At 37.5% G+C, this 144179-nt stretch overlaps 1 protein-coding gene, 1 non-coding gene and 1 pseudogene across 2 annotated transcripts; 1 reads left to right on the forward strand and 2 right to left on the reverse strand.

Annotated features, from left to right (window-relative positions):
* Window positions 1-22104: 22104 nt before the first annotated feature.
* Window positions 22105-112810, forward strand: FAM83B (family with sequence similarity 83 member B). The gene is made up of 5 exons (XM_058734293.1): window positions 22105-22169; window positions 41077-41598; window positions 98316-98480; window positions 99256-99380; window positions 106281-112810. Exons 2-5 carry the CDS (start codon window positions 41155-41157, stop codon window positions 108580-108582), a joined length of 3036 nt encoding a protein of 1011 aa, XP_058590276.1. The 5' UTR covers window positions 22105-22169; window positions 41077-41154; the 3' UTR covers window positions 108583-112810.
* Window positions 95550-95663, reverse strand: LOC131515622 (small nucleolar RNA SNORA51). The gene has a single exon (XR_009263676.1). It is a non-coding gene; the product is annotated as a small nucleolar RNA SNORA51 (small nucleolar RNA).
* Window positions 112811-114122: 1312 nt separating the features above from the next.
* Window positions 114123-114350, reverse strand: LOC131513451 (transmembrane protein 258-like; annotated as a pseudogene).
* Window positions 114351-144179: the final 29829 nt, after the last annotated feature.

Below are 144179 nucleotides of genomic sequence, written 5' to 3' on the forward strand. Positions count from 1 at the left end.
GGCTTATCCATGTTGTATCATGTATCAAAATTTCCTCCCAGGGCACCTGGATGGCTCAGTCAGTTAAGTATATGACTTTGGCTCAGGTCATGATCTCACGGTTCATGAGTTTTTGCCCTGCATCTGTCTCTCTGCTGTCAGCACAGAGCCTGCTTTAGATCCCCAGTCCCCCTGTCTCTCTGCTATCTCCCACTCTCTCTTTTTCTCAAAAATAAGTAAACATTAAAATACTTTCATCCCTTGTTAATGCTGAATGATATTCCATTGTATGGACATACCACATTTTGTTTATGCATTCATCTGTGGATAGGCATTTGAGTTTTTCCACTTTTTGGCTGATATGAATAATGTCCCTTAAATATCATTCAAATTTTTGCGTTTAATTCCTCTGTGTATATACCTAGAAGTGGACTTACTGGATTACATGGTAATTCTCTGCTTAATTTTTTGAAGAACTGCCATATTGTTTTCTATAGAAGCTGCACCATTTCACATTTCTATGAGCAAATGCACAGTGGCTCCAGTTTCTCCGTATCTTCTTCAACACTTATTGTTTTCTGTTTTTTTTCTAATAGCCACCCTAAGTGGTATAGGGATAATTCTCTCTTTTTTTTTAATCCAGCTTTGTTGGGAAACAATTGGCATACATCACTATATATGTTTAAGGTGTACAACATTATGGTTTGATTTACATATGTTGTGAAATGATTACCACAATAGGTTCAGCTAACATCCATTTTTCATAATGATACAATAAAAAAAGAAACAAAAAGGAAAACAAAATTCTTGCTTTGAAAACTCAAAATTAACTCTCTTACCTTTGTTATATATCATACAGCAGTGCTAGCTATAGTTATCATGCTGAATGTTAACCCCTAGTACTTATTTATCTTATAACTGGAAGTTTATACCTTTTATATACCTTCTTCCAACTCTCCCTGCCCTCTAGTAACCATAAGTCTGATCTCTTTTTCTATTAATTTGTTTGGTTATTTTTTTTTCTTTTTTTAGATTCCACATATAAGTGAGATCATACAGTGTCTTTCTCTGTCTCACTTATTTCACTCAACACTTACCTCACTCAATGGCCTTAAGATCCATGCAGGTTGTCACAAATGGTAGGATTTCCTTGTTTTTCAGTGCTTAATAATATTTTATTGTATATATATACCACAATTTCTTCATCCATTTATTCGTTGATGGACACTTAGGTTGTTCCCATGTCTTGGCTATTATATACAATGCTACTGTGGACATAGGAGGGCAGATATCTTTTTGAGTTAGTGTTTTCATTTCCTTTGGATAGATTCCCAGAAGTGGAATTGCTGGATCTCATGGTAGTTCTATTTGTGATTTTTTGAGGATCCTCCACACTCTATTCCATAGTGGCTGCAGCAGTTTACAATCCCACCAACAGTGCACAAGGGTTCCCTTTTTGCCACATCCTTGCCAGCATTTGTTATCTCTTGTCTTTTTGTTCATGGCCATTCTAACAAGTATCTGATCGTGGTTTTGGGATAATTCTTTTTTAATCTCAGAATGAGAAAGACTTTTCCAAATATAATACAAAAAAAAAAAAAAGAACAGAAGCTGTGAAATAATATATCAATGAATTTCATTACTTAAATATAGACAAATTAGAAAATTATTGTAATTTTGAGACAAAGGGTTAATTTCACTAATTTAAAAAAAAATTCCTTCAAACAAATAAGGAAATAATCATCAACCAATTGAAAAGTGAAAGAATAAAAATGCTAACAGAATAAGAAAGGCAAATAGATCTTAAATATATGAAAAGATAGTATGTGTCTCAGGTATATAGTTCAAAATGGTCTAATGATATTAATTGTATTAGGCTAATGTACAGAATCAATAGTAATTAGTCAATAAATTTTGTATGTTTTATTTTTAAAAAATTTTTAATGTTTATTGATTTTTGAGAGAGAGAGAAAGACAGAGCATGAGGGGGGAAGGAGCAAAGAGAGAGGGAGACACAGGATCTGAAGCAGGCTCTAGGCTCTGAGGTGTCAGCACAGAGCCAGTTGCGGGGCTCAAACCCACCAAGGAGAGATCAGGACCTAAGCCGAAGTTGGAGATTCAACTGACTGAGTCACCCAGGTGCCCCTTGTGTATTTTAATTAACAATCTAGAGTCTCCGGGAAATAGAGAAACACAATCTACTTAAGACTAGGACAAAAGAAAATTAAAAGTTCTTAACTTGGAACTCAGCTTAAAAAAAATTAATTTCTTTAGAAGCAAGGTAAGAGATAAATAACAACTCTAAGGTATTAAAATATGAGCCAGATTATTGAATTCAATTAAGTCAAGTTAGTTTCAGTATAGTTGTAATTACAGAACAGAAAGAAGACAGGGGAAATTTTCAACCAAACGTCTGTTTCTAGAAGAAAACTTGAACTTCTTAGATATTAGTAATAGAAAATTATTGGAGGGAGAAATACAAAAATCTCATTCAATACTCCCATCATCAGAGTTTGAAATACCTAATCACATCATTCACATACATGAAGATCTCTAAAAGCCTTTGCTCACCATAAAGTGTGGCTTTAGTGAGTCTTTAACTATTTAAGTATAATCCTAAGAAGCCTCATTAACTTTGAGAATGATTTCTTCTTGAACAAAACTTCTTGATAAGGAAAATCTATTTAAATTTCATAAACGTTTGATATGGAGGTATGTGCTTAACTGTCTTGTTCTGCATGAGGAGATCAGAATGATCAAAAACATTCATATGGCAGCACTTCTAATCTCACCCATGAAGCCATTATTAAATGAGTAATTAATATTCTTATAGATGTCTACATAAAAGCAAAGCTAATGAACTCAAAAAAATTATTTCCTGCAACAGACTTTAACTTTTTCCCACCTCCCATCAATAAACTTAATTTACTCCCTCATTATATCCTAAATGCCTTCTATGTGCCAAATGCAATTCATCACAAGCATGATGAAGTCTCTGCCCTTGAAAAGACTACATACTAATAGGAAGAGATCGCAAAAATCAAAAAACAACAGCAACAAAAAGTTACATAAGAGTAGGTTGATAAAGAAAAATAAAGAAGGGTGAAAGCAACTAGTAAATGAGTGGGGATGGTTCTCCTGTGTAGAGTGGTTGGAAAAGACCTCAGTAATGAGGTCAGACCTAGGAAGCCATGTGAATATTGAGGGAAGTCTAGTCTAGCCAGAAGGAATGCTGGGTGCAAAGGCCCTGCAGTGAGGCTACATTGTGGGATGTGTAAGCAACAGCAAGGAAGACAATGCATGCATAGAATAGTAAGCACGGGCAGGGTGGGTGGGAAGTCAACGACAAATTAAATCATAGAGGTAACCAGAGGAAAATTTGTATATGACCTTTCAGGTTACCGTGAGAACATCACCTATGACTCTGAGTAGTATGAGATGCCATTAGAAAGTTTTAGAATGATATGATCAGATATATATTTAAATTCTCACTCTAGCTCCTCTATGCAAATAGCCATTAGGGGGGTAAGAGTAGGGAGATCGGCTAAGAGGCTCTTCCAGTAATTAAGGTGATAGTCTCTTTCCAGTCATGCAGTGGTTAGGTATCTGGACGGTTGTTTCCAAAAACAGCTACAAGTGCTGAAGAATACACTATAGGAAAGTGTAGCAGAAACTGTTAGATGCCCCCCAATATTTACTTTCCTCTTATTCTTCGGTAATAGATCATTAGCTCAACACATCGATGGAAGAATTCACGTACTTCCCCAGTTCTCTTATTGTTAAGCATGGCCAAGTGACAAAATTCTGGCTAATAATAAGTGAAATTTTATGTGAAACTCCTTAAAGAGTGGGAATAAGCTCTTTTTTGTGCTCTCCCCATCCAGCCCCTTGTGCCTCAGAATACAGACCAGTGCCCAGGCTGGAGCAGACATCTTAAATTGTGGGGCAATTCTCTTAATATGATGGAACAGTGAGATAGAAGTCCCTGCTGACTGTGGAACCTCCTGGAAAGTTCTTTCTTGTTCATACCACTCCTTGTGTATTCCAATTAAATATAGTGAGATGAATGCAGGTGGACAAGTGTGGAGGTTTGTGCAATAGTCCAAGTAAGAAATGACCAGAATTAAGAGACAGTGGAATAATAATAAGTGGGGAGATTCATAATATATTTTAAAGAACAATCCAACAATATTTGTTGGTGGATTGAATACAGATTATATTGTAAAAGGAGGAATCAAACATGCATCCACATTTTTATCTGAAATAAAAAGAAATGGAGTTACTATTTACTGACTTGAAGAAGATTACAAGTAGGGCAGAATTTTGTTTTATTTTGCTTTGTTTTTGAAGTCTTAAAATAACCAAGACTTTATTTTGAATATATTGGTTTTAGATGCTATTATACTCCCAAATTGAAATATGGTGGGGGCATCTGATAAATAATTCCACAGTTCAAGGGAGAGGACTGGGCTGGAGACAAAATTATGGACTCATCAGAGATCACTAGGGAATAAGTATAGATAAAGAAGTGATCAAAGGATGAGCTGAGAAGCATCAGTGTATATGAATCCAAAATATGAGGATGAATCTGCAGAGAAAAATCAGAAGGGATAGCCAAGGAGGTGCCTTAGAGGCCACAAGGCATGGGGTAGGGGATTATGTTCCAAGGAGACTAGAGTGACCAACTATGACAAATGCTGCTGATTGAGCCAGTTAAATGTAAATCAAGAACTGACCATTGGCACTGGCAGCATGTATGAAATGAACATGGATGATTTTGTCAAGAGCTGTTTTTGTTAAGTGGGGTGGGTGGATGGGGGTCGGGGTGGAGGTCCTCATTGGAATGGATTTCAGAAAGAATAAGATAGGCATCAGAGACTCCTGGTACAGACAACTCTTTTTAGCACCTTTGTTATAAAGGGGAACAGAGAAATGAGGAAGTCACTTTTTATTTTTTTTCATTTTATTTAATATGTTAAATACTATAATGTGTTTATATGTTAAAAAAATATTTAATAGAGAACATCAGTAGGAATAATGAAGCAGGAGAGAGGAAGCATGTCCTGCCTTTGAGTGGGTGCCAGGGGTTGGAATCCAGTGCACATGTGGAGGAATTGGCCTTTAGCAGGAGTAAAAATAACTCATGCAAAGGTTAGAGCAGGATTTTATTTTTAAGTTTTTAATATTTGGTTGCTGGAATGTTGGGACACTTGCTTCATGTTTCTTCAGTTCTCTCAGTAAAATAAGAGAAAATGTCATTAGTCAAGATTGGAAAGATATTTGAGGTTCAGGGACAGAGGAGAAAATGGGAAATAGAAAGTACAGTGTGGAGTGAATTGTACAAGGGAAGTAGGGGGATTGCTCTAGGTGTTTCTGGAAGTTAATAATCATAAATATAAACAGGGACCAGTCAGCATGGTGGTGAGCTTTTCTCCAGCTGTAGTCTCTCCTTAGGTGTAGGTGTAGAATAGGCGGAGGGTTATATTCACTCAGGACTGGGCTCTTGACCAGGATAATACCATGGAGGGAAGGAGGGCAAGGGAATTGGGAGTATGCATAAGGAACCACTGTAATGATGGACTGTGGAATCTAAGGCAGGGAGGGGAAAAGTGAGGGATGAAGAGGCAAAGAAGAAGGGAAGGTGTTGGAGCTGATGAACTGAAGGTCAACTAGAGTTAGAGTCTTAGGTATCAGAGGTGTAGTGGGAACAAACAGAAGAATGAAGGTGTGCTTAGAGAGTGTGATGTCTGGCATTGATATTATGGAAGGGGCATCTTTGAGGGTAATGGCAAAGTGCAAGGTGTGACCAGGAGAGTGGTTACTTGAGATAAATTGAAGGCTGAAATTGTTGGAGAAGAGATTAAAAACCTGGTCACCGGCATACACTAGAAAGTTGATCTATGTGGATATTCATTCACCAAAGAATTCAAGAGCAAACCAGGTACCAGAATCTTTGAAGAATTAGAAAGGATAACTAAGTAATCTAGATGGCAGCAATAAAGAGAGGTGATAGGTAGCCAAACAACTCATGTACTTCTCAAACAACTCATGTACTTCTCAAACTGAACAGCCTGAGGTATGTGAATACACTGGAACTCTGAGATAATCTTGTATTTGATATAATATTGATTCATTTTAACTGTTTTTATCAAGTGCTCACAATGTACTGGGCACCATAGAAGGAAAGGCAAATAAGGGTGGCACAGTTTCTGATACTAAGGAAATCATTCTAACAAGGGAGATAAACATGAAAATAAGTGGTGATGCAGTGAAAACACATTCCAGCAATCTGTGGAACATTAACAAGAAATTGTGATCGTAGTGAATTGTTAAAATGAAAGCTTTCTGGACCATATAAAAGTCATCCCTGGGTGCAGTTAAAATTTGCATTTACCTTTCATGGATTTTCTCAAAAATATCTAGTGAGTACTACGTAAAAGTGTACAAAGTGTGGTGGAAGATACAATGATATATTAGATTCAAACCCTGTTGTTATTTTGGGTTATTTTATGATGAGTCATGTCATTGGTAAGATTTCCTATGGTTAACCTTTTTTTCCAGATAATTTTATTTAGGCAGTCACGTGAGCTCCGTTCAGCAAGGGCAAAACTGTTCTTTCATGTTACATCAAATTGTCTGAGTCATGTAAGCATTTATTTAAAATTTAAAGCCAGAACTTCAGCTAAGAAAAATATCAGGGGAAAACAAAATTGGATACTGAAGACAGAATGCACTAAGTGCTATCTCTCTGAGCATATTCACAAGATTTTTACTGAAAACTTAAAACAGTGGGGTATCATTTTTTGTTTTGTTTTGGGGGAGTTTTTGGGGATCCGATAATAGAGTCTGTCAAATGACTCATAATGCCACCTGATGGCTGATATTTACCTCTTAATAACTATCATACTATGCTAGTGAATAACCAATTCCAACAAAAGAACTTGTTCTCTTCCTGGGATTTATTCCTTACCTTTTCTGTTGGAAGTTTATATCACAGTTTATTTAAAGGAATTCGATAGTTATTGATTCTGTAATTTGTAATAATAACTTACTTGAAGACTTTCTCAATGAAACATGTAACACTATACGTTAACATTCATTTCATCACATTTAAATTGGGGATAATAACGTCTATCTCACGAGGTTATAGTGAGGATTAAATGATCAATGTGAAGCTATGAAAAATGCTCAGCAAATTTTAGCTAACGTGGCTATTATCATTACCATCAAATTATTATTATAACACAGTCATTTTATTTTGAAACATCTGGCTACAAGTGAACAGAACCCAACTACTAGTAGGGCAAGAACACAATGAAGCTTAATTGAATGTGCAGAAATCAAAGAACGACATAAGGGTTGGAATGGCATTGAGCCTCAGAAGACAATAGGATTAGGCCCAGGAGAGCCATCAAATTTCTCTTTCCATCTCTTTTGTTTAGCCCTGCACATCTGCATCAATATTTCATCTCTGCATAGTGGCTCTCTCTGCTTTTCTCTGAAAAGGCAGTTTATATGTTGCGACAACAGGTTAACTCACAGGCACTGCCACAGCCCCTGTGTTTACCTCAAGGTAAACTCAATGTTGTAGTTCAGGTCACATGCCAGAACTAACTACCTAACTCTCAAAAACGTTTCTAAATAGAAGAGAAAATGTGATGAGTCCAACTGGATTCAGGAATCTCCTCCTGACCTTGTTAGGATCAAAGAGTTGATATAATTTAAAAATGACTGTCTTCTTACCCTCATGATGTTTAGGGCAGCTTCTGGACAATGGAGAATTATTGGTAGCACTGCAAAAAAGACCTACTATGTCCTGCTCTTGATTTCTTAGCACATATATGTCTTTCTTTCCATATATCCAAATATATTCTATCCATGCTTCACCTGTTTGATGCATAACAACGCACACTCAACTAACTGCTCCATCACTGGAGGAAACCTAAAAACAAAATCTGTCATTTCACCCAGAGGCATGCCACAGGGCATGTATCAGTACTTTTTAGGAGAGAAGCAACTCAATTTAAAGTGGAAACTTATTAAATCATTTAACTGGGAAGTCCAAAGATATTTCTAGATTTAGGCTCATTTAGATTGCAAAGTTCAAACAATTTTCCAGTATGTGTATCTCTACATCCACTGCTTCCCTCTGTATATTGCCTTAATATTCTTTACTTCAGAAGGACTTTATCCATGTGTCCAGGGGTGACAGATCACTATTAGATTCATGGTTTATTATCCCAGTTTTCTCTCCACTATCAAATATACATTACAGAGAAGGACTCTTCTGATTGATCTTGATTTGGTCATAGGCCCACTCAGAATCAGTTGTTTTATTTAAGAAAAATGGTGTTATGTCTATGTGCAGGCCTGCATCATCTGTTTACTTCTGAGGCTGGGCGTATTTGGGAGCAGTAGGGACGTGCTCTATGATTGACAGCCCCACTGGAACCTCACGATTGAGAAGAACAGATCCACAAAGGTAGAAGTGCTGGCAAAATACTTCCCAACTCATTTCTAAATTCCAACCATGGTTTCCCAGCATCAGCATTAAGACCAATTATTAAATGTTTTCACCTAACTTGCCATATTACTTACAAATGTCACCAAATATATACTCAGTCCCTCTCCAAAGGACAACAAATCAATATCACCTTTAGATGGCACAGCCACAGATGGGTACTCCTCCTGGAACAGGTCCAGATGTGGGTCTCTATGATGTACTTAACCACAATGAGGGGGGATGGGATAAGCCTCTTATTTGTGATAAAGGGGAGAAGAAAAAATAGATAGCTGTTACTGAACCTCAGCATAAATCATATTCTGTAGGAAGTGATAGTAAGGAACTCCTCTTTGGCTGTGGAGTAAATTCTAGGTCTGGAGTAAATTCTGATCTGCCTCCCTTTGCTCTCACTGCTAGGAAGATTACAAGGGTCCATTTTTCACAGTGGACATGTCTAAAAGGAATAGATAAAGGGCTCCCTCCATAGCACTGTAATTGCTTAATCTACCCACTTTCTTTAGATATGGTCACAATGACTTGAGTGTTGAATTAATGGCTGAGCAATAATAGATCCCTGTTTTCCTGGCTTGAGGGTTCTCTGAAAATTAAATTTTCTAAAATTCCCACTCTTCTACTTGTTAATTTATTTCTGAAATTTCCACAGAATAATTAGCAGTAGAAATCCTGGATCAAGAACACTGAATCCACTGATTTTCTCCCCATAGTTGTTCTAATGCTCTGCTTATCTCTCAAAGTCACTGCTACAGGGCTTCCACTTAGCCCTCAGCTGATGGTAGTAAGGATAAGCCCACCTCTGCCCTGTCCTACTACATCCCAGAAGATAATGCATTCATTATTTGCCTCCTAGAGAGAGTATTAACTCCTGTCAGTCTGGGTACAAATATTAGGAGATGTTTGGAAGATGAAGTCTATAACTTAAACTATTCCTTGATACCAATATTATTTTCTTATCTCTCTGCTTTCACTTGTTCTCACTTTATGGGGGGACAAATAATTTCTTCTGTTTTATGATTAACAAGGCACTGGTTCTCTTTCAGCCATCTCAGATTCCTATGTTGTGCTTTATCAACAACTCTAAATGCTGTTCTCCTTTTGCTTGCAGATTTCTGGCTTGGGAATCCAACCTTGTCCCATTCTTGCAAGATCTCACTGGAGGCTGCTAAATTTGCTACTATTCTCGTATATTTGCTAGGGCTCCAAAGGTTCCACCTAAGGAAGGCAGGGGGTCTGAATTCTAGGATACATCAGAGACTTATCAAATATTTCTGCCTTTCAGTCCAGAGACAGAGATCATTGCTGCTCACAATGACATCTGGACTCAATTTCCTAGTTTAGGGTCCTGTTACCTGCAGAATTCTTTTTCAAGATACTGTGGGGAATCAGCTTAGGAATCCCCTGGGCTTACACCAATGGGTTAACAAGGCGTAAAGAAATACAAAGCCATTGAATGCTCACACCTGAATTTGGGTAAACCAGATTGGGACCCCAAGAATAGGGAGGTGCAAAGGCATCCCAGAATATAGAGGGAGGGTCAAAGACCCAAAATAGGAATGGGCACAAAGTATCCCAATACAAAGGTATATGAGGTAAACAAAATTAGGCATGCATGGAAAAAATGGCCCCCAATTTAGTACTATATCAGAAAATGTGCTTTCACAGGAGGAAAGGGCCAAGTTAGGTAAACAGGTGAATTGGACTATGGACCACTGCACTGCAGGCAAAGCAGCCTAGAGCAGAGATGGTTAAAGAGAGAAAAAGTGCCTTATTAACCCTGAGGTTATTCCCCCTATCTGTCTCATCCCCTAGGCTAGCTAAGATAAATGGATCCAGCACCTCCTGTCTGCCGTTAACAACCATCTGCCCATCTGCCCAGCACCAGGATTTTGTTTTATATTGACCCAAACCCCAAACACTGTATTCCTTCAAAACCCCCCTTTTCCCTCACATCCCTAAGTTAATGTTCCCAGTTTCTTTGTCTCTTTGTACACACCTATCATGTTTGTAAACCTTCTGATCTTAATAAATATGGGGCAAGGACCCTTATTCGGGGCTCTTGTCTTTTCCTAGACATTAGCAATCTTTCACTTTAATCCTGCATCCCCCCTCTTGCTAGACAAGAGAGAACATTAGACTTAGAATCTACGACAGACACCACTTTATATATGAGGATTCTTTGAGGTGCAAGTATCGAAACACAACTTGGATAAAATATAGCACAGAATGGGTTTGATGCTTTTATACTTGGTTATATCTAGAACTCAGTCATCATATAAAATTCCTCCCTCCCTCCCCCTCCTGTTTATGGTTTATTTTTCTTCATAAATTGGTTTAATTTCCTCCTCCATCATTCCTTCATGCAGTTAAGAAAGGAGTCCAGTACTCCCGGCTCCTTCACCTTAGAAGGAGCTTAGTTTGACAATCTCACAGAAAGACAGCTTCTAATTCTCTAGTTGCATTGCGATATTTTGTTACAGTTTTAAGCTTTACAACATAATCCTCTATGTCACTTAGGGATGCATACATATGTGAAGAAAGAAAGTGTCAGGATAGACGTGAGAATGAGAAACAACACATCAGAGAGCATGATTATCTCTGTGAGACCACGGGAGAATGAGCTATGGTGGGGTACCTAGGAACTTTAGCTGTATTGGTTTACATGGATCTTTGTTGTTTTATTCCTTATACATTTTAGTATGCCCAAGATATTTTATAATTTAAAAAAGAAAAAAAAATGATGTTAATGTTGGAAGTTCGATTCCAGAGACAATCTGATTGGCCCTATTTAGGTGATTTGAGCAGCCTGTCCCCCAATTTTTTCTTTTCCAATAAAATGTGGAAGGCTAGGTCATATGCTGACATCATGGATGTGGGTGGAATGAAGAGGTGCTGTGATTCTCAACCCATTAGCTACAAAAGGAACAGGGGAAATATGGTTTTCCAAAAAAAGGGGGTTATTGGTTGGATAAAAAACAATTGAGGGGCTTTTTAATGGGTTAATTTTCCCCAAATGAAATTCATTCCTTCTCTAGTTCATTTGAAGCCTATCCCGGTATGGATTCTCATCACATTATATCTCATGACCTAAAAGTATAACATTGACCATGGTCAACATACCTGATAAACAATGATGGGGGAAAAAAAAACCAAGATGAGTCTTTAATGAAGTAAATCTTAATCTTTTCCTTGTGCAGTACACTTCCGGGCCACCCCTGAGAGGAGCATGAGGAAGGCTCCTCCGTGTGTGGGCGTGTGTGTATGCACACACACATCGGCATGCAAACACCTCTTACTTCCTGGTGGTGCTTGGATTTGGGTCTGAGAGTGACCCAAGTGGATAACACTCCCCATGCTATTTGTTATCATGGCTCACTGTTCCTCAGAATTTCACACTGCCCTGAAACCTCCTGGACTGTCATCTGGCTTCATTTTGGGGAATTCAGTTTGTTTAAAAAACGTTTCCACAAGACACTACCTGTAAGGACGCTCTCCAAAGCCTATTTTACCATCAAAGTTCTCTGCCTGTAATCATGGGCTGTCACCATTTCTCAACCATCCCCACTTCTCTCTGATGTTGGGCCTAAGCCACAGATCATGATGGGTAACAGTGGGATCCTTCCTTACCAGGACCCCATCCTGGTCCTTTCTCATGACAATGTAGTGATGGAATGAGCTTTACACTGAAATGCAGAGATCATTACTATCAGATACAAATGTTTGAAGGCTGCTTTAAAGACGTAAGAGTGGGAGAGGGTAATCAGGTTTGATATATATGCTCTCAATATTTGGATTCTCTAATTTTTTAAAAACATTTTTTAATGTTTATTTATTTTTAAGAGAGAGACAGAGAGCAAGCTGCAGAGGGGCAGAGAGAGAGGGAGACACAGAATCCGAAGCAGGCTTCAGGTTCCAAGCTGTCAGCACAGAGAGCAACACGGGGTTCGAACCCATGAACCGTGAGATCATGACCTGAACTGAAGTCGGATGCTTAACTGACAGAGCCACCCAGTCGCCCTTCTTTTTTTTAATGTTTATTTTTATTTTTGAGAGACAGAGGGAGACAGAGCATGAGCAGGGGAGGGGCAGAGAGAGAGGGAGACAAAGAATCAGAATCAGGCTACAGGCTCTGAGCTGTCAGCACAGAGCCCGGCGTGGGGCTCGAACTCACCAAGTGTGAGATCATGACCTGAGCTGAAGTCAGATGCTTAACTGACACAGCCACCCAGGCCCCTGGATTCTGTAGTTTTTTAATCCGTGCCTCAACTGGTACATCTACCAACTGTAGTTCATGTGATTCATGATTTTTTGATGTTGTTTAAACCTCAAATATTTTAAATAAGTGACCCAGGTTTTCTTTATATGCTTGCAGCTGAATGAAGGACTGAAGCATATCCTGGGCTAAACCTAAAAATTTCAAGGTGCAAACAACACACTCCCACCCATGCCCTTATTTGCTACTATTTCCACGAATGTTCGTCATTGGTAGGTGCTCAAAGTCTCAAGAGCCAGCAGATAATAGCTCAATCAAATACTTTATTGTGGTATGGTATGGACTATCAATTTCTTCCCCTGGCATGAGAAAACCGTCCCTGAACCTGACCCTTTACTGACTTAGCCAGTTCCACATTCTCTGAAGGTCTATTATTCTCGCCTTTCACCTGATACTAAAATGAGTCATTAGTTAGAATTTCCTAGATCACAGGCAACAGAAACCAGCTTGTATTTACAAACATAGGAATGGAAAATACATTATGAAACTGGACACATGTCCCATGGTCCCAGGGCAGGATTGCATTCAAGCCCACAACAGAATCTCAATTTAGGAAATGGAAAACAATTAGGACAATTAGTGTTGTCTTTTGTTCCTACTTTGCACTGTCTCTTTGTGTCCCCATCCTCTTTGCAAATCAGGTTTGTTTTTCTGTCTATATGACTAAATACAGTTACTCCACAGACTGATTTGATAGCTCCAGACACACACTGAAGTTGTCTCTAAATTCCAAGAGAAAATCTGATTGGCTTAATTTAAGACAAATGCCTTCCTTCTCTTATTTCATAGGTTGTGCAAAGTGAAAAATTAATTTCTGGGGGGTTATTTTGAAATATCAGATGACCACTTTAGAATATGATCATCCTAAATGAAGCATCAGAATGCAATTCTGAGACACAGATACTAAGACTGTGTTTCTGTTTTAATTCATCATAGAGCTTGCCTTGGCTTTGATGTTTGCAATAGATGCAAAATGTCTGTAGTAATGATATCCATAGAAATATCGGATTTTTGTATGGTAATTGCAGGTTTTCTAAGCTACCCAACATCAATTTAAGATCAGTCAGCATTATTATAATTATACCAGATCTAGGGATATGGAAACACAAGAATTTAAGTTGCCATGTTAAGGACTCATGAGTCACCCAGGATTTGAATGAAAATCACGTGGCTCTAAAACATGGGCTCAGTAAATTTAGGTAATGGTATTATAAATCAATCTCTGTTCCATCTGAATTTTTATTATCTTCTTACCATTTTTTTATGCCAGATGCTCAGTATCCCAATAATTGCTTTTTATAAGAGATTTTTAAAAAGTAAAAAACTGTATTCCTTGTATAGTAGCAAATACCATGCAATCTGTTTATGGAAATAGTATTCTATATATTTTTGTAACTTTTTTCCCTTTGGTTAAACATTCTCTCAATTCTTTTTTTTCCAACTAACAACCATAATGATGGTGGATTTTATTTTGCCTATGTTTGTAAGCAGAATTGGAGCTTTAGGGAACATCTGCTTAAAGTGAAGTTTAGTGTATTTAAATTAAATTCCAGTTTAATCTCCACTAGGGAAATATACTTTTGTCATAAGGGGAGAGTGGTGAAGGCAGAAAAGGGCACTGTTCGAAAGTGTTTCTGCTTGTGTTTATGTATGAATAACTTCTCTCTAGTGGTTATAAAAATGATTAAGAGATAAATTTTGATATTGAAAGTTTGATATTGAAGAATGTAGAAGTCACATTTTTGAAGCTCACAGTCTCTTCCATTTATCCTTTTCACCCTTATATCAATTCTCAATTCTCAGAAGGAAAGAGGAAATGTCAGCTACAGGAGTTGTTAAGAGATAAAAAGGGAGGGCATGCCAGCATTACTTGTAACAGTGAAAGACAGGGCATACTCAGGTATAACACTTAATGAATTCATTTACTTCATCCATTCTCTCCTTCATTCTTCATGTATCTATTGAGTCCCTACTATGCACTAGGGGTACAATGATGATGGGAACAGATGGATGCTTCTCTGGGAATTAGTGGGAGTTCTCTGGGAACAAGAGAAGTCAGGCTTTGCATAAATAAACCTACAATTATAATTTTGATAGTTTTTAAAAAAAAATTTTTTTTTTGAATTTTTTTTTTTAACGTTTATTTATTTTTGAGACAGAGAGAGACAGAGCATGAACACGGGAGGAGCAGAGAGAGGGAGACACAGAATCTGAAACAGGCTCCAGGCTCTGTCAGCACAGAGCCCGATGCGGGGCTCGAACTCACAGACCGTGAGATCATGACCTGACCCGAAGTCGGACGCTCAACCAACCAAGCCACCCAGGCACCCCTTTAAAAAAAATTTTTGATGTTTATTTTTAAAGGAAAGAGAGACAGAGCGTGAGTGGGGGAGGGGCAGAGAGAGGGGGAGACACAGAATCCTAATGGGCTCCAGGCTCTGAGCTGATAGCTCAGAGCCTGATGTGGGGCTCGAACTCACAAACTGTGAGATCATGACCTGAGCTGAAGTCGGTCGCTTAACCGACTGAGCTACCCAGGTGTCCCAATTTTGATAGTTTTTTAAAAAATGTTTTAGTGTTTGTTTATTTTTGAGAGAGGGAGACAGAGTGTGAATGGGCAGGGGCAGAAAGAAAGGGAGACACAGAATCCAAAGCAGGCTCCAGGCTCTGAACTATCAGCACAGAGACTAACACAGGACTGGAACCCACAAGCCACAAAATCATGACCGAAGTTGAAGTCAGACGCTTAACTGACTGATTCCCCCAAGCGCCCCTAAGTTTGATAGTTTTTAGGAAGAAAAGGCACATGAAATTTTATAAACCTAGAACTCATCTGGCATGAAAAGCCAGGAAGGCATTCCTTGGATGAAAGTATCATTTAACTCTGAAGGAGGAGCTCATAGATTTTTTCTTTTTAATATATAAGAATATTTAGTTCAACATTGTAAAAAATAGAAAAATATCATCAACATAAAATTCTAATAAATAGGGGAATGCTGCATACAGAATAGATATCCTCACAAAAGGATAATTTAAACCCACTAAAAAAACTAATTGGTGTATTACCTTTTGACACAGGGATTTCCATGAAGTGATATTGAGTAAGAAAAAGAATATTTTTTAAAACAAACAAATACAGGAATAGTTTTACAGAATAAGTTCCTCAAAGAAAAAGAAGGGGAGCAGGGTTAAGATAGTTTTTCAGGCAAAAGAAAGATCATTTGCAAATGCCCTGAGGAAGAGAATCTGTTGAAACAAATTAACTGAAAGGGTTGATAGGGCTAGATCTCAGAAAATAGCAAGTGTATGGGGCACCGGGGGTTCAGCTGGTTAAGTGTCCAAGTCTTCCTTTTGACTCTGGTCATGATCTCACGGTTCACGAGTTCAAGCCCCACTACTCTGCTTTGACAGTGCAGACCCTGCTTGGGGTTCTCCTGGCTCTCTCCCTCTCTCTGCCCCTCTGCCACTCGCGCTGTCTCTCTTTTTCTCTCTCTCTCTCTTTCAAAATAAATAAACTTAAAAAAGGAAAGGAAAGGAAAGGAAAGGAAAGGAAAGGAAAGGAAAGGAAAGGAAAGGAAAGGAAAAAAAAGAAAAGAAAAGAAAAGAAAAGAAAAGAAAAGAAAAGAAAAGAAAAGAAAATGGTGGGTAGAGGGGGGTGGGGGAGGAGGGGAGGAGATGCCCTGTGGAAGCAGAGTAGCAGGCCAGACCATGCATGAATATCCATGTGAAGGACTTAGTTGTTATCATTCAGTGAATGTTTTATATTTTTGAACTATTCATTCTTTTATCACTTAGCAGTTCTATGCCATCACTATGCTGGCCCTGTCAAGTACCAGGTATATATTAGAATCTAGGATACCATGCACGGTACAGAGAAATTCCTGGTAAATCCTAGTTTTCTACTTGGCTTACCCCTCCTTTCTGTCCTGCTTCTCCCATAAAAGGGCATATAATCTGTTTCTGTGGTTCTCACCACTCAGACCCAATGCCCCTCTATGATTGTGAACAAATTAGGTTAACAAGGTCAATGTCCCCTTATTATAGTGAAACAGAATGAAATTTCTTGATAAAATAACCTATGTACATATTTTTAAAAAGTGATGTCATGCCTAATTATTATAAGTATAAGCAATTTACAAAACATGCTCTTTGTTTTTGTATATAAATATCCACACACAACTAAGAAAACATGAAGTTGTCAGAGGCTTGACGTACAGTCTCATACATCAGGAGACGGATGAGTTTTATTGGTAACTCTGATGCAGTTCCATTAGCACTGTGATTTAAAAAAAGGAAAGAGAAAATGTCTAAATTAAAAAATATAATGTAATTGGATTCCTAGGATTCAATATATGTTCAAACTGTGCAAAAAAAAAAAAAAAAAGTCTTGTATTTGTATGCAAAAAAGAGAAGTCCTAGTCTTAGCTAGTCTTAGGTAATTATTAATGGCATTTTCACCTTCATTATGTCCAGCAGGACAGCTGTTATTTGTACAAGACATGGGGTAATTTTCCATTGTGAAGGACATATTATAGGACATATATTATTCCAGACCTCATCCACCAAGTTCCTGTAGAGCCCTGAATCATTATAGCGTTTTCCAAATGTCCCCTATGGGTTGGTATCTCTTCTACCAAAAACTACTGATCTGATTGGAAGACAACACAAGACAGAGGGAAGATTAAATTATACCAGAAGATAACAGCCCAGAAAACAAAACAAAACAAAACAAAAAGCAAACAAACAAAACAAAAAACAAAGACAATAGTAGGGATGTTAAAAGGTCACATATCTTTGGTAGCAAAGTAGAAAAGGGATTAAAGCTTAAGCATTTTAAGGAGCCCACACCAGCAAAGCTAAGGTTAGAAACGATGGAATAGAGGTGAGTCTTGAGTGATGGTATCCTACAAAGAGGCAGAAAGGAGCAAGAGGGCATCACGGGCTGGAGACCCACTGAGCAGAGGTAGACAAAGGCATGAAGTGCAAATGAACCTGCTATATCTGGGAGACATCAGTGATACAGAGTTGCAGACATCTGCAAATTAGACCTTCCGGAAAAGGCAGATGGAATTGGCAGTTCACTGATTCTCCCTCTCCTCTCTCTCTCTCTCATTCTCTTTTTCTTTTAATTATAAAAGTACAATTTATATTGCAGACCTCAGTTGACCTCTGTGAAATCTAGTGCGGGTAAATATTGCCTCTAAGGACACCTAGAATGATCACTGCTGATGTGTTTCTACACAATTTATACAACATAGGATAACAATGGATGCCTGTGATTGTGTTAGTAATTTTGGTGATAATGACTGTTACACATTGCCATGATCAAATAAGTACCTCTGAATATGGCATTCCTATTCATCCATAACAATGACAAATAGCTCATGACTTTTTAGGAGAAGTAATTTAAAACATATTTAAATTGGACAATGTTCCTATGTTTTAGCAAATACTGACCAAAGAAAAAAAAAAAAGACTAATAATGAATATTTAAAACGTTGAATAATTACAATAATCAGTACTTTATATCAAATGTCTTCTATTAACATTACTTCATATTCTGTCCCTCCACTTAATTGCATGACTATGCATTTTACCAGTAATACTGGCAATATTTTAAAAACCCCTGTGTGTGTGTTATGGAAAATGTAAACAACCTTATACGTCTTTTCATATATTTGATCTGCTGAAAAGAGAAAGAAAAGAAGGAATGTCTTCATGCAAGGATAGGATCTAATGAGTTTACCTATTAGAGAGGACCATGGTTTTCTCCTGTTTTGTCATTTTATTTCTCTACCCCATTCCCTGAAATAATTTGTTACAATGATCTAACATTTTAGATACTTACAGATTAAAAAAAAAAAACACACAACAACAACTACATAGTACTACATAATAAGTTTGAACAGTGGAGAAAGTACAAAGTATAAAAATGTATTTTTCTGGGCACCTGGGTGGCTCAGTTGGTTCAGCATCTGACTTCAGCTCAGGTTGTGATCTCCCAGTTTATCAGTTCAAGCCCCACATCAGGCATTAATCTTTTTATCCTCTGCCTAGTGCCTGGCACAATGACTTTCCTACAGAAAACGCTCTATGTGTTGAACTAGTAAAACTCACATAATACCTTATGTAACAAGTTACATGTGGCAGATATATGAAATGATTATAAAGTCAATAGTTTTCACAGCAGTCTTAACATGAAATGTCTTAAGACTATGAAACTAATGTGATGATTCAGCCAGTAGTAGGTTTTGCCAACACTATTAGTAATTTTACTTCCTAACTTCCCTTAAAGTACATGGGGGAAATGTGTTTCTTCTTAAATGTCTATTTATTTTTGAGAGAGAGAGAGAGCATGAGCAGGGGAGGGGCATAGAGACAGGGAGAAAGATGGGCTTTCTCTGGGCTGCCCTCGCGGAGCCTGACGGAGGAGGAGCTTGAACTCACTAACCATGAGATCATGACCTGAGCCTGAGTCTGACACTCAGCCGACTGAGCCATCCAGGTGCCCAGGAAAAATGTTTTTGATAAACACATCTAGTTTATTACTCTGTGTGTGTTTTTTTGGAAGAGAGAGAGAGAGGGGCAGAGAGACAGAGAGAGACAGATAGAGGGAGAGAATCCCAAGCAGGCCTGCACTGTCAGTGCGGGGCTCAAACTCACACACGGTCATGGGGCTCACACGGGGCTTTCAAGGGCTTCAAACTCACAAACTGTGAGATCACGATCTGGGCCAAAATTGAGTCTGATGACTAACCTACTGAGCCACCCAGGTTCCCCTAGTTAGTTATTGTTATAGGTGACATTCTTTCTGTTAGGGGTGGCTTTATCTGCCTTGAAGGCTTGTCTTAAACTGCATTAAAATACATATATTTTAAAAGTCTTGAAGTGGGGCGCCTGGGTGTCTCAGTCGGTTAAGCGTCCAACTTCGGCTCAGGTCATGATCTCACAGTTTGTGAGCTCGAGCCCCACGTCGGGCTCTGTGCTGACAGCTCAGAGCCTGAAGCCTGCTTCAGATTCTGTGTCTCCCTCTCTCTTTCTGCCCCCTCCCCACTCACGCTCTGTCTCTCTCTCTCTCTCTCTCAAAAAGAAATAAACATTAAAAAAAAATAAAAAAAATAAAAGTCTTGAAGGGACACAAGCTTAGTCTATTGATACTCGCTTTTGTCATTATTCAGTTCAAATTCCAACAGTTCTGTGAAGCCATCAGCAATCCTTAATGATGTAAGCAGTTTATCATTTCTTCCTCTTACCTGTTAAATAAAGACCTACGTGCTTTCCACTTCTAGTTCCTCACACTGGCTTGTGCTATTAGCTCCCTTTCCCTGAGCTGGTGTCCCCTCTTCACCTGGCTTAGGCTCCTTAAGGGTCAGGTCAATTTTACATCTTCCATCCCTCTAAGGGCAGAAAGCCTTTAGCACAGTACCTTTCATAGATTCTCCCTCTCCACTTACACTTTCCTCTCTCTCATTAGCTATTTAATAATTAACACTCTAGTAGATATCCTTCTTTGAGATTTCACTTGATTTATGTATGAATGAATATCTTAACAAAATTAGATTTCCTATGGGCCCATTGTAACTTATGTGGTCTAAATATTCTTGCTATTTTTAAGTAAGTGTACATTTATGAATGCAGTCCCAAATGCTCATAAGAAACATTCAGAATTATTTTTGCACATTGAGAAAGCAAACCAGTAAGTGAAATACCACACAGATAACATGAATTGAGTGAGTCGGATGATTGTGTATCAGAAATGAAGACCAGGATTGCAAAAATATTGGGGTGCTTGGGTGGCTGAGTCAGTTAAGCATCTGACTTCAGCTCAGGTCATGATCTTGCAGTTTGTGAGTTGGGGCCCAGAGTCGGGCTCTGTGCTGACAGCTCAGAGCCTGGAGCCTGCTTCAGATTCTGTGTCTCCCTCTCTCTTCTCCTGCCCTGCTTGCACTCTCTCTCTCAAAAATAAATAAACATTATAAAAATTAAAAAATATATATTAAAAGGTTAGACATGTAAATTACAGGAACAGAAGACAAAAGTCACATATATAAAAACCAAGATAATTCTCTAGATACTGTGGAAAAAAACAAACTATAAATCACAGATATCACAATCTGGAAGCCTACTTTTGTTCTGTCTTGGAACTTGCTTTTACTTTCTGACTTAGTCCTTTGCTCACTGCTGCTTCAGCATCTAGAATATGTAAATCTCATCCTCCAGTCTAAGTCTACTTACTCATCAATCAAGACCTAACTCAAATCCCAATAGTTTCACATTTTCCCCAAGTGTTTTATTCAGGGCAAAATATCCATAAAAGTCATTTTTAAGGTCAATTCCATTTTATGATAATTTACATATCATGCCAAAAGCTTAAAATGTGCTTATTATGACCCTAAGTTTCATTTTTCCCATACTAGGCTGCATTTTTAACGTTTGCTGCAAGTGGCTATACTTTGAAGAGTATATGGTTATACAATCATCAGAAACATTCCTAACAGATTTACGGAGCTGTAGACAAATTTTTAAAATAAATTTTATTTAAATTATTAATAATTGCTGTAATTATTTTGTGTTGAAACCAAATTATAATGCCTCTATTCCCCTAACCTTGCTCCTAGAGTGACCTGCTTTTCACGCAGGTATTCCTATTTTAAAGAATATCTTTTCATCTCAAGTCAGCAACCACAACAGTCCAGAGTGGATGCCCAATCTTTGATGATGTTTAAAACTGCTCTTTCACACAAAAAGGTACCTGCACAAGTACCGTTCTACCGCCTTTCCACCTCCTGGTCTTTTCCAAGCCTGGAAACACTCAGGCGGTTGGGTAGGGGCCCGCATTGCTGGGCTGATTGGAATTATGTACTGCAGGTCCCTTCCGCCCCGGTCTCCCGAGGGCGGTGCAACCCTCCCCCCCCCCCCCCCGCATTCCAGAGCCTAGGACGCAGGGGGGTGGGGGTGGTGAGAGCTCAACCCGCTCTCCCGAGGCCCACCCTTCCCAGGTAAGCGCGGGGGTCCTCTGGGGTCTCCAGGTGTCAGGACTCGCCATCTCCCGAGAGCCCGGAGGGCGGAGGGGAAGGAAGACTTTATACTTGGCGGGTGGAGGCTTGGGTTTCTGAGTTCAGGCAGGTTCCGAGGCGCTTTCTGGCAGCGCGGGGTTTGGAGTGACACGACTCGGGACTTGTTGCAACTGGTCCGCCCGCCCGCCTGCGCTCACTTAGCTGTGCACCCTGGCCGGGGAGGCGCGGTCGGGGCCGGATCCCGCTTCCCTCCGCCGACCTGACGCGCGGCAGGTAACTCCCCTCCCCTCCCCTCCCCTCCCTCCCTCCGCCTCGCCGCTTCCTGGGAGGCAAACGTTCGGCGGCGGGCTCGGCTGCGCGCGGCTCGGGGGCGCTCCTGGCCGTAAGTGGGTCTCCGGGCTGCCCTCCGCGGCCCGGGCGGGCGGGGGCGGCGGGGTCCCGAGGCTGCACCCACCGCGGGCCCGCCCGGCAGGGGGAGGGGAGGGGAGCTCCCTTGGGGAGCCCGCGCGGATCGGCATTTCGGTCTCCTCTGTTGGGTGTACTTTCTCTCATTCGCGTGTAGGTGAGAGTGCGTCGGGAAGTTTGAAAAGTTGTCTCCGGCGGGGTGTGGGCTCGGGTTCCCCCGGGGACAGGCGCCGCCCCCGGTGGACGCGGGATCTGTTTCCCCCGCTGCTGTCCGAGCTGGCGGCTGACCCCGGGGAGCAAGCGGTAGCGAGGGTCTGGGAAGCGCCTCGTGGGAGGAAGTAAAGGGGGGAACGTGGTTGGGCCGGGGGCAGGGGTGCGGTGGGGGGCGTAGGCTGAAGAAGGGCCAGAGTGTTCTTTCGATCTCCCCTGGGGTTTGCAACTGGAAGGGAAGGTTACTCTTGACCGAATCTCGTTTCTTGTTTGTATCCAATCCGCCTCCTCCCCCGAATTAGTCCTGACCTGTGCTTTCCAACCTCGAGTCGGCCGGCCTGAGTGTGGGTCTGGGTCCTTGGTTCGCTGGCTAAGTGATTCTGGTACATACCGGATTTTGAGAACCACTGCTCTAGAGGGAGAGGAGTTTGTTTCTGGAAAGGTGCTTGGAAAGGTACTCTTCTCTGTGACACGTTGGGGGAATTATCACCTATAAAATAAGGTGTGTGAGGAGGCATAGTGCCTGTGTGTTCAAGCTTCTGCGTTCGTGTGTAAAGAGACAGTGGTGCTTTGTAGGGAGGAGGGTGTGGGGACACAGGATACCATGCTGATCATGCATGGAGTGATGAGGTTCTTGGTTCTAGGGTCTCGACCGAGAAGTGGAGATGAGAACTCAGGAGTCCAGAACACTGAGAAAAAGCCATGCTGGCGACAGGAAGTCAAGGCTGTAGGCCAAGATGGCCAGCAACTCATTTCCAGATTCCCACACATTTTGCCAGGTCACTGGCAGACACCTCCCCTCTTTCCCTTTCTCATCCCCAACCAATGCAGGAGCCCCAGGGAAATCCATGACTGAGTCTGAATCAGTCCCGACAAGAGATAGGACAAGGCTACAGCGATGAAAGGGAGGGCCTTAGAAGAGAAAGTTACTTAAAAAAAATTTTTTTTTAATTTTGTTTTTCAAAATAATTAAATAAGAATGCTGTGAAACAGGATGGAGTCAGGGTTGGGGGTCGGTCTTTTTTTGTTATGTTTGTTTTTTTCCCTGTCTTCCTGCAATTCCCAGAATGGTGACAGTCCCCACACCTTCCAGTTTCAAATTCCACCCCCTGGCTTTTGGGTTTAGGGCACACGTGGTGGACACGCCTATTAAGGCTGCTGGCTGCGCCCTGCACAGCTTGCCTGAGGGGCTGGGTGGATCCTACCTTTAAAGCTGGCACATTCTAGACCACAGATGCTCAGAATTTATTGTGGGAAGCTGTACCTATTGAATAGTTGCTGAAAGGGATTGCATAGGAGACAAACCACACCTCTGGTGCTGACTCAGTGATGTGTTTTGTCATTACTCTTCAGAGATTATTACTGTAACTATAACTGACTAAACTCTTTTGGGATGGGTTAATTAATTTTATTATTCCTTCTGTTGTATCTCCTCCTGCTACCATATCCCCTGTTTATACACTGAGTGTTTTCTTGACCATGACTTCCCCTGCACCTACTTTGTTTCTTATTCCATTCCATTATACAATAATAAGTTTCCAAGATGTAACATTGTAGCTTAAGTCTTGAGAATCTGGTGGCGAAAGTATGATCCCAGCAAAGCAGTCCTCTTCTCCATAATCAGGTTGGAGGAGAGCTTTTGAAAAGGCCCCACTTAATCTTAATTTAACTAATTATTTGTCAAATTACGAGTTGTCCTTGTTTAGCTAGTTAGGTAAGTTTGCATATCTGTCCCTCTGTAACTTGTAAAATATGAGTGCTACAAGGATGTTTCACAATTCAGAGTCTGTTCCACACAATGTTACTGCTAATTTTGCAATGCACTTTTGTTTATTTAATTATTTCTAATCTGGAAGTGGCATGTATTTTATAATTTTGTTGGTGAGTTTATCATTTGAGAGTCAGAATACATTCTCCCCACCCCCCCCCACCCCCAAATAGATGGATTTCAAGATATTGTGGGTTAAATTTTATGCAAGTAGCACCTAAGCTCCATCACAAATTAAATCCACTGACATTTCTCTGAGAAAACATTCTGGAGCCTTCAGATGGAGCTTCCTTGTTACTGAGGTAGGCCAGTGGGCATTAGCATTGTTTTGTGGTGTCTGTCTCAGCTCACAAGGGGCATGGGTGGAGGTGGAGTGGGAGAAAGTTGGCTCCAGGTTTGGGAAGAAGGCTTTATCAAGGAGCCAGGAGGCTAACGTATGTACGAGGTAGGGGTAGGGTGATCAGGGAGGCAAAAGATGTTTTCAGCAGCTATGATGCTATAAGGAAGATGAGACTGGATTGGAGAGATGATCCAAATATAAGGGTTATTTACCCATTGGGCACATCTATGTTGGGAAGTGTTTGAATCGTGTGATCATGTGTGATATGAGGAACCTTTTCCTCTGGGGACATCTAATTACTACCCAGTTTGTAATTTCGTTTTATTTTCATACTGTCCTTAGGAGTGAGGCTAGATGTCCCCTAAAGGCACATGACTTTTATCTTTTGAGCTGTGTATGAAGTAATTTGTAGACAGCACCCATCTCTGGGAAAGGTAAGTTAGGGACAGTCAGCCTGTTGAGAACTGGCATAGGGTCAGGTGTAATCTCCATGTTACTGGTAGTGGCCTATTCTAAAGAGTTTACACAAAAGTTAGGCAGTCCTGATACCTAAAGGTTACGACTCTGTGCTCTTATACTCTATCTGTTCATTAAACTTGCATGTATTGACTATTTTGTGCCTAGCAGTGAGTTCCACTCTGGGTAGGAAGGTAACAGGATACTGTTCCTGGATCTCAGGAAGCTGGCATTTAAGGGACTTAATAACAATTATAGTCCATTCACTTAGTGTTTCATTCCTATTCTCTGAAAGTTCCAGCAGGCACTGTGTATGTTCATTAATCCTCTGTGAAACTGAACACTAGCAGACCACTTCATCATGATTTTGGACAAAGTGCCTAAATTCTCTTGGTGTCTCAGGTTTTCCACTAGCCTGTCCCATCCTGCTCTGAAATTCTCTGTGCTTCTTATTGAGGGTACCATAAAATAATGTTACCTAACATCTCCTCATTGTATCACTGGGAAGCTCATTGTTTTCACTTCTGTTGTCAGATTATCATTTCAAAGGGTTTTAGTTCTCTATCATCAAGTTGCTTCTCTGATTGTATAGGCATTACTCATTTGGGGAAGAAGAGGCAGTTTTCAAAGCTCTAAAAAGTGGCCTCTTCCACCTCAATGGCTGTAGTAGAGTCCTCAGCGGCATGTTCTGCTGTCCTTTATTTCCTGCACAAGCAAGCGAAGGCTTCCTTTCTTCACAGGACTTGGCTCTGACTACTTAGCCTCCTTTGGCTCGTTCAGCATCTGTTTACAGATGTTTTAAAAGGATCATCTTTTTCGATAAATGTAACTTCTGAATTGTTAGAGAAGGGTGAAATAAAGCTAAGCTGTTCTTAGATTAAGGAGCTGTTGACCGTGTTCCCCACCGATTCCTGGCTTCAGGTGCATTTCTTCCGTTCCTTTCTCATCTCTTGTTGTCCCTCCAATCTTCTGTCTGCTCTTATGGTTTCTGGCCTCTTTCTTCCTTCTTTGTGCTTCTCTTCCTTTACTTTCTTTTCCTCTCTCTTCTCTTCCCTTCTTTCCTCGTCCCTTCTCATCCTTTGGCTCCTCTTCTTTCTCTGCGCCACATTTCATCTTTTCTTTTTCCATCTCCCCCATTTCTTCTGTTTATTTGTCTAATTCTCCATCTGTTCATCCATTTATTTGTCTTTATTTCTTGCTGTCACCTTTCAATAGCAGCACAGTTTTTTTATTTAGGTACATTGTTTCTTTTCTTTTTTTTTTTTTTAATGTTTATTTTTGAGAGACAGAAAATCGAGCATGAGCAGGGGAGGGGCAGAGAGAGAGGGAGACTCTCTCCCCTCTGAGCTGTAAGCACAGAGCCCAACGCGGGGCTGGAACTCACAAACCACGAGATCATGACCTGAGCTGAAGTCACATACTCAGCTGACTGAACCACCCATGCGCCCCAATTTTGGTACATTGTTTACTTCTAAAAGTCTGTAAAACTAAAATAGTATTTAAGTCAAATAACATATTATGGAGGTAATTCTGTTCTCTAATAGTTAAAGTATATTCTAAATAAAATTGCCAGTTCTATTTTAAATGTTTGATACCCTTTTCAACAGTCATTTCTGGCATTTTATACATTAAAAAATATTATTTTCCTTCACAATGGAACATGTGTACAATGATCATCTGATTAAAGCTAAATATTGGCCTTATTTGCTATGTTCAATAATTTCCATCTTTGCCTTTGTTATACTCAATTTATTAGATAAGCATTTTACAAAAATCGAGACTTTCATTTTTCTGTTTTCCAAAAACTAAAAAAAAAAACTAAAGTGCAATAAAGTATTCAAATAAGAGTACAAATAAGACAGTAAAAAAGAAGGATAATGATGTTATTGAAACTGGATATTGATATGCCCATACCCTCATTGTGCAGTAAGTTGAAATATTTGTTAATTGATGGATTGAAAAGTGGATTTATCACAGGAAAGTTACTTTGAGAGTTATTGTCTAGTGTAGAATGGTTCAAAGATCAAAAGTACTAAGTAGAGGGCTACAATACATATAAATGAACTTTAAAAAAAATCTCAGGAAAATAATACTAATGAAAATTAAAATTACAGCATATGTCTACAATTTGTGTCTACTAACGTCAGGCAAAAAACATCATCAGTCCATAGACAATGAAAGTAACATAAAATGTGCTTTAATGCAAAAGTTTATTTGTGTAATACTAAGCCAATTCTTGTATACTCATACCTGAAGGTATTCTCTGATAAGTCATTCATATCTTGTGTATACTCAAAGCCTTGATTCAATACCCTGTTATTAAGATAGGGTCTTCCCAATATGTTAAATTCTGTGTTCTGTTTGTAGACTAGATTTACTTCCATTTATCAGGTTAAATCTTACATGCAGAGGAGTTAAAACATGAAATATTAAAAGAAAAGACCATAAAATCTCTCTAAGGTTTGGATCTAAAATATGAGTCCACAAAAGTTTGGACAGGAGCCCATGAATATCCTAAGTAGATGTGTGCATGTATCACAAATAGAAATGATTGATAAAAACATTAATTATTGGAGTGAAAGAAACTAATTATTATTTTTGGTTTTAAGATCCTAACATAGTGGTACCATTATTTGGAGTCTCTTCTCCCTTCTCCCTCACAGTTGCACTGACCTGGGCCTGAAGGACAAGTGGGAATAAAACAGAAGAGCTCCCAGGTGCAGTTTCTGGTTCAGGTCTAGAGCTTTATAAACACCCACCTTCACTCAGTCATTATAGTCATCCAGGGTAGAAACACTGTCAGAGGAATCAAGCACAGTTGTGAGGAGAGACTGCAGGGAACGCTGTTCACAAGTAATCCACAGGACCTAGAAATCCATCTATACAAATCGAGCAGCACTTCACACACTTAAAAAAAAAAAAAAAAAAAAAAAAATTTATTTATACTTTTTTTGCTTAACTTCCATGTGTGTGAGTGAGAGAAGCCACTGAAGAAGACAGTAAAAGGTCTGAACTAGAGTGGGCTAGTTTTTCAATCTGATTTTTGGGGGGAATTTCTGAGGGAAAATAAAAAAGAAGTACTTCATTTCAACTGTGATATAGCTATCTAAGCAGGCTTAATTAAAAGGGAATCCTGAAGGAAAAGACTAATAAAGGATTGTTAGACGTTGGGATTGCTTTGCGTGTTTTATATATCTATAGGGCTCTTTATACAAATTAAACTAAAATCTTCCCAAGCTAAATATATTATGACATTTATTGGGGGGGGGGGCATTTTAACTAAATAAACTTATGTCTACTTGAGCAGTTTCCACAATATTATTTCTGTTTTAAACCTCTACTTTTTAACGGTCCAAGATTTTTGTTATTGCTGCTAAATACTTAGAACCCTGACTTTTGATAGCCATTCCCAACATACATAAGGAAAATACATTTTCTTAAGACATTTTGTTTGCGAACTTTCACTTTAGCATAGATGAAGCACATTGTTTTTGTTACACATAGTTGGAAAGCCACTTTCATAGTTCATATTGGAGCACATGTTTCTGATGATTTCCTACAGCACCTGCCCCTCTGTAATGTCAGCGTGCACCAAGATTGGCTTTCTTGTTGTCTCAAGTAGACTCAAAAGGTGGGACAAGAGTGCGTATGACACACATTGAGTATTTCACTCCTTGGGGCCCTTGTAACCTGCATTGTGTGCATGCTCACCTAAATGTATCAAGTCTTTGTTACATATTCTATAGAGGTTCAGAACTGAGGTCAAAAGATCTGAACCCACTTCCTATGGTAATAGGATTTGTGGATAGGTGTAAAGTGGGGAGGGTTATTGAGGCAAACAATGGAGGGAATAGATAGATCGCTAGTAATTTCACTTTTGTGATTGATTACAAGTGAGGGAAGAATGGATCATAGATCCCAGCATACTTAGGATGTAAGACAATAGGCCTTATCTATGACAGCAGTGATACTCCAAATGAGGAATACCCAATATGACTCAGGCACAGATAAATTAGAATAAACAGCTTGGTGGCCTTCCAGGAACTTCCATTTTGGTGAGGGGGATATGGGCAATGGCAAGTAAACAAACACCTTGATTATTTTACATGATGGTAAGTGCTAAAAGTTAAATAAAACCAGGTAATAGAATTAAGCATAGCTGAAAGGTAGGTCTTAAAAAAAAATTTTTTTTAAGTTTATTTATTTTGAGAGAGAGACAGCACACAGGCACTCACACATGCACAGGGCAGAGAGACAGAGAGAGAGAGAATTCCAAGCAGGCTCCATGTACACCATCAGTGTGGAGCCCAGCCTGGGTCTTGAACTCAGGAAGTATGAGATCCTCACAAGAGCTGAAATCAAGAGTTGAATGCTCAACCAACTGAGCCACCCAGGAGCCCTGGTTAGATCCTTTTTTTTTTTTTAATTAAATTTTTTAATGTTCATTTTTGAGGGAGAGGGAGAGAGATGGAGCATGAGAGGGGTAGGGGCAGAGAGGGAGGGAGACACAGAACCTGAAGCAGGCTCTAGGTTCAAGCTGTCAGCACAGAGCCCATCGCTGGGCTCTCAGGAACTGTGAGATCATGACCTGAGCTGAAGTCAGACACTTAACTGACTGAGCCACCTAGCACCCCTCCCGTGCCCACCCCGGGTAGGTCCTTTTTAAAATGTGTAGTCTGGAATGCCTCTCTAAGGAGGTACCACATGAGTAAGACAGGAATGAAATGAAAGAGAATTCTAGGCTGTTGGAATGACTAGTGCAAAGATCCTGAAATGGGAATTAACTTGGCATGTTTAATATAAAAAAGTGATCCTATTAAATAGTGGGGAAGGTGTCCAGAAACCAGTGGAATATATGAGTCTGGAGCCTAGGAGAGCAGTCCTATCTGGAGATTTTCGAGAGTCATCAAAAATTGATATAGAATATTTCCTGCTGTAAGACTGGATGACATTATCCTGGGGAGAATATTGACAGAGAACAGTGAAGGTACAGATAAGTAAAGTTCTGAAGTCTAAGCCCAGATAGTAGGAACACATTTGAAAGATACTCTTCGCCTCCTGTCCTAGAACCCAACATTGAGGCTATCTCAGCAATGATTTTCAGATACCTTTGGCAGTGACAGTAATCGGTATTAAAAACCATTTCCCCTGGTACTATAGCATTGTCAAGGGAGAAACAAACAAAACAAAAGAAAACTAAAACAACAGACACTTACCTGTTGTAAGTTTTGCCTACCTTTAGAGTAGAGAGATGGATAGGCTTCTTGAAAAGAGAATCTGGGTTTTCATGTGGATGATGTGTTGGATAAACTTAAGCATCACAGTGTTCTGTTTTACCATGTTGGAAAATACGGACTTTTAAACTTCTCAGCATTGCTCTGGAATGTATAGTTTAATTGCACCTTAATGATATACCAAACATCTATAATCATAACCTGTTTAAACACCCAGTGAATCCTTTCCTTCTGCTGAAATAAGTTCATATAATAACAGAGCTGATATCAAAAACAGAGGAGAAATGAGTCCCACTTTATAGCTAATTTGTATCATGTTGAAAAACAAGACTTAGAACTTTATTTCATGAAGATTAATTTCAATACGTAGAAACTATTTTCATAATGACTTAACATAATTAAACATCTCAAAATACAGTTCTTAGGGAGAATTCCCAATTGACACTTGATACCATTTCTATCCTTCTGACAAAGTGCTCATTTGAAATTAGTATTTATGTTTATTTTTAATAGAGATCTATGGATTTATCTATTTACTTTTACGGTGCTCATTAGGTTTCTAATTATTCTTTTAAAAGCCCATTTCAACAGGTAATATTTTGTATTATCAAAAAATTAACCTCCATTTAATTGAAACAAATATGTGCTTCAGTGTTAAAAAGTTCTGCATGGATATTATCATTTTTTTTTCTTTTTTACTCTCAAGTTAGTTAACCTATAAATGTAGTTTTGGCTTCAGTAGAATCCAGTGATACATTTCTTACATATGATGCCCAGTGTTCAACCCAATCGGTGCCCTTCTTAATGCCTGTCACCCATTTAACCCACTCCCTGCCACTTACTGCCATCAACCTTCAGTTTGCTGTCTGTATTTAAGAGTCTTTTATGGTTTGCCTCCCTCTGTGTTTGTATCTTATTTTTTCTTCCCTCCCCCTATGTTTGTCAGTTTCTCAAATTCCACATGTGAGTGAACTCATATCTGTCTTTCTCTGACTGACTTATTTCACTTAGCATAATGCTCTCCATTTCTGTCCACATTGTTGCAGATGGCAAGATTTCATTCTTCTTCATCACCGAGTAGTATTCCATTGTGTGTATGTACGTATCCATACATACATGTGTATACATACATACACACACACCACATCATCTTTATCCATTCATCAGCTGATGGACATTTAGGCTTTTTCCATACTTCGGCTATTGTTGATAGTGCTGCTGTAAACATTGGGGTGCCTGTGTCCCATTCAAATCAGCATTTTTGTATCCCTTGGATAAATTCCTAGTAGTGCAATTGCTGGGTCATAGGGTAGTTCTATTTTTAATTTTTTGAGGAACCTCCACACTGTTTTCTCACAGTGGCCGAGCCAGTTTGCATTCCCACCAACAGAGCAATAAGGTTCCCCTTTCTCATAAAACAAATAATCCAGTGAAGAGATGGGCAGAAGACATGAATAGACACTTTTCCAAAGAAGACATCCAGATGGCAAACAGACACATGAAAAGATGCTCAACATCGCTCATTATCAGGGAAATACAAATCAAAACTATAGTGAGATACCACCTCACACCTGTCAGAATGGCTAAAATTAACAACTCAGGAAACAACAGATGTTGGCGAGGATGTGGGTATGATCATTGAAAAGAATTTATACTTCAGGATTTTTTTGCCGTATCCTGTTTAATTAACTCCTTCTGTAATGCTGGGTTATTAAAGCAGTATATCATTAGCTTGCTATGTGACACTTATGTAGTGAGCATTGATAATTGTGCTCACCACACATAATCTCAACCATCACAGAGGTTACAGTCTAGTGAAGAAGACAGAATAATGCATTTAAATAATGCATGGAAAGTGATAATATGTGCAGAAATTACTATGGGGCTCCTTGCCGTAGCTCTGTTCCTAGCTGCCGGGAGCTGGGGACGACAGGGCACATCAGTGAGCTACTTACTCGGACCTCATTAAGTGTATGAGTTATTTTTATTTAAGTTTTTTCCTTTTTGATCCCTGAACCCATATGGCTTTAGTTTCTCATATTCTGTACTTGTTCATGTGTTGTGCTGTAAGACTTACTAAACTGTTTTATATGCAGGGTTTTGAATTACATCTGACAGTAAACTTAGAAAGTGAATGGAAACAGAGAAGGGTATTCTAAAGTAAAAAATAACTATTGGAGTAATTCCCTTAAAAAATTCCTTTTTATTTTTTTTCCTGTAGCAAAACTATAGATAGAGAGATGGATAGATAGATAGATTAACATTTGATAGGAACAGAAAAGTATAAAGAAGTTTTAAAAAATCACCCATAAAACCACCAAGGCAGCCATTATCATTTGTATGTATGTGTTTTTATTTTTGCTTTTGGATTAATTTTCTTAATTATAATTCTGTTCTTATATGGTTTGATAGCCTGCTTATCATCCATATAGCATCATAATATAAGCATCTTTGCTTGCTATCAAAACTGCTATGGCAGCTTTTGACTTTCTTGGCTTTTTGTTTGTTTGACATTTGAAAATGGATATGTAGAATATTATTCATTTAACTTCGAAAAAATGAAGCTGAACTGTGAAGGCTGACTTAGGAGAAACTGAGGACAGCAGGCAGTTCCTTGTCACACTAGAGTAAGAAACTTTCTTTCTTTCTTTCTTTCTTTCTTTCTTTCTTTCTTTCTTTCTCTCTCTCTCTCTCTCTCTCTCTCTCTCTCCCTCTCTCTCACTCTTTCTTTTCTTTCTTTCATTCTTTCTTTCTTTCTATCTTTCTTCTATTTAGAGAGAGAGTGGAGAGAGAGAGGGAGAGCATGAGTGGGGGAGGGGCAGGGAGAGAGAGACTCCCAAGCAGGTCTGTGCTATCAGCGTAGAGACAGATGCAGGACTCCAACTCAATAATCAGCCGATGCCCAACAAACTGAGCCACCCAGGCACCTCAAGAAACACTTTCTTAACCACCTCCCTCTTCCAAACAACATTAGCAAGTTTGTGGGTATATCAGATCTTTTCAGCAGGCAAAGTAAGTTATCATCTTAGAATTTTGAAGCCAAAGGTGCCTGGAGCACAACTTGTTAAACATGATAGGACTCTTTAAAAAAAAAAAAAAAAAAAAGTCCTCTGCTTGATTACATACAGAAAGAGGATACTCACTAAGAAAGTAAGAGAAATATAGATCCTTATTATTAAGTACAATTCTCTCCTATATTGCTGTGACCAGGGTGTGGGGGTGCAAGATCACCTGTCTCGGGGTTCGCAAACAGACCAAATTCGGCCACTCGCCACTGACAATGTCCTTAGCAGAGGCCAACACTGGGAAGATAGAGGATTAGCCCGAAGACAGTGGACTGGGATCTTGAAGACTATCTCCAAAGGGCTAAAATTACTTCCTGGTTTATATAAAGCAAATGTGGGACAAAGGTTAGTGGATACTTGCTGGGAGGCATGAAAGTTCAGGCCCATCCTTGTCTTGGGGTCAGTCACGCGGGTCTTGCTGGCTTAGAGTAGGCCTTACTGTTTGAGAGCATAGTTTCATTTCCCCATCACAGGATGCTTTGCCTGCGGGGTCTTTTGCCTGAGTTAACAGATAAGCTGGAAAGAATTTAGTCAATTAGAAAATGCACACTGAGGTCAAAATGGAAGTATTTGAAGTTGTGTTTCCTTACTATGTAACAATTTATTTTAGCGGATTTTAAGGCTGATACAGAATTGAGGGCCTCTATCTCATTAAACCCGACAAGAACCCTTTGCAGTCAGTACTGTTATTTTAACCATTTTTCTGATAAGGGACATCAGGCTTAGAGCCCTGAAGTCACATGACCAGAATCTTAAACCTATTTGTGGCAGAGCCAGAGACAAAACTTGGGCCATCTCACCCACTCTGAGTCACTGAGCCAACCAGTGATTTGTCACTCAGTCCTACTTTCCCACTTGACACAATTAAAGACTACTCTTCTGTGTCTCTTTCAGTGTTCTCTGTAGATTAAACACTAATTTTTCAGCTGTTCTTCAAGACGTAATCTGTCTTAAAGTCTGCTCAATCCTGTAGTTGTATGGTACATTTTTCTTGTTTTTAAAGAGAGAACCCTAAGCAGGCTCCATGCCCGGTGTTGAACCTGATGTGGGGCTCGATCTCTAGACCATGAGATCATGACCTGAGTTGAAATCAAGAGTTGGACACTTAACTGAGCTACCCAGGCGCCCCGTCTGATTAATTTTTATTTTGTTCAATTTTTTAAATTTTTTTAATGTTTATTTTGAGAGAGAGTGAGAGAGAGCGAGTGGGGGAAAGACAGAGAGATGGAAAATTCCAAGTAGGTTCTGCACTGCCAGTGCAGGACCTGATGCAGGACTGGGGCCTTGAACCCATGAACCATGAGATTATGGCCTGAGCCAAAATCAAGAGGTAGATGCTTGACCAACTGAACCACCCAGGTGCCCCCTGTATGATTAATTTTTAATGTAAACTATTACTTTTACATTTGTTGTATTGGATTTAATCTTGTTCATGTTGACTTATTATTTTACCACTTTAAGGTCATTTTGAATATTAATTGTGGCATCTGATGTTTATGCTATTTATTTCTGCAAAGTGTAGCAATGCTTTTCTATTTATTCATCTGAATGATTGATACATACATTGATCAGGATCAGGACAAGATGAAACACTTTACGCCACAAGATGCCACCCTATTAGGATTACCTTATCCTGTTCATTGGACCTTCTGGAGTACTAGTATCATAATATAATGCAATTTAGGAGTAGTTTAGGTGTTGGTAAAACAGTAATTTGTTTTAATTCCACTTGCATTTTAAGCCGTGCTTAGAGTAGTCCTCTGCAGTTTGACTATCTAGTATATGATCTCTGAGAAAAGGTTTGTTTGTTTGTTTTTTTCCTCCTGTGGATTTCTCTGCAGGAATCACTCAGTGATTCTAAGTGTCAGTGAATGATGATGTTTTAATGTCATTAACATATTTGGGGGCCTTTATAGTCTTATATCTGGACTAGAGTTTAAACTGGGGATTGAAAATATATTGAATAATGGGTATTTTTTTTTTTTTTTTTAGTCTTTATTTATTTTTGAGAGACAGAGACAGAGAGACAGAGCACAAGTGAGGGAGGGACAGAGAGAGAGGGAAACACAGAATCCAAAGCAGGCTCCAGGCTCCAAGTTATCAGCACAGAACCCCACGCGGGGCTCCAACTCATGAACTGCAAGATCATGACCTGAGCTGAAATTGGACGCTTAACCGACTGAGCCACTCAGGCACCCCTTGAATAATGGGTGTTTTTTGAGTTAATCTGATAAAGCAATATTGTCAGACCATCACCCAGTGAAAAGAAATGAATAAATGTTTAGATATTGAGCAAATTGAATTTTTATTTGGGATTTATAAAATGAATTAGAGATATTTAGTTTCCTTTTCATAAGTCTGATAACATAGGTGATTCTGTTTGTGATCTACACATGGAGATGTTTGCATCCAGACCCCTGTGACTGAGTGAGTGTGCTATATGTTTGTGTAGTCCTTGGCCTCCTGAAAAGCATACCCTGTGGAAGACTTAATCTGTACTAATGGGCCATTTTGTTGTATGATTATAAAGCCAGCTGAGAAATTTTTAATAAGTTAGGATGCCACAATTTGATATCAAATTGCACTTGGCAGCTTGAATATTATAGTAAATTTTTAATTTAATAGTACCTTCTTAAATGTTTTAATTGTCATCTTAAATTTCTGGTAATCAAATTCAAAATCAAAGACAATCTTGACAGGTAAAAATTCAAAGGAAAAAGAGATCTATAATTTTCAACTATTGTGGACCATGGATTATGATTTTATAAGGCAGAGGTGTTCTGAAATACTCTTTAATGAAGCATTTTCTCATATTCTCTAGGTAGATATTTTGACATATAAAGTCAGTTATCCCCTCCCCAAAAAAAGGTTGATCGAGCTTTTTTGTCAATATTTGAAAGACTATCAAATGTTCTTTAATAAATTTGTTCAACCTTAAAGTGTGTCAGAGACCTAGTTTTATATCATCACATAAGCTAGAAAAAAAAGTGCTTGAAATCATTTCTGGATGGTAAATTATTTTTTAAAATTTCTTAAGTATCTCTATTTAAAATTTTTAAGGTTTAAAAATAAAGATGATTTTTATATGCATTTGTATTAGCTTCTTGGTGCCACTATAACAAAATATCACAAATTTTGGCTTAAAACAATGGAATTTATTTTCTCATCGTTCTGGAGGCTAACAGTTCCAAATCAAGGTGTTACTAGGACAGTGTTCTCTCTAAAGGTTCTAGCGAAGAATCTGTTCCATGCCTTACTCAGCTCTAGTGTTGCCAGTAATCCTCAGCATTTCAGTCTCTGCTTCTGTAGTCACTTGGAATTCTCCCTGATTATTTGTTTGTGTCACTCTCCTTATAAGGACACCAGTCATATTGGGTTAGGCCCCACCCTAATTTAATATGATCTCATCTTAACTTGATTACATTTGCAAAGAAGACCCTATTTCCAAATTAGATCACATTCCACTGGGACCAAGGGCTTCGACTTCAACATACTTTGTTGGGGGACATATTTAACCCATAAAAGCATTCAGTAGTTGAATAGAAACAGCCTAAGACAGAATTTGGAAAATGGACCTCAGAGATGACAGCAGCTGTGATCCTTTTTGTAGTTTTTTAAATTTGTTTATTTTGAGAGAGGGAGAGAGAGCACAGGAGCAAGAGAGGGGCAGAGAGAGAGGGAGAAGAAGAGGTAGAGGGAGAGAAAGAGAGAGAATCTCAAGCAGGCTATGCACTCTCAGTGCGTAGCCCAACAGGAGGCATGCATCCACAAACCATGAGATCAAAACCTGAGCCAAAATCAAGAGTTGGGACACTTAACCAACTGAGCCCCTCAGGCACTCCCCTTTTTGTATGGGTTTCAAAGTCTTGACTTTGGGTCACCTGCTTGCACATTGCTAATCATAACCTTGGACTATTTGTGATCTAAGGAAGTTATAATTTCTCCTTGGAGCATTTTTCCATTGACCTGTTATTTCACAAGTCTTTCCCAATGAATCTTCTCAGATCAGAAACCATAAACAAGTATGCCATTTACATATTTAATTTTATAGTGAAACTACTGAAATGTTTTCCAGAGTAGCCCATGAATTGAAGTCTAGTGTTCACTATCTTGTTTTATGTCCTTTGTATTTACAGATTTAACATTGGGAATTTATACTTTCCATGAATGATACCAAAGATTCAGTATCAAATGAATTTGTAATGCTTTTGAGGCATGGTTTTGAATCCCATATTTTATAAGCCTGTTTTTTTTGGAATGAGTCACTTAACTAGCAGATGAGCCTACTGATCCGTTTAGCTTTTATATCATGGTGAAATTTTATTTTTCTCTACTCATTAACTCTATTACGTATGTTTATATAGTTTCTAGGAGTTTTAATGGTTATTAATAAAATAATACACCTTTGCCTGTTTAAAGGCATACCCAATTAATTTTGTCCTCAAATTAAACCCTTAAAATGTTCAGTGATTAAACTCCTGAGAGTGCCGTATTAAGTCTATAACTAAATACAAGTGCTATTTTATTGCAGTACCCATTTATGCAAGTGCCATTACCTTACTGTCTTCCCTTAAAATTTGTTTATAAATGGTTCCTCACAATTATCCCTTGTATACAGCTTTTGTGATAATTGTGTATCTCTAGACAGTGGTTAGAAAGCATAGCTTCTCTAGCAGGACAACATCAAGCATATTTTTATTTTATTTAAAAAAAATTTTCATGTTTATTTATTTTGAGAGAGAAAGAGAATGTGTGCCCATGTGCAAGCGGGAAAGGGGCAGAAAGAGAGAGAGGGAGAGAGAATCCTAAGCAGGCTCCACGTTGTCAGCACAGAGCCAGACATGAGGCTCAATCTCACAAACTGTGAGGTTATGACCTGAGCTGAAATTTAAGAGTCAGACGCTTAACTGACTGAGCCACCCAGGTGCCCCAAGCATATTTATTTTTTTATCTTAATTCTTTTACATAATAACTCCATTTCAGTGCTCATAGCTGTTGCATTTTTTCTATGATGTCTTTTTCTGCATTGTATCTGGCATTCCTATTTAATTAGTCCCACAATGTTTTCCCTTTTTTTTTTCATCTTCATTTGTTTTTTTTCCCCTCATAATTAACTTTTCATCTGTGTTTTATGGTTTTATTTTGCTTTCATGGTCCTTTTGATCTCTATGATTTCTCAGCTTACCCATAGCTGAAGAATGAATTTTTTACAGTTACAGAGTATATATTTACGTAGGTAAAGCTCAGAAATCAATACAGTGTTTTCAAGCATTGTCATGCGTTTTAACTTCCAAGTAGATAGTTATAGTGTTTACCATCACATTACAGGAATTCAAAAGTTAAATTAAAAACTTTAGGAAATAAGTGCTAACGAAATTTAAAATTGTCACAAACCAGTAGTTAACTACTATCTTAAACAATTACAAATAATAGATGTAATTTTCATGTGATCACTGGATGCCTGTCCCTTCATGGACTGGAACTGTCAGATGAAAACCACAACTCACTAAACCTTAGGGAAATACACTTTAATCAAATGGATTGATTCTATGAAGAAAATAAAAGCCTATTTTTTTTTTTGTTAAAGATGAGTCTAGTATCATGTACAGAAAAGAACCTTAATGAACATCAGAAAGGTCAAAAATTCGTAGTGTGATACCAGGCACATTAAGTGAGCAGCTTGATGAAGATTTCTCAACCTTGGCACCATTGACATTTTGGGCCACATAATCTTAATGCAGGTGGCCGTCCTGTGTATCCAAGAAGTATGTTTAACATTATCCCTGGCCTCTATGTACCACATGCCAGTAGCGTAAACATGTTCTTTTTTTTTTTTTCCTTGTATCAGATTTGACCTTTAGGTTTTCTATCCTTTTAGGCTTTGTTGGTAAAAATTTTGAGCCTAGGGGACAGGATTGTCTCCACTAAAAGAGCCAAGTGGACCCTATAATCTTCTTTCTTCTTTAGTTCTGCCTTTGTGTTGATTTTTTTCTGATCCCTCCACCCTTTAAGCAAAACTTGTGGCACTATTTTCCATTCCTTCACAACTGTCTCTCTGATTAGTGACTTGTTATATCTTTTGAGCTAAGGAGTTAATAAATGGTTATGGCTTTATGGGTTATCCTCCCAAATCAGATTTGAGTTTCGGTAGTCCTGAGTCTGAAAAGGCTGGGTTAAGTGGAGAATTTTAAATTAAGACAGGGCCCTTAACAAAGATGTTTTTGGTCAAATTAGCCCTTTAGTGCTTGTAGCACATCATAGAACTTTATTTTGTTTGAATCTGCACAATGGAGAGCATGGCTTCAAAAGATTGGAAAGGCCCTTATTTGAGATAAAGTCTAGTTAGGTATCTTATGCAGTGAATGAATGACAGTTTGTGAGCATTGAGAGGGCTGGGGTATGAGCTTGGTTAGGCAGATTTGGATTCCTAAGAGAAATCCCTGAATTATCTTTGATATCTTGAATTTCTTTATCACCTAAATGCTGTCAAAGCATCTAATCTCAGGAGTTCTTACTTTGAATCAGCTCAGAAATATTGTCACTTCTTCACTGGGTGTTTGAACACTGAAAGACCTAGCTAGTTGTCTCTCAAGTCCCTAATACTGCCAGACTAATTGTTTTAAACACTGGTTTTATTGAATCGCAGAAATCTGTGTCCCTCCATCTGGCTGCATCGTGTCTATTCAAATTTATCTCCTACTTCTAGTGAAAGGAGCATACTTTCCAGCAGACCAACTTTTTTTTTTTTTTTTTTTTTTTAACTAGCTCATGAATATACCAAGCTCATGCCTGTTCTGTGCTTTTGTTATGTTTTTCACTCTTGTGTGGGATGAAAATGCTCCTTCTTGCCGCCTGATCATATTCTTACTCATCACCCCAGGTTCACCTGAAGCCTGCGTCCTGCACAGGGCTATCCATAGCTTGTTTATTCCACATTGATATCTACTTGCTTTTATGTAAAAGCATTGACTACAAGCAGTACTCATTTTGGTCCTTAGCAATATATGGCTTTGTTCAAAGTGATAATAGATTTGTGTGTATGTTTCATTTTGCCTCTTCAGCTAATTCATACATTTCTGGAAGGCAAGTGTTTCATGCTTTTTATATTTTTAGTATGGGATTATATGTATAACAAGTACTTAGTAAAAGCTTCTGTTAATGGATGGACAGGTACTGATTGTATTCTATTAAAAAAAAATTGTAAAACCAAAATCAAGAAAACTTATAGGAACAAACACCATATGTAGTCCCAGATTAAAGTTAAGAAGGGTGATCTTTCTGGATGTCATTGAAAAGAAGGTGTATTTCCTTAGGTGAGAAATTGAAAGTAAAGGTACCTTGGAAAAGAGTAATCAACTAGTGGCCTATAAAAGGAAATCTGGGGACGCCTAGGTGGCCCAGTTGGTTAAGCGTCCCAACTTCAGATCAGGTCATGATCTTGCAGTTCATGGGTTCGAGCCCTGCGTTGGGCTCTATGCTGACAGCTCAGAGCCTGGAGCCTGCTTCTGATTCTGTGTCTTCCACTCTTCTCTGCTTCTCCCCCACTCACACTCTGTCTCTTTCACTCTCAAAAATGAATAGATGTTAATAAATAAATAAATAAATAAATAAATAAATAAATGGAAATCTGTTTAGCTCATTTGTAATACATCTGTGAATTATGGTGCAATTAATGCCACTTTGGTCGTGACATGTATGTCCTATTGAGCTACTGGTAGTGGAAATGAGTAAACGTAAAAATAGTGATTGATGTGGGTCAGAAAACGTTTCGTTACAGAGTTCTAACTGATCTTCATTTCTTTCTGTTTAAGCACCCAGATACCTCTTGTCACTGCACAAATGGACATTTGAAAGTGTTTGAAAGTGCTGGTTGTCAAACGCTCGCGAGCATGGAAACCTCGTCAATGTTGTCCTCACTGAATGATGAGTGTAAATCAGACAATTACATTGAGCCTCACTACAAGGAATGGTATCGAGTAGCCATCGATGCACTGATCGAACATGGGTTAGAAGCATACCAAGAATTTCTTGCCAAGGAACGAGTATCAGACTTTCTAGCTGAAGAAGAAATTAATTATATTTTGAAAAATGTCCAGAAAGTTGCACAAAGTACAGCATATGGTACTGATAACTCCTATGATGATACCTCATCTTCAGGGACTTACTGGCCCATTGAGTCTGACGTGGAAGCTCCAAATCTTGACTTAGGCTGGCCGTATGTGATGCCCGGACTCTTAGGCGGTACCCATATAGACCTCCTCTTTCATCCACCAAGAGCACACTTACTTACAATTAAGGAAACTATTCGGAAGATGATAAAAGAAACAAGAAAGGTAATCTTTTCCGTTTCTAAATGAAATTGTTTTTCAGTGAAACTTTTTTAAATTGAAGTATAGTTGACATACAATGTTACATTGTTTCAGGTGTGCAACATAGTGATTCACCAAGTCTATAACTTATGTGGTGATCACCACTAGTGCAGTTACCATCTGTCACCATACAACACTATTAAAATACCATTGACTGCTTTCCTATGTTGTACCTTTCATCCCTGTGACTTACTCATTCCACTCTAAATGAAAAATATGAAATGTGGAAAAGCATCAAAGTAGTATAACAAATATGTATGTTAAAGGAATCTCTATACGTCTGGACCATGCCTGTTATTCTCAGGAAATACACCTGTGAATACAAATACATGGGAGGATTGTACTTCCCATATCTTGTGTATATTTAACAGAGTGGTGTTAGGATCCTGTTCTAGGTGCAGATTTCCTTCTCTTCTTACTGTACATCCACCTTCTTCTGCCTGCGTGGACTGGGAATGGGATGGGACACATGGAGTTCAAGGCACTTCGATTTTCCTTAATGTGTTTTTGGTAAATCAGTTGAAATTTGTTTTGTACTCAAAAGGACTGAGCCCAATTCTTGCTGTAGATATAGTTTATACTCTTAAATAAACCATAGATGTACTTATTTATTTCCTCACTTTTGTGGAAACAGTATGAAGTCAGGCATGATAATGTAAAATTCTGAAGTTAGATCCTGAGGTGCTTTGCATTTTAGGGCTTCTGTGCTCTTTATTAAATATTTATATTGGCTTATAAATCTCAGAAATTCTATTTTAGAGCTTGAATTAAACTGTAGACATTCTCTTTTAATCAATCAAATAAAAGTTACTGAGTATTTTCTAGGTACTCAGTACAATCATAGACAATTTTGAGATTATAACAAAATTTCCTAAACTGTTCATTAAACTCAGCCTAGAATTTTGAAATGAAGGGATAAAGAATTAATATTTTTTGCTATAAAGTGTCTATTTCTTATTTACTGATACCATGTAACATAGAAATGTGACCTAAAAGGAACCCGAGGATCCACACATACATGACATGGCTTTATTTCATGTCAACAAGACCCAGAAATGCTTCAAAAGCTTGATTTTATGAAGTACAGAAATAGGATCCTTGAAATCCACAATGACATTGTAGTTTGCAAGACAGGCAACTAAAAGCCTTGCAATCATGTCAGGGAGACATGATGTTCTGAGGCTAATGTCAAATGTAGGCTTTGCAAAAGTAAGGGGATTTTTTCACCGCCAAACCTTTTGAATTCAAACAATCTGACTTTTAGCCATGAACTTAGCAGTATTACATTAAAGAAAGTACTAATCTATCCCATTTGCTAAAAATTAGCTACAAAATCAGGTATGTGGTAGGGGTCCAAATTTATTGAATGAATTGGACTGTGAGTTCAATTTACTATGGGTGAGTATTTTTAAAACTGTACTATCCTATGCTCTGTGGACTCATTATACAATTGTGTTTTGTAAAACAGCAGAAGGAAAGTCAAGAATATAGATGAATCCTTATAAATGTAAAATAACAAATATCTTGTACCATAGCATTTGCTAATTTCTGTTTAGGGAGACAGTGTATTTTTGAACTATAATAATTGAAAATTGATACAGTGAAGATTAATATTATTATGGTAAACTTAGTAGTTATGAATTCATCAGCCTACACCACAGCTGGTTTCCTTTGGAGCATTGCATTTCTGTGATGCAAAATGAGTCAGGAGATACCATGAGTTTTTGGGTTAGCATTCATTGGAAACTGAACGTAGTCACGACTGTTGTATTTTTCTTTCTAATGTGACAGCTATTTATTTAGTGAGCCTCTAAAAGTAATATCCTCTGCTTGCTCATTGTCTGCTGGGAATTCCCACTTGCAATGGCAAGATGAGGATCTTGAAGTCCATACTGTAAAATAGTGATCTAATGTTCTGCTTCTCTTCCACAAAGTCAAAATGTCATGATATAAGAAAGAATTGTGCCTGTATTTGATTTTGTGTATACATATCCAAGCTAAATTCAAAGAGAATTATTTAAACCTTGTAAATTGAGTATATAGCAATTGAATATAAATCATACCAGATAACTTAGAGTTTTGTTTTGTGTTATTTTGTTTTCCAAAAGCATTGGAGAACATTTTAATTTCAGCTCAGATGCATTAAATATTGAGGTCAAGTGGTCTATGTATGTATGTAATGTATATTTCTCCAGTCTTTTGGAAATATCTTCATGTGCCACAATGTCTATTTAAGGATTTTTGAAGTACTCCAGAAAAGAGTTATTGACCCCATTTTTGCAAAAAGTTACACTGTTTAGCCCATACCAGACAAGGTCTTGTGAAAAAATTGTTAAATAAGAACAAATATTATTTTAAAGTGAAAGCTTATCAGAACACATTGCTTTGTAGATTAATTGTGGTTTTTATGGCTTTTATGGCTATCATTTACTCAGCAGATATAAGTTAGTTTCTTATAATTTCAGAATGAATGGGAGCTCTTTAGATTTCAGGATCAACTTCCTGTTTTCAAACTATTTTCAGAAGATACATTCTCTTTATTAGATAACTCTCAATGAATTGTCATGGCATTATGAAGAGGATGTTTTTTTTTTTTTTCATTAAATGTTTGAGTAATGTATATTTTGATGAATAGAACAAATTTTCTTGCCTTCACATTTCTCAGGCAAATTCTTTAGGTAATCAACATTATACAACTGTTGAGATATGAGGCCAAACAAGTAGGGTTAGGAACCAGCAAAGCAGAACCGACGAAGTGATCTCAGAGAAGAATTCCAGTCCATTTTCATTGTTCTGTTTGCAGTTGACATAAGGTATTATGAAAATAAAGGTCATATTATGGGACAATCTGAAAATAATGGAAAGAATCCAAAAGCATTTTTCTTAGAGGTCCAAGCATTAGAAGTCTGACCACCAAATTAACTTTCTAGTCCCTTGAGAATGGAAATAAAAATGATACCATATCACATCCATCTTTACTGGCAATATCTTGTTTTTAAACTTCACTGATTTATGTGTTCTTGTTTCTATCTAACATAGACTCTGAATCATTCTACTTTGATAAGCAGAATATACTCTTTATACTATTTTAAAAATCCATAGATTTGTTTTTATTCATTTTATTTTTGCCAGTTGTCACTTAGAAGTTGTAAAGAGGTTTTTTTGTTTTGTTTTCTTGGTTTTTTTTTTTTTTCCTTTTGTTTGTTTTTTTCTTTGTATGTCTGCTTATTTTCTTATTAGAGAATCTTCCTCTGGGAAAATCTTGTTATAGGTAACTTCTTACTTGTGCCCTAAGGGGGCCATATTTTCATTTACTGGCTCTTTTCTCTAACTCCTTCTTAGTTTTCCCTGTGCGCTTGCCATAATTACATTTGGGTTGACTTTATAAAGTCTGATAGCGTCTAGCAAGACTTTTCCCAGGTAATTACTTGTCTCTCAAGAGGTGTTCCCAAGATGATATATGTATGTATTCCTAATTACTGTGAACACCTCTTATGAAAGCATCTTCTCTAATTACTTTAAAAAGCTATCTTTCATAAAAGTCATTTTTCTTCTAGCCAACCCAGTGGTGGATATTGATAAAGTTATAATTCCTGATATGTGAATGCTTAACCAGAATGCTGTTTGCATCTGTTTTCTTATTCTAGGCTAGCTTCTTCTGTGACGTGTGAATCTTACTCTTGTGAAATAGGGACTCAGGAAGACACGTAAGCAAGAGTCTAGTGAGAATTGGGGCAGAGTAGTACCTGAGGTGTTCTGTACTGCCTCTCTTAAGTTTAAGTCTTGGTTCCTTCATGACTCACTGTTGTTGGGTGTGGCTGTTATGGCCTGGGGAGCTATTAGTAATGCCTAGAAACTTTAACCACCAATTGGCCCATGGCCACAAATGGAAAGGTGAACAGAGGATGGGGCTTTTCCTGGGATTTGCCTGGCATTATAAAAGCAGTACTAGACTAGAGGCTCTTTTATCAGGGGTCTACCACTAACTAGTTAGAGATTGAACAAGTCATTGCACCTCCTCAGGTAACTTCATTTATTTAGTGAAAGTCATGAAGCAAAGCCTTTTAGTGTTTTGTTGTTGTTTATTTAAATTCAAGTTACTTAGCATACAGTGTAGTACTGGTTTCAGGAACAGAATTGCATGATTCATCACTTACATATAACATCCAGTGCTCATCCCAACAAGTGCCCTTGTTAATGCCCATCACCCATTTAGCCCATCCCTGTACCTCCCCTCCTGCAACCCTCCCTCTGTTCTCTGTATTCAACAGTCTCTTATGGTTTGCCACCCCTCTGTTTTTATCTTACTTTACTTTTCTTTAACTTCCCCTATGTTCACATGTTTTGTTTCTTAAATTCCACATATGAGTGAAATCACATATTTGTCTTTTTCTGACTTATTTCACTTAGCATAAAACACTAGTTCCATCCACAATTTTGCAAATGGCAAGATTTCATTCTAATATTCTTGTCCACATCTCTGATAGCGCTTACCAATTCAAGATTATTTCAGTATGTTATACTCCTTGCTGAATTAGTTCATTATATGAATAATTTTAAATGTGTCATAGTGTGTCACTTCCATCTGTATGACTTTGTGATCATATCCTGCCCAGCTGAGTGATATGGATCTATTTATCAATGCCTTTATTAGGCTAGGATCATCACTCTCCTAATGTTCCCAATTTTTATTTAAGACTTTCCTCTTTGCCTTTCTTATTACAACTCTTACTGTGAATACTTTCATGCTTTGAATTTGAGTCAAAATTATTTCCAGGAAATGTGTTTTGCTTAGATTTAATGACATGTTTCGATCTTGTGACATTAATTTGAATACCTCTTCTCTAAATAAAATGCATTACATGTTTATATATGAATGATATATAACATATAACAATATAACATTGTATGTGTATGTATATGTGTATGTATGTGTGGGAGAGAGACATATCTTGTTAAAATTGCACAGACCTTGCTATACTAACCATTGCTATCTCTGAATGGGAATACTCTTTAAGCTCCTGGAGCTATACAGGAAGAAAAACTCCCCATTCTTCTCATTTCATTCACTCACTCCCTTCTCTTACTATTAGTAATAGCTCTGATGATATTAAGTATACAATTTTTAAGACGGTTACTTATTTTTTTTTAAGTTTTTTTTTTATTTTTGAGAGAGAGAGACAGAGCACAAGCAGGGGAGAGGCAGAGAGAGGGAGACACAGAATCTGAAGCAGGCTCCAGGTTCCACACTGTTAGCACAGAGCCTGATGCAGGGCTGGAACTCATGAGCCATGAGGTCATGGCCAGAGCCCAAGTCAGATGCTTAATCTACTGAGTGACCCATGCGCTCCTTAACACAGTTACTTAAGGGAGAGGAGAGAGGAAAGAAGACACTATATAGGGACTCTGACCTTATTGTAAGATCAAGTTTCGGGCTTCCTCAATTGACTTGAAAACTTTTATAGACATAAAGCTGCAGCTTCTCTCTCTCTCTCTCTGTTTCATTCCCCCTCTTACTCTCTTTAAATTACCCAAATTCAAATAATTCTTTTTTTTAACTAAATTAAACTAAGTTGATTTTAATAAAATTTATTGTAAAGTTGGCTAACATACGGTGTATACAGTGTGATCTTGGTTTTGAGGGTAGATTCCCATGTCTCATTGCTTACATACAACATGCAGTGCTCATCCCAACAGGTGCCCTCCTCAATGCCCATCACCCATTTTCCCCCCGCCCCCCACAATCAACCCTCAGTTTGTTCTGTGTATTTAAGAGTCTCTTATGGTTTGCCTCCTTCCCTCTCTCTAATTTTTTTTTTTCCCCTTCCCTTCCCCCATGGTCTTCTGTTAAGTTTCTCAAGCTCCACATATGAGTGAAAACATATGATGTCTTTCTCTGATTGACTTATTTCACTTAGCATAATACTCTCCAGTTCCATCCATGTTGCTAAAAATGGCAGGATTTCATTCTTTCACATTGCCAAGTAGTATTCCATTGTATATATAAACCACATCTTCTTTATCCACTCATCAGATGGACATTTAGACTCTTTCCATAATTTGGCTGTTGTTGAAAGTGCTGCTGTAAACAGTGGGGGTACATGTGCCCCTATATATCAGCACTCCTGTATCCTTCGGATAAATTCGTAGTAGTGCTATTTCTGGGTCATAGGGTAGTTCTATTTTTAATTTTTTGAGAAATCTCCACACTGTTTTCCAGAGCGGCTGCACTAGTTTGCATTCCCACCAACAGTGCAAGAGGGTCCCCGTTTCTCCACATCCTCGCCAGCATCTGTTGTTTCCTGAGTTGTTAATTTTAGCCCTTCTGACGGGGGTGAGGTGGTGTCTCAGTATGGTTTTGATTTGTATTTCCCTGATGATGAGTGATGTTGAGCAATTTTTCTTGTGTCAGTTGGCCATCTTGATGTCTTCTTTGGAAAAGTGTCTATTCATGTCTTCTGCCCATTTCTTCACTGGATTATTTGATTTTGGATGTTGGGTTTGGTCAGTTCTTTATAGATTTTGGGTACTAACCCTTTATCTGATGTCATTTGCAAATATCTTCTCCCATTCCATCAGTTGCCTTTTAGTTTTATTGATTGTTTTCTTTAAATACTCTTCTTTAAGAGGTTCATGGAATGGTATGAAGACTGAATCTTGGAGTCAGGGCTGGTTTGAATCTCAACTCAAACAGCTGTTTGTATTAGGTATTATACTATAACCTCTCTAAATTTTATTTTTCCCATCTGTGAAAGGGAGATGCTTATACTCCCTAGGATCCTTGTGAGGATGGAATGAAGTAGTTGACATGTCTAACATGACACATACCAGACATGTAATACAGTATGTGTGTTGTTGATTCCTCCTCGTTTTTCCATCACCTCCTCCTCCTCTTACTACATTATTCCAGGCCTTTATTTAAAAAAAATATATTTTATATACATATATAAAATATATATTATAATATATTATATGTTATATATTATATATATTATATATATTACATATAATATATTATAATATATATTTTATATATGTAATATATATTTTATATATAATATATATTATAATATATTTTATGTATGTAATATATATTTTATATATTATATATAATATATTTACACATATTTTATTTATATTTATTTATTTTATTTATATATTTATATATTATATATTATGCATATAATATATGCATACTATTTTTATAATTTTTAAATAATATACATATATATTTTATATATTTATATATTATATGTATATATTTTATATATATATTATATGTATATAGTATATTTTATATATATATATATATATTATACGTATAATATATATAATCAGTCTGTATTTTTGTATCATTGTGATTTGGCATTTGTTCTTTAAAAGTGAGAGCAACATTTGACCAAGTTTGATATCCAATGAGATAGTGTGTTACTAGGAATGCCAGCTAGAATTATTAACTCTTCATGAAAAGGTTATTCCTAAAAAGACTTAAACCCATTTCTGAGGTATTAAAATGATTATAATGATTATAATGATTATGCATACCACATCAGCTGTAGAGCAATACAACATTTTCCCAATGTTTGCTTACTATTGATGAAGAGGTAATATTGACTCAATGTAAATATATTTGAAAATAAGACGTATATGAAGCCAGCTTCAGAATGTGCAAAGAAGGTATCCTTTTTTTATAGAAAGTTGTTGAAGAAAAAATTCTAAATTATCCTTTCTCACCTAAAATCTGAAACCTTGAAAAGAGCGCTCTGGTGAAAACCTAAGGAGGGGGGGTGAGAGGGGGACATATTACTATAGATCAAGGGGAAAAAAATCATTCCATTTTCATCTAGAATTTTAAAGTGATAATTTTATTAGTTTTTTTTTTTTTTTTTTTTTTTTTTTTTTTAAGAGAGAGAGTGGGGCCGAGGCGGGAGGGGAAGAGAGAGAATCTTCAGCAGGCTTTACTCCCAACACCTAGCTGGGTGCAGGGCTCCATGCAAGGCTCAATCTCACGACCATTAGATTATGACCTGGCTGAAATTGAGTCAGATGCTTAGCTGACTGAGCCATTCAAGTACCCCAATTTTATTAGATTTTTAAAGAAAGGCATTATACACTGGTTTAATATTTATGAACAAGAACAAGATTTTGTAACTTTTAAAGTTTATATTTATTATAGAACTGTCATTTGGTGTCAAAGTTGGTTTAAGTAACTGAGTTCATGAGATAGTATCACTTGTTGAATATTTCTGATATAATTCAAAAGTGATAAGGAATATTATTTAAGGCTTACCATAATTAGTCTTTTTAGATGTTTTATCAGACACTGTGTTATCAGGTGAAATCTAAAGATCATCATGATTTTTTAACAGATTTTCATTTGAACATTGGCAACTTAAGAAAGAACTTAGCTTTTAATAAGAAAAATTAGAAAAACTTAACGGGGTAATAAATTTATCAGAAACTCTGTCTTGATATATTAACATATTATCTCCATTAATATTTGGAAGGGAACAATATAAAATTTGACTTATTTCAAAGTGCATTTGACTTCTCTGATTAGGGGAAAAAAATAAGTTTATTTATTTTGGAGAGAGAGAGTGAGAGTGAGGGTGAGCATGAGCAGGGGAGGAGCAGAGAGAGAGAGGGAGATAGAGAATCCCAAGCAGGCTCTGCACTGTCACCATAGAGCCCAATGAAGGGCTTGAACTCAGGAACCCTGAGATCGTGACCTGAGCTGAAACCAAGAGTCCGATGCTTAACCAACTGAGCCACCCAGGTGCCCCATGGGATTTTTAAGACTGTTTTCTCTACTCAATTATTGCCCTTTGGTGCTCTGTTTTTGTTTGTTTGTTTGTTTGTTTGTTTGGGGTTTTTTGTTTGTTTGTTTGCTGGTTGTTTTCCCCTTCAAAGTAATCCATGAGAAAGTTCCTGTACGGATTGCATGTGGTATGTACAATCTGTATTGAACTTTGAAGTATAATTATTAATATTTGGTTCTGTGTATTCTGGGATCTCTGAAGTAGATGCTTATTTTTTATGATCATTTCCGTTTAGTCATTTTCCTTCCTATCACAGGATTAAAATAAAAACCAAATACTTACGTAGTTACTGAAACGTCTAATATTTTCCTGACAACACACTTTTAGTAGTTTGTTGGAGTGGCTAAGCTAATGGTCACCATAACACATTATGTCCCTAAGATACCAGTTTTCCTAATGTTTAAATAACACCTAAATTCCAAAAGGATAGAATTGTAGAATCTTACAAACTCAGATCCCTTTAGAACCAAGCTAGAAATGTAATGAGTGAAGTGTTGCTCATGGCTAAATGAGATAAACCTGGGACCTGAAGTGCACATTGAGGCATCTTATCAAAAGTTAACTTTCATAAGAATAAGAGGATATAACTGTCCTTTACTTATTTGTCCTTCTAATGAAATGTAAAATGTAATGGGGGTTTCCTGCAGGAGCCTTTGAGATGGTGAGGGCTGTAACACCAGATTAACATTTTGTACGTAAAGGATTCTGCCTGCTTTTTTATAGTTGCCACAGATTCATCATATAGTGTATACCTTTATATTAATTATTCTTTTTTTAAATTCGTTACTCTTCAAATTATCTCAAAAGAAATTGTTGGCTTTTATCATCAGGACTGAAACAAGGATCTGATTTTGAGTAATGGATTTATGTTATGTAATCTAGTAACAGTAATAGCTATTATTTATTGAGCACTTACGTGTCAGGCACTGTGTTAAGCACTTTACATGCATTACCTTAAATTGATCTTCACAACCACCCTGTGAATTATGTACTTTTTATCATCTATATTTTACTGATGGATAATCTGCTTTTTTGTGAGAGGTATCACTCTAGAGAGTGGTAATGATCCAAAGTGATCATAATTGGAAAGTAGTGGTGACAGGCCATTTCTAAATGGAGGTATCAGAAGATATGATTGAGAGGGTCTAGGATTAAGACCAATTGGTGGAGGTGTGGAAGCACTGGTTTCTAAATGAACCACATACAAAAGCCTTTCTGGGATTGCTATTAGAAGTCAAAATAACGTACCTGCCATTGACAGAAGGTTATGATAGCTTGATGAGATGTAGAATGCAGACTCCATCAGGAGGCACGAAAAAGAAATGGGTTCTCTTGAGTTCAAATGCAGGGGAAATCTGAAGAAGTGAGAGAAGGGCAGTGTGATAATGAAGTTCTCCTTTGGCCCCTTCAGGCTTCAACTATAAGGGGTCAGTCTTTGGCCAACCTTATAGGTAAAAAATATGGCAGGATGTTCATTCATTCAAGCAAACATTTAATGCCTACTGCATGTCAGGTACTGTTCTAAATTCTATGGGTACATACATACGAGTGTAAAGTACATAAGAAATCCTGCCTTTGAATGGAGCTTACATACAAATGAGGTAGATGATAAGTATAAGAAATGAGGAGTGCTATGAAGAAAAAGAAAACAAAACACAAATATGGTTGGGTAAGAAGGATTTAGAGTGGTGGTGGCTGTTATTCTGCATTTTAAATAGGGTGTTCAGAGTAGGCCTCATCAAAAAGTGACTTTTGAGGAAAGAGGAAATGAGCCATCCATCTATTTAGGGCAGAGCAGGCTAGATACAGGGTAAGCTATAGGCCTGGAACATGGCTTCCTATTTGTTAGAGGATGCCAGTAAAGATGCCAACTGCCTCTTACTCCCCAAGAAAACAAAGGGGAGATGAGTGGGTGAGTAGGTGAGTTTAGAGAAGTAACATGGAGGTACTCATGAGACATTATGAGGATCTTGGTTTATGCTTTATGTAAAATGGGGAACCACTGGAGAATTTTGAGCAAAAGAGACACAGTCGTTTTCAAAATGCTCTATTGTAAAGAATACATCTGGCTGCATTAGTGAAAGTTGACTATAGGGCTTAAGAATAAGTATATCAGAGGCTTTTAAAATAATTCAACTGTGAGATGATACCTTAGTTGGTCAGATGGCAGCCGTGATGGTTAGATTTTTGGATATATTTTAAAGACAGGGGTGTGAAATAAGTTAAAGAATACAAAATTACTCCAAAGTTTTTGGCCTGAGCAATTAGAATGATGGCATCGTCATTTGAAGTTGGTGTAACTCATCAGAGAGTTGGAATCAGGAAGCACAGAGACCAAGTTACAAGAGGCCTCCAAGTTACTGTTTTCACTACTTTCCCAGGATGGTTGACAAGTAACCTCACCACCAAGACCTACAGACATCTCTGAGTGGAGATTTGGGTTCACATTTGAATCTAAACACAGAGAGACTGGACTTGGAGATCAGTCCTGATCCAGAGGGCACAGTTGAGGGATGGAAAGTAACTTAGATAAGATTAGGATACAAAGAAGTAGATAAATAAGGAGCAAGAGATAAGACTGGCTGGCTCCTGACCCTGACCTGGGAAAGCAGGAGCTTATATAACCTGCTGAGAAGTGGAACTTCCCAAAGGCAATGGTTTAGCCACTCTCATATACTGGGTCAGGTGAGCGAAAGGGAGAGTTGCTGGGAAGATGTCCCTTGGGAAGTCACTGTTTTCATTGGTTGTTTAGGTGAATAAATTTGGCATTTTCAGACAGTAGGGAGTGTGGGGCCAGTAGAGTAGGTTTGAAAAAAGGAAGTCAGGGTTTGGTGGGAGAGGTCCATTGACCTCAAATTGTGGAGATCTTTCAAACCAGTTCAGTGGATTTGCTGGTAGGAAGTCATGAAATGTTTTTGAGTAAGTCAGTGATGCCAGGAAACCTGGTTTCGGACATCATAACATTTAGTTGGTTAGTTAAAACAAAGGGGAAAATATAAAACAGCCTGTGATATATGTTGGGATAATGCTCACCAACAGGCTAACAATAACTTGAGGCAGACTAAAATTCAACATAAAACAAGATGTCTTTCTGAAGTGAAAATATATGTACTGTTCTCTTCTAGAATAGAAAAAAAGAACTACTTAATTCTGTATCTATAGGAAGGTGATTTTGAAGTGTCTTTTTTAAAAAAAATTTTTAAATGTTTTATTTATTTTTGAGACCGAGAGAGACAGAGCATGAGCAGGGGAGGGGCAGAGAAAGAGGGAGGCACAAAATCCGAAGCAGGCTTCAGGCTCTGCGCTGTCAGCACAGAGCCTGACGCGGGGCTCGAACTCATGAATCGCGAGATCATGACCTGAGCCGAAGTCGGATGCTTAGCCGACTGAGCCACCCAGGTGCCCCAAAGTGTCTTAAAGCTACTATTTAAATGTCTTAATTACAGATTTTAAGTCAAAATGTATTTTTGACAAAAACTTTACCTGGGGGTGCCTGGGGGCTCAGACAGTTAAGTGTCAGACTTCAGCTCAGGTCATGATCTTGTGGTTTGTGGTTTGAGCCCCAAGTTCTATGCTGCCAGCTTGAAGCCTGGAGCCTGTTTTGGATTCTGTATGTCTCCCTCCCTCTCTGCCCCTCCCCCACTCACACTCTGTCTCTCTCTCTCAAAAATAAATAAAACGTTAATTTTTTTTTTAATTCAAAAAGTTTACTGTATATGCATAATTTAAATCTGTACGTACCTATTGAATCCCTGCTATATGTAAGACACTGTTATGTCATATAAATGGAAAAGGAAACACTTCAAGTGGTTTATAGTATTAATATTTGGAAGCTGTGCTAACAGATTCATAGAGATATATTGATAAAATGCTGTAGGTGTATGAACATTATGTGAGTGACCTATGTATTATAAAGGATCTGAATTTTTCCCCCACCTTTTTACTTTTAGGTATTAGCAGATTATGGAGGCATTTCCTAAAGTTTCAAAGCAGAAAAATTTTGATATAAATAAAATACCTTCAAAATATTTATTGGCAAACACAGCTTACTAGATCAACAAATGTATTTAAAAATGGTATATTTTTTCTTATTATCAGAGTACAGGTATTCCTTATAGAAAACATAGAAGAATACAGGAAATCGTTAAGGAAATAAAATTTAGAAATTTTCTTCTCTGTAAGGTAAATAGATGGATAGAGAAATCCATGGGCACACAGGTATGTGTGTGTGTGTGTGTGTGTGCGCGCGCGTGCGCGCGTGTGTGTGCATTTTAATGCTTATATAGATCTCTGAAATAGAATGTTCATAGGTAACATACTTGAAATCATGCTTGAAATTTTGTATAAAAATTTGCCTCCTATTTTTTTTCACTTAGGATTTTTCCCATAATAAAATAATTGATTTCCTGTACTGATAAGCAATGGCTTAAGAAAACAGCAACAGTGGGAGTTGCCTGCCCTGGATGCAGGTAATAAGGAAGTTCATTATCTCCAGGGAATTTAAAAACAGGATTCACTGAAAGACAGTCTGCTTTTTATTACATGCTGGCAATTGTAAACAATGCCAGTGATAACATACTGCTCCTCATCAGAGCAGACCTTGCTGCAGGGAGACCAGATTCCCGCTACCCCCACCCACCCTCACCCCTTCTACCATTCCTTGATACACCAGTCCTGACATGATGAGAATCTCATGGTAATATTCCTTTAGGAAAGAACAAAGCTTCTTAACTGTTTCTGTCTAATCATTAGGCACTCAATAATTAGTTGATTCGTGAAGCTTTAAAAGCAGAAAACATCAGTAAGTAGACATTTTCTTTCACAAACCAAAACTTTCCTTTGGTCTGTATTAATTTCTTACTAATAATCACCTTTCAATTTACCCCTTAAGAATTCAAACAACTATTTTAAACAAGTGAATAAATGTGAAAAACAAATGTGATATTTAGCCATTTGGTTAAATATCAATCCAGTAGGGGCTACCAGAAAATCCATAATCATGGGGAAAACAAAAGCATTGTCTGTGTCATAGTAGTCATATTGAAGCCTGCTGAAATTCTGGAACAGTTGGTGAAAAAAAAAATAAAAAGAGAACTGGGGTTTGTGGCTATGTACTCTTTTTGACAAATGGGCAGTTGGAAATTAAGAAAGTCTTAAAGTCCACAGTCACCCAACTGATTGGTAACTATTTGGGTAGATGGTATTCAGCTTCTAGATTTCCATTACCAGAGTTTTATTTTGTTGCTTCTCTGCTGGGGAGGAGAACTAAATTTCTTCACCACATTAATGACATCTAATGTTTATTGAGTGGTATATGCCAGGCAGTGTTCTAGGCTGTTTGTATGTATTAACATATTTCCAACAGCTCCTTTTAGGGGTGAGGAACAAAGAGGTTAAATAATTTACACTAGGATTTAGAAATAGGAAATGGCAATGCTGATATTTGAGCCCAGGCAGGGGGCCCAGGCAGGGCTCAAATTACCTCTAATAGACTCATCAGTATTACCTCTAGAAGACTATTTCATGTTGCTATCATGCAAACCAACTGAATATGCAACCACACTTGTGCAGGTACTGTTACAGTTGATTCCTGATGATCTACCAGATAGAGTCCAACTCAATAAGCATGGCATATATGAGACTTTTTATATATGAAAGAGGCTCTTCATGAATCCTTTGTGCTTTATGTCCTTCCTCCTTCCATTAGTCACGTTAAACTCTGGTGTTATTAAAAAAAAATATTTATTTTTATTTATGTTTTTATGTTTTATTTATTTTTGATAGAGACACAGAGCACTAGTGGGGGAAGGGCAGAGAGAGACAACGGAGACACAGAATCTGAAGCAGGCTCCAGGCTCCAAGCTGTCAGCACAGAGCCTGATGCGGGGCTCGAACTCACAAACCGCAAGATCACGACCTGAGCTGAAGTCGGATGCTCAACCGACTGAGCCACCTGGGCGTCCCTAAAAAAATTTTTTTTAATGTTTATTTATTTTGAGAGAGAGTGAGCAGGGAAGGGGCAGAGAAAGAGGGAGACATTATCCCAAGCAGTCTCTGCACCATCAAGCCCGATGAGGGGCTCGAACCCATGAACTGTGAGATCATGACCTGGGCTGAAATCAAGAGTTGGGCACTTAACTGACTGAACCACCCAGGTGCCACAAACTCTGGTGTTATTGAATTGCCATTTTCTGGTCTTTCCATGGTAGCTTATTCCTTCTTAATTTTGTAATGATTATTCCCCTATTTGGAGCCCCCTTTTCTGTAGTTTTTTTTTTTCTTTTTGCCTCCTATTCAATTTTTAAAAATCCATGTTAGATTTTACTTATTTGAGCCCTGATCATTTCTCTTGCCAGACTTTGATTAGTCACCTCCTATGATATTGTCACCTTTGTAATTGTCCTTTGATTTTAGATGAGATATAGTCTCCATTCTGTCATAGGGCTTGGGATTCTCATTCTTTTCTTTCTCCTTTTTTTAAACTAGTTTTCTTTTTAGATTAGATTCACTTTTTAATTGAAATTTAATTAGCATACAGTGTTATTAGTTTCAAGTGTATAGCATATTGATTCAGTAGTTCTATGTTGCACAATACTCAGCATAAGTGTAGTCACCATCTGTCACAATACAGCATTACTTTTTTTAAATTGATTTGTAATAATTTTTTTTTTCTTTTTTGGATATGAATTCTTGTTAGATACATGTATTGCAAATATCTTCTGTGGTTTACTTTTTTACCCTGGTAATGGTATTTTTTTGATAAACGAAAGTTCTTAATTTTAATGTAGCCTAATTTGTTAATCTTTTAAGATTAGCTATTTTGGTGTTTCTTGGGGGAAATATTTGCCTACCCTAAGATTTGTTGGCTGTTAGAAGTTTTATCTTTTATATTTGGGTGTACAGATCCTTCTAGCGTTGATTTATATGTATGATATGAGGTTGGAGTCCAAGTTAATGTTTGTATGAAGATCTAATTGACCCTGCAACTTTATCAACGTTTTTTTTTTTTTTTTTTTATTTACTTTTGGGACAGAGAGAGACAGAGCATGAACGGGGGAGGGGCAGAGAGAGAGGGAGACACAGAATCGGAAACAGGCTCCAGGCTCCGAGCCATCAGCCCAGAGCCTGACGCGGGGCTCGAACTCACAGACCGCGAGATCGTGACCTGGCTGAAGTCGGATGCTTAACCGACTGCGCCACCCAGGCGCCCCTGACCCTGCAACTTTAATTGACAAATCATCCCTTCCATGTTTTACTGCAATGTCATTATTGCTATAAATCAAGTAACTACTTATACACTGGTATATTTCTGGGCTCTGCTCTGTTGATCTATTTTCTCTCCTTGTGCCAAGACCACAGTATTTTAGTTATTACCGTACCTTTATAGCAAACACCTCTGTGTAGTAGTGTAAGTCCTCTGGTTTTGTTTTTCTTTATTATTGCCCTTGCTATTCTAAATCCTCTGTTCTTCTGTAGGAATTTAAAAACCATCTTGTCAATTAAAAAAAATCTAAGATTTGCATTGACATTACATAGAACAGTTTGAACAGATTTGGGCTTTACAATATTGAATCTTCCTATCCATGAACAAGGTATGTTCTTCCATTTTTTACTTATTAGTTTCTCTCAGTGAGATTCTGTAGTTTTCTGTATATAACTCCCATGCATCATTTGTTTTTTTTTTTTTTTTTTTTGTGGGTTATTTAGTATTTTTCATCCTATTGGAAATGATACCTTAAATTTTTTTGTTCTGGGGCACGTGGGTGACTCTGTTGGTTGAGTGTCTGACTCTTGTTTTTAGCTTAGGTCATGATCCCAGGGTTGTGGGATCGAGCCCCGCATCAGGCTCCACACTCAACATGGATTCACTCTCTCTCTCTCTCTCTCTCCCTCCCTCTGCACCTTTCCCCCATTCATGCACTCATGCTCTGTTTCTCTCTCTAAAAATAATTGCTTTTGTTTTAATTTTTTATCCTCTTTGCTAATATATAGAAATACATTTTTTGTATTTTGACTTGAGTCCATTTATTTGATAAATTCACATAGTCATCTAGTAGATTGGAAATTTTGTAGATATGCCATCATATCTGTAAATAATGTTAGTTTTATTTTCTCATATAATTTTCATAGTTTTTGATTACCTTATTTTATTGCTATGTCTTCCATTACAATGTTAAATATAACATGAAATATAAATAGTACTTACTGTGGATTTTTTTTTTTTTTTTAATTTTTTTTTTTTTCAACGTTTTTTTTTTTTATTTATTTTTGGGACAGAGAGAGACAGAGCATGAACGGGGGAGGGGCAGAGAGAGAGGGAGACACAGAATCGGAAACAGGCTCCAGGCTCCGAGCCATCAGCCCAGAGCCTGACGCGGGGCTCGAACCCACGGACCGCGAGATCGTGACCTGGCTGAAGTCGGACGCTCAACCGACTGCGCCATCCAGGCGCCCCACTGTGGATTTTTTTTTAAGTTTTATTTGAGGGAGGGAGAGAGAGAGAGAGAGACAGAGAGAGAGAGAGAGAGAGAGAGAGAGAGAGAAGGGGCAGAAAGAGAGAGAGGGAGAGAGAGAATCTCAAGCATGCTCTGTACTGTCAGTGCAGAGCCCGTTGAGGGGCTCGATCTCATGAACCATGAGATCATGACCTGAGCTGAAATCAAGAGTCTGGATGATTAACCAACTGAGGCACCCTAGGTTCCCCTTAACAGACTCATTTCAATTATAAAGTCAACTGACCTTTAATGTTATTTATTTAAAGATAATGTATTTTTTTCTGTGTCTGATTTTAAGATTTTCTTTTCCTCTCATTTTTAGTAGCTTTCATATGATGTAACTATGTGAGTACTTATTTTTCAATTTTTTTCCCTCTTGGACATAGTAAAGCTTCTTTTTTTTTTTTTAATGCTTTTATTTATTTTTGAGAGAGAGAGAGAGAGAGTACAAGCATGGGAGGCACAGAGAGAGAAGGGACAGAGGATCTGAAGCAGGGTCTATGCAGAGACCTTACAGCAGAGAGCCCGATGCAGGGCTTGAACTCAAACCATGAGATCATGACCTGAGCCAAAGTCAGACACTTAACTGACTGAGCCACCCAGGTGCCCCTGGACATATTAAAGCTTCTTAAGTCTTTATCTTAAAATATTCCTGCTCTTTTGGAAATATCTCAGCTAGCATCTCTTCAAATATTGCTTCTGTCTTACTCTATTTCTCCTCTTCTCTTAGGAATTCTAATTAGAAGTATAATATACATCTTTGTTTCTTTATTTAAAACATCCCATATAAATTTCATATTCATTTTTGTAATTTGTATAATTTTCTCTGCTTCATTCTGGATAATTTCTGTATAGCTAGCTTTAAGTCACTAATCCTACATTTAAGTATAATTTACTCTTAAACTTGTCTGTTGAGTTCTTAATTTTGGAATTGGTATTTTTCACTCATATGACTCTTGAATGCCTAAATAAGTTATTTTAAAGTATGTTTATGATAATACTAATATCTGGATCACCTGCAGGTCTACTTCTACATTTATTTTTCTCTTGGTGTTTGGTCATTTGGTTCTGTCCTCTCACATGCTTGGGAGTTTTTGATTGAATACTGGATATTTAGTATAAAAAATTGTAGAGATCATCTCCTTTAGAGAGGATTTAGTTTTCTTTGGATTGATAGCTAGAGCAAGGTTAGATTCCCTTCTTCCAGCTAGGGCTTGAAATATAATGAGGCTGAGATCTAGTCTTGTAGAATAGTGATCTATCTTCAGTTTTCACTTACCACTAGGATAATACTTCTGGGAGCCTCTTTCCTAGAAGAATCCAAACTCCAATGTGATGTTCATAAAGTTTTTTTAAGACTTCTCCCCCCCCTTATCAGTTTCTCTTTGGTTTCTCATCCTTTTATTCAGTGAAAAATTTAAGATGTGGCAAATGTCTTAAGGGCAGTACCATAAGGAATTTTGAGTTCAGTTTATTGTGATTCCCTTTGCTCCGTGATTAGAGGTTTGTCAAGTCCTTTTTACCTTTGTGGTACTGGACTCCAGTTTTGTTTGTTTGTGTGTTTTCTCTGTCCCCATGAGATTGCTGAAAGGTCTTCACCATAAATTACTGTTTGGCATCAGTGGCTTGCTCTGAATTGGCAAATGTGAAAAAGTGTTAGATGAAAAACTGGAAGAAGAAATTTGTCTTACCTTGTTATTTCTCTTCCATCTATGATCTTGGCCCCACAAATCCTGGCTCCCTTATTATTTTTTCCCAGAGCTTATTATATCCAGTAGGAGAGTTGGTCCCATGAAACTACCATTGTCTTGTATTAAAGAAGTCCCTTTTATTATATTTTGAATGCATTAGTATGATTAAGTATCACAAAATCTGTATGTGAATATAAGAAAAAAATACACATAAAATATATTAAAGGAGCTTAAAATAAAAACAAATGATAAGCTATCACTATTTGAATGTTTAGAAAAAATATTTAAAATTTATATCTAGTACTAAACTACAGGTATTACTCATTCAGTTAAAGGCTAGTTTTATTTTATTCTTATTTTGAGCATTTCCAACATTTTTATAAAAGGAAACCATCCTGTATCTTATTTTTCCTTCTCATGCCTTACTTTTTCAACATTGTTCTGTGCAGTACAAGTCATGAAACTCATTATTTTAACCATTTTCCCAATGAAATTCTGTCTGTATAACCTACAAATGATAAATTATTTTGTTTAAAATATAACTCAAAAACAGGGTGCCTGAGTGGCTCAGTCAGTTAAGTGTTCGACTTCGGCTCAGGTCATGATCTTGTGGTTTGTGAATTTGAGCCCCACGTCCGGCTCTGTGCTGACAGCTCAGAGCCTGGAGCCTGCTTCGGATTCTGTCTCCCTCTCTCTCTGCCCCTGCCCCACTCCCACTCTCACTCTGTCTCTCAAAAAATGAATAAACGTTAGAAAAAATAAAAAAATAAAAAAAAATAAAATACTATTGAAAAATAATATACATGTGAGAATGTGTGCACATATATTCTATCTATGTAAGAATAGACATTCATGTGTACTTATGAAGGTATATGTACAGACTTCCAGTTTCCCATGTTTCAAATATTAGAGACCTGCAAGTCCTTGAAACACACTTACACATGTTTAACTGTTGAGGAAGTTTCATAGGGTTTAAGTTCTCCTAGGTTTAAAGTCTTAAAAAAAATAACTCCATGTATCATAAATGTCATATACATATATAATTTAGTAATAAAGTTTATATATGTGTAACTTTATTTATATATGTATAACTTTATATAAGTTTATATATAACTTTATATATATCATATACGTTTATATAAGTGTGTGTATATATATGTACATATACACACACACACACACACATATACGTGTTTTATATATATATATAACTTCTTTATTTTGTATATATATAATATGTATTAATATATATATTATATATATATATATATATATATATATATATATATATATATTTATATATATTATGTTCTTCCCAGTTGTATTCTAGGAAACATGAGTTTGGGAAAGTGCAATATTAATTTTTTTTAAAGTGTATGTTTATTTCCTCTTTTTTTTCAAAAACATTTGCCACATTCAAACAGTAAATGTATTCATTGAGCCAAGTATACTAACCTTTTCTCTTTGGAAGTTATATTCCAAATAGTTTATTTCAGTTAACAATCCAATTTAAAAAACCATGAGGCTCATTACTAAAATAAAAGATTGCCCTGTCAGCTGCCATTTCATGTTTTTGTACAAGTAGACCCATTCTGATTCAATCAGTGTAGCTTTTAGGATTTATTTACATAGTTTCACAGTAGCAAAATCCCTAGAGCTCAAAGTCACAGATTTGCCAGAACTTAGTTTCACATAAATGTGTACATCCACACTGTTTTATTTTTAAAGGTAAGATCAAAGAAATTGAGAGGCCAAACAATTATTTAAAAATAATATTTCAGGAAATGTGCCCCAAAGAATGCACTCATGTGTTACTCACGTGAAATTCTCCCAACTTCAGAAGTAAAAAAAGGTCCATTTTTCTCCTGGTTACTACTGAAGAAACTGCTACAGGTTGTTGTAATCTATGTAACAATATATTCAACTCATGTAGTCCTATTACTGAGAAGAAACTGTGATAGAACAACTTTTAAAAGCTACACGTTTATCCGGGGGCTTAACATTTAAAACTGGCCTGAACAACTGTGTTCTCCTCGAATGCCAAGGGCTGCTTTGATAAAATCCCCACAGCTTCCTTCCCAATTGGGCGTTTTCTAGGTGAATTCCTTTGCATTTTCAGTTTTTTTGCCTCAAATGCTACCCTCTCTTCTGATCTGTTTTCTTCAGAGGAAGAAGAAAAATCTGTGATCTTGACCCCCACCCCTGCAATTCTATTACTTTGATTTTTTGTTTGTTTGTTTGTTACTCTAGTTGATGTTAGATTAGTTTCAGGTGTACAACATGGTGATTCAACGACTTTATATGTTTTGCTATGCTCGCCCCAAGTGAGTTCCCATCTGACATCATACAACACTGTTGTGGTATCATTGACTACATTCCCTATGCTGTGCCTTTTATTCCCGTGACTTATTCATTCCATAACCGGAAACTGTATCTCACACCCGTTATACCCATTTTGCCAATTCCCCCACCCCAACCATCAGTTTGTTCTCTGTAGGTCTGATATAAGTCTGATTCTGCTTTGTGTCTATTTGTTTTGTTGCTTAGATTCCACATAAAGGTAACTTCATATGGTATTTGTCTTTCTCTAATTTATTTCACTGGACATAATATCCTCTAGGTGCATCCATGTTGTCACAAATGGCAACATCTCAATTTTTTCTATGGGTCAGTAATTACCCCCCTTCTCTCTCTCTCTCTCTCTCTCTCTCTCTCTCTCTCCCTCTCTCTCTCTATATATATCTATATATATATATAGATATAGATATAGATATTATATATATAATATCTTTAATTATAGATATTATATACAATTATTATATAACATATAATTTATATATTCTATATATTCTATATAATAATAATATAGAATATCTCTAATATATATAGAATAACATAGAATATATATAATATATATTTTATATATATAATTATTATACATATAATATATAATAATTATACATATATATAATTATATAACATATATATATATATATTATATCTCACATTTTCTTTATCCATTCACCTTATACGTGGCTGTTGTAAATAATGCTGCCAAAATTATAGGGGTGCATATATCTTTTCAAATTAGTGTTTCCATTTTCTTTGGATAAATACCCAGTATTGGAATGATTGGATCATATGGTATTTCTATTTTTATTTTTTTGAGGAACCTTCATACTGTTTTCCACAGTGATAATACCAATTTACATTTCCACCAAGAGTACACGAAGGTTCCTTTTTCTCCACATCCTTGCCAACACGTGTTATTTCTTGTCTTTTTGATTCTAGCCATTCTAACAGATGTGAGGTGATATCTCATTGTGGTTTTGGTTTGCATTTCCTTGATGATGAGTGATATCGAACATCTTTTCATGTGTCACTTGGCTGTTTGCTTTTTGTTTTTTTTTTAATTTTTTTTTAAATGTTTATTTATTTTTGAGACAGAGAGAGACAGAGCATGAGCAGGGGAGGGGCAGAGAGAAAGGGAGATACAGAATCTGAAACAGGCTCCAGGCTCCGAGCCGTCAGCACAGAGCCCGATGCGGGGCTCGAACTCATGAACTGTGAGATCATGACCTGAGCCAAAGTCGGCCGCTTAACCGACTGAGCCACCCAGGCGCCCCTTTTTTTAAATTTTTAAAAATATTTTTATTTTTGAGAAGAGAGAGACAGAGCATGAGTGGGAGAGGGGTAGAGAGAGAAGGAGACACAGAATCCTAAGCAGGCTCCAGGCTCTGAGCTGTCAGCACAGAGCCCAACGCGGGACTCGAACTCTCAAGCCGTGAGATCATCACTTGAGCTGAAGTCTGATGCTCAACCGACTGAGCCACCTAGGCGCCCATTTTTTGGGTGGTTTTTTTTTTTTTGGAAAAAAAAACCCAAAAACAAAACAAAACTTGCCTCCATCCTGCTATCTTCTACCATTTTTTATCTCTTACTTTTTAAGCATTATACTTCCTTAAGAAATAGTTTCCATCAAGTGTATTTCCTTATTTTTCTTTCCTCCCATTTCTGCAGTCTGGATTTCTGTTTCATTCTTCTCCAAACCTGGTGCCTTATATGTCACTGTTGTCCCCTGAGACACACTGGCAACCTTTTAATAACCCTCAGTTTCTTCTGTTTTACTGTCAGTAGTGTCCACTTTTAATTCTCTTGCCACCAGTTTCTGAGATAATTCTCTCTTCATTCTTTTCCGGTACTTCTAACCATTGTTTCTTAATGTTTCCTGGAAGTGAATGTTGAAGAGGTTTTTGTGCTCGGGTCTGTCCTCTCTCTGCATTTTATTCCTTAGTGCTGCTTTCCACTTCCACACCTTCAGCCACCAGTGCTATTTACAAGTCTGATGTGGCCTGTCTTCTGAACGCTGGCCTTTCATTCTAGCTGACAGTTCAGCATCTTTACCTCCTTGGCCCACGGAACTTTCACACTCAATCTGTCCAAAATAGCAGCTAGAAGCTTCTGAGCGTCACTGTACTCTCCCTGCTATCTTCTCTCTGGGAAAGGTGTCATCGCGTTCTGACACCGAGGCCCAAATACTTTGGCATCGCATTTCATTCATCTCTCTCTCAGCTTACACCTCCAGTTCTGTGTAGACTGGACTTAGTGACTCCCTTGTGATGAAAAGAGCATAGCAGAAGTGATGGTTTGACCAGATTATAAGAGACATAATGCTTATTCCTTACTCTCTTTTAATTACTTTCTCTGGGGAAGCCAACTTCTGTGACTTGAGGACACCATGGGGAAGCCCATGGGTGAGGAAATAAGACCTCATACCAACAGGCCTGTTTGTAAATAAAGCCTCTTGGGAGCAAGATACTACTTCCCAGTCAATTCCAGACGACCACAACCTCGACTCTGAGTGAGAACTATCCAGTTACGCTTCTCAAATTTTTCTCTCACATAAAACTGTGCGATAATAAATGTTTGTTATTTTAAGCCACTGAATTTGGGGGGCAATTTGCTATGCAGGGATAGGTAACTAATACAGGAAGCCTGATCTCTACTGGTGAGATGAGATTACTCCTTAGAACTCTCTTCATTTATACCACTGACGTGTTCCTTACCACTGTCTATTTGTATTGCAATTATTTGTCAATAAACTTTATACTTTGGTGTGTTAGGGCAAATTGCTTTACAAGTGTGAGCTGTCTAATAACTATGTGAATATAGGAGGCAAATTTCTTTATCACTTCAGTAACTTAACACTTTACGTCCTGGGAGATTCTAGATGTGAATGTTTACCATCACCTGGAAGTTCTTAAAAGATGGTCTCAGCATCTTAAGTTTTATATTTCCAGTTATGTTGTATGTCAACACCCATGAACCAATTAAAATGTTGTGATTCTAGTAAATCAGGTTACAAGTTACATAAAGAGCCAATTTCTAAATTAAATCTAAGATTGAATACTTGAACAAAGTGATATAGATGGGAAGTGATTCTTTTTTATAAAAAACCTTCAAAAGTTTAGCACCAAAAAGTCTCCTTTGATAACATTTATAAGCAGAGAAATGTAAAAAGGAGTCTCAAAGAGTACTTTATAATGGACATTTTTACGTGTGACACCTCAATATTTTATGACTATAGTCTTCCTACTTCTCCATTTTAGAAGTGATTTGACAATCTAATCACTTGAAGTGTTACAAGTGCTGAAGTATAATTGGTTTTTTGTCATCTTATTTTAACCTGAATCAGTATGTTTTATGGTGGTCAGAGAATAGTACTCTTTAATTATTTCATGAAGAAAACTCTTCTTTTCAATTTGGACATTTATATTTGTAGAGGGTTAGTTTAAGGGTGAGGGAGAAGAGTTCTTTCTAGGCTCATATTTAACAGTGTGTCTTTTGCTCCCTAATCACATTAATTCTGTAGTACATGCAGCCAGTGGCTTTCCATGACTGTGGTGTCCATTGCTTTAAATGGCTGTCCCGAACATTCCATATCTAAACTCAGGAAGCAATGGATCTACCAACAGCTTGCAAACTCCCAAGTCCTAGCACCATTTTTTTTTTTTTCCTCATAGAATAGTGGTCAGATGGTATACATAGTCTATTGGTTTCTGATGATTCTCTTGATTTTGTTTAGGATGATGGTCTCCTAGGTAAACTGGGGAAATACAAGCTACTTTGTGCAACTTAACATATGTGTGTGATGTCTGCCAATAAAAAACACATATCTCACGGAAATGGACAGATATAATCTGGTTTATGCAGGTGTCTTATATTTGAGAGAACATACTTGAAGTGCTTTTAATTAAGAATATGTGTCATCATGGGGCGCCTGGGTGGCGCAGTCGGTTAAGCGTCCGACTTCAGCCAGGTCACGATCTCGCGGTCCGTGAGTTCGAGCCCCGCGTCAGGCTCTGGGCTGATGGCTCAGAGCCTGGAGCCTGTTTCCGATTCTGTGTCTCCCTCTCTCTCTGCCCCTCCCCCGTTCATGCTCTGTCTCTGTCTGTCCCAAAAATAAATAAAAAACGTTGAAAAAAAAATTAAAAAAAAAAAAATATGTGTCATCTTAGGGAACTTAACACACAGAACTCTACAGGGGTTTGTCCTCAACCATCTGTTATTAGAATTAACATTTTTGTTTTTGACTGGAATATAACACAAAGCTTCTTCCTGAAGTTTTAGTAGATGACATATTGGCAAGGATACAGCCCTTGGAATTTAGGATTCTGGTGGAGAGTGGCTTTGTTTGGCCAGAAAAGGCTTAGAAATCAGCAGGGACAAATCTGGTATTATACCTTTCAGAGAAAAGCTTCCAAATATACAACTATATGTGGCAGCTCAAGGCAATGGTTTTCAGCATGGGCTCTGGATCCAGGCTGCCTGACTTTGAATCTGCCAACTTAACTTTTACTATGTGCTAGGTATGGTGCTGCGTGCCTAAAAGAGTATTTCATTTAATCCTTGAAAACACTGTAGGGGTGTTTTATGTTCCCATTTTTCAGAAAAAGAAACTGAGATTTCAGGAAGTTAAGTAATTTGACCAGGATTAATAGCTGATACACCTAGGAGATCGAAGACTGGAACCTGTCTCTGACGTATTGCCAGAGGGTTTACAAATACTGTATGGTTGTAGACTTTGTAACTCAGAAGGGATGTGGGAAAAACAGTAACGACAAGAATATCCAGGTACTGGAGCAATGAGAATGAGCATTACAAGGAGCTATTGAAGAAAGGACCACTCTTGAGCTGGAGAGAACAAGTTTTGGTTTGACTGGAACAAGCGTATTATTGGGATGGTAAAGAGATGTCAAGGCCCCTTCAGTCCTTCTCATTTTAGCCTTGCATAAAATTCTATTATACGTCTTTGTACTTCTTTTAGGCTTGCATGTTTCTTTTTATATTTGTGTATCTTTTCTATCCTCAGGTACATCTGCCAGTTTGCGGTTCTGCCTTTTACTTTCACAAGCAGTATGTGTTCGAACATAGTTGTTTCACCCGAGAGTTTTAATACACACATACCAAGGCAACACATATTCTGAAAGTAAGCATGTAAGGTTCCTGTTCACAGTTTTTACTTTGTGTGGGTTGTATGGATTGTGTATAATGGTTGTTTCTATTGAGAGACACTTTAACTAAATTAGGAAAACGTGTTTTTTTTTTTTTTTTTTTAATGTTTCTTTATTTTGAGAGAGAGAGAGCCCCTGCATGAGCAGGGGAGGGGCAGAGAGAGAGGGAGAGAGAGAATCCCAAGCAGACTCCGTGTGTTGTCAGCGCAGAGCCTAACACAAGGGCGTAGTCTCATGAACTGTGAGATCGTGACCTGAGCTGAAATCAAGAGTTCGATACCTAACTGACTGAGGCACCCAGATGCCCCAGGAAAAATGGGTTTTAAAACCCATATAATCAATAATATAGCACAGATTTTTAAAAATCATTGGTTAAAACACTTTATTGATTGCCTAAACTGAAAGTATACACCTAATTGCTACCTTTCCAGACTTGGAAACAGACTGCCTGTTTATGCGAGAATGATGCAAGGAAGCAAGAAATCAGTGTCAGTCCTGAAGCAGCCAATATAGGACAAAAAACAACGTTTTTGTGCAGCATGCCTCTGGGTCCTCCTCCAGACCTATTTACCTTTATTTTCCACACAAACTCCCTAATCTTTCCCAGCCTCTATCAGATTACAACTATTAAATTAGAATACAAGGAGCCATACTAATAAGAAAAGGAAAGGTTAGTTTGACACCTTGATAGCAAGAGAAAAACTGTTCAAAGCATACAAAAGATGACCATGGGCATAGCAGTTAAGGCTCTAGAATACAGTGATTGGCACCATCAACAAGTTTTTAAATTGTCATTGTCTTAGGGTACCTTTAAATAATTCCAGATTTGAACTAATTTCAGTCTACTACGCTTGACAGGGAAGATTATTCTATATATAAGAATGTTTTTCACTTAAAAACAACAAAATTCTTTTGGTACTTAGAGTCACATTTCTACAACTATCAGGAAAACGTACCTGATTTGAGTGTATATATGTTAGCCCAAATCCTTAGAAGGAACTCCTTTGATAAAAATCAATCATATTTGTTAAAAATTAAACATAATGGAATATTATGGTCAAGCCTAGATTCTTAGAGGTCAGATGGAAAAAAATAGGAATGCAAAATAATATAAAAATACATTTGACACCGTCCTAGTATTTAAGTAAAAGTTGTCTGTGGATTTTTTTCACGTGAGTCTTCTGTGTTGTTGTTAATACTTCATTTATTTTTCTACTTAACACTGCATTCATTCCTTCCCATGTCCTCTCCCTGAGACCCTTTAGACTACTTCCTTCCTTCCCACAGACCTGGAACAGCCTTACCTGCTAATTCTCCTGCTGCACTGGTGTGGCAATAACCCACCATGAGGCCCAGCGGAAAACAACAATGACATCTGGAAAGTAGGGAAACCACAGATGGGATACAGCTCTGGGTACCATGGTTAATCTAAAATAATATTTATAATCTTGCTAATAGTGAAAGTCTTGATTACATCACTGTGTATTCTCAGTAGTTTAGATATTATAAATAGAAAGCTGCTTAAATAAAGTTAAAATTTTTGACATTTACTTACATAATATTGTATTCTCCCTGAATAGAATATAGGGGCAGAGGGTTAAGGAAATTTTCTTAGAACTTTTGGCAGAAATCCTAATAATTTCCATCTGAAATGTTCTGCAGATGTCTGGAAAAATGCAAAAGAACACAAAACCGAACTGCTAAGTTAGGTGTCAAATTCAGGTCAGAGTGTTTAAGCTTCTGTGTGGTAGATTTATATTCTGGAACTTCTTAGCAACTCTTTTTTTCTGGACTAGGAAGATAATGTGAGAATAAAGACATGGAAGTAACATGAAGCTATCTAACAGAAGAATTGAACAGCTCCCTTCACAGTCAGCAATGCTTTTGGCCAGCAGATAGGGGTTAGGCATATATAAAATAGAAATAATGCCTGTATTATTTTCCAAATCAACCAACCTTAAAGTTTCAGGGATTTCAGTGTTACAGCACAGTCAAGTTAAACAGTCAATTATTTGTACCAAAGAGAAGACCTGAATAAGAAAAAATATCTGAATTACTATATATTTTTACCGAGTATTAAGAGACATTTCCAAAATCAGGATATCACCTACATACTTTTCCTTATTCTACTCAGGTTGGCCTTTCTTAGAGTGGCTAAAGTTACCATCTTCCTACCCCTTTGGATGTTCAGCTACGTTTGTTTTTTTCTTAAGTAACGTTTCCAAGGAACCAACATAACTTTCTCTGTATATCCCCTGGGAGTTAATGCCTGAGATGATCAAGAAGCTTCTGGAACATTCAAACTGGCCTCTCGGTGCCCTCAGTTGCTCTTCTCCTCCCACGATGCCTCTAGCTCAGAAAAGAATTCTTTGCCAACTCCCAAGACTGTGTGGGAATAATAGGAATCCTCTGGAGACTCATCACTAGCTGTGTTCAGGTGTGAAGCAGGTTTGGGTTCTCATTATACTTTGTGAAAACTCAGACATGGAGATGGCTGGCCTTGTAGGTCATTTGTTACTTGTTGAGAATTGGGACCAAAGCAGAGAGAACAAATTGCTGCCGATCACTAGTTCACAATCACTGTCTTCTGGACATCTCCTCCTGAGTGCCTCATGTACCCCAGACTTATTACTTCCTGAGCTCTTTATCTTTACCCTTCTTTCAAATCAGATACTGTATTTATATGTTCTGAGTAGGGTAATGCTATCGCGATCTTACTGTGCATTCGAAATAGTAAACTTGCAATCAGTTTTTAACTCCTCCGTCTCCCATATACCTTCCTTTCCTCCCATTTAAAATCTTTACCAAGACCTGTGGATTCTCTCACCAACACATGCCAAATTGGTTTTATCTGCTCTGTCCCCAGTGCCGTCTGCTCTACTTTGGGCTTGCGTGGTCTCTTGCCTACATCGTTTTGGGAACCTCTTATCTGTTCTCCTGCAGTGTTCCTTCCTGCTGATTTCTCCTTAACCTTCAAGTTTTAATTAATATGTCTTCTCTACTAAGCATTTCCTGAACTTCCCACCTTAGTCCAGTATTATCTTCCATGCTCCCATGCACATCTTACTCATGCTGTGATTCACATCTTTGTTTATGCCTCTGTTTCTCCAACTCTACTTTGAAGTCCTTGAGAAAGGACCTTTGTCTTGTATACTTTAAAATTCCTAGCCCATGGTAAATACCTAGCATGTTTCTTAAATAAAATTGATAGAAAAAGTTGTGATTTGTTATGAAATCCAAAATTAGTGGTATAAGTTGAGAAATCAGCAGTTAGGAAGGCCTTATTATTAGATTTTAAGCAGACATTATTATGTACAGCATTTATGTTAGTGGAAGAAGAAGTGGCAGGTTTTCCCTGACATCTCTCTTTTAGGTATTTTAAAAGTCACAAGCAAAGAGGGGCACCTGGGTGGCACAGTAGGTTGAGTGTCCGACTTCAGCTCAGGTCATGATCTCACGGTTTGTGGGTTCAAACCCTGTGTCAGGCTCTGTCCTGACAGCTCAGAGCCTGCCTGCAGCCTACTTCAGATTCTGCGTCCCCCTCTCTCTCTGCCCCTCCCCTACTCATGCTCTGTCTCTCTCTCTCAAAAGTAAACATTAAAAAAAAAATCACAAGCAAAGATTATTTCACACTGTGATTTTAGGATATAGTAGTAAATGCAGCAACTCTGTGCCTGAATCAAAATACACATTTTGTCTTTTGTCATACCTAATACTTCAGCACTCTACTTCGTTCTGTCAGTGTCCACTTAGTTTCACAGCTAAGGGAAATTGTTCGACTGAATGCTTTTCAAGTGTTCATTCTCGGATATTGGTGACTGAAGATAAGTTGAGCTCCAGGGACCAAGTGACCCAGAGCACACTTTTTAATCCTAATAAAATGAAATCATTCAGGTAAAAAATAAGCAAAGATAAAACCTGTATATGAAACAGGTTTTTTTTATTTTATACCGTGATGTCATTTATTCCAAGATAAATAGTTTACAGATGATTATACAATGCAGTTTCACATTTAAAATTGGCTAAAATTTTGTGAACAGTTACATTTATGTGCAAAATGTAATTATGTACATAAAGTTATTAATGCAATAATTATTACAGCATACTTCAGCTTAATGGGCTTTGCAGCTTTTAGTATCCTCATGCAAATTATTACAAGGCATGACTTGAAAGCAAGAGCATAGAATTTATCTTTTTTTTTAAAGTTTATTTGAGAGAGACTGAGAAAGCACAAGTGGGGGTGGAGGGCACAGAGGGGCGTAGAGAGGGAGAGAGAAAATCCCAATCCCAGGCAGACTCTGCATTGTCAGCACAGAGCCCATGAGAGGCTCAAACTCACACAACTGTGAGATCACGACCTGAGCCAAAACCAAGAGCTGGAAGGTCAACCTACTGAACCACCCAGGTGCCCCGAATTTCTCTGTCTTTAGATCATTGCCTTTCAGTGGGGTGGAGGGATTGGAAGACATTGAGGCATTTCCAGCCTCATCCCACTGTGACAGCATATCAGAATCTGTGGGGGCCTCTTCAAACTGCTCATTCTTCCTGTACCCAGTAGGAATCGCCATGTGTGATGACAGCTTTTACTTGACAGAAGTGTAGTATTCAGAAAATAATTTCAGTGTCACAGATTCTTTTCTCTTACTCAAGTAAATGTTGATGACTGAAGGGAGCAAAAGGGACATATCAGTGATATGTAACATATCACTCTAACATATACATAGCAAATAAATTGCTTGACAAATTAAGACTTTCTCTGTGCTTGTAGCTAAATGGTGGCATGCCTCAAATATGTTCCTTTAATAAGGAAGTGAAGGGGCACCTGGGTGGTTCAGTCAGTTAAGCTTCCAACTTAGGCTCAGGTCATGATCTCATAGTTCATGAGTTCAGGCCTCACGTCGGGCTGGCTGCTGTCAGCACAGAGCCCACTTCAGATACTCTGTTCCCCTCCCCTCTGCCCCTCCCTCACTCACACATGCTCTCTCTTTCTCAAAAAGTAAATAAATAAATAAATAAATACATAATAAGTAAAAATAAATATTAGTAAAGAAGTGAGAGATACCAAAACTGAAGGGCATGATAGACTACCCATTCTACTGAGTAGGAATGGCTGGGAAATGTGGGTGCAAGACCATAAGAACTCTGTCTACATGTGTAATTGCTAAGTAATGTCACGTACTGGTATACTCAACATTCAAAACAACATTAATTGTGTATGCAGACATTAAAGGGCAGTCATAGGTCAGAATATAAATTTTTTCAATAGAAGATGATTGTTCTGTGACACTAGTCAATTTTGCCAAGTTGCTGGCAACAAAAGCTGTCATTGACACGTGTAGAAAAAACCAGGAATCTGTCTATATATCTAGCCAAACCAGGATTCTTGAATGGTCTGAAAACAAAAAGCCTGAAGGCTAAAGATGATAAATGTCTCAGAATATGATCTATATTGCTCCTGCTTTTATTTTGAGTCTATTATCCTTGAAATCTGTTGCCCTCCTCTCAGTACATTTACCCCATTTCCTAGATTGGAAACACCAACTGGGACTAGGGGATTTGGTAAACACCTAGCTGAATATAGTATGTCAATAAGCAAAATGTATCAGGTTTACAGGGTTGCTCACCTTTATGAGAAATTTTGTATTCTTCTCCTCTTGAAGCAAATGTGGTAAAAGCCTGTTATGATAAGGCAAAGAGGTGATGATCTTATTTCCTGAAACCATTATGTTAAAGAATTTCCTGTCCTATGAAGGAATATGTAACACATCACATACCCACTGAAAGAAGCTTTTAAAAATATTTTGGTGACACAGCATTGCCATGATAAAGGTAGTTAATAAAATAACATGTAGGTTCTTATTAAAAATATAGCATTGCTTCCTTTATCGGTTCCTTCAGATTGAAACAGAGAAAAGGCAACATTTGCTGGCTGAAGTCATGCTGTTGAGGTAGTACCAAGTTCTACCTTGGAATGACTTTGAAGGGAAGTCAGTATTTTACATTCACATCATTTTTATTAACCAGTTTTATAAAGAAATAATTTGAGGTAATTAAGCACTTTGACAGGTCGATGTTGTTTAGTGACAGGTGTGCCATTTGTATGGCAAGTCACTAATATGACAGACTGCATTTTCTTTCAGGAGTCCCTCTCCTGCTTCCTTTCCAAATCTGTAGAGGTCAGCTGTCTTCCCATCCTTGGGTCTTTCTTATTTAGGGAGGATAAGACTGACTTTATTTGCATTCAGAATATGTGAATGTTGCCACCATTTGCTTGAACCACTTTCAGGATAGTGGCTTATTTCATCTAATTTCATGGCAAAGGGATTGCCTTTTTGGGTCAAACATTGTTTCCCGTATCTCTCTGTTTTGTTTCTGACACTGAAATCAAACTGCATGTTTTGAGATAGCAGAGTAATTGTGTTTCATGATGTTGACTCCAAAATTGGAAGACAGTGTCCCCAAATGCCCCTAGGTATCTATTTCAGAGGCATATGCGAATCTAAAAATCCTGAATTCACTTTCAGTAATTTTGGACCATATTTCCATTGTTTTTGACTGTGCTGACTTCCAGAAGTAGAAATTTTATAAGTCTAATCCCCATATGGAATTTCATATTATCTAAGGACACATTAGTAGTAATTGTCCAGGTCTCTCATGAGATTCTTTATAACCATGCTGTGATAATATCTTTCTGAGAATTCTAACCAGTTTGTCTTGGTTATTGGAGAGACTATACATGCCCTTCTTAATTATAGTTCTCTTGTTTTTGACAATTTCTAATACTTTCAGGTTTGTCCTAAGATAAAAGGACTGCAGAATTCCAGGCAGAACTCCCTTACTTTGTGTAAGAGTGAGATTGTTCTTTTCATTTTATTTCTACTACTCCACTAGTGATGTCCAAAATCTTTTATACATGTCACCCATGGTTCACTCAGGCAGAAATAAGTCTCATTAAGACAGATTTTTTCTAGGGCCCCTGGGTGCCTGAGTCATTTGAGCATCTGACTCTTAATTTCGCTCAGGTCAGGATCTCACAGTCCACGGGATCTGGTCGAGCCCTGCATCAGGCTCTGTGCCTGCTTGGGATTTTCGCTTGCACTCTTTCTCTCTCTCTCTCTCTCTCTCTCTCTCCCCTGCTCATGCATGAGTGCCCCTCTCTCTCAAAATAAATAAAGATAAACTTAAAAAAAATTAAAAAAACAATTTTCAAGAGTGTTTTTTCAAACATTCAAGTACATAAATCTCTCCATTGGAGTTATGTGTCCCCTTAGGCTAAGCCCAGAGAGTTGGTCAGGTGTGGTAAAAGGGTATAGTTTGTTCACCTACTAACTGTAAAGAATATTGTCAGATTGTCATCTAGGAAAATTGTTCCAGTTTGTACTCCTGCTGAGATTTCATTTGAGTACCAAACTTTTTTTTCTCATTACCTGCCAACATTGAGTGTTGTCAATCTTTTCAGTTTTTTGACATGATGATAGGTAAAACACGACAACTAGTTTAATTTGCACTCCTGTCTGTTTTTGAGGTCTTGTACATCTTCTCCTATGTTTATTGGCCATGTATATTGGCTTTAATTATTAGAAGTATTAGTCTTTGTTTTCTTATTTCCTAGCTCTATTAATGTAATACATCATTCTTTTTCAAGTGTTCTATAATCGTCTTTATCAAAAAGCACCTCGAATGGGTTTTTTACTCGTTCTTCTTTCCTGTATTTTTTCTCCATCCCTTTCTACTATTTTTATATTGTTAGTATCACACTGTTTAATTTTAACGAAATATTATATATCACAGTTACTCAGATTTCTGTGAATTTTTCTATATATTCAAATCTTATTTTCTAGGCAAATATTAGAATCGTGATCCACATGTTTATAGATCATATACATATAGAGTAGGTTCTAACAGCACTACCCACTTCTTCCTCCCTAAGGAATTAGTGTCAACTCTTATTCACTATGACTAGGGGAAGACTTCTTTGTTATACTGAAAATTACCTCATGCACCCTAGATTGTTATTGTCCCTCCCCATTTAGCCAAGATATTTGCTTTTTATTTTAAGGCTCCTGTGACTAATCACAAATAGCTTAAAGTCTTTGTTTACATATTGTTTGTTCAATGTTCAGTTATTAAGTAATGAGTCAATTTTTTTTTTAAGTTCAATTATTTTGAGAGAGAGGGACTGAGCACAAGCAGGGGAGGGGGAGGGAGAGAGGGAGAGACACTCTCAAGCAGGCTCTGCTCTGTCAGCGCAGAACCTGACATAACACTCTGTCTCACACACAGGGAGATCATGACCCTAGTGCAATTCAAGAGTCAGATGCTTAACTGACTGAGCCACCCAGGTGCCCCAAATGAGTCAATGTTTTTAAAAATTATAATTGAAAGACTCTTTTTCTTATAAAAGGCTCTAAAAAGTAGTTGTTCTTCTCAGATATTTAATCATGTTAAGGAGTAATGATCAGTAAATATGTTGATAGGAAGGCACATAACAACAACTTCACCAGAACAAACAAAATTTGTTCAAAAGCGGTGAGTAGCATTATCTTCCAAAAGTCCTAAGGCACCCCGTCAAGTGAATTTACAGATATTACCTTTCTATCTAGAAGTAGTATTGCCCCAAAATTAAGTACTGTTGTTATCTAGATTATTGCCTCCCCACTCTTAAGTAATTTAAGATAAACAGTCATCCACAGAATCCTGCCCACCTTCCTGCACCAATAATACCTCTCACAGTGTCTGACAGAGAATGAAAGCTCAGTACACAGTTTTTTCTTTTTTCTTTTAGAGAGCAAGAGAGAAAGAGAGAGAGTGTGTGTGTGAATGGGAGAGGGGGCAGAGGGAGGGAGAGAGAGAGAGAAAAAGGGAAGCAGGTGGAGAGAGAGAGAGAGAGAGAGAGAGAGAGAGAGAGAGAGAGAATCCCAACCAGACTCCATACCTAGTACAGAGCCCGACGTGGGGCTAGATTGTAGGACCCTGGGATCATGACCCCAGCCAAAATCAAGACCCAGATGCTCAACCGACTGGCTACCCAGACACCCCCACGAGTTTTTTAAATAAAAAATAAACAGATGGACATAACCCCACCTCTGCCCATTTCAGTTGTATTAGTGTTTGTTTCATGGATGGGCTTAAGAGATTCTGACTGCTAAGACATTAAGAGATTCAGAGACTGAACCTATAGACGACATTTGCACTAGAGCTGTGAAGCCATGAATACTAAGACTCCAAGTCTAGCTTGGGCTACATGAACCTGACACAAGCCAGAGTTGCCAAGTGGCAGTGGGAGGCAAAAACTAACTTTGTGGAGAAGCCAATGGGGTCAAGAGAAGCAAAGAAAAAAATACATCCCGAGGGACGGAGAAAAAGGGGAAAAGAGAAAATGAGAGAGGAGGAAGAGACAAGAGGAGAAGGGAGGGGACAGGAGGGAAGACTGACTCCTGTAAGGAAAAAGAAGGATGTTCTGACAAGGCCTGGAGACGGTCCCCAGAGGTAGGAGCCAATGTGGAAGGCAGGGATAGAGTAGGTGGAAATCAGGAGGAGCTGCACCTGCCCATGTCTTGCTGCTTCCTCATTGTGAAGTCTCTTCTGTTTCCCCTGAGGGTAAGAGGGAGGGGGTAGGAAAGGACTCAGGGTAAGCAAAGATCGAAGGCTTTGGAGCAGTTTGAGGTCACTGTGGGCTTCAGCTATGCCTCTCAGAGCTGCTCTCATCATGACCACGTGCCAGGGATCAATCTACTCCTCAGGAAACAGGTCCCCCCATTGTTCCAATATGAAGCCATCCATGTATGTGTGATTGTGCTGACAGAACTCAAGGAAGAATCTGAATCTTGCTTCAACTAACCATCCTCTTCCATCACTACAGAGAATCTAAATTCCACTTAAGTGGAACTTTAAAAGGACCACAACTTACAGAATGTCTAGTTAAGTTTAGAAATAAACTAGGTCATTTATACTATTAACAGATAAAAGCACCAGAGACTGTGACAATGATCCTATATAGGTAATACATGGGCCTAACTGAGCTGCCACTTTATCTGTTTTCTCTGATTATATCATCTAAATTTAAAGTTAAAAAATCAGTGTTTCCTACACTTAGAACTCAATCTAACTCTGTACTATAGACTGTATGGTCGAAACCAGTTATTAAGTATTCTCACAGTTGCTATAGATTTTCTTTAATGGAAATTTGATATAACGTTGTTAAGAATTATCTTTAATTTTTGGTAAACTATTATGACTGAATAACAACGTGGTAAAATATCCATCCACAGGTACAGCAGGGATTATGCAATCTCTTTCATCCTATATATATTCATGAACGCTTTTGGTTAGATGTCCTTTTCTGGTTATATTAAAATTCATTCTGTTTTATGAAGTACCCATTTCCATTATATTTTATTATTGCTATGTATTTAGAGTAAACAATACCATCAAATATTAGCCTCATTACAGTTATATGGAAAAAGCCTACTTTTTAATATGTGCCTTGTATCCATTTTTAGCCTGTGCCTTTTCTTGAATGCTGGTTAAACATAAAAAACACAAATGTTGGAAACATATTACGGCCTCTTTTGTTTTTGTTTCTTTAGTGCTGTATAGTCATTATCTAAAGAAGTCATTATACTTTTAATTAGACTAAAGAAGATTATTCGTATCATTGTTTTATTCAGTAAAATAATATTTACGAATGTGTTATTTTTCTTAGTGTAATTGTATTTACTGATCTCAATTGTTTGGAAATGTTACCATGGAGAACAATCAAACTCCAAAGCATTGTTAAAATGTTGCTAAAATATAGAAGTAAAAAGTTTCATTCACTGTGGCTAACATTTTTGAGTAATGTCAGCCATTCTCATAAAGGAAATGCTGTATCTCTTCAGTTCCTTACTCTCTTTGCTCTCATTTGATCTTTATGTTCAGCTTCTGTACCTAACATCTCATTAGCTTGTAACATAAGGAGCCTACTGATAGCATGAGACCAAGGAAATAGAAGTCTTGGTGATACTTTCATGGGGAATGTGTTTTATAAAGTTGTTTTTTGTTTTGTTTCGTTTTGTTTGGGTGTGTGTGTGTGTGTGTGTGTGTGTGTGTGTGTGTTTAATAGAAGCATGGAGTCTCAGAGTTTGAAAGAATTTCAGAGGTCAGAATTGACCTAATTTATTCCTTTGATCAATGAATGAATTTCTTCTATTCTATGGAGGGCTCCAGTTAAACATTGTAGGGTGACCAAATTTCAGAGAATGTATTAAAATTTGAAGGACTCTCACCCGAAACCAAGTTTTAGTATATATATTAACTAGATAGAATTTAAATAAACACTTGAAATAAAAATTTTAAAGGAATCTCAATTTCTAAAGCTAACATTTCTGTGTAATGACTTGGAAAGAGACCAAATATCATAAATATTATGATAATATATTTTATTTGAGTCACCATACAATTTTTTAGGCTTATTTATTTATTTACTTTGAGAGAGACAGAGATAGCATGAGTGGGGGAGGGACAGAGAGAGTGAGACACACACACACACACACATACACACACACACACACACACACAATCCCAAGCAGGTTCCACACTACTGGTGCAGAGCCCACCTTGGGGGCCCAAACTCATGAAACCACAAGATCTCGACCTGAGCCAATGTCAAGAATTGGGCACTTAACTGACTGAGCCGCTCAGGCTCCCCAGAGTCACGTGTTTGTTTGTTTGTCAAAAGAATGGCATTAAACAGATGTGATACTGAACCTATTATGAAAGAAAATCCACTACAGGGCTTAAAAAAAATTACCATTACTTATTTAAGGTTCTCCTTTACCAAAATTTAGAGGAAGAAAAAAATAAGTGGACTTGACACTTGCTACCTCGTTTGTTGACCAAATAGAGATCTTTGCCTTCTTGGGATTTCATGGAAAAAAAAAAAAAATGCCTAGCAAATGCTGGCAAAGATGTTGGGAAAAGATATTCTACTAATAGAAGTTGTAGTCAGTGATTTCATTCACTTTCATATTCCTTATTCCCTCGTTCCGTTTTTCCCCCTCCATTTCTTTATTAGAAATGAAGCAGTTTCTTTCATGTGCCATTCTATTTATACTTTTGCAGTACTGACTCTTTAAATAGGTGAGGTTCTTCCATTTTTAGAAATATTTATAACTTATCGTCCTACCACCAAAGAGAAGAGGTCCTTTAAGCATTTCGAAACCTGTCTTATTAAAATATCCTGTGAATTTTAGCATGGACCAGCAGATCATTCGTTCTGATTCCTTGACTTTTTTTTTTTTTTTTTTTACATTTATTTATTTTTGAGAAACAGAGTGAGACAAAGCGTGAGCGGGGGAGGGGCAAAGAGAGAAGGAGACACAGAATCTGAAGCAGGCTCCAGGCTCTGAGCAAGTGGTCAGCACAGAGCCTGATGCGGGGCTCGAACCCATGAACCGTGAGATCATGACCTGAGCCGAAGTCAGACGCTCAACTGACTGAGCCACCCAGGCACCCCCTGATTCCTTGACTTTTAATTTTTAAATTAATGAGATAGATTTTTCAAATATCCACTTTTCAAGCTATACTTTTTAAGAAAAAAAAAATCTAGCCATAATTTTCATATCTCATGTAACTTAGGCATATATGGGAAATCATTCATAATGGGTTTATATACATCTGGAATGGAGCCTCTCAGACTAGGCTTCTGCCCCATGGTGGCTTTAGATATGGCTCTACATAAACTGTAGAGATAAAGTAGAATTAAATAATAGTTAATTCTGTTATAATAACATGGAGACTGTCAGAAGTTTTTAAACAAAATTCAGAACATACAGTACAGTTTTATTTCAAGAATGCAACTCTGCATCAAATTATACTTTCCCTCTTATTATCAATGAAGCATTTAATCACACAATTGGGATCAAGTTGGATTCTACCAAAAGAGATGGCCATGATGTCCTGGAGCTCCCTCAAGGATGCACACTTGCCCCTGATTCAGTCAGGACTCGGGTCATACAGCATAATATTAGAGTGCTGAACTAGAAGAAAATTAGTTCTTGTCATAACTTCATCACGTGTGATATTAAGTAAATATCTTAGTTTCTGTGGTCTTTACCTTTATGTCATGGGTGTCATTGGTGTGTGATACTACTTGTCCAGCCCAACTCATAGGGTTGTTTTGAGAAATATGATTCTTATTAACACCTTCCACAGTGCAAATGTTATTCCAATTTACTAAGACCCACATTTTTTTTAACATGCTTACCTGTGGCAATTACAATATACTTCAAGACATACTGTATTTGCAAAGCAGGCAGATAACCTTTAGAAAGCTTCTAGCTTTTTCATACAGGTGCACATACATAAAATATTGCCTACAAACCAAAGAGCAGTAAACATAGTAACAACAGCAGTCAACAGGCTCCACCCATATCCTTCCCAGAACTCCCTCAGTTTTAAATGAAAAGCACCATGAGTTGTTTCTGAGACAGTGCTTTATTTGGAAAATCACAAGAATTTTGAGGAGTTCAAAAGAAGAAACGTAAATATTCATTTAAAATATTTGCTTGTTTACTATTTCAAAATAACTAGATGCTTTGGAGAAATGATAGAAATTTAATAAATTTTATTAAGTTCTATTGGTAAATTGATGGCACAAAAATTATTGAAGTTTACCTCCCACCCTCTGGTAGCTTATTACTTCCTTGAAAGTAATAAGTAATCGACAGGGCTGAATGAAATAAGTGCTATGCTAAAAGTATAAATAGCTTGTAGATGGAATATATGGAATTAGGATGTGGTTAATTTAGGCTCAGGGAATTGGCCAAGGCTTTGTGAAAGGGGCCTGCAAGTAGACTAAAGTTTGAAAGATAGGATTTTCATAGAGAAAAGGGGAGATGGGGATTTTAGACAAGAGAAACTGTACAAGTGTAATATGAAAGATGGGGTGAGAAAATGGTCACAGAGGGGCACCTGGGTGGCTCAGTTGGTTAAGCATCTGACTTCGGCTCAGGTCCTGATCTCCTAGTTTGTAAGTTCAAGCCCCACGTTGGGCTCTGTGCTGACAGCTCAGAGCTTGGAACCTGCTTTGGTTTCTATGTCTCCCTCTCTCTTCACCCCCCCCCCACTTGTGCCCTGTCTCTCTCTGTCTCTCAAAAATGAATAAACATTAAAAAGAGCATGGTCATCAGAGGGGGATGCATGGAATACACAGTGACCTATGAAACTAAGAAGAAAAGTTAGATGGTGAATGCCATTGTAAAGAATTCACATTTGATTCTGTAAGTTATTTTCAAATAGTCTGAAATGCAGAATGGAATCTATGAAATTGGAAGCTTTCTCCTGAATCCCAGACCCCAAAAACCAGTAGCCTATAAGGGTTTGCACCTACTGTGTCATAGATTGCTGAAACTCGACGGACCTGAAACCAAGCTCGTTCTTTTCCAACCTCACATCTGCCTGTGTCTGTCATTGACAATAACAACTACTCAGTCACCCAATCCAGAAATCTGGAAGTTTTCCACAAATATTGTCTCCTCATGTACCCTGCCATCCAGTTGACTGTCATATGTTGTTTTTGTCACCTACTTCCTTAATATCTCTGAAATCTGGCTTCTGTTCTACATCTGTGAGCCTGTTCGCCTCTTGCTCCATGCTTGTCAGATCTGTTTTCCACCTTTCTCTGCCCTTTGGTTTTCAAAGGCTGTTGGAGTAGGCCACATCACCTGGGTCCTTGCTGCCTGCCTGCCTTCCTCTTGGGGGTTGGGTGCCCACTGGGAGATGCCAGCAGGAGAGTAAACACAGGACAGAGAAAAGTTCATTTTCTGTTTTGTTTTGTTTTGTTTTGTTTTTTGCCTGGCACACTCCCTGCTTAAGTGCCAGGCTTCCGTCTCCCTTCTTGGTACCCTTAATTATGCCCACATTTCTGTAGTCTTTTTATAAATTTTTCAACATTAAAACTTTGAAGGAAATCTGTTTTTTCTGCCAGAACTCTGAAGATACAATCCTCTTTGCCAATTACTTTTCTGGACTTTTGCAGTGAAATTCTAACTGGTCCTTCTGTGTCCAGACTACATTCTTCACACTGCTTTGGAGAACTATCTTTTCTGAACATTTGATGTTATGACAGTTTGTATAATAGGAGAATATTCTATAATGACCAATATACAGCATATGGCATTATGTGAATAACACGATCTCAATTTTGTAAAAAATGTGCATACTCCAGTATGAAAGGGAAATGCCATTGTCCCTGGGATAATTGCGAAAATATTGCTATTTTTCTTTATTTATTCTGTTTTTGGTTCATTTTGTTTTGTTTTGTAATTTTTACTCTGTGGATAGAATTAGACAAGCTGTATTTGTATAATAGACAAATATTGTATAACTTTTTTGATATTATAAAAATGTCGCTAACTGCTGGTGGTATGTTTACTTTCTGATCCAGGTGCTAGAATTGAAAGAGATGCCCCTAAATTTTACTTAGAAGGCTTGAGTTCAATTAAAAAAGGGCAAATCTAACATTAAGTCTAAAAAAACTGCGAGATGATCTTTTAACTGGATATATGAAGTAAAGTTGGGAGTCTTTTCTAGATCCTCATGAATTGTACTTTAACTCAAAACTAAATATGTTACTTAAAATGAAGGGAAAACCAAAGGGAGAGATCTCGAGATTGGGAAGCAAACCATAAGATACTTTTAATGATGGAGAACAAACTGAGGGTTGCAGGAAGGTGGGCGGGGAGATAGGCTAAATGGATGATGGGTATTAAGGAGGGCAGTTGTTGTGATGAGCACTGGGTGTATGTGATAATTCACTAAATTCTACTTCTGGAAACAATATTACACTATATATTTACTAAATAGAATTTAATTAAAGATTTGAAATTAAATAAATGAATAAATGAATGAATTAATGAATTAATTAAATGATGCATTCTTTCAGATATTTAAATCCCCAAGAGTATTTTGCATAACCCTTTTCTACACTCTTCTCAGAGGACAAAGTACTTTGGGTCCCTTATCAGTTGGCAGTCTTACTGCTGCATTTCATTAGCTTAACAATAAAAGCTTCAGGTTGGATTTCTTATTGAATTGCTCTACATTTTAATGATTTGGATAATTTTTTTCTTCTGCTCTGATTATCTGAATGTTTTAATGCCTATCTGGTGTAAGTTTCTTTTGCCGTTTGATCTATTTCCAACAGTGAAGCCTCTCAAGAAACCTAAATTACAGGCATATTTAAATTAAAAAAAAAAAAATTATTTGCCCAAATTGAAACTCCAGTCTGATTTTTGTTAGAATGGAAGTACAAATTTGATGTATTATTCCAAGAGATATTTTGTATAGTTTCTCTGTTTTTTGTCCTTATCTCATTTTGTTCCTCTTTAATCATTGACTTTCCTTTTTCCTCTATTTACAGCTTGACTGACTGCTTGAGGATGTATTATATGGAACACATTTTATTTTTTAAATGACATTTATATAGGATATCAATCAAAGGTGATATATAAAGGCATGGAACTTTCTTAATTTTACAGATGAAAAACATTTGGGCTTAATGTAATGAAAATGGTTGGAATAAGTGTGATTATTTCTGCTTCTGATGGCAATCTCATTTTGATAAAACCTCAACTTTCAGATGCAAAATAATAAAACAGAAATGGATTTTATGTAGATATCTGACCAGTCTCTTCTAATGAACTACTTTAGGAAAACAAACAGATTATAATTTATAATTTTCTTAGCAGAGAAAGTGAAGATATTCACAATGGGATTTTAATAATATTGTTGGAAACTTAAAAATAAAATAGCTGCTAATAAAATACAAAATCTGTGTCTTCTTACTAGAGCCCAACTAAAAAACATTTGCTGTTTTGTGTCTCTGTATCATTTGTTTGTATAGAATGACTGTCATTAGGTGTTCAAAATGCTTAAGAAACGTGAAGTTTGTGGGAGAGGGATTACACAAGAAATGGTCCAAGTAATGTGGCTGAAGTTTTTCAAATTAGCTTGATGGTCTGCTGAAAATTATTGTCCATATCTGCTAGCTTTTAGAAACCCTGTTACCTATACCATAGGTATGCTATCTTGTAACTTTCAAGCTCAGTGAAAAATATTACACAACTCACAGAAGTCAGTATTGTGAAAATTACCCAATAGAGAAAAGAGGAGTAGTCAAATTAAATTATCAGGGGATGAAATATAATTTGACTGTAGGGTAGAGACACTGGAATGATGAATTGTATTAAATACAAAAGCCATCACAATTATTTCATGCCTTTAATGGAACTCCTTGATATTTAAGTTCTTATTCAAATAGAAATTACTAGAATAAATAGGATTTGTGGTATTTTTGCCATGAAGTAGGTTTGATTTTTTGTGTCCTGTTAATTAGTTGTTTGTAGTTGACATTAAAGGGAAATAGTTATTGCCCAAATTAAGAATGTAGCCTTTTAAAGCAGGAATAGAAAGTTTTGTGGTAGTTGTTTTAATTATTCAGGAATAATTTGGTTAAGGCCAATATTATTAATTAAGAGAACAATGAATTGAGAAATGTGAAACACTCTACTCATCTTCTTGTTAAATTAGGAACTATGAAGTTCTGCTCAAATACAATAAAAAATGTCTATTCTTCAAGCTGTGTTATCACCAACATTTTTTCTTAATAATAGAACTATTTAATGATCCTTTGCCATGTGCGTATGATGCTTACCATCCTTTATCATGGGCCACTGACCAACAACTTGATATACATCATCTTAATTTCCCCAACAATCCCTACAGGATAGGAGTTATTTATTTGATTTGATAGATGAGAAATTTGAGGCTTACATTAACTTTTCTCTCTGGAGTTTACCCCACTAGAAAGTGGCTGATTCCAGATTCAAATAGATATGTAGGGACAGACATTTGTAGAAGAAAAGGAAAACTCTAAAAGTGACTTAGGAAGAATGAGTACAAAAGTAAATGGAAAATTTAGCATGGATGACATGAGCTAAGAAGATAAACATAGAAAACAAAAAAGAGAGAGAGAGAAAGAGGTGATAAGATGGATCCAGTCAAAGTCTAGATAGTTTCATGATTGCTTATCTTGTTAGGGAAGTTTTCAAACATACATGAAAGAGAAAACAATATAATGTAACTTCTTGTGCCCACCACTCTGTTTCAGTAATTACCAACTTGCTGTCAATTTTGCCTCTTCCATATTTGCCACTGCTGCTGAATTAAGTTAAAAATAAATTCACATACAATGTCTATAATTGTTTAGTTTCATTCTCTAAAACATAAGGGCTTTTTAAAAAACTACATTATCAAACCTAAAAAAATCATTAATTTTATTAAATTTCCATTGCGTATTGGGACGCCTGGGTGGCTCAGTTGGTTAAGCATCCGACTTCAGCTCATGTCATGATCTCACGGTCTGTGGGTTTGAGCCCCACATCAGGCTCTATGCTGATTGTGCAGAGCCTGGAACCTGCTTCGGATTCTGTGTCTCCCTCTCTGTCTCTGCCCCTCCCCCACTTTCTCTCCCTCTCTCTCTCTCAAAAAGTAAATAGACATTAAAAAGTTTTTTTTAAATATCCAGTCAATATTAAAATTTCCCTGTTCATTACATAAATGTCTTTGATAGTTGTTGAAAATTGCTGGGAAATTTCTCAACTTGGTAAAATGTCAATGAGAAGTGTTTTTTTTTTTTTTTTATTTTTTTTTATCACAGTTGGTCTCTCACTTTACACTGCGGACTCTTTTCATGTCCCTTTAACTTCTTATGGGATTCCTGACACCAGCTCTTTTTCATTCCTGTGCAAGCCCATGGTCTAAGCTCTTCCTGGCCACACCTAAAGGAACACTTTATCTGCAACCGAGAAGTATTTGTTGTTTCTTTCAGTTACCACCCGTTTTCTGTTCCCTGTGGTCTTAGCACTTTCCTATAACCTAATTCAAAGGCAGACTTTTCCTCCTGTGCTGACCTCATGCCATTCTAACACCACTGAGATCTTACACCATCAGCCAAGTCACCTCTTTCCTATTTTGTTCTTTTGGTGTCCACCCAGCTTTTCAAGTTGCCTAATGCTGAAGTTTCAATGGTTAAAAAAAAAAAAAAAAATTAAAAAAAGAACAAAGCATGGATGAGTGGGTGGGTGGATGGAAGGATAGACGGACAGATTGGTGAATGGATCGATAGGTAGGTAGAAAAGTCAAAGAATACAACTTTTTAGCACATTGTCACACCGTATGGGCTTTCTTTACATACAAAAATGAAACACTACTTTTGAATTTTAAGTTTTCTTATAATGGTGCAATAATTATGCATTTAATTTAGGTCTCTTATCCCTAGTGATCCCTGGCTAGCTGCCCTGTGTTGTGTTTCTGAAGCCCTCAGCCACTGAGTCTTGTGAAAACATCCTTTGCAAATTTACCTCCACCCCTAATTTTTATTCCTGCTTCACCATCCACATTGGGATCCTATACGTTTATGCTGCATTAGGATTGAAACCCCCCTAACTCCTCTACCTGCAGGTGGGTGTTCCAGTTTCTAACTCGTCCCATATATACCAACATATTAATCTTCTCACGTATTGTTTTGATCACATCATTCTTTGGCTATAAAGCTTTAACTGTTAACCCTTTGTGCCTTATGGAATCTGTGATTGGATGGGCTTTCAAGGACTTCCCCTGCATTCTGGGCCAAATTGGCCATTCTAGTCTTGCTAGCCTTATGGCTAACTCCTCAGCAGATTTCCGTGTCTCAGCAGAATTGGATCACTAGCTGTTCCCACTCTAGTGCTGCCTTGCCTCTGAGCCTCCCTTATGATTCAGCTCCCATTACCGAAACCCTTCCTCCTCTTGAGGCACAGTTCTTTAAAGTTCCTAACACCTTGATTTTTACTGTTTCTTCCCTCTTTCTCTTTCTGACTGCAGTGCCCTTCACTCCTTTCTTCATAACAGACACCCCTTTATATTGCAGAAATTCACATACACACCATTTCAAGCACATGGATGATTCTGTTTCAGAACAAAAAAGACCTCTCAGGAGTCTCAGGAAAAAAGTTAACTTTAGTCAACTTAACAAGACCTAAATTCTGGACCTTAGACTTAAGAGCCTCATCCATTTCTTTAAAGTAACATTCTTTTGGGGGGGCCTGGGTGGCTCAATTGGTTAAGCATCTGACTCTTGAGTTCTGCTCAGGTCATGATCCCGGGTTCATGGAATCAAGTCCCACACCAGGCTCCACACTGAGCATGGAGCCTGCTTAAGATTCTCTGTCCTTCTGCCCCTCTCCCCTGCTCATGCACACTCTCCCTATAATAAAATGAAATAAATAAATTTATTTTAACCTAAGTTTTGAATAATGATGTCTGACATCAGATTGCCATTTTAACAATACCAGTTCTAAGGGCTCACTGTCCTAACAGATTTTAGTTATCTAGTTGTCTCATTCTCCCCCTGGGGCATTATGCATAGTAAGCCCTCATATACTTGAAGGTCACAAAATTGGAATAAGAGGAACTTGTCACATGACATTTAAAATACATCTGGCTCAGATGCCATTATTAAACTAACTCTACTTGGCCAATAGTACAGAAAGGTCAAGTTCATGCCTTCGGTCATTCCCCTGTCCTTCTGGACAATACTTAAATGAACATGGGCAGTATTTATCTCTGCGACTCTGATTCCACAATTTACCAACCAACTGCCATTTTCTTCTGTTGAAGCATCTACTCTTGTTTATGTTACTGTCATTTATCTAGATTCATTTTGCTGTAGTCATAGTGTTCAAACCTCAGTCTCTCTGCTAACAGATGCTGGAGTGGTGCTTTGATCCACTCTTTAATGACATTTAATTCTTAGAAGGTAGTCTCATTCCCTTATTTAACAAGATCTAAGGAGGCACCTCCCTCATCTAGGCTCCAGGTACTGATGACATACAATTCTTAGTTAGAAGGAATTTTTCCCTTATAGTAGTTTGGTCATAATTTTATTACGGCAGATAACACATTGATAGTTCTACAAATGAATCTCTTATAAAATGGTGCCCTTCTTGAGAGCAGACACCATGTAGCTACTTCATCCCCACAAAAATTAATTAAACACCTGATCTGTTTCAGTTATACCTACCTTGGGAGCTAGTTAACAAAGTAAATACACTCAAGTTTTTGGAGTTAGTTACAGAAAGACCTAGCTAACCCAATAATTATAGAATACTTAGAATAATTAAATATATTTTAGTCTAAATAGAGGTTTTAATTAAAATTACAGTTTTTATAAGACTATAAGTTAATTTTTTAAGAATTTTCCTCTCCTGGGGCACCTGGGTGGCTCAGTCGGTTCAGCGTTTGACTCTTGGTTTCGGCTCAGGTCATGATCTCATGGCTTCGTGGGTTCGAGCCCTGCATTGGGCTCTGTGCTGACAGGGTGGAACCTGCTTGGGATTCTGTCTTCCTCTCTCTCTGTCTCCCTCTGTCTGTCTGTCTGTCTCTCTCTCTCTGCCCATACCTGACTCATTCTCTCTTTCTCTCTCTCAAGAGTAAACATTAAAAAAAATAAATAAATAAACATTAAAAAAAAAATCCTTTTGACAGATGGAGTTGGGTTTTGCACCAAGTCGGGGGGATTATAACTTGCTGGTTGAATGGAACCAGCTTTGGGGCTGTCTCCCCCTTGTCTCAGCTCCCAGTGTCATTACTGGGGGGAGCTTCTGCTTAGGCTTTGTCAAGCGGACTGTTATTGTGGTCATATAGGCTTGGAAGCCCTGGGCTCTTTTTTCCCCACCATCACCAACTCTCCAACACCTCAGCTCTGGGAGCTCATGCGAGGAGACCCTTGCCAGGCCAGATTTCAGGAAGAATCACTTTAAGGGAAAGTACTAGGAAAATGAGAACATGTAAGAGGACTTAACTGAAATCAGAGAAAGGAGTATGGCTCTTCTTTGTACTTGCTTTCAGGCTGGTTAGGCCTGCTTCTAATTCTTTTTTTTCTTTCTGATTTCTTGAGGTATTAGGGTAAAAGCTATTTTAAAAAGCAAAGATGCCTATGGGGCGCCTGGGTGGCTCAGTCAAACATCCAACTTTGGCTCAGGTCATGATCTCACGGTTTGTGGGTTCAAGCCCCACATCGGGCATTGTGCTGACAACTCAGAGCCTGGAGCCTGCTTTGGATTCTGTGTCCCCGCTCTCTGCCCCTCCCCCACTCATGCTCTGTCTCTCTCTGTCTCAAAAATAAATAAAGGTAAAAAAAAAAAAAAAAAAAAAAAGCAAAGATGCCTACTTGCACAGAGCTGATAGAAGGCTTTGCTAAAATTATTCATTTCTGTAGCTGTCTCAGTGCATCCTGACTACATAAAAATACCCCAGACCGGGTAGGTTAAGTAGCAGCTGTGTATTTCTCACAGTTCTGGAGTCCAAGATCGAAATGCTGGCCAATTCAGTGTCTGCTGGGGTCTCCCTTCTTGGTTTATAGCAACTGTCTTCCCACTGTCCTGACATGGTTGTAGGTACAAGGAGCTCTCTGGGGTCTTTGTGATAAAGTCACCCTACCCATTCACAAGGGCTCTGCCCTCGTGATCCAATTACCTCCCAATGTCTCTATCTCCAAATGCCATCACACAGGGAATTAGGATTTCAACAAACGAATTTTGGGAGAACACAGGCACATTCTTTAACGGTGTAGAAGTATTTTCAATCGTATAATACAACGTAAAAAATGTAGGAAATAATTTTTGCAATGTCTGTTTGGAGTTGTCACACATGTATACTAGTTCTATAAATTTATGTTGCAGCCACAATATGACCCAAACATTCCCCCAGATGTTGAGTAATTGGGAGTAAATCAACAGTTGTTAAAATATAGAATTTTAGAACTTAGTAAAATGCAAGATCTTCTCTGGTGTATTTAATGTATGATAGACATCAGTGAGATTCAGAATCATTTCAGTGACTTCCCTAAGGTAATTTAAGATAGACCAAGCAAATGATATATTAATAACAGTTATTAGTATAGATACTTAAATACCTGCATTCATAATGTAGGCATTCATAATGTAAAGCTGTAACTTACTAAACAATAGTATACTGTGCACCATATATGAAATTTTACACAAAATGAACATTTTTACTTAGGCTGCAGAGGATAAGGGCCAAAAGCACTTATTCTTAATATCAGCCTCTCTTTCCTCTGAAATCCGCTTAGCTCATTGCTTTTGATATTACAGACTCAAAAAATATATATTCCCTAAGTGATCATTACTCTTGATTTCTATTACTCAATTCAAAGTTTTCTAATTGTGTTGAATTTTATTAAAAATATAGCTATTATAGAACTCCATTAATTATTTTTTTTTTAATTTGAACTCCTTATTAGCTTTTCTTCTGTTAGAAAAAAATAAATTCTCCTGTATCTATGCAGGCAATTACCAAGGAAGTCCGAACCCTTTCAAATGGTGCTTAGTATTTTGAAGCATAAAAGGCATGATATTCAGTTTTTCAATTTTGAGGATGATAATGACAGTTCTGTGACTACAGAACATTAACTCAAGGTATACTTACATTTCATGAAGTATCTAGGTCATATTAGAACATATTGCTAATAGCTTTCTTTCCTAATGGTTTACAATGAAAAAAATAAGATGGGGCTCAAAATTAACATTTAAAGATTGTGAAACACATTTCTAGGGAAGTGCAAGTATTGAACATTAACATTGTGATAAACATTCTCTATCAAATCTGTCTAGAATTTTCAGTTCTTTTCATCCTATCGCTAAGTTCTGCCTTACCTTTATTTTTTGGCATTTTAGTGCATTTATAGATATAAGCATTACACTAAGAATAATGACTTCATAATCTCCAGTCAATATCACTCAGTAGAATTTAGATATTTTCAATATGAATATTGCTATCAGACTCATTTTCTCAAGACGGTATTTTGGCCAGATATTTAATTTTTCAGGATTTAAATTGCACTCCATATCAAATCTAAACAGTGTCAGATTTACAAGACCTTTCATAACCTATATAAATCCTAACTAAATTTATTCCATATCCATAAATAATGACCTTTGTGTTTAACTTTAGGCTAATTCAATAAACATTTAAAAAAATATTACTATCATTTTCATTCTAATCTTTGCCTCTTTGTCTTTGCAATGCTGGTCTTCCAGGTTGGATGGCTAAAAATAATCTTTACCTTTTTTTAATTGATTGATTGAGACTTGGGGAGGGGTAGAGGGACTGGGAGAGAGAATCTTAAGCAGGCTCCACACTCAGCAAAGACCCCAAGGCAGGCCTTGATCTCACGGTGGAACTGTGGGATTACTACCTGAGCTGAAATCGGGTCAGACGCTCAACCGACTAAGCCACCTAGGCACCCCTTTACTCATATGTAAGGCTTATCCAGGAAGCTCTGTTAGTCTGTTTCCTTCTGCCCTGTACCCACCCCTAACAACCATGTACATATGGAGCATTTGTTTTTCTTCCTCTGAATTACTCTTACAGTGTATTACTTAATTGATTATATAATCTCCTGAGTGGCCTTAAATTGTGTCGTGATTATGAACTTATGAGAAATTTAGTGTCAGTGTTTATGTTAAGTTCATTCAGTGTGACCTCCAGTGTCTGGGTCACTTTGAGAGAATTTGCTACTGTGAGAAAGGTTAAGTGCAAACCAACATTCTTGAGTCAGGTTCTCAAGCTACTAAAAGATGTGAAGTTTCACTCATTTGTTTTTTTAACTTTTATTCATTTTTGAGAGACAGAGACAGAGTGCATGTGGGGGAGGGGCAGAGAAAGAGGAAGACACAGAATCTGAAGCAGGCTCCAGGCTCCAAACTGTCAGTACAGACCCGAATGCATGGCTCTAACCCATGAACTGCAATGCGAGATCATGACCTGAGCTGAATGAAGTCAGACGCTTAACCAGCTGAGCCACCCAGGTGCCCCTTCACTCAAATCTTAACAATGACCCAGGATTTCTTTCTAAAAATGTTCTAAGTCTCATGTGGCTGATGAATGCATTTATTTGTTTACTTTTTCAGTAAGAATAAAACAGGAAATAGTGAAGAAGCAAAAGGAGAATTTAAATAGTATATAATATCACAGTGGTTTAATAAATACCATTAATGTGACTGACTGGTTTCTTTATTGACTTAAAAAGTCAATTGATGTACCTTTTGAAAAGCCTTATACTAATCGGGTATATAATATTTCTTTCATTGTATATAGTCATTTCTACAGCATGATGTGATTTAGGTAACTAACTGGGAATTTAATACTTTCAGATCAGGTTTGGCATACTTCCTTTGTAATTATTATCCCTTTCCAGGAATATACCCACCATAAAAAAAAAAAATGAGCTACATTTTATTTTGCCTTTCTTGGCACAGCTGAAATTTTCTGTAGACTTTTTATAATTTTCCATCTAGTGAGGGTGCAGGAAACCAGAAGTCCTGATAAGCTACCTGACTCAGTTGACATCAGATAAGCTTGTCAAAGATGTGTAATCTAGTTTCTTGGATCCTGATCCAGTGTAATATCTGTCACACAAGAGAGACTATAATTTGTTCTACATTTAGTATGCTAGAATCATCCATTGGCTGACTGACTTCAATTACTTTTTGCAAACAGAAACCTTTATTTATCGTGGTGATGTGTTTTGTTCATTTCCAAAGTCTTAATTAATTTGTTACATGAGACTCTATCAAATAAAAGATAAATTCTTTAGATGTGCTGATTAATTTCTTAAACAATACCATGTTGCATAATAGTATTTCCTTATTTAAGAAAAATTCCTCTCTTTAAAAAAAGACTGTTCTATACATACATTTTTAGAATTTATTATGTAAAATAAGTTTATAATACGGACATTTTATTTTCCTTATGTCAATGTTCTACATCATCATACCACTTGTTATTGCATAATAAATGCATTAATTACTTTGATGTGATTTAAAGGTTTTTCACATATTTAATTTTATAAAGAATATACACAAGACATGAATGAGGTTGTTATCACTATCTGTTTCCTTCTTCTGGCACCTCCTACCATTCATAAATAAGAAAGGGGGTCATGTGAGGCTACTTAAATGATTGAAATTGTTCTTCCTAAAAAAATATCTGATTGAAGTATGTTTCACAGGTAGTTTGAAGAATATCACCAACTTGTGTTATTTGGGTGCGGTCCAGTATTTCGTTATAACACTGTATTAGAGTAAATAAAAACAAGTTTACATATTATCCGTGGCTTTCTTCATCTTCTAACATATTCACAATGGTCCATGACATTATTCCGACTCTTGTTGCCATGTGTGTCTTCCATTCCTTCTCATTTCTTGACATGTTTTGTTCCTTGGTCTCCATCACTCTTTTCAATACTGTTCCTGTGTCAACTGTATATTAAGAGATCCTTCTAAAGACCAGTTCCTTGCCTCCCATGATCTTGTCCTACCTATACATCAGCCATTGACTTCCAGCCATATCCTTGATAATAGCATAGCCTTAATTGAAGCTCCTTTATAACCTAATTCAGGTATCCCCATCTGACTATCACTTCTATATATATTTCTGCCTTATTCCCTCTGGTACCTACTAGTATCTAATATTCCTTTATTTATTTCTTTTTCTAAACTGTATGCTGTGGAAGCTTCCAAAAATAGAAAGTTGTATATAGAACCCTCATGTACTATCAGCCACTTTCAACAATTATCAATTCATTGCCAATTTTGTCTCATCTACTGTAAGGTGAAGTAAATAAAGGTAACATTTCATGTTTATATTAATAACTATATTTTAGATAATACATGTTTATCTTTTTTATTATATTACTATCAACATAAAAAATTAATAATTTTTTAATAGTTAACTGGTCTTTTTTTAATTTAAAAAAAAATTTACGTTTATTTATTATTCAGAGACGGAGTAAGACACAGCATGAGCATGGGAGGGGCAGAGAGAGGACGAGACACAGAATTTGAAGGAGGCTTCAGGCTCTGAGCTGTCAGCACAGAGCCCAATGCAGGTCTCGAACCCACCAACTGCAAGATCATGACCTGAGCTGAAGTCGGACATCCAACCGACTGAGCCACCCAGGCGCCCCAATAGTTTTTAACCCCAGCCAGACTTCATATTCATTGATCCCACTGCCATTTTACTGCCTGTCACATCCATGACATCCTTTTTCCTCTCTTTGTCTAGTTTATTTATTTTTTTATTTTTATTTTGAGAGAGAACAAGCAGGGACAGAGAGAGAGGGAGAGGGAGAGTCCCATTATAATCTAATCTCCTTATACTCTCATGGCCACAACTACATCCAAGGTTACATCAAACTTTTAGCCTGCTCCATGTTTGTATCCCTGCAGCTGACTAAAGTTGGAGAGTAACTGACAGCTACATTGACTATTCTCATTTTATTTACTTATTCTTCCATGCCCTCCCATTCGTAGTACAGACCAGGCAAAGGGCCTGTCTGATGGTTGGATTTACTCCTTTCTGTACAGTCAGTATAAGAATACAGCCTGGGGTAAGCACCATGAGGCTGACTGTTCTCGTTTTAAATTTATGGTGAGTCCTTATTACTGCCCTGTAATTAAACTGTATTTCTATGGTCTACGCTCTTTCCTACCATCCTATTTAATACCCCTTTCTTGATCTTTTAACATGTCTTCCATAATCTAGGGTGTTCTTAGTTGCAGATCTTGCTTCCCAGTTCACGGGAAAAATTGAAGCATTCACAAGAGATCTTTCATGGCACCATTACCACACCTGCCTTTCCACCAGCATCTGCACCCTCATAGTTGGTTTTCTGTCTTGATGTTATGGATGATCTTTTACTGGTCTTTATTCTCTGTGCTCTGATTACTTTATGTTTACATTAGATTCTTTTATTACCTACTCAAAGACATTGTTCCAGCAATTCTTTCCGTCCCCACCCACCTCCCACCATCTCTTGCATCATGAATTTTCAGTCTTCACTGGAGCATTTCATTAGCATACAGACATGCTATTATTTCTCTCACCCTAAAACAAAACAAAAAATTACAACTCCTCTTGACCCAGCTTTACCCATGGCTACCTCTTCATTTCTATGCTTCTTATTACAGCCAAATTACTCTAAAAGAGTTGCCCATACCTGCTATTTTCAGTATCTGTCTTCCCATTCCCTCTTAAATCCCTTACAGTGAGGCTTTTGCTCTTACCATTCCACAAAAACTGAAGTGACCATTGCTGTTTCCTTCCCTTGTCTTAGGACTCAGTCCTTGGTCTCCCTTTCTATTTATCCAGTCTCCCTTGGTGACTTGGATTTAACTGTCATCTCTACACAACTGACACCCCATTGACATGTCTGGCCTAGACTTCTCCAATTAGCATTCCACTTGGCTCCTCATACTTAGCTAAAATTTAGTATAGCTGGATTCTTCCTTCTCTCAGTTGATGACAACTTGGTCCTTTAGGTGGATGAGGCTAAACATTTTAGAGTCTCCCCTTTTCCCCCCTTTCCTCTCCCATTCTATGCTCAATCCATTCAGAAATCCTGTTGCTCAAAGGCCAGCATTAGGCCATTTGATGGTGATGTCACTGACGGTGACTAGGACAAGGACCATCCTTCTCCTACCTAACATCACCCCTCACTTAAATTGCTCCTTTAGTTCTAACTGGTCTGCCTGTTTCCACCCTAGTTCCTACCCTTAGGATCAACACAGTAGCCAGAAGAATCCTTTCAAACATAAATCAGATATATTACTACCTCCACTTAAAAGCTTCTAATAGCTTACAGTCTTATTCAGGACAGAATGCTGAAGGCTTTATAATACCTTCAAGGCATTGTGGTTCCTCTCCATTTTTCATTCCATTTCTGCTGTCTACTTGCTGTTTCTTGAATATGCCAGGCAAGCTCCTGATGTTGGGCCTTTGCACTGCTGGTACCCTCTGTCTGGAACACTGTTTCTCAAGATATCCACGTTGATGACTAACTCAATTCCTTTTTATGTCTCTGCTCAAAAGACACTTTCTCAAAGAGACTTACCCAGAAAGGCACAAACCCAACCTTCTCAATTTCCAGGGGTTCATGATCTCCCTTATTCTGTTTTTTTTCCCCAATAAACTTATCATATGATAGCATATTACCGAATTTATCTATTATATTTATTGCTCCTGATTTCTTCCCCCACCTAAAATGTAATCTTCACCAAGGGCAGGGATTTTGTGTTCTTCTGTAGTGCGTAGAAGGTGGTCAGTCGAATGATTCCCCTTTTTTTCGGCATTATTTCACTCCCACTGCTTCTCAGAGTCAATAATGGTTCTCTTGCCAATAGTTAACTTGGACTGTCTCCATTTTAGGGGCCTGTTTTTAAAGAAATTTCTCTCTTTGTTCATCTTCTTAATCATACTGCCTTTGTGACTTTTTTTTTTTTCACTTATTCTGTCTGTTAAGCTTATTTTAGGCAAATGTATTTAATTTTCTAGTCTTCAAATCCTATACCTTTTCTCAGCTTTGGCCCCTTCCTACCTAGTTTCCATTTCTGTAAGATTTTTTTTTTATGTTTATTTATTTATTTTGAGAGAGAGAGCAAGCAGACAAAGGGCAGAGAGAGAGGGAGAAAGAGAATCCTAAGTAAGCTCCGTGCTGTCAGTGCAAAGCCCAGTGCAGGATTTAATCACATGAACCATGAGATCATGACCTGAGCCCAAATCAAGAGTAGGATGCTCAACTAACTGACTGAACCACCCAGGACCCCCTGTAAGATTTTCTTTCTCTGTCCCAGTACTGCCAAGACATTTATTATTGACAGCTAGTTTCAGAGAGCTTGCTTTTCCCTAGAAATGCTTCCCACAAAAACTTGTAACACTTGTTTCCACCTTCCATCTACCTGTCCCATCCCACTACCCTACTTGCACCCTTGCAATCTGTAATTTGGATTCACCCTTTGCTCAGCATCTTACTAAACTGCAGATTTCCTTTTATTTAAAGCCAGTATGAAATTATTTTGTGCTACAAATCTGTATGTAGTCACTTGTTTATTTTCAATATATTTTTGTATCTTCTATTTTAGGAAGCTGCATACACATTTGTGTATACATTTATAAGTAATATGTGTTTCATTATTTTCTGTTTTATTGCTGGAAGCAAGCAATTTATAAACCTTTCCCTATTGGGTATCTAAAATTGTTTTGCCTTTTTATCTTTAATAGGTCATTGCTTTAGTGATGGATATATTCACAGATGTGGACATTTTCAAAGAAATAGTGGAGGCATCAACTCGAGGGATATCTGTATATATTCTGCTTGATGAGTCCAACTTTAATCATTTCCTAAATATGACTGAAAAACAGGGCTGTCAAGTTCAACGACTCAGGGTAAGAATTCCATGTTTGTTTTTTCTTCAATTATTTTGTGTACCATTTTTATCTCAGTTGAATTTAAGGCAAGTTAAGCTATATTATTCCAAATATATCTGTATATAATATGTATCTGTGTCTACATATATGTGACACACACAGAAATATATTTAAGGTGGCATAATGATTAATCGCAGAAGGGTATGCTTGTACTTTTTGAAATGTGACTGAAACCACACATTCTCATGATGGTCTATAAGATGCTTTTCTTGATGATGGAGCACTTAAGTTTCTGAGTTAACTTTGCTCAGTCATAATGAGTGCTTCAGTTTCTGCATGCATATAACCTTGAAACCACTGACTCAAGTGATTCTTTCATTCAGATGTTACTTATCACAATCATTAGGCACAGTGTTTTCAGTTACATTTGGCTTCTTAAAAAAAAGTGTGGATTTTCATTGTAGTTATTGTGGAATCATGCCACTATAACCTGAAAGGCTGTCTTACAATAGGATCCTAGGTGGTTTATCAAACCGTTCTGTATAAATGTAACATAATGCCTCCTGTTTATGTTATGCTAAGATACATCTATATTTTTTAGTGACTTTTTCTTAGGTGTTTTTTGGGGGGGTGATGTTTAAAAATTTGCTTTTACTATTTTTTGTTATGTGTTTTTTACAAAAAAGATTATTTCAAGTATACTTTTTTGGTACTAAGATTTTATATTGACATATATTTCACGTTCAAAATATCTCCTTCCTAGTTATAACTTTATATTTACATGTAATTCTAGAATATTCGAGTGCGGACAGTAAAAGGCCAAGATTATCTTTCAAAAACAGGAGCAAAATTTCATGGAAAATTAGAACAGAAGTTTTTGTTAATTGACTGCCAGAAAGTTATGTATGGTTCTTACAGGTAAGATCATTGTGTTTACCTCCAGCATCATTAATCATTTATAGAATTTATTAGTTTCAAATATTAATGTAATCTGTTTAGATATTTCTTAGAAATAAAAAAGAACCTTTGCATGGAAGCTTGGAGACTTGGGTTTCAGTTCTGGCTGTACCTCTAAAGAACATTAAGACATTGGGGAAGTCATACAACTTCCTCGTGCTCCAAGTTCTTCATCCCCAAATTGAGATGGGTAACAAACATTTCAGGTTCCCTATAGTTCTCTAATGCCAAAAGTTTTTGTTCCTTATGAAAATCGTTGCAGTATGAGCTTAATAACATTTATTCATAAAAATAGAAGCTCTTTATTTGCTTTGAAGAACCTGTCAGACAGATTATTTTTATTTTAGTATTATTAAGAATCTGATAGTCAGTCATGTAGTCACTATATATAGTACTACCCAAAATGCATTTCAGAGTCTGGCTGTTAAAAATGCCATAATAGACACTAGACAAGGTTACACAGGTTACTATTATCGGCATCATTCAAGGTCCCCATTGGGAGAATACCTCCTCCATTCCTCTGTTCCGGCTAGTCTCTTCTACTTATGTCATCCCTAGTCCGTACCACTTATCTACAAAGCAGTTGTTTGCATCTACATTTATCAGTGATGAAACTGAAGTTCCAGAAGGTTAAGTGACTTGTCAAAACCCCACAGCTAAAGGCCAACAGCAGTCCAGGGCTGGCAGCCCAGTCCAAGCTCTGCTTGTTCCAGAGTAAAAGTGCTGCCCTAATACTCTCACAAATTCCGGGCATCAGTCCTGAATGGGATGTACAATCAGATTGTATCAACAGGCAGATTGAAATACCAACAAGCACATGTGAACTTCTAGGTCACCAGGGCAGCACAGACTCCCAAGGAGCCAGGAGAACTATGGGGGTAAACAGGGCAGTGCGAGGGGAAACTTTTGCTTCTTCCCTTAATAATTTAAAAAGTCCACAAGAAGGAGCCAGTATGTTGATGTGATTGGCCATGGGCAAGTTGTTTAACTTGGTTCCACTTAGGTTTGCTCCGCTGTAAAGGATAATCCTCGAGCCTATCTCACCTTCTTGTCATGAGAATTAAATGAGTTAATGCATCCGTAACCCCTAAAGTCAGCTATTATTTTAGGTATATTTTAGCCACTACTACCTGGTAACTTTCCCTTTAAGCTCAGAGACCTTTTTTTGAAAGTGCTGTTTGTAGTTCTAAAGGAAAACTTGTTAAGAGCAGAAATTAACAACCAGTGCTTGAAATTAATGAGTCCCTTTAAAGACTCATTATATGTGTATGTATTTGTTCAGACCCACTTGGTTTTACAGGGTTTTTAATTGAAATTTTAATTAAAATTAGGAGTTCGCTTGACTTCTAGAATGGTATTTATTAATCTCACCATAATGAATGCTTTCTGTTTTTATTATTTAACTTGACTTTTAAGATTACCTTGAACCATAAATTCACCTTAACTTTGTTTTGCTACCACTAGGCATTAATAGGTGCTGTATATTGAGATGACAATGGCTAAACTACTTTCGAATTGATATTGGGAAAAGCAAACAAACCACAGGAACAAAAACCCTTTATCTTTCTATGTACATCATAAGCCAGAGGCAGAATTTAAGTTACTATTTATGGAAGTGAGGATCGAATGCCTAGTACTGCAGATGATAAAAATTCACCCAAACTCTTATCTAACAACTCTACTTTCCTTATTAGTCCATGTTAATTTTAAATACACTTCTTGAAAAAAATATGGTTGTCAGCCCCTTTTTTTTTTTTTTTTTTCTTTTCTTCTTTCTACTAATTATCTTGGACCTTTCCTGTTAACAGTATTCTAACAGGATCTGGTGGAATAATTATGAACCAGTCTTCATAGAAACTGGTTAAAAATTTAATTATTTTTGGTGAAAACCAGTCTTTGTCTCATATTCCAATATCACCATCATTTTCCTTATAGCCCAAATCAAAATGCCACTGTCTTTAGTTCAAAATTCTTTGCCCTAAAACGTCTTCCTATTCTAAACTGCAAGCATTTATTTCCAGAGAGGCCTGATGTCAGCACTAACCACAGTCACACATTGTGTGACGGTTCAGTCGTGATGACAGTTTTATCGCAAAAACAGGACAAGTGTTTTGGTCTCTCATGATACTAACATTGATGAGATAAAACACATATACTTTTTATCAATGTGTGCAAATTGAATTGTGAATTGGATGCCCTTGTTTGAAATTGTCGTATGAAATCTGGACATATTTAGTAAAGTATTGTCTACAAATTTGACTGGGAGAGAATTTTATAAGCATTTTTTTAAATCTTGCTGTCTCTATAAAAGCTACTTTCACAAGACAAGTTTCACCGAAGTTGTTGGCTTCCAGGTGCCATCTCTGGTCAGACTTGAAGATTGTCACGTTGAGAGATCCATGCTACAGCCAGCAGCATGTCACTGCTTTCACTCCGTAGACTTCCCTGTGTGATCCCCAGCCAGGAACTCAGAGTTTTTGAGCCTCTTTTTAATAAGTAAATTCATAATCACATTCCCAACTGCAGGAGTGTGACAGTGGGTCTGGGGGGAATGGGAGTAGTAAGTTCACTTTATTTTTTATCTAGGTAAATATGTGCACACTTTTTTAAAAATCAAATATTACTAAAAGATATGTAATACAAAAGTTTTTGTTCTCCATGTCTCTCCCTTGCTGGATCCTGATCTCCAGGTGCAATTATTTAATTCTTTGAGCTGGTTCTTCCCATACTTACTCCATTCTCTTACATAATGTGATTATACTGTGAATGCTCAATCTATCACTTTTAGGTATTATGTCTTGACTCTATCGTATGATGATTGAAGGGTTATATTTCTATTCACCCATATCCACTTTCCCTCCTGCTTGCCATTCACCCCGTACAGTTTTATCAAAATTGTTTGCTAAGTAAGAAGTCTCAATTTACATTACTAAAGTTGTGTCAGAATTGATCGCTGATGAGCCATAGAGTCATTTGTGATATGCTTCCTTTTTTATAACAAAGTTAATAATGACCATTTGGTTTTGGTTTTATTCATTGTCTTTGCTTTCTGTTTATCTATTGCTATGTTTTTTCCAGTTGATTCTGAAGATTTCTTAGCACATGAACAACTTTTCCAAATGCTCAGTTACTGCCAACAGTTTGTCATGTCCACTCTGGACTGGCAGATCTTTAACCTGAAACACTGCTGGGGTTCTGCAATTTCCCATATTCCTGGGCAGTTTGAGCCACAATTTCTTGTATCCCATCTTAATCCTATTTTTCCTTCTTTTTTGTTTCTAAGTCATAGTTTTTTCTCTCATTTGCTCAAGAATACTTTCCGTCAGCATGGAATTTTTTTTTTAAGTCCAGAAATTTATAATTTTAGGTGGTTAATGACTTAACTAGAGATGGAACTCTAAGCTGAATCATTTTTCTTTCAAATTTGAGACATTGACTGGCAATCAAACATGCTGTTGAGAAGTCTCAAACCGTTATTATTCTTTTTATGTAATTTTTTTTTCTCCTTTCTAGAAACGTCTAAGGTTTCTCTTCTATTCCCTGCTATTCTCAAATTTGTTATGTTTCTAGATCTAGGTCTTTTTTATTTATTGTTCTAAGCGATCCAAGTACTCATGTCTTTCAATTCTGAAACAATTTCTCATATATTCTTTGCTCATTTCTTCTCCTCAGTTGCCTCTATTGTCTGTCTCTCTGGAATTCTTATTAACTGGATATCTGCTCCCATTGTTTTTTTTATTTTTTTCCCCTATGATTTTCTATCTGGGAGTGGATAGAATTGTAATGTCTGGGGGATTTTCTCAATTGTTCATTCTAACACATCTATTATAACTTAATTTTTTTTTTTTTTTTTTTTTTTTTTTTTTTTTTTTTTTTGCTATAGGGGCACCTGGGTGGCTCAGTCAGTTAAGTGTCCGACTTCGGCCCAGGTCATGATCTCATGGTTTATGGGTTCCAGCCCTGAATCAGGCTCCATGCTGACAGCTCAGAGCCTGGAGCCTGGTTTGGATTCTGTGTCTCCTCTCTCGGCTCCTCCCCTGCTTGTGCTCACTCTCTGTCTCTCTCTCTCAAAAATAAATAAACATTGAAAAAAAATTTTGCTATCAAATATTTTGAATATCTGCAAATTGCACCATTTTCAAAGTATCCTTTGTGTGTTGTTTTTTTTTAATAGATGCATGATCTTCTCTATTGCTTTGAAGACACTGATTATAGTTTTTATGTGTCTATGTTTTTATACATATTCTTATTTGTGCATTTTCTGTTTTCTCCATTTGTCTTTCTTCAGTTTGTTTTGGTCTCTGTTTTGCATCTAAGTTTTTAAGCTTTATAAGGAATCTTCTAAACTTTCATTAAATGTCTGCTGATCTTTTGCTACGTATTGATAAGGGACTCAAATGCTTATTGGAAATCGCATGGGAAATCCTTATCAACTGTTGGGTTTACAGGAGGGTGATTGGCTGGGGTTCTCACATTTTATAGGAAGTTCCCTGAAGGTCAGTAAAACAGTTCTTTTATTTGGGGCTATTCAGTGTTTCCAGAGAATAATCTTCAAATTGAGTATATACCCTTGAGTGCCTTCCTTTTACATGCAGTGATATCACAATATTGTTTTCTGATTTACCAAACCTGGAAAACTTTTCCAGTTGTAACATATTCCCCAGTACCATTACCTTGTCAGTTTCCTAAGCTCAACAGGTGGAGGTTATTTTTATTTCACAAACTATACACATCCTTTAGGACATGCAGATATTCTGGTTCTCTCTTCTTGTTACTGGCTCAACATTTTTACTCTTTATTCCAATTTCTGTACTGGCTTAGGCTCTTATCACCTTATGTCAATTCTTTTACTCATCACAGTAAATGCAGTCCCTCATCCTTCACATCTGTGTTACAAAGAGCTACCGGGAAAAAAATCAGTCCTCAAACATCTTTTTATTTTAATTGATCCGAATTTGGAAATAAATCCTGTACAAACTCTCTGCTTTGCTTTCCAGATTTTCCCCCTTTGCTCATCAGTCTGTAATAAAACTTCTTTACTTCAGCTAAATAGAATTTGTTTTCTCTGTTCAACCAAAATAGGGCCATTCTTGCTTCCTTTCTTTTCGTGTATGTTTCTTCTTCCACACAAACTGTTCCATGCCTTTCGTGCTTGAACTTCAGGGTTATCTGGCCTCTTTCAGAATACAGCCAAAACCCTGCTTGTCTCTGGGGCTTTTCTCATAGGTGATAGCTGACTATTCATACCTTTACTTGCTCTTTCGCACAAATTTTGTATTCATATCTGCAGTGGGGTTGAAAATTCCTTTAATCATTCACATTGTGTCACTTATTTTAAGTCAGCCTGGTGGCCCGCACATCTGCACAAAAAGAGCACCCGGTAAATGATTCTTCTCATACCATGCTTTCAATAAGCATACTAGACAAAACTGAGTATATCAGAATAGTAAGATTCTTAAGTTGTACACTCTTTATGATATTTTGTATATTTTAAATTCTTACTCTACACATTCTCTTAGTATTTTCATCTGCCTTTGCTATTGTGTCCCCTCTATAAACAGTAAGCTCATTCATTGTAGAGAATGTCTCTGTCTCCTTTTTCCTTTATTAACCCCTGTTATATCATGTACAGTATTTGATATATAGCATACTAGAGATTCCTTTTTTAGCTCAGTGACTCTCTGTTACATTATCTAAATTTTTACATGTCAGATTTATATTTTTATATGAAATTCCAACTGTCATTTTTAAATTGTAGAAATTCCACAAAGTATTATAAAGTAGTTACAAACATTAACTTCCTAGAAATTGTATTTTATATTAAAGGATCTCACTTGGCATCCCAAAGCCCTGGCTTCCCAAAGTATACTTACTAAGTAGGCCACAGAGATAAAATGCATGTATTAGCAAAGGCCTATCTTGCATTTTAACATTCTAGAACTATAAGGAATGGTAGGATTATGCTAGCAATTTGGACATGAGGAAACTGAGGCCCAAGCTCATGTGGGTGGATAGCTCAGCAGAAGCCAGGTCTCTCAACTTTCCTACTGATACTGGCTTGCCTGCATTCTGTCAGGATGCTCTATATAAAATACAATGTTTTTTATTCCATAACATCTTAGTAGGCAATGATGCAAAATGTACAGCAGGCTTTTCTTTGGACTTGTAGAAAGTAATGTCAAAAATTATGGGTAGTTTCAAAGCCAGGACTTGAATTGCTTTGTTATTTAAAATATGAATGGGGGCTGGCACCTGGGTGGCTCATTTCGCACCTGACTTTGGCTCAGGTCATGATCTTGAAGTTTATGAGTTCAAGCCCCACATCGGGCTCTGTGCTGACAGCTCAGAGCCTGGAGCCTGCTTTGGATTCTGTGTCTCCCTCTCTCTTTGCCCTTCCCCTGCTCACACTCTGTCTAACTCTCTCAAAAATATACATTAAAAAATGTTTAGGGGCACCTGGGTGGCTCAGTTGGTTGGGCGTCTAACTTTGGCTCAGGTCATGATCTCATGGTTTGTGAGTTCAGGCCCTGCGCTGGGCTCTGTGCTGACAGAGCCTGCTTTGGCTTCTGTGTCTTCTTCTCTCTCTGCCCCTCCCCACTCATGCTCTGTATCTCTCTTCTTCAGATATAAATAAACATTAAGAACATTTTTTAAAAATTAATTATGAAATGGGGGAGTAGGGAGTTCCAGGGACTGCAAGCAAGTAACGATTGAAGATGTTCTAAATTGTCGTAGCTGAGGAAAACAAGCAAAAAATACTCTTGTTGACATTAAATGACAAATTTTGCTTAGTGGATTTATATATTGTCCTTAATCTTTTAACAGCAAAATTAAAATTTTCCCATTTTGATTCTTTTCCAGCTACATGTGGTCGTTTGAGAAAGCTCACCTCAGCATGGTTCAAATAATCACAGGACAACTTGTTGAGTCTTTTGATGAAGAATTCAGAACTCTTTATGCCAGATCCTGTGTCCCCAGTCCATTCGCCCAGGAAGAATCAGCAAGGGTGAAGCATGGCAAATCACTCTGGGAGAATGGCACCTACCAGCGTTCAGTTTCTTCACTAGCTTCTGTTTCCAGCCAAAGAAACCTTTTTGGCAGACAGGATAAAATTCACAAACTAGACTCTAGTTACTTCAAAAACAGAGGGATATACACTCTAAATGAACATGACAAATATAGCATAAGAAATCATGGCTACAAGCCTCATTTTATTCCAAATTTTAATGGTCCAAGTACAGTCCGTCAGTATCAATCCAGTCAAATAAATGAAAATTGGAAGAGGCATAGTTATGCTGGAGAACAGCCAGAAACAACACCATACCTGCTGCTTAACAGAGCTCTGAATCGAAACATCAATCCTCCAGGTAATTGGAAAAAGCCTTCGGATAGTCTGAGTGTGGCGTCCTCATCACGAGGCGGCTATGCAGGTCACCGTAATACACCTGCCCAGAGTTTTGCTGATCGGCTTGCCCAGAGAAAAACAACAAATCTCGCAGAAAGGAACTCAAATGTGCGGCGGTCTTTTAACGGGACAGATAATCATATTCGATTTTTGCAACAACGAATGCCAACCCTTGAACATACCACAAAGTCGTTCTTGCGTAACTGGAGAATCGAATCCTACTTAAATGATCATTCAGAAGCTGCACCTGATTCAAATGGATCGGCTCTAGGTGACCGGTTTGAGGGCTACGAAAGTTCTGAAAATTTGAAAGCCAACGCCCTTTATACTCATTCTCGGCTTCGTTCCTCTTTTGTGTTTAAACCCACTTTACCTGAGCAGCAGGAAGTTAACAGTTGTACAACCGGCTCCTCAAATTCAACTGTCGTCGGTTCCCAGGGAAGCGACACACCTAAGGAGGTCCTGGACACCCCTACAAGTGTACAGCATGTGACAGACAAGCCCTTGCCGGAATCAACTCCGAAGCTCCCGTTGCAGTCGGAGGCACCCAAAATGCACACCTTGCAAGTTCCCGAAAACCACTCAGCTGTCTTACATCAAACTACAAATGGCCATCCAGAGTCAAACAACTATTTATATACATCCTTGTGTGTAAATAAGCAGACAGAAAATCCAAAGAATCAACAAAATGAGAATCTGCTCAAAAGGCGAAGTTTTCCATTCTTTGACCACTCAAAAGCCAATTTAGATCATGGACACAGTAAGCATTATGTATATAGTACACTCACCAGGAGTCGAGTTAGACAACCAGAAAAACCCAAAGAGGATTTGCTGAAAAGTTCTAAGAGCATGCACAATGTGACTCAGAGCGCGGAAGAGGACAGGGAGGTCATCAAGAGAGACCCTCCGAGTGGCACTACCACCAAGTCAATTTCCATTGCTGCTTTGCTTGAAATGAATAAAGATGAACCTAGCAAAGAACTGACTTCAAAAAAGGAAGTTAAAGGTTCGCCAAGTTTTTTGAAAAAGGGGTCTCAGAAGTTAAGGTCATTACTTAGCCTTACCCCAGAAAAGAAAGAAAATCTATCCAAAAATAAAGCACCTGCCTTTTATAGAATGTGTAGCAGTTCTGACACGTTAGTTTCTGAGGCTGAAGAGAATCAAAAACCAAAGAAGTCAGAGCCAAAAATTGATTCATCTCCCAGAAGAAAGCGTTCTTCCTCATCAAACTCTCAAGGCAGTATTCACAAGAGTAAGGAAGATGTAACAGTTAGCCCATCCCAGGGGATCAGTTCTCCATCCGAGGAAGGTAGTAAAACAATACCTTCTTCAGGTCCAGTTGAGAACAAGTTCTTGGAAAGGGCAGGTGATGCTTCTGCCCCTAGATTTAACACTGAACAGATCCAATACCGAGATTCAAAGGAGATTAATACAGTTCTTGCTCCTGAAAGAAAACCAGCTTCTTCTCCAAGACCAAAGCCCAATGAGCTTCTAAGATCTCATTCAACCGACAGGCGTGTTTACAGTCGTTTTGAGCCATTTTATAAGATTGAAAGCTCTATTCAGCCTGCAAGCAACCTGCCAAATACTGGTGTGCATCGCCCAGAAATAAAATCCACAACTGTGGGCAATAGTTATGGCAGGTCCAGCCCACTGCTTAATTACAATACTGGTGTATATCACTCATACCAGCCAAATGAAAACAAGTTCCGAGGATTTATGCAGAAGTTTGGAAACTTCATACACAAAAATAAGTGAAATACTGTAACTTCAAATAGTTTTAAAAATACAAATGACTGTAACTATAAATATTTGTCCAAAGAACCCTGTGGATGGTTTTTGTAACATGCCAATAGATTTCTATAGGGACAGAGTTTGGGGGTATGATGTAAATGTTTACCAGTGTACTAATGTATACAGTAAAGTTCTGTGTGATAAAGTTAGTTGTACTTAATTGCAGTGTAGATGGAATGTCTCTATACACATGACTTTTAAATGGTAGTGGTAAAAAAAAATGTAATTGTTTTCTTCGGACTGAAGATCTTCTTAGGTCTCAAAATAGAAACTTTAGTGGAGAGATGGTGTATGGATTTTAAGCATTCATTCTAAAGCCTTTCCCTTGAAAAAAGGATCATTATACTCTCAATGGCCCTTTATAATATATCTTTATGGGTTCTCATATCTTCACATTATGAGAAAATAGGACAAAGCCTTTTTGGGTTTTAATTATCTTTAAATTCTACAGGGTAACTTGTTATATTTTATTAGTGTTTTATTAATTTTCCTGTGGAACATATGCAACTGGTTGGGCAGCAGCAGTACAATTTAAGTTATGTAGCTCAGCACATCTTTCATTTTAACTGAGGTGTTTGCAGACTCTCAGCCTCATATAGTACATGGTAGGAATTTCTTTTCCTAATTTTTTGAAAACCATCCAGGTTGTCTTTCTTTCCACTCTGGACCAAGGGAGCCTATATGCCACTCACCAGTCAGCTGCTGAACTTTTGTAACCATTCCTTCTTTGAAACTTAGAGCAAGCAATAGATATTTGGGAAACTTGAATTGTAAACTTCTGCCTAAATTTTTATCTTGGATTAGTATGGCAATGCTTAGTGTTTTGCTTACAAAAATCCATGATCTTTTTTACGCTGTGCCAAATACAATATGACTGTGTACTGTTTTCATAAAAGTTCTGTGATGAAACTGAGAATTGGTATCTGGCCCATTTCTTCCATGACAGTCGAGCCTGGTTGAAAGTTTTAAATCTTTCGATATCTTAATCTGATGATGATATTTACATCAGAAGATACCCTTTGCCTTTCTTAGAGTAATGAAATTAAAGGCCCACATCCATTAAAGAGATTTAACTTGACTTTACTTCATCCACAAAGTACAGAATTCAAGAAACAATGGATCATTTGAGAAGTGTGAAGTGTTTCTATAAGACTTTAAATATATTATTTAACAGCTTCTGAGCTGCAGTGTGGCCAGTATGTTGTTTTAAAAATTCAAGACTAAGTTAAATAATGTCTATGTCATTAAATTAAAAGAACAGCCTTAAAATGTCAGCCATTAAAATAATTGTCCATAGTATTAAAATACCATGATAAGAACATGACAAGAGAAAACATGACAGTAGGGAAAATAAAACCTAACATTTATTGAGCACTTTTATAGAACCTATAGTTCCCACAACAATTATTTTGCGGTACCTTTGTCCTCATTATTTGTAGGTGATGATTGAGGTGATAAATGAGAGGTAAGGCCCCTAACTCACACAGTTAAAAGGTAATGGTGCTAAAGTGTCTAACATGCAGTCATATCCCTCCCAAATGTGTTCAATATTGGCCTCACCTGAACTATTGAGAATCAAATGAGAGAATGTTTATATTTTCTGATTCAACAGTAATCCGCTAAGAAAGGTTTACTTGAATTCCACTGGACAACAAGGACACGCAGGGGCTTAAAATAATCATAGTAGGTGAGATAGGGAATGAAATTGACATTAATTTCCGATTGTAACTTAGCCGGCCAGGTTTAATTGCTAGGCCACCATTTTGATCTTGTGCTGGTTAACCTGTGACAACAAAAAGAAGGAAAAGGAACTATAAGTGAATTTAACCTGTGTTTGTGCTAGGGAAAGCAGTCCATTGGGTTAGGAAGCTGGGCAGGGAATGGAACTCAATGTTAAATATATGATCCCCTTAACTCTTGACAATGGCCCTGTGAAGTACGTACATCCTTTTTTGCAAATGAGAAAACTAGTCCTCAGAGAAGTTACAAAATCTTCCAAGAGTTGCGTGGCTCTGAATTGGTATAACTGGGTTTAAACACAAAAGCCTGTAGTTTTAATACCTTTTTTTTTTCCTTTTTGAGAGAGAGTGACCAGGGGAGGGATACAAGGGGGAGTTGGCCAGAGGACCGAAGCTGGGTCTATGCTGACAGCGGCAAGCCCGATGTGGGGCTCGAACTCATGAACTGCAAGATCATGAACTGAGCCAAAGTCGGACGTTCAACCAACTGAGCCACCTAGGTGCCCCCTGTAGGTTTGGTACTATACCTTACCATACCTTGTTGGCTTCTACTCCACCATGATTGAGGAACCTTTCCTGAAAGTTGTCTCTCTCCTTTGCTCTATCTTTACAAATTGTAGAAATATACCAGTAACTGTACAGCAATACCATTTTAGAAACACAAATCCAGAATATAAACTCAGTTTAACATTATTCATAAAAGTGGGTTTTAAGACTCATAATCTTATTGTTATAAGAGTCCCATTGTTTTGGAAAGCTGTGTAATAGATTGGAAATTTAGCACAGTTCCTAATAAATTAATATCATAAAAATAAAATTGAGAAGGAAAGTTATTTTTCTTTCTTGAAAAATAATAACAGGAAAAGTAGCCAGTTGCATTTACAAAAATACTGTTGTATTTACAAAAATTTTGCATTTTTTAAATGACCTTTGGAATGTGCATTTCCTTATAATCAGACAAATTCAGTTGCAATGAAAAAAACCTAATTGCTAGTGGGTTAGTTTTCAGAATCCTCTGGCAATTGTATAATCTTCATATATTAGTATAAAATTATTAAAAATCATTAGAATTGGAGTCCAGTGAATGAAACAGATTTTTCATTTTGCTCTTAGAAAAAGTCATTTTTGTAATTATGAACCATGGTCCTTTACCCACTCACCAAAGGCAGAACCCATAGCTAACCAAACCAAATTGACTTTAATATTACCCATTCTTTGTCTCTTAGATGGGGCAAGGGGATAATGGGCTAAGGGGATAATGGGCTAATTGTCTTTAGGCAGCTCTGAAATTGGAGTCCCTAGAATGTAGAGCAAGATAACTTTGAAGCTGAAATTGCATAGACTAGTTTTAATCATGTTTAATTACAAGCAAAAGCTTGTTGCTTTTGCTTTTTTGTACAGCCACTGCCATCATTTCTGGAAGCATAGATAGCTTTTAAATAGTCCCTGAATCGCTCCTCTCCCTAGTGGAATTGAGAAGTGCAGGGTGCTTTATTTCATCTACCTGTGACAAGTAGCTTGGGCTTTTGCACAGATTTATATTCTTCTACCTTTTTTTTCCCCTTTTATTTATTTATTTTTTCCTCCAGAAACATCTGTATTTCAGAATCTATACTTTCCAAAGTTTCTGTGGCTGAGAAATTCCTCAGGGTTAAGACTGAGTAAGCACGTAATACTTCAGATAATTTACTCAAGAGTTTAAGTTTTAAACAGACACTATCCAACTTTATGGATATAATCATTTCAAGCAAAACACTTTTTCTCCCCATATCAATATTGATGGAAAGATAATGGCACTTAGATGTACTTTCATATTACAGTTTGGTAAGGCAGTTTTTACTCTCTACATCGTACATTAGTTTGTACGCAGAAACTCAAAAAGATAGGTACAATTTCAAGGTAGTTTTGGGCAGATGTCTTCAGAATAGTTGAAGTGCCTACATCCTGAACATGCTGGTATCTCTCTACTATTATGATTGGGATTAGCCACATTTCTAATGTGGTGTGTTGAGTGATGGGTATATGTTGGCAGTCTACTTTTTATGGAAGCAAATGACCTTGTCTAACCAAGACGACATCTAGTGTGATCCAGATAAGCAAGGAAGAAGTTGAACTCTGGCTACATTCAACTTTAACTTTACTCCAGATTATCCAGTTATTCAACTCTTATTCCACAGATACTTGTCTTTCGTGAATATCTGTTAACTCAATGTGACTGGCCAAGTGGTGTAAAGAAGAGTCTTTGTTTCACATTAACTACATGTGATACTGTTTGAAAAAAAGTTTGTCTTAATAGTCACTTTGGTTCTAGAATACTTAAAATTAAAAGGATGAAATTATAAACCAAAGAGTCAATTTTTGTATACATAAATGTTATCAAAGAAGTATTCTTCCAAATTAGCCTGGTTTTAGATCTAATAAATAAATATTAACTAATTTTGTACAAACATCAATATACTGTATGTTGTTTGTTTTTTATCTTCAGATATATATGCATTTCTCCATTTAAGCACACGTTTTCACTTAGCTTTATATCATGAATTTAAATTTATGCACATTTTAATGTTTATGAATTTTGAAATAATATCTTAAACACTTTAGGTTTTATTTTTGATTAGCAATTATATTTCATACAATAATTTATCCATATTTGATATCCAGTGACAATACTCTCCCTTAAGCACAATATCATATACATTCATTCTCTATTTCTATTTCTACTGGAATATATAGTTATTTTAAATAACTTGGCACTTTGAAAAATAGAGGAAATTTTGTTAAAAAATTGATAGCTGACCTTTGTATAATGTTACAGCATTTAGCTTGTGTAAAATATTCTTAAGGTGCATTTGTACTAGATCAATTAGTGACATTAAATAATCTAGAGTCTGAAAGTTATTTAAAACTCAAAATGCATTTTTTTTCTAGAAAAAAATGCCCTTTATATCACAGATTAAGATGCAGTCAAATACTGTGTATTGGGAATTAAGTAGTGTTGTTTTAAAGGCAAATGTAAGTATGTCTAATTTAAGTAGGTAAGTATAGGGGCGCCTGGGTGGCGCAGTCGGTTACGCGTCCGACTTCAGCCAGGTCACGATCTCGCGGTCCGTGAGTTCGAGCCCCGCGTCAGGCTCTGGGCTGATGGCTCGGAGCCTGGAGCCTGTTTCCGATTCTGTGTCTCCCTCTCTCTCTGCCCCTCCCCCGTTCATGCTCTGTCTCTCTCTGTCCCAAAAATAAATAAAAAACGTTGGAAAAAAATCCTTCTCATTAAGTAGGTAAGTATAATTTTAAGGAAAAATCTTGAATTTTTCTCCATTTACCATAAATATAGATGTTTAACAAAAACCTAGTTCAATGGAATGATAAGGAAAATAGATAAGGTTTTACTTTTGTGACCATACTAAGACCAACCTGAGGTAATTGGACTAAAGATGAAAGGGGACTGAAAGGAGTAAACGTGTGCCCTGTCTGTGGGAAAGAATTACATGAGGTGAAATTACCTGAGCTGAAAGCATTGAGAGACTGAAGCAAGAGATATAGAGATGAAAACTCCTCTGAGTTAACAAAATGCAACATGCCAAATGAGACATTTCTCCCATAATAATCTATTTCAACAATCTGCCTTTTTTGTTTGTTTTTTGATGGTCACACGTATGCCTTTATTCTGAACAGCATATAGGACACTTCCAGCAGTAGTAAAAAAAATAATAATAATTTACAAAAGTGAGAATTTGGTGAAGTCTTCTGGTTGGAACCCTTGGGAGCTCATATGTAGATGACAACCCAGAGCAGCAAGAAGCAGGACTCCAAAGCCCATGAAGAGCGAGGCAACCTAGGAGATGAGGAGATCTTTGCTGATACCCCGACTGTACTTGGTACCTCATAAACAAAGAACTAAGCACGAAGAAATCCAAATGGCCAACAGCACCACAGTCAGATGGGGGAAGACAGCCAGCTTCACTGGGCTGGTTTACTCACAGCCTCAAGATCCATTTTGCTAGGCACAGGGTAATCCACTCCTCTGCCACTGGAATCCAATCTGGCTCATTTTAACACACATACTGGGAACCTACTTTGTTCCAAGTATTCAGGTTGTAGTAGAACATTGATGTAAGGGAAAAAAAGAGAATGTCTGGATAATCAGATGCTGCTGCAAATTTTCATGAGTGTTTTAAGAATAGCCCAAACTAACAGCAAAAATGTGTATCTTACCCAAAGTCTGTCCTAATTTGTGCCTTGATGTACTCCTAGTGTCTAGCAAAGTGCACAGAAGAGTTGCCTGATAAATAGTCTGTGTATGCATTCTATCATTTCCTTAACTGTAGTTAGATAAATCCGTACATTAAAATGTACATATTATAGGTATCTAAATAGCCATTTGTACTAAAAAATATGGATGGATAAATGCAGCAGGAGTCCTAGCTTGAATTTCAGCCACATTTACCCTACAATCTGGACATCTTTACAGGTCCAACAGATCCGTTTTCTGAGGATACATATATTGGAAGAAAAGGAAACCCCTGATGAAGAATTCATTCTGAAGGAAAATGGAGTAGAGCTGCTCAAATTCAGCTCAGAGAAACTTGGCGCACAAGGGAAGGAAGTGGTGACCATATGTAAAGTCATTCAGATTGTCTAGCAATGTCAGTCATCTATGTGGGACTGCAACAGAAGAGTGACTTCCCTAAAATCTCCACGGATGGTACATGGAGAGTCCAGTGTCAGGGTCGCTGCCATGGGTGCCTTCACCATGACCCTCAGCACACAGCCTCCCATTTTCAACAGCAGCATCTCTGCTAACGTTAAGTTATAGCTACAACTGCAGACTCTACGCTGAACAACAATGAGGTATATCTACCAGTTTTGGTGTGAGCAGCGATTGGCCACGTTACCACAGGGGGCCAGAGCAGAAAAGAATAGGTACCATGAGGAAGCCAAGATAGTAAAACCTAGGGAGTCCTAGAACATATACAGTGGGGAATTAGGAGGGGTGGAAATTCCACCAGAACAGATTTAGATGGGAACTTACCATTCCCTTATTACTGAACTAGAATGGCTTGGCCAATACAAGTCATGTCTGTCACATATCCACAACAAACAAAGTGTTTATGACAAAATTCACAAAATGAATTTGATAGAATGGTCTCCACTGTTTTAATTAGAAAGAGGTAAATGGGAGGGGGGGAAGCCAATCCCACCCCCCAAACAAAATAAAAAGAACCTTTTATCAGGGACTTAATTTAGAGAACAACTTTCAGGGTACATCCTGATATCAACACATTTTACCTTTACACTGAAAGGCCTGAGAAAATTAAAACTTAAAAGCTTAAGTTACGGGAAACTGAAACCTAACCAAGCTTAACCAGCTTGTTCCGCTTCTGTACAATTGCTTGGCGTGCCCATATATTCCTGATCAATCATTGTTGCCTGGCACATCCGTATATTCCTGATCAACCATTGTTACTTGGCACATCCGTGTACTCCTGATCAATCATTGTTGCCTGGCACATCTGTATATTCCTGATCAAACATTGTTACTTGGCACATCCATGTATTCCTGATCAATCATTGTTGCCTGGCACATCCGTGTATTCCTGATCAATCATTGTGATACCCGTACCCCCGGTTGTGGTCTGACCTAAAGGCAGGAACCAATCGAATACTGTTAAGTGTCCAACTTTAAACACCAACCAATCGCAGCTCTGTAACTGTGGAAAATTCCTGATTTCCCCATGACTTGTTTGTACCTGTCTATAAAAGGGGCGTAAAACCTCTCTCAGGACCTCTCGGCGTCACCGGCAACGAGGGCGCAGAGGTCCAGGTTCGAACCTGCAATAAATGACCCTTGCTGCTTAGCTTTGACTCTGGACTCTGGTGGTTCGTTTTTGGGGGTCTCTTAGACTCTGGGCATTTCAACACTTTTTTTCTAGCTGTAGGAATAAAAATTTTTAACAATCTTTATGTGTCTCGATTACCAGGGACACTCAACTAGATTTAATAGACCATTTTTTTTTTAATTTTTACTTTTATTTATTTTTTGAGAGAGAGCATGAGCATGTACTCCAGCTAGGGAGAGAGGCAGAGAGAGAGGGAGAAAGAGAATCCTAAGCAGGCTGCATACCCAACATGGAGCCCAGTGCAGGGCTTTACCCCATGAAGTGTGAGATCATGACCTGAGCCCAAATCAAGAGTCTGTCACTTAAGTGACTGAATCAGCCAGGCTCCCCTAGTAGACCACATTTTTTAAAGAAAGTTCTTTTGGTGTGTGTGTGTGTGTGTGTGTGTGCGTGTAGCTTTACAAACTATCAAAATTTTATTTTGGTTCACTAAGACTAAATAAATTAGATATTCATTACATTAAAATAAGTGTTCTAGTTAATAAGGGTCTACGATAAAGCTCAGAACTGGATGTGTTTTTATAAATGGGATGTCAACTGAAAGAAAGCCAACCTCAAAATAGGTTAGTAAATGCTTTATTTGTTGTCTTACTGAGAACCAAAGCCCAGCAAACAGTTTTTTTCAAATTGCTTTGAGGAACTTCTCCCAAGCGTGTTAGCTTCAGGGGATGATATTTACAAAAAGGGGAAAGGGGTGTACATGCTTGTAACCAGTCTCCAAGTACACGTGTGTCACAAGGTATAACTGGTTACATTTACAAAAATTAAGGTTTTCTGATTTCCACACAGACAGGAAAGCAAGACCCTTAGGTCCTCTTAATACATTGTTTTTTTGTTTTTGTTTTTGTTTTTTTGTTTTTGTTTTTTTAATCGTATCTGATTGTCCAAAAGTACTGCCTGCTTACCTCTACTTAACTAGTTTTCTGGTTCTTCCTGTTTTTGATATCTCATTGAGGTCACTTGACACATTCACAGAAGTGGACATCAGTTACCTATGGCAGTTTTTGTGCACATTTCCCCTCTTAGTCAAAATGCAGCTTATGGCAGACAATGGTGACCAAGTATCTCTTTGTCCCAGGGCACTAGGAAGGTTCATGCCTAGTCGGATAAATGAGGCAAACATGTCTTAAAAAGGATAACCATCTGCAAACTTCTAAATTTGCTAAAGTTTAGGAATTTTATAGCCTAAGGTATTTCATTGTGTCTAGGTATAAACTGCCAAACCTTATACAGAACGGTATATATTATTTATAGTATCCAGACGTTTGACCATCATTAGCTCAGTGCAAGTCTGAGTAGAGCCGTGCACACAAGAAGAAGTTAATTTGTATAGTAAATATGTTAACAGTAAAAAGGCTAATGTCTTAGCTAGAAACATTAAAATAAGTTTAAATCAAGAATATCAGAACTAAACCAGTTAGCTAACATTTCCCCAAGACTGGGTGTTGGGTCACTTAAACCTGATATTTGGTATGATTAGCTTATTCTGGCATGGTGGAGCCCCCTGACTTAATCTACCCTCATGGGGAGTCAGCCACACAAATATGTCCCATATCTGGAATCAATTTTCACCAAAAGTCCTTGTGGTGTGGTTACAAATTAACATTCTCCCCCCTTTTGATGATTTTTTTTTTCCTTAGAATAACATCACAGATCAACACTGTTCCCTCTTAGCTGGAGTTTAACTGTACTGTTCTGGACCTGGTAAGAAGTCTGTTTCATAGCTCATGAACCAGTCTTAGTCTTGGGAACAGGTCAGTTCAGTTAAACAGTTGTCTCATTTCAAGAGGTGGTCCTACAGATGGGTTCTCAAAGTTAGCCCACTGTGCAAGCAGTTAGATTTACTAAGAACAGAAAAGAAAGAAAAGAAAAGCACAGGTTAATGGGGCAAATTATAAATCCAGTGTCTGAGTCCTGAGTGCTATCAGTGAGATGATTTCTATGTTGGCTCGAAGCATCTTCAGATGGAGTGAGGGTGGGCAGTGCAGTCTGATAGATTTTCCTGATTCAGTTTGAATGTCTCTGGTGATCTTTCTGTATGGCCCATACAGCAACAGCCATGAAGATTATCTAAAAATGGCCATTGTGAAAACTAAAGTACTAAGCAATTGTGAACTGTTTGTTATACCAGTATTTCTTAGATGAACGAATTTATGAATACATTTAATACATTTTAGAAAGATGCCTTCTTGTAGCAAATTTATCAGCATGGTACAAAATATGTTTCTTAATAGACCCAAGTATCTTTAGTTTCTCTATATTAGGAAGTCAAAGGTAGATAACTAACCTATGTTAGTAATTAATGTTTTAGTATCTTATCTTATTTGAAAATGATGTAGGTATTTAGTGGCTATCCTTCATATAATTTAACTTAGTAAACTCGAAAGTTTTAAATTACCAAAACAAACAAACAAACAAAATCAGGGGACATACTTTAAGCAGACACAAATATTGCTGAAAAATTTATAAACTTTTCTATCTACTTGTTATTAATAAAAACATTGAGATGTTTATCAGGTTCATCAGCTATCATTTTTTAAATTATCTTTCTTGCTGATAAATTCTGTAACAGAGGTAAGATGAGCTTATTTGAGTTTTAGTAAACCGAGGTAGAATACAAGTATTGTATTCAATGTTGACAACTAAAAAAAATCCTATTTTAATTAAACCAACAAACCTCAATTAGCGTTTTTTAAAGTTTTTTTTATTTATTAATTTTTTTTCTAATGTTTATTTTTGAGAGAGAGACAGCACAAAACAGGGAAGGGGCAGAGAGAGAGGGAGACACAGAATCCAAGCAGGCTCCAGAAAGCTTGCAGGGGTGGGGGTGGGGTGGAGGTTGGGATCAAACTCACAAACCTGGAAATCATGGCCTGAGCTGAATCAGCTACTTAACCAACCAAGCGACCCAGACACCCGTTTTGTTTTGTTTTGTTTTGTTTTTTTAAGAGAGAGAACCCGCCCACCCCTGTGAGAACAGGAGAGGGACAGAGAGAGAGAGGGAGAGAGAGAATCTCAAGCAGAGATGGTATTTGTGTCCCAGTTTTCTTTCCAGTTAGCCTGGTGAAATCTGAAGTGCTCCGAATGCTCAGCAAGCAACTCTCTCGTGCATCCCTCGGCAGAGCAGCTAAATTATCTGTATTATGAGCGGGAATCCCCACCAGACCACTGCAGGGCATACACTTAATGTCTGCACTCTCCAATGAGATGAGCTCCTGGCCCTTGAGTCTGGATTTCAGAATCTCATGTATGTCATTGTAGCATCGAGTATTCAAATTGACAAAATTATGAAGAATCTTTGATTTCTGGGATGAAGATTTGTCTCTCCCACAGAACTGCAACCTGTGCTCCACACACAACAGCGCCCCCTTCTGAATGATGCAGGAGGAACGAGACAACGTGTGGGTCCAGGAACCCGTGTTAGGAACAAAATGGCACTCTTTCCTGACTGTAGGAGAAAGAAAGAACAGTTAAGACCGGAAACCCGTGTCACACACGGAATGGCATCTTTTCTTGACTTTGCAGAAGAAAGAAAAGAAACACCAGTGAACAAGCTCTGGACCATCTACCAAGTTGGGAGGTCCAGATCCCAGGAAGAACTTAGTCTATTTATTATACTCCATCTAAGGAGACTGTTGGGCACAGGAGGCCATGCCAGTACCAAGGCTCCATTTCCTGGTGGAGTGCAGCTGAGAAAGTGGTTGTCTCTTCTGGGGTCTTTGTGGTTGCCAAATTGTCAACGGAAAGAAAGCCAAGCTCAAAATAGGTTAGTAAATGCTTTATTTATTGTCTTACTGAGGACCATAGCCCAGGAAACAGTCTTTAAGATTGTTTTGAGGAACTCTTCCAAAGCTTGTTAGCTACAGGAGTTATATATACAAATCCCTAGAGAGAGGATTCATGCTTGCAAGCAATTCTCCAAATAGTTGTGTCACAGGTAAAACAGGTTACAGTTGTAAAACTTAAGGTTTTCTGATTTCCACATAGACAGGAGAAAGACCTTTAGGTCCTCTTCATACATTATGTTTTTGTCATATCTGGTTATTCAAAAATATTGCCTGCATGCCTCCACTTAACTGGTTTTCTGGTTCTTCCTGTTTTTGTTTTTTTTTAATTTTTTTTTTCAACGTTTTTTATTTATTTTTGGGACAGAGAGAGACAGAGCATGAATGGGGGAGGGGCAGAGAGAGAGGGAGACACAGAATCGGAAACAGGCTCCAGGCTCCGAGCCATCAGCCCAGAGCCTGACGCGGGGCTCGAACTCACGGACCGCGAGATCGTGACCTGGCTGAAGTCGGACGCTTAACCGACTGCGCCACCCAGGCGCCCCTGGTTCTTCCTGTTTTTGATATCTTGTTGAGATCACTTGCGACATTCACAGAAGGCTGACATCAGTCACCTACTGCAGTTTTAGTCCACAGGGGAGTCCACACTTGGTTCGAGTTTTGTGTTCTCCCCCAAGCAGAATATAATACTGCTTTTTTAAAGACAAAAGAAAATTCCGTTGTTTGTTTTGCTAATTTAAGTATAACATAATGTGCATTGAGCTTTGCAAAGCATTTCTTAAAATGTGTTTTATGTGAATCAGAGTTAAACAACCTTTGTTCTATCAAGTGTTTTCACAGTGCTTGGCACAGGGAAGGGACTGACTGTAAGTGCTAATCTCATTTGATTTCCAGAGGAAAAACTAGAGAATATTTTGAATTCTAATCATGATAAGATGAAAGGCCTTGCTTTAAAATAAAATTAGATAAACATAAAAGGAAGAGCAGAGGGAAGGTGAAAACCTGAATGTACTTCTATCTTCTGGTAAAACACTTTTTGACACTGAACTTCTTTGTACTTGATTTCCTTTATAATACATGAAAATAATTATTTGATACTTTGTAGAAGTATTTGAATATTAAAGATGTTTACTTTATAATTTGGGTTCCCTCGAAAAAAGGGCACAAGATAAATATTAACATAGAAGGACCAGCATTTTTTAAGTGAGGTTATGTAGTTTTCTCCAGTAAACTCAAAGTTTGAGAAAGAGGTTGATTTCCAGATGTTGCAAATTAAAACTTGAAACATGTGAAGGTAAAATATATGTTTAAATATCATCTAGCTTAAAATGTTTTTGAGTGGGTTCCAAAAAATCAAAAACCAGAGGTTTGGGGCACCTGGGTGGCTCAGCCAGTTAAGTGTCCAACTTCAGCTCAGGTCATGATCTCATGGTTCCTGAGTTCAAGCCTCACGTTGGGCTCTGTGTTGACAGCTCAGAGCCTGGAGCCTGCATTGGATTCTGTGTCTCCCTCTCTCTCTGCCCTTCCTCCGCTGATGCTCTCTCTCTTTCTCAAAATAATAAACATTTAGAAAAAGAAAAGAAAAAAGAAAACCAGAGATTACCAGTTGGCTAGAATGGAATGATGGTGTGGGGTGGGGGTGTGTGTGGGGCAGGCCCATGGGCAGCAGGTGCTGCTCTAGCTCCTCTCGCTGCCCAGGTTCTGCTCGGGCTTTCTGTCACTTGCAGGGAGTTATAGCTCTTCCATTTGTAAAAAGGACAGCATCCCGTTTCCTCTTACTGGACTCCTAAATACAATGGTTTTAGCGATTGTGAGATTTCTCAATGTATAATGAACGTGAGAGGCCAGTTTTAAGTTATCTTTATCTCAAATCAGGGAATCCTAAAAACGTTTGGGATTCTGACTACTACCATAGCAATACACCTCAGTTTGGCTAGTGGCAAAACATGTGTTTAAAGTGTGGCAACCAGGAGTGATCCTTATCCACACTAAATTGTGGATTTTAGACTAGTTGCATACTTTTCTACATCTGGCTCCATATTGACTTCTCCAAATTCAAGTCAGTCTTTCTTCTTTCTTTCTTTCTTTCTTTCTTCCTTTCTTTCTTTTTCTTTCTTCTTTCTTCTGTCTCTCTCTCCCTTTCTTTCTCTCTCCCTTTCTTTCTTCTTTCTTTCTTTCTTTTTCAAATCATTTTAGTAACCTGGCAGTGGTTCAAAATGTGGAAAGAAGATTCAAACTGGTTCCCTTAAAGCGGATGCTACCATGATTGCCTCATACAAACATGATCAAAGGCAACAATGAAACTGGATTCCAAAGAACATAGGTGGTAAGAAGGCTTGGTTGCTGGGTCAAGAGCATCTTGAAATGTTTCTTGATGGTGATTTGGTGTTGAGAGTATTAGTCATTTGAAGATAACCAAGCAGGATGAGCCGAACAGCTTTGTTGTCCCAAAGGGTCAAGCTTCTTCAGTGTTGAGGTAATCCTGGAGAAAAAGGATCACACCGAAGCCAGAGTTGTAATTTCACCTTGTCATGAAAAGTAACTTCTTTTTTTAATTAATTTTTTTATTTTTTTATATTTTATTTATTTATTTATTTATTTATTTATTTTGAGAGAGAGAGAGAGCAGAGGAGGGGCAGAGAAAGAGGGAGAAAGAGAATCCCAAGTAGGCTCCACACTGTCAGCATAGAGCCCAGTGCAGGGCTCGAACTCACAAACTGTGAGATCATGACTTGACCTGAAATCAAGAGTTGGATGCTCAAACAAGTGAGTCACTGGGCACCCCTTGTCAGCAGCAACTTCTAACTCAAGTTTTCTTACTTTTTTCAGGTTTTTTTTTCTAAACATTAGTCAATATATAATCACCAAAAACCATTTGTAGGTGCATTTTTTAAAGTACTTAACAAATTATTTTTTCTGTGCCTGGAAGTTATTTGTCTTTATATCTTCCTATGTCAGAATACTAAAGAAATAATATGAGTTGGCTTTTAATTCATTATGCATAGTATTAAATTACATCATCATACATCAAATACCATCTTTCACATTAGGGATAACAGGCCTCAAGGATTATGACATATATTTGTGGAAATTATGTGAACACGTAAGAACAATTATAGAAGGTGAGACGATAACATAATGTGTAAGCTTATTTATTAATTTTTACCAAGGCTTATGGTTCTTAAATATAGTACTGTAGATGAATGCCTATTACGTCTTCCCCAAACTGTTACATTTGTCACTTTTTAGATAATCTATATGGTTTACTCTCAAGAACTTAGTTGTACTCAGCTGTTCATTATTTATTACATTTATTTGATCAGTTGAAATAGGTTTGAGGCTTGAAATAAAGTGTCACTATGTTGAGGAGACAGTAAAAAAGGTGGTTCAGTGGGACCACATAGTATTCAACTTTATCATCCTGTGGAATTCTGCCATGTAAAAAGTATGAATATTTTTGTAGATGGCACCATCCCAGGAGGCCTAGCTTGTGCCATAGAAAATAAGATTGAAAATGACCTTGGTAAATGGAAAAGTATTTAAAACTACAGAATGACATTCAGTTTTTAAAAATCTGAAAAACAGGCCATCTAAACATAAGTCAGGGAACAACTTGGATGCCTGGAGAGTCTATGAATCTGGACATTTATTTATGGTAGTAGAGCTAAGGAATAATCAGAACATAAGGCTGGAAAAACCAAGAAAACAAGGAGAGTGCAGATGCTGGCACGCAGGGTGGAATGTAGGGAAGGGTGGGTGTTCAGGACTCTCCTTTTACACCAGGGTCAAGTCTGAATAAAGGACAGAGTTTCTTCGCCTGGAACAACACTGTTTAGGTCCAAGTAATGTTTCTGTTCAAAGATATAGTCAGGGACATAATTTTAAGATGTCACATTTTTTTTTTTTTTTTTTTTTTTAATTTTTTTTCAACGTTTTTTATTTATTTTTGGGACAGAGAGAGACAGAGCATGAACGGGGGAGGGGCAGAGAGAGAGGGAGACACAGAATCGGAAACAGGCTCCAGGCTCCGGGCCATCAGCCCAGAGCCCGACGCGGGGCTCGAACTCACGGACCGCGAGATCGTGACCTGGCTGAAGTCGGACGCTTAACCGACTGCGCCACCCAGGCGCCCCACATTTTTTTTTTTAAGATGCCATATTTTGCCATGTGACAAAATTAGAGTGACATCAGGGAGATGAGGTACTTCAAAGTCTGGAGCCTTAGCAGAAGGTTGATATTTAATAAGAGAAAACTAAAGTGAGCACTCGAAGGGGGGAGATGAACACATGAAGAACTATTCCACTATACAAAACAGTGTTTTCCATTACCCATTAGCAGAAACAAATAAATTTAGTGGGTCAGTATTATGTATTTTTTTAATTTTTCATGTTTATTTTTGAGAGAGAGAGAGAGAGAGAGAATGCAAGCAGGGGAAGAGCAGAGAGAGAGGGAGACACAGAATCTGAATCTTTGTATCAGCACAGAACCCGACACAGGGCTTGAACCCACGAACTACGAGATCATGACCTGAGCCAAAGTCGGATACTTCACCGAGCCACCTAGACTCCCCACATTATGTTTTTTTTTTTAAATCATTATGTTTTTTTAATAGAATAAGGGAGAATAAAAATAGAAAGTTCCAGAGTGCATCACAAGTAGCAATAACAAGTATTTAATGTCACTTTAATCGTTCACAATTGGGTAGGCATTGATCATGATGGAAAATCATTTTTAAATACATTGAGAGAATTTCAAACACATACAAAAGTGGACAGATATTTTAATAAATGCTCATTATCCATCATCTGTCCTAAACATACATCCACACCAGCTAAAGCTACCATAAGCACACTCTTAACTACCTCAGCATTTCATATTATTTGGGAAGCAGTCTTTGTTGTCACACCTGTGTTTTCACTCTGTATCACTAAAATTTAAGGATTCTTTTCTAATGTAAATACAATACCATTATCAGTTATTTCTTAATACCATCAAAGACCTAAACATGTATTTCTGTGTGACATTCATGGTCACCATCTATCTCTCACTTAGGAGAAGTATGGGGCATTTGGGTGGCTCCATCAGTTGAGCGTCCAACTTCAGCTCAGGTTATGATCTCGCGATCTGTGTGTTCGAGCCCCACATCAGACTCTGTGCTGACAGCTCAGAGCCTGAAGCCTGCTTCGGATTCTGTGTCTCCCTCTCTCTCTGCCCCTCATCCGCTCATGCTCTGTCTCTCTCTTTGTCAAAAATAAATAAACATTAAAAAAAATTAAAAAAAAAAAAAAAAGAAGTGTGCCTGACATTACTCATGGGAGATTGAGTAGGTGTTATATGTGGGAAATCTATGACATAATTTCTTTGATAGGAATGTGAAGTAGCATTCTCTGGGCTGCTTTCCATGTGGAATCAAGATTGTCCTCATTCTGCAAGGAAAAGAGGAGTAAAAATGGTATCTTTCCAGATTTTTCATCCTTTCTTAAATGTATGCATCTCTTGAACAATTTACTACTCACTGATTTATCAACTTTATTCTAAAATCACAAAAATCCTTATTTATAGATGTAATGACTACGCATTTGCCTTGGATTCATTTATGTAGTCAGTGAAATTAAATGTCTATTGTTTGCTAGATGCCTATAGTTTACTTATATTCCCTTCCCTCCGGGAACACATTTTAGTGAGCAGAGAGTCACAAAAAACAGAATAGCATGTGAGAAGCCATTCTCACATTCAGAAAATACTGAATGTCAGTAAAATGAAGTAGAGGATATACTCTAGACACAAGAGAAAGCATATACCAAGAAACGTATAAAAGGCATGCCATTTTTCTAAAACAATGAAGAGGTTTGTGTAGTTTGATCTGAGTGTTTATGGGGGTGCAAGGAAGGAAGAGTAAATGTCAGAAAAGAAAGTTTAGAGCCAAATTATATATCCTGTGTGTCAAACTAAAGCTTAGACTTCATCTTGGAAGCAGTGAGAAATCTTTGAAGTCTCTGAAGTATGGGGGACCTGCCTTTACTATGGTTGTGACTGATTGGTGATGATGATGATTTTGCAAAAAGGAAGTCGAGGAAGTGATGCTGAGAATTGGTTGGGAGGAAGAGTGGAGACATGGGGTTCAACGAGGTGGCTATTGCAGTAAATCCAAGGAACTGTTAGTGGGGGAAGAATTAATGCAGAGGCACTCAAGGATGAATAAGAGGGAACCAAATGGCTAAATAATTTGGAAGCAGAAAAAAAACATGGTAACCAAATATATGATTCATATTGAAAGAAAGGGTGAGTGTTGGATATGTCTGAGGTTTTAGCTTGGAAGACCTCATGGTCTTCTTACCTGAGATAAGGCATAAAGAAGGAGTAGCGGGCTTGGTGTATGTTGCACTTGGGGTGACAAGGATGAGTCATGTGCAGTTGTTTTATGTTTCAGATGCCCATGAGATGCTCAGCTGTATGTAGCCATTAATGGTGTGTATGTGGAGGTCAGGAGGGGACAATGAGACAGGTATGAAAGTAATCCCCATTGTGGGTGCCTGGGTGGTTCAGTCGGTTGTGCATCCGACTTCGGCTGAGGTCGTGATCTCACGGTTTGTGAGTTTGAGCCCTGTGTTGGGCTCTGAGCTGACAGCTCAGACCCTGGGGCCTGCTTTGGATTCTGTATCTCCCTCTCTCTGCCCCTTCCCCACTCACACTCTGTCTCCCTCTCTCAAAAATAAATAAATATTAAACACTTTTTTAAAAATTAAAAATAAAGATTTTTATTTTTTAAGTTATGTCCACACCCAACATGGGGCTCAAACTCACAACCCTGAGATCAAGACTTGTGTGCTCCATTGACTGAGCCAATCAGGCGCCCCACTGAGGGATGCTGGCTGTGTTTCTTAAATACTTCTTCACATTCATGATGTGGATAAAAATGTGTATAATACCTACCAAAATTTCTCAAGATGGTAGCAACTGCAAAACTGCATTAGGCTAAATGCAACAACCAAAGACACTTTTGATAAAGTCTTTAAGTGTTTTATCTGTTGAGCTCTTCTTATCCAGATGGCCTTTCATGATAGAAACACAAACTCAAAGATGAGGCATTCTCACAGTCATTTGCCAAAGTTACCGTATTTCAAAATAAGATCGGACATGGACCAAATAACTACAGCACAATTGTAAAGAGAGATCTAAGGCCTAGAGCTAGAACTATAATCACTTCTAATGACACATGGGGAGAGTTTGACTACTCTAGTTGGAAGGATGAGAGGAGTGAAAAACTTAGAACATTGGAATTATAACAAGAGACCACAGTAGATAGTCTAAAACATAATCCAACATTTGGAAGTACTAACAAGGAGTAAGATGTCCCAAAGGCAGGTAAGTAGAGCTTTTATACTGCTAATTCATCTGAGAGTGGTTGGCGTAGAAAGTTATGGTTGGCCACAGGGACCTGCTCATGACAGGGTTTCTAGCACATATTCTAGTTAATCTGGGTGTTTATCAGAGCAGAAGCAGTCCTTCAAGACTGGACATATTTGGTTATCCAGGATGAAATCTGGATTCAGAGAACAAAACAGGGACTAGATCTGCAAATTAGGGTTTCAGGGAGTGCAATTTAGTGTTTGAATTCTGTGCTTTATTCCTCTGCCTTCTCTGATAAGGAAGCACCTGATACCATGGCAGCCATTCCTCACCATATTCAGGGTTTGGCTGAAAAGTAGTGCTGAAGCTTAGATGTAGGTATCTGTTGGGTGCTTCCTGCAGTACCTCTGTTCCTCTCCACCCACCTTTCCTGCCCACCCCCATTATTCATCCTCTTACCAATACACACAGTATTTTTGCATGGTAGTGAAAAGTGGCCATTCAATGACTTCCTTTCTGATTAATCTTACTAATCAATCCATTCTCTCAGAGTAGCTAATAAGTTGAGTGGTCAGAGGCACATGCTTTGCCAGACATTCTATCCTCAGTGGGAAGGGGTGGGAATATGAAAAGAGGGGCATTTATGTTTTACTCTTTTCTAGAAATAGGAACTCAATTTGCTAACTACACAAAGTAGAACTAGCCTGTTTGGCGAGTCAGATTGTCAATGAGCGTCATGACACTGAACTTCAAATTACTGATCTAGAGTTTACTTGAATATCCTGGACTATGATCAAGATCCATCTTAAAGACCAAAATGAGGTTGGGCTTAAGGTTGTTAACACAGAGAAAGGAACAGGTATGGAGAAAGGAGCAGGCATTGTTCTCTAATTAGGCAAAGTAGTAAAATAGCTAGACAGGACCTGAAAGGATCTGGAAAAAGCATCAATGACATACACACCACTTAAATTAATGGTTTGTGTTTGGTCCTATACTTTTTGGCAAGTCCTATACTTTTCCCAAGGAATTGGATGAGACCAGAGGTCCTCAAACTTTAGTGTTCATCTAAATCTCTTGGAGAGCTCATGAAAACACAGATTTCTGGATTTTACCCCTACAGTTTCTGAGTCAGTAGTTCTGGGGTGGGGCCTAAAAGCATGCATTTCTACTAAGTCCCCAGGTAATGCGCAGGCTGCTGGCTTAGGGATCACATTTTGAGAACCACTGAATGCTAAATTTCTCAGTACTTCTAAGAAAATTCCTAAACCTTAATAATTTCAGGAAAGATGACACTACCAAAATTTAATGTTGAAATCACAATGTATAACAATCATATATTATACCAAAATAAAATATTAAAATTTGTTTCTTTAGGAATGATTTACCTCCTTCATTATCTCCTACAACCCACCCCACACACACATCATGTACTTCCTAGGATCAGTATTTTCAAAATGACATATTTATTAGTGAGAAATCATGCTTCTTCCATCTCTAAGCTTAGAATAGTTTTGCACTAGAAGGTTTCTTCTTCAACTTACGCAAAGGTAGTTAATTTACCTACCCAATCCAAACTTGTAGATTTGCTTACTCAGCTGTGAAAGCTGTGTGTATCAGAAGTGGAGAGGGGTTGCATGTATGCTAGTTTGCCATATTGGGACAAATGTTATTTGCCTCTAGGCTAATGTAGTTTATTTTTTAATAAATGATATCTGAGGGGCGCCTGGGTGGCTCAGTTGGTTAAGGTTCAGACTTTGGCTCAGGTCATGATCTCGTGGTCTGTGGGTTCGAGCCCCAAGTCAGGCTCTGTGCTGACAGCTCGGAGCCTGGAGTCTGCTTTGGATTCTTTGTCTCTCTCTCTCTCTCTGCCCTTCCCCAACTCATGCTCTATCTCTCTCTGTCTCAAAAATTAATAAACATTAAAAAAATTAGATAAATGATATTTGAAATTAGATACTCTATATCATTTATAGATCATAAAAATATAATTTAATTTGCCATCTGAGAATGGAATTTCTCTCTCTTTTTTTCCCTAAATGTTTTGCTATATTCACTGACAAGGGGGCTCCTTCGCTTTTGCTCCTGAGTCTTGTGGTTGTAATCATTTTCATCTAGCTACCCGTGTGGCAGGAAAGACATTATTAAATAACCTGGACATCAAATGTGAATTCTGAACTTCTTTTTAGGTATTCCTAACATCAATGATAATTTTAATAAGCTTGAGTAGAAGCCAATAAGGTGCTCCTCACAGAAACCTCATTTTTAGAAATAATAGTAAGATTAACCATTTTAGTTGATTAAACTAGCCTACCCCTCACTTCTTCAATCAGTATCATATGTTCACAGTGAAGAGATTGTGAGTAACTCTGTTGACATACTTAGAAGACTTAACATTCCAGAACTACATTTTAAAAACACTCTTTTGGTTTATATATTGTATTCAGATTAAATACCTAATGAACTATAAGATATACTTGAACACATCATATTATTTATAGCTGACTTAAAAATGAAGATAAAGATGGAAAGATCATCAAGATTAGGGATTCTGTGATCTGTTAAGTATGGAGAGAAAATACCAAGGACTCACAGACCTGGGACAGTTCTATTTATATAAAGCATTCTGAATGGACAAATAACAGCTTATTAAAGTGCAGTTAATAAATTCAAATTGTATCAGCATTAACTATCCACTCAAAAATGTCTGCCCCAGAGGTCAAGGAATCCATAATAGGAACAATTGTAGAATAGATCAACACTAATTACACTAGTATTAATTGTATTTATTGAGTACAAATAATATGCAGGGTATTTTAAATGCATTATTTCCATTGATCCTCACAGAAATGTTATTGGCTAAGTTCTGCTAGTATCCCTGTGTACCCAACAAGGAAACTGAAGCTTATAGAACTTCCTTAATGATCTCAAAGTACAAGCAGCTAATACATGGAAGAATCAGAATTTGAACTAAGACAATTAGCTTTCAAAGCCTGTAAAAGAACAAAATATTATGTTTTACAATTGGCTCATCTTCCATTGGATTGCCTATAGTCCAAAACACATGGCATGGCCGCTAGTCTTAACCACCAAGTCTGTTCAGATCAGATTCATTATCATGAATTAGAATAAACAATCATTTATCTATCCATCTCAGCAAAATTAACTTAAGGTGCTTAGAATACAAAATATGATGGCTCCTAATACACAGTGTTCTGCATATACTAAATGTGTAATAAGTATTAGAGGCAGGGTAAAAGAGAAGCATGCTTGGATGCTGTGACTGTACCTGGAAGGAAGATCATGCTGTAAACTATGTTCAGATTGGTTACTCTGGATGCTTCCAATATGACATCTTGTGCATTTCTCGCCTTGGGGATGGCAAGTTCTTTTCAGGTAATCTAACCTCTTTCTGAAGTTCCCCTCCCCTTTTCTACTTTCTCCTAAAAAAACAAATTCTGCTCTCTACTTCACATTTTTTCTAATTTTTCTCTTTGCAAAAGATCAAAGCAAATCAGACATTAAAAGTGGACAGGTGTCTATTAGTTTAACACAAGAAACTGTGGCACACAATAGTTTCCCTGTGTCTATAGAACAAAAGCACAGATCTTTTCTCATAATGTGCATTTCCACAATTAAATGTTTCATCCAATTTAAGCCAATGATTTTTCATTAAACCCCTATAGGAGAAAATAAATATTACTTTTTTAAGCTTAAGTACCTGCCCTCAAAGAGTTAACAATAAATATATGGAGCTTGGGAGAATGAGTCAAGTAAATAAACAGCAATAATAAGAAACAAAAGCACAAGAAGAGTCATTCAGACAAAATCCTAAGAGGACCAGGAAGAAGGAAGAAACATAACCAGGTAAAGATTCCTAGCGCTTACTTACTATATGAAAGTAAATTAATTTTGAAGCAAGTTTCATCCAGAAAATGAGCCAAAGACACTAAAAATAAGAAGACAGTTTAGGGATATCTTATTGGTTTTAACATTTCTTATTTAAAAACTTTAAGAGCAGTTGTAGGTTTAACAAGGTTGGGAGGTGAGTACAGAGTATAGAATAGTACAGAGATTTCTCATATGCTCCCTGTCCCCCCTCCCCTGCACATACTTATCCTCCCCTGTTAGCAACAACATTGATCAGGGAAGTGTGGTGAATCTACGTTGACACATCACAATCACCCAAAATCCACAGTTTACCTTAGGATTGACTCTCGGTGTCTTACACTCCATGAGTTTAGACAAAAGTCTAATGATGTATATCGATCCTTATAATAGCAGATGGAGTATTTCCTCACCTTAAGTATCCTCTGTGCCTTGCCTATTCATCTCTACTCTCCTACCCTCACCCTCTATAACCACTGATCTTTTTATTGTCTCCATAGTTTTGCCTTTTCCAAAATGCCATATAGTTGGAATTGTACAGTATGCAGGATTTTTCAGACTGGCTTCTTTCACTTAATAATATGCAGTTAAGTTTCCTCTGTGTCTTTCAATGGCTTGATAGCTCATTTGTTTTTAGTGCTAAATAATATTCCGTTGTCTGGATGTACCACAGCTTATTTATCCACTCACCTCCTGAAGGACATCTTGGTTGCCTCCAAGTTTTGGCAGTTAAGAATAAAGCTACTATAAACATTCATGTGCAAGTTTTTGTATGAACATAACTTTTCAGCTCCTTTTGGTAAATACCAAGAAGTGCAAAGGGTAGATTGTATGGAAATAACGTGTTGAGTTTTGTAAGAAATGTAAACTGTCTTCCAAGTGACTACCGTTTTTGCATTCTGGTCAATGAGGAATGAGAGTTCCTGTTGTCCCACATCTTCACCTGTATTTGGTTTATCCATTGTTCTTGATTTTGGCCATTTTAATAGAGTGTAGTGGTATTTCATTGCTCTTTTACTATGCTTATCAATTTACTGATCTTTTCAAAAAAAACAGCTCTTGCTTTTATTGAGTTTCTCTGTTGATTTCCTATTTTCACTTTCATTAATTTCTGCTCTAATCCTCATTATTTCTTGTCTTCTGCTTACTTGGAGTTTATTTTTTCTTCTTTTTCTAGTTTTCTAAAGTAGAAAATTAGATGATTAATTTTGGATCTTTTTTCTTTTCTAATATATACATTTCAATGCTCTAACCTTCCTTCTACGCACTGCTTTTATTGAATCTTAGGAATTTTGGTAAGTTGTGATTTCATTTTCATTTAGTTCAAAATATTTGTAAGTTTCTCTTCAGATTTCCTCTCTGACCCGTGTGTTACTTAGAAGTGTCCTTTTTAATGTTGAAATATTGGAATTTTCCAGTTATCTTTCTGTTAATGACTTCTAGTTTAGTTCCATTGTGGTCTGGGAGAGTAGACATTGTATAATTTCTATTCCTTAAATTTGTAAATGTGTGTATTATGGACCAGAATGTGGTTTCTATTGGTGAATGTTCCATGTGGGCTTCAGAAAAAAAAAAATGCATATTGTTGCTGGATTAAATGATCTATAGATGTTCATTACATCCAGTCGATAGATAATGTTGTTGTTGAGTTTATTTATATCCTTACTGATTTTCTGCTTTCTGGATCTATCCATTTCTGAGAGAGGGATTGTAAAGTCTCAAACTATGGTAGTGGATTCATCTATTTTTCCTTGAAATTCCATCAGGTTTTGCCTCACGGAACATGATGCTCTCTTGTCAGGCACATTAAGACAATGTATTTTTGGAGAATTAATCCCTTTATCATTTTGTACTGTCCTTCTTTCTCTCTGATGACTTTCCTTAATTGACATCTGTTCTGTCTGAAATTAATTTGGCTACTCCTGCTATCTTTGGATGAATGCTAGCATGGTATTTTTTCCCCCATACATTTATGTTTAATCTATATGTGTCTTTTTATTTAAAGGAGATTTCCTGTAGGTAACACATAATGGTGTCACGTTTTTTGGTTCACTCTGATAATGTTTTTAATTGGTTCATTTAGACCATTAACATTCTTAGTGGTTATTGATATAATTGGATTAATGTCTACTATGTTACTATTTTCTGCTTGTTCCCCTTATTCTTTGTTTCTGTTTTGGTCTTTCACTCCTTTTCTCACTTTTGTGGTTTTAATTTAGCATTTTATATGATTTTATATGCTTCCATTTTCCTCTCATTTCTTATCAGTTATACTTTTTGTGGTTGTCCTAGAGTTTGTAAAATACATTTACAAGTAGTCCAAATCCACTTTCAAATAACACTATACCACTGCATGTGTAGTGTGAACACCTTTTAATAAAATAATTCTAATACCTCTCCCATTCTTTGTATCATTGCTATAATTCATTTAACTTATATATTGAAATATATATACATATGTATTAAATACATAATTTTTATTATTTTGAACAAACTGTTATCTGTTAGAACAATTGAGAAAACAAATAAAAATGTTTATTGTATCCTTACACTTCTTTGCTGATCTTCCTTTATTGATATAAATTTGAGTTTTTGACTATAATATTTTCTTTCTCTCTAAAGAATTTCTTTTAACATTTGTTTAAAGACAGAGAATAGGTCTACTGGCAACAATTTCACTATTAGCAACTATTTCCCTCCAGTTTTCTTTGTCTGATAAAGTCTTTATTTCTCCTTCATTTTTGAGGGATAATTTCATAGAGTACAGAATTCTGGGTTTGTGGGGGGTTTTCTCTCAACACTAAATATTTCCCTCCATTCTCTTCCTATTTGCATGATTTCTGAGTTGAAGTCAGATATAATTCTTTGTTCCTCTGTAGATAAGGTCTGTTTTCCTTTACTGTACTTTTTTTTTTTTTTTTTCCTCCTGGCTCTTCCCCACTCCCCCCAGGATTTTTTTTTTTTTTTACCTGATTTTCTCTAATTTGAAACTGTTATTCTGTGGTATAGTTTTATTGATGTTTATCCTGCTTAGTGTTTTTCTGAGCTTCCCACTGATTATTGTTTCAGATCTTTTTTCTCTTCTTTCTCTCATTCTTCTTCTGGTATTCCCGTTATGCATATTTTAAACCTTTGTAATTGTCCCACAGTCTTTGGATATTCTGTTCTGGTAATTTTCTGTCGTGTGTGTGTGTGTGTGTGTGTGTGTGTGTGTCTGTATGTGTGTGTGTGTGTATTCTTTACAGTTTTTTTTAGGATTCTATTGATATACCTTCTAGCGCACCGATTCCTGCCTCAGGTGTATCTAGTATCCTAATAAGCCCATCCACCAAAGGTATTCTTCATTTCTGTTACAGTGGTTTGTACCACAGCATTTCTTTTTGGTTCTTTCTTAGGATTTCCATCTCCTGTTTATATCACCCATCTGTTCTTGTATGCTGCATACTTTATCCATTAAAGCCCTTAGCATATTAATCCTAGTTGTTTTAAAGACTCACTGATAATTCCAGCACCCCTGCCATGTCTGGTTATGAGGTTTGCTCAATCTTTTCAAACTGTGTTCTTTGCCATTTGGTGTACCTTGCAAATTTTTCTTGATAGAGGGAGTGATGTGCTGGGTAAAATGAACTGCTCTCAATAGGTTTTTTAGCAAGGTGATACTGAAGTGGGGGGGGGCACAAAGCATTCGTTGTCCTATGATGAGGTGTCAGTCTTTTAGTGAGCCTACATCTCTGGACTGTGAACTACACAAGTATGTGTTGGTTTTTTCCTCCCCTCTCAGGTTGGACAGGAAGGCTAGAATGAGCTAAATTTGGTAGTTTCTCTTACCAAAGTTTTTTAGGTTCCAGTTAATTAGTTTTACATGAGGGCAGGTTAGGCTGGAGTTAACTCGTTTCACATGAGGGGAGGTTAGGCTGCAGTTAAATCGTTTCACATGAGGGCAGGCCCTGTTAAGAACAGAGTGTTGTGGAGTATTTCAAAATGGGTCCTTTCCCACTCACCCCCTAAGAATCTGACTGACCTCCTCTAGGTAAATGTCCTGATTCTATGGGGGCTCTCCCATTCCTGTGCCCCCCTGGAGTTTTCAACTCTCAGAGATGTTCACACTGAAACTCCAGCAATTCTTCACTTTCTGTTCAGGCTTCCACACTCTGGTCCTGGATTCCATGGTGATTTCTGCTCGTGAGTCTCTGCTCTGGTGAGTCATGACCTGTGTGTCTTTTCGGTCTTTGGGGGCAGCCATTTTCCCAGTGCCTTTCACTCTCTTATGGATTCAAAAGAGTTGCTATTTTCTGTCTGTATGCCTTTTTACGTGTTGTTAGGATTCAATGGCAACTTCTAAGTACCTTACAAATGGACCTGGAAATACTAAGTCCAGCTTTAATTTTTAGCAAGTTACTTTACCCTTTATAATGTTCTGATACGTATGTTCTTTCTTCTTACCTAGAAGTTGTTTTTTGTTTTTTGTTTTTAATTAAAAAACACAAAAGCTTTATCCCTTTTACTTCTTAACTAGTGTAACAAAAGCAGGGCTCATCTGAGATGTGCCATTTTCCTTTACTACCAAGTCACAAAGGCAAATATCCTGAGATCCAACATAGCAATGGTTGAAGGATGAAGCTTTTCAGAATGGGCAGCCATGACACAAAATAAGTAGATTGTTTTTCAGTCCACAGGTCTTAATACCATTGGCAGTGAGGATAGCATGTGATACCAATTGCAAATTGGTTAATTGTAAGTCAGCGTATCACCATGATGCTAATTATTAGTTTGTCACTGTGCTCCCGTCTATGCAGGGATGCAGTCTACAGTTGTCCCTTAATCCTTCATGCCCCTCGTTTTATGCTCTAACATGTGCAAATAGAATTCTTGAAAATCAGCGTTATGTGCCACTGTGGTGAAAAAGAACAAAAACACACCGTACAATTATTTTCAATCATTGTCTCTAAAACTTAACAGCTGTTAAGGTGCAAATAAAATAATATAATAAATGTATTTAAAAGTTAATCTTAAAATGAATATTGGATATTAAAATGTCACTCTGAGATAATGACTATGATGATGTAATTTTTTTCCAGTTATTTAATGGATTGAATCCTTTGCCGCTATTTCTGGCTCCTGAAATGAGGAAGGGATTACATTTTTTCTCTTTACTGGCAATTAGCTGAATGTATAATTTTGAATAATCATTTGTAATTATTTCTTGGGAATGGTCCCATACCTTTCATCCAATTCCAAAAGCGTAACATATGTGCTGAGCTTTTGAAGTTAGCTTAGAAGTGGAAGGGTTATAATATGGGGGTTGGCAATCATTTTACTTGAAGTAGGACCAAAACTGCACTGTGCCATGCAGATGTCAGCAAAGCAAAATGCTGTCCTTAATAAATTCAGCACACCATTTTACAGAAGTGGTAGTGGTCCCCTTGTGCCAAACTTATCTGCTATGGTCAGGATAGAAAATATGACCACAGAGTAATTCACTGTGATTGACATTTTGTGGGTGAGATTCACCGAATTTCACAACAACCAGAACTACAGTAAGAGTGTCCAGTTGTTAAGGGATGATCTTTTTGATTGATCAGACCCAGATTTTTTTTTTTGGGGGGTGGCCTTTGGTAAGATACTGAATTCTCTGATCTTTAGTGTCATTGTCTGTAAATGGGGCCAGCAAAGGTGTCTACAAGGGACCAGGTAGATGTGTTATGCCTTGCCAGCTATAGGGTTTTGTTGCAACTATTCTGCTCTCCCTGGTAGAGCAAAAGCACCCATAGACAAGGGTAAACAAATGGATGGGACTGTCTTGTATTCTGATAGAACTTTATTTATATAGAATTTGAAGTTCAAATAATTTTCCCATGTCACAAAATATTCTTCCTTTGATTATGTTTCAACCACTTAAAAATGTAAAAATCATCCTTAGTTCATTGGGTCACACAAAAACAGCGGGCCAGACCCCAAGGCCGTACATATTTTGCCAAATTCTGATCTATAAAATGGGCCTAATTTTAGTAGCTCCCTTAAAGAGTTCTGATGAAGAGTAAGAGAGATAATGAAGGCAAAGTTCTTAGGATTATTTTGGCCTTCACAATTTTTATTCAAGTAAGTGTGGTTTTTATAGACTAGTCATCCTAGGAGTTAATATATATTTTTCAACCATGTTATTTGGAATGGTTTTGTGTACCTCTTTGGGAAGTGGCTTAAAAGACTGCATTAGACCATCCTACTTGCTGAGTACTTGGAGGCATAAGCCAGCAGGGAAGAGAAGCATGAATGCACCAGATGAAATAAAATGAAAGCTTTGTAGCCAGCTCCTCAGTGCCACAGGGCTTGAATAATTCCAAGTTCTAGCCAGGCCAGCAACGATGCTGAAGGCAATGCAGTTTAGCGGGTTGAACAAGGTAGCGGGGGTCACTCATATCACGAAGTGTTGAAAGTCCATAAACCAGTAAGCCATTTATGCAAAGGATCCTCATTAAGAATGCATTCAGAATTCGTTCAGTGAGCAGAGATTTCCGGCAAGGTTGGGGACGTGGCATGTTAAACTCACAAATGTGGTAGTAGACAAAAAGTGCAGAGATGGACATCAACTGTAACTTGATGCATATTTGAGTTTCCAGTGTGCAGCAAGGTTCCATGCTTGCCAAGTTTACAGCAGTAAAACTTCTATCACTGGTGGAGCATATTGGTCTTGATGGGTTCAGGGGCGATGGTTGGGATTTAACAGTAAACACATATAAGCCAAGCAGGGCACTCTCCTTTGTATATATAATATCTCATTTAATCTCTACCCAACAGTCCATAGTATGTATTGCTTTCATTTAATAGAAATACTAAGTGGTAGAACCAGACATAATCTATCTGGATCCAAAGCCCATTATCTTTTATAGCCTTGAGGAGAGTTTACTTTTTCTCCTAAATGCTCCTGTTGGCTCTCTCTCTCTCTTAAAGTTTTGATGAAGAATGTTGGCTAGCAGGACAGAACTTGCTTAATGGAAGAACCCAAGTCCTCTAGGCTAAAGACAGTGCTAATATTCAGACTCACCTGGATTTTCTTTTTCTAACGAGTGCTTTCCCTAGTTAGGAAACTTCCACTGTTGCATAATCCACGGGGTGTTATTTGCCGCCTCCTACTTCTCTATAAATATGTGAAATATTATAATCAGATAGAGCTTTATCAATAAGCTAATAAAGCATCTATGGGGGATGTGCAGAGGTGCTGGGAATGGTATGCTGCCCAGCTTGGGTACCACCCTCTATCCCATGATGGTGGTTTCCCAAAGAGGTACACATTTATCCCATGATGGTGGCTTGGGGCTGAGGACAAACCAATAGACTACAACTTTTACCTTGAATAGTTAGATCTGTGCCTGGTAGATTATCTGGATTATCTATCTGGATCCCATCTTTGACTTAAAAAAGATTTCATTCAGAATCTGCTCCACTGCTTCCTACACAGGGGTTACCATGACCAGGCTTCACGGCTGCATCACACGCTGTTCATCAATGGCCTGGTAAAGGCTGGCATGGGAAGAGGCGATGGTACAGGGAGGACGTAGCCGAATTGGACTGGCAGCTTTCATTGCAGCCCTCTGATGACGTGCCTCCACACAGGGAGCCCTTTCTGAGCAGACATGGCATTATCAGTAAAGAAATGTGACACATAAAGAAACTTTTGAGTCAACGGTTTTTAAAAATGCAGCCAGCTTTCCATCAGTCATGCCAGAGGAGCAACGGAATATTACCATTCTATTTTCTTTTTAGAAAATTGCACCATAAAATTGTCACGTGGAGAGGCAAAGAATATGCACTGAAAATTGTTGGAAGTAAAGTATTAGACAGTGTATCAGTTTGTTAATAGTTCCGATATGTTCTTTTCCTGCCTTGTGTGATATTTGTGGCGCTTGGCGGTTTTCTTTATTTTTATTTGTCGGGATTTCTTATTCCCAATAAATATACACCTTCATCCCTTAGTTTTATTCATACTTTTATAATCTTTTCTTAAAGAGAGGGTCATACAATTGAGTATGTTTCAGGCACTGCAAAATCTGAATCAGCCCAAGTCCACGGGTAAAGTCTCTCTTTTGGCATGCAATGGTACCAGTTCAAGACTGCGTCTCGGGTAGAGATCTTGTGTCCTCTGTTGCAGATTCTTTACACCACAAATCCTTCTTTCTCACTTTGTGTATTGTGAGTAGTGTGTTTGTCAGTTGCCTGGTATTCTTTGCCTTGGTCATAAATGACTTGGAAATGGACAATGTTGAACTTGCATATGGGAAGGGTTTTACTAGCTATAGCTTTAGCCAACTTATGTGATCTCTCAATATCTCATTAAAAAAATCATTTATATGAGTTGTGTTCAGCGTTAAATGAAATGATGCAGCTAGAGGGCCGAGAATAGTTTCTGGCTCTCAGGAAATTTTCAGTCAGTGTTGGCTAATAGTATGTTTATCAACATCATTTTTATTGTACATATCTATGAAAGACAAGGACTAGTTGTGTCATTCTTTGGATATTTACACTGGTTACAAAATCTTCATTGTGGGGGGGGTAATTTGGTAGATACAAACAGTAAGAAAAATAATATAAATTGGAGCTGCGTTTGGTGAAAATGAATGTGTTCATACAGTAATGTGGGGCACAAAAGTGATCCACCAACTGGCTCTGGAGGCAACACCACCCTTTACCCAGAGAGTACTAAATATATTTGATACAGTAGCAAATTCGTGGAATGTTTATCCTTCTGCTGTGACTACTCTGATAGGGTTCCCACAAACAATCCCATATATAGATGTATGAGGTCTCATGTCTAAAAGTAAATCAGACTCACAGCCCATATAGATCTGCTTAGTTCTGCTCAACTCCCTTGATTAGAAGGTAGGAGGAGTTGGTATTTGTTCTGCCAGAGACATCTTAGCACATACTAGAACACAATAAAGACTGGCAAACTGACAAGCGTCTTGTAAGAATAATGCAAGTAATTTTGAGTTCCTGGGAAGAAAACTATTTTATAAATTCAAGGCAGCCTTATATCTAGCTTCCTTCCTGATGCTTTGTTAAAATTGAGCTTGAAATATAAAAGAAGAAGGCCAGCCCTTACTATATACAGAGGAAGTCCTATTCAATTATGTGTTCTCTTAATTACAGGTCTCAAGTCATAGTTAATGAAAAAAAAAGTCTTTTTCAAATTGTTGAATTAAACTCCCACATTTGTATTTATAGAAAACAAACAAATATCTTAGTACTAGTGATGATGTACATACCATTGTTCCAATGCTTTTTTCTGCAGTGGATAACTAGTTGTTAAAAATATACTTCAGGAGATCAAATTAATGTATCCATCTCTTTTAGAAACTACATATCTTCTAGCAGTTAAACATTTTGCCACATATTTTCTCCAGTAAATTAAGAAATGTATACAGAAATGGTTTTCATATTTTTAATAATATTTCAGTATTCCATTACTGATGAACACTAAAAATATTTGACTCATTGGATATTTTCACACTTTTTTTTAATGTTTTTTTAATTTTTTTTTTTTTTATTTTTGAGAGAGAATGTGACTGGGGGAGGGGAAGAGAGAGAAGGGGCAGAGCATTGGAAGCTGGCTCCGCGCTGACAACAGACAGCCCAATGCAGGGCTAGAACTAAGGAATCAGGAGATCTTGACCTGAGCTAAAGCCGGATGCTTAAGTGATGAACCATCCAAGAGCCTCTCACATTCATTAAAAAAAAAAAAAAAAAGTCAGTTTGCAGACAGAGATCATTGTTTCTTTGAAATATGGAATAATTAAAATTATAATACATCATTTAAAATAATCTTTATACTTTTTTTCTGCCTGTACATAGTTTACATTTAACATTCATAATTAGGTCTCTAAGAATCAATCAGGGAAACTATTCACCTAAGGTAATTTTAATAATGCTGTAATTCACAAACTGTAGGATGACTCAAAAGGGAGAGATCTCTAGGTGATTCTCCCACAAACATTTGTTCTGAACTATGGTAACTGCCAGATTTGAGCAGCTGCTCACCATGATTTCTTCTTTTCTCACTTTTTTTTCAACTTTATTGAGGTATAATTGGCAAATGAAATTGTAAGATGAAGTATACAGCATAATGACTTCATACACATACATGTTGTAAGGATTCCTCCCATTGAGTTAATTCACACACCCAGCACTTCAGATATTTACCGTTGTGTGGGTGTGCACTTGTGTGTGTGTGTGTGTGTGTGTGTGTGTGTGTGTGTGTGAGAGAGAGAGAACACATTTAAGTTTTGTTGTCTTAGCAAATTTCAGCCATACAATATGGTGTTATCAACTATAGTCACCATGTTATACATTAGATCCTCAGACATTACTTATTTTATACCTGGATGTTTGTACCCTTTTACTAACTTCTTATTGTCTCTCTCACCCGTCAGCCCCTGGAAGCCACTTTTCTATTCGTTTCTATTCTCTGTTTCTTTGAGTTTGACTTTTTTTTTTTTTTTCCAGATTCCACATATAAGTTAACCATGTGGTATTTGACTTTTTTCTGTCTGGCTTATTTCATTTAGCATAATGTTCTCCAGTTTGATTCATGCTGTTGCAAATGACAAGAGCTCCTTTTTTTCTTTTTTAATGCTGAATAACAGTTCATCATTCATACATATATATGTATATGTACATAAATCATTCATACATATATATGTACGTATACATATATATGTGTATATATATGTGTACATGTATATGTACATATATATATATGATGAACTGTTATTCAGCATTAAAAAAGGAATATATATATGTATATGTATAAACACATATACATATACATAGGGCACATTTTCCTTATCCATTCATCTGTAGGACAATTAGATTGTTTCCATACCTTTGGCTATTATGAATAAGGCTGCTAAGAACATGGGAATACAGATACCTCTTCAAGATATTGATTTAATTTCTTTTGATATACTTTGAAGTGGTATTGCTAGATCATATAGTAGTCCTACTTACAATTTTTTGAGAAGCCTTCATACTGTTTTCCATAATAGCTATACCACTTTACATTCCTACCAAGAGTATATAGGTGTTCCCTTTTCTCCATATCCTCACTAGCATTTTCTCTTACCTTCTTTGTAATAGTTATCCTAACAGATGTGAGTTGATATTTCAGTGTGGTTTTGATTTGCATTTTCCTGATGATTAGTGATCTTGGGCACCTTTTCATATATGCATTGGCCATTTGATTGCTTTCTTTGGAAGCCTATCTCTTAGGATCCTTTGCCCCTTTTTATTGACTTATTTATGTTTTTGATATTGAATGATATGAGTTCTTTGTATATTTTGGATATTAATACTTCATCTGGTATGTGGGGGTTTGCACATATTTTTCTTCCATTCTGTCTGACTTTTCGTTTTGTCGATTGCTTCCTTTGCTGGGCAGAAGCTTTTTAGTTTGATGTAGCCCCACCTATTTACTTCTGTTTTTGTTGCCTTTGCTTTTGGTATAAAATCCCAAAACTAATTCCTTAGACCAATATCAAGGAGCTTATCCCTATGTTTTCTTCTAGCAGCTTAAGGCTTCAGGTCTCACCTTGAAGTCTTTAATCTGTTTTGAGTTAATTTTTGTTAGTGGTATAATAGAGGGATCCAGTTTGACCCTTTTGTCTGTGGATATCCAGTCTTGCCAACACCATTTCTTAAGAGATTTTTCTTCTCTCATTGTGTGTTCTTGACACCCTTGTCAAGTTCACCTTGTGTTGTGTGGATTTATCTGTGGGCTCCTCATTCTGTCTCCTTTATCTACATTTCTGCTTTTATGTCAGTACCATACTAGATTGATTAGTATAGCTTTATAGTACAGTCTGAAATCAGGAAGTGTAATGCCTTTAGCCTTTTTTTTCCTTTCTCAATATTGTTTTGGCTATTTTGGGTCTTTAGTTGTTTTATACCAATATTAGGCTTTTTTTTTTCTATTTTTGTGAAAAATGCCCTTAGAATTTTGTTAGGAATTGCATTAAATCTGTAGATTGCTTGGGTGGTATGGACATTTTAGCAATATTAATTCTTTCAATACTTGAACACAAAATACCTTTCCATTGATTTGTGTCTTTAATTTTTTTCATAAATGCCCTATAGATTTCAGTGTACGGATCTTTAACTTTCTTGGTCAAATTTATTCCAAAAAAATAATGAAATTTTAAAAAGTAAAAAACAAACAAACAAAATTATTCCAAAGTATTTAATTATTTCTGATGCCACTGTAAATGAATTTTCTTCCTTTCTTGGACACTTTGTTGTTGCTGTATAGAAACACAACTGATACTTAACTATTGATTGCAGATTAGAAATTGGATTGTCAGGCAGCACCTTGGAAAGAAAGCATGTGGTAAGCCCCTTCCACAGACAAAGCAGGAGCTTGGTGTTTTTGACTGTTCCTCTGTTCTGGGCCCAGGTGTATGGGGTGAATGGGTGGATGTATGGGCAGGAAGTCTGGAGTCCCATCTTTCAGGTGGCAGCCACAAAAGATGGGGTGCCAGATGTGTGGACAAGTTTCTTCCAGGGAGATACTGGTGACTTAGTTTTATTATTAGAGCAGGCTGGAGGGAGAAGGCAGGAGAGGTGTCTTTCCTTTAGTTCCTGGGGAGGCTGGTGGCCAGCACCTTGATGGCTGCTAAATTAGAAACATGGCCCTCAGGCAGCAGATTTTAAAGTCTGCAGATAAACCCCTTTCAGGGAAAGACTGGAAGGTGGGCGTTTTAACTTGCTCCCTGTGCGATGAGCCATAGGAGGTTGGCTGTGGAGAGCTTTCTGTGTACCTGGTAAGTACTCCTTTGTGTGCTATAGTCGTGGGATTTAAGAATAAAGCCCTGCTGGCTGACAGCCAGGTGATCTGGGGACCTGTCGTTCAGGCCAAA

Source organism: Neofelis nebulosa, chromosome 6 (assembly GCF_028018385.1).
Source record: "Neofelis nebulosa isolate mNeoNeb1 chromosome 6, mNeoNeb1.pri, whole genome shotgun sequence".
NCBI lineage: Eukaryota > Metazoa > Chordata > Mammalia > Carnivora > Felidae > Neofelis > Neofelis nebulosa.

Excerpts from the sequence above, each read along its gene's own strand:
- FAM83B (XM_058734293.1), top strand. The coding sequence starts at position 41,155 with ATGGAAACCTCGTCAATGTTGTCCTCACTGAATGATGAGTGTAAATCA. Across the intron at positions 98,481-99,255 it reads GTCAAGTTCAACGACTCAGG|AATATTCGAGTGCGGACAGT; the intron begins GTAAGAATTCCA and ends ATGTAATTCTAG. Across the intron at positions 99,381-106,280 it reads GTTATGTATGGTTCTTACAG|CTACATGTGGTCGTTTGAGA; the intron begins GTAAGATCATTG and ends ATTCTTTTCCAG.